The sequence below is a fragment of the Podarcis melisellensis genome (assembly GCF_964234715.1).
Source record: "Podarcis melisellensis genome assembly, chromosome: 8".
NCBI classification, from domain to species: Eukaryota; Metazoa; Chordata; class Lepidosauria; order Squamata; family Lacertidae; genus Podarcis; species Podarcis melisellensis.
The window spans coordinates 90,592,338-90,729,371 of NC_138540.1; the positions used below are offsets into that span (position 1 = coordinate 90,592,338).

Here is a 137,034-nt window from a genome sequence, read left to right on the forward strand (position 1 = left end):
CTATGGCAAGTTCTTAAAGAAATGGGAGTGCCAGATCACCTCATCTGTCTCCTGAGAAATCTCTATGTGGGACAAGAAGCTACAGTTAGAACTGGATATGGAACAACTTATTGGTTCAAAATTGGGAAAGGAGTACGACAAGGCTGTATGTTGTCTCCCTGCTTATTTAACTTATATGCAGAATTCATCATGCGAAAGGCTGGGCTGGATGAATCCCTAGCCGGAATTAAGATTGCCGGAAGAAATATCAACAACCTCAGATATGCAGATGACACAACCTTGATGGCAGAAAGTGAGGAGGAATTAAAGAACCTTTTAATGAGGGTGAAAGAGGAGAGCGCAAAATATAGTCTGAAGCTCAACATCAAAAAAACGAAGATCATGGCCACTGGTCCCATCACCTCCTGGCAAATAGAAGGGGAAGAAATGGAGGCAGTGAGAGATTTTACTTTCTTGGGCTCAATGATCACTGCAGATGGTGACAGCAGCCACGAAATTAAAAGACGCCTGCTTCTTGGGAGAAGGGCAATGACAGGCCTAGACAGCATCTTGAGAAGTAGAGACATCACCTTGCCAACAAAGGTTCGTATAGTTAAAGCTATGGTTTTCCCAGTAGTGATGTATGGAAGTGAGAGCTGGACCATAAAGAAGGCTGATCGCCGAAGAATTGATGCTTTTGAATTATGGTGCTGGAGGAGACTCTTGAGAGTCCCATGGACTGCAAGAAGATCAAACCTCTCCATACTGAAGGAAATCAACCCTGAGTGCTCACTGGAAGGACAGATTGTGAAGCTGAGGCTCCAGTACTTTGGCCACCTCATGAGAAGAGAAGACTCCCTGGAGAAGACCCTGATGTTGGGAAAGATGGAGGGCACAAGGAGAAGGGGGCGACAGAGGACGAGATGGTTGGATAGTGTTTTCGAGGCTACCAGCATGAGTTTGACCAAACTGCGGGAGGCAGTAGAGGACAGAGGTGCCTGGCGTTCTCTGGTCCATGGGGTCACGAAGAGTCGGACACGACTAAACGACTAAACAACAACAACAAAATTACTTCCCTGGATCTGGAGACTAGACCTCTGTTGATGCAGCCTAGAATAGCGTTTGCTTTTTTCTGCTGCTACATCACACCGTGGACTCATGTGAAGCTTGTGGTCCACCAAGACCCCAGATCCTTTCCACATGTCCTGCTAGTGAGCCAGGTGTCCCCCACCCTATATTGGTGCTTCAGGTGCCAAACTGTCATGGGCCGGCCCTGCCTTTGGGGGTCCAGGAAAAGGAGCCGTCCCACCTGCAGAATCCCAGGCCCTGGAAAGAGCCTGAGGCTGAGTGGGAGGGGCGCTGGCTCCCTTAACTGGCCCTCCCCGTCTGAATCTGGCCCCTGAGACTTGTAACCAAGAAGGGTAGGGCTTTGGGTGGCTGCTGGCCAGAGGGGCCCGCTCGCCTCCATGGTCCGGTTGCCCTTGTGCTGGGAAACCACAGGCAACTGTTGGGCCCTGATCCAGCATGCTCTCCTTGCTCTCTTATAGGCACCTCTGAGCATGTGCAGACTCCGGCCCAGCAGCAGCAGCAGCGCCTTCCGCTCATTGGCGCGCGCTGGGCTCGGCTGCCCCCGTGGCTGTTGCTGAGCCCCGTGATGTATTTCCCAGGCTCCGGCGGCGGCGGCGCGCTGGCGCTCGTGCTCCGGCCCCGGCCCTCCTCCTCCTCCCCCCGGCGCCTGGCTGGGCTGCCCGGGCCCCAGTGCCCCAGTGCCCCAGACGTGCCCCCGCCAGCCTCCTGGGCACTGGGCTGGGCGCGAGGGCGCCGCCGCCGCCGCCGCCTCCTCCTCCGCCGCGGATGCTGTGATGCTCTGCTGCCTCCGCCAGCCGCGGATGCTGTTTCCATGGCAGTTGCTTTTCCTGCTGGGATGGCGGGCGCTGATTGGCTGCGCCGGCCCGAGTGCAGGAGATGGTTGGAAGGGACGGACCCAAACGCGGCGGCATCGGCTGTTGTTGCGACGGGGCCGAGGCGAGAGGGCGGAGGAGGAGGGAGGGGAAAACGCCTCCCCTCGCTCTCGTGCGATGTGTTTTCCTGGCGCTTTTATTTATTTATTTATGGGGGGGGCGCGAAACTTAACTTTTGAGTCCTGCCAGCTGCCATCCCTCCATCTGGGCGGGGAGGAGAGGTGAAGCCGGCCGGGGGGGGCGGGGAGGGCAGGGAGGAGGGGGAATCCCCAGGATGAGGTCAGGGGATTTCCCTCCAGCCCCTCGCGGGGATCCTAATCTCCCAGGGCCGGCCTTGCACCAGCAACCGGGGAGCCGAGGCAGCCGCCCTCGGGGGAGCGAAAGAGGCTCCGGGGCCCACGGCCAGCACTGCCAAGTAGCGCCCCCCGAAAAGCAACCGACGCCTTTGGGGCAGGCGAAGGGGCGGCCCTCGGGCACTCCTGGGCCCACTGGGGAAGAATGGCAGAGCTGGAGGGTTGGGAGGGAGCCCGGCGGTCATCTAGTCGAACCCACTGCAATGCGGGAATCTCAGTTCCGGAATCCCTGGCCGATGGTTGAAGGACCTCCCGGGGAAAGGATCTTGCCGCCAGAAAGTTCTCTCCTCCTTCCCCAAAGCCTCGCCAGACAGGCCGAATCCAGCCCGCCGCCCCTGCCTGGACGTGGGGCCTGTGGCTCAGCGCCTGACGTGACCTTAGAGGGCAGCTTGGAGGTCACCTCGCCCAACCCTGGCGGCGCAGCCCGGGATTAGGAGGCAGCTCAGGCGCGCAGCTGCGTCCGCACGTGGCCCACGCAGCGCTCCGGGCCCTGAACATCTGGGCATCGGCTGCGCCACCAGCCTGCTCCCCCCCCCAAAGCTGCCCCCCGCGGGCTGAGCTGGGGTGCTGCCTTGGCGCATCGCTGTCAACCTTCCCCTTTTTTGCGGGAAATTCCCTTATTCCAGCGCCCTTTCCCCGGATTGTTAGATATCCCGTAGACTGTCCCCGGGACAGGGGAGGCTGCGGATCCCTTCTTTTCAAATCTGAAGGTTGACAGCTATTCCTTGGCGCCCATGGATCATAGGCTCATAGAAGCCGGAAGGGACCCCCAGAGTCATCTAGTCCAGCCCCCCTGCGCCATGCTCCCCTCGGCCGAGCGCTAGCCTGGCTGCTTCGCCCCACCGCTTGTGAAATGGGGTGACGGGGGGGCTACACCGTCGGGGCCTGTTGGGGGGACAGAGGGGGAGAAGGAGCTCCCCACGCAGCAGCCCCACGCAGGGCAACGGAGGCCGGCCGGGGCGCAGCAGGTGTGCCCGGGGAACCCCACCCATCGGGGGCGCGCAAGCCAGGCCGGCCTCCCCAGGCTGCTTCCCGTGCCCGCGCCTGCCCGTTCGCCCGCCTGCCCGGCCGGGCCGTGTTGCCGTGGCTCCGCGCGGCGCGCGTGGCGCTCTTCCTTTGGAAACAGGCGCCTACTCGGCGCTGAGTGGCTGCGCGCCGCCGCCGCCGCCAGCCAATGGGAAGGCAGGGGGGGCGGGGGTGTCCAGGCAGCCGAGCGGAACCGGCGGGGGGTTAGACACGCTCCGCTGCCCCTGCTGCAAAACAAACCCGCGCGGGGGGGGGGCTCCTTCCTCGCGAGTAGACGGGGAGCCCTGTGCTTTGCGCGGGTTCCGGGAGCATTTGGGGTGGGCACGTGGGGGCGTCCCGACCCTCCCCGGGTGAGGAACCCGAGAGCCGGGCAAGGACCTCGCCAGCCTTGCTTGGGGGGCACGAGGGACCCCCCCCCGCGCGCAGGGGAGCCCAAAGGCAGCTGGGCAGGACACCTGGGGCTGGAGAGCTGGAAGGGTCGCCAGGGTCACCCAGCCCAGCCCCCTGCAATGCGCGGGACTGCGAAAGGGTCCCAGGGTGCAGGCTGTGGCGCAAAGGGGCGCGCCCGCCTCTGGCCTGGCTGCCCCTCTTGCGCCCCTTATCTCGAGGGAGAACTGAGGCAGGGAGACGGGGCCCCGCTGGGAAGAGCCAGGGAGTCGGGCCCGGGGAGGAAAGCCCTCTGCCAGGCCTGCCCCGCCGGAGGAGCCAGGGCAGAGGCGGGCTGGTCCTCGGACGCCCCCGCGGGCCGCCTGGGCCTCATCCAGGCTCAAGGAGGAGCAGGGCGGCCCACTTCGCAGGGGGCTGTTGCCTGGCGGGAGGCCGAGAGGGAGGGAAGCAAAAGGCGGGAAGCGCGTTGCTAAGCAAAGAACTCCCCGTCGATGTTCCGGGGCCGAGAAACACGCCCCGCCCGCCCCTCGCCCTCCCGCGGGCGCCCGGGACGCCTCTGGAGGTCCAAAATCCCAGGAGGTCCTTATTTCAGAAGAAGGAGAACCGCGGGCTTGACTCGCTCGGAGCAGGGAAGCGGGATGCGCAGCCCTGCCCTGCTCTTGCGAGGCCCCCCTGCGTGGCTCTGGATCAGGCCAGTGGCCCACCCCGTCCAGCCCCTTCTGCTCGCAGTGGCCCAATGCCCCTCCCTGCCTCGGGAGCGAGATAGACAGTCTCTGGGCCTGGAGGTTCCACCAGAGCGAAGGGAACTTTGCAGAGGAGGCGACCAGCCGCGTGGGCCATGGGGGGGGGGGGAGGAGGAGAACAAAGGGGTGGCGCGGGGCGGGATCCTGGCAGCAGGTGGGTTCCTCCCCTCCCCGCCATCGCGCGCGGGCCTCTGCAACAGGAGCGTCCTGCGCCGCGCGCGGGGCCAGCCGTGCGCTCTTGGCGCTGGCGCGTCCGCCCCGTCGAAGGAGCGCTGCCTGCTGCCCCCCCCCCGCGCCTCCCTCCTGCCGCCCCCAGGGGTGACATCATCGCGAGGCGGGCATCTGCTGAGTGGCTGTCACTGGGCAAATTCGCCCTGCGCCGCAGCCGCCACAGCGAAGCGTTACTCATGCCCGGCCGAGCGCATGTGCCAGCCCAGCGCCCCCCCCCGCTCTCGGCGAAGGAGGAATAAACAGCCAGTGATGTCAGCGCGGGAGGGAGAAGGGGGGGCAATAGAGACAGCGGCGAAGGCGCTCCGACGGCCCGACGCCTCGCGCTGCCATTGGCCGCGGCCCGCCTGCTCGTCCCGGCGACGGGGCGCTCGTTGGCTCCGCGGCGCTTCGCCTCAGCCAGCCACGCGGCGGGATCCCTCCACCGGAGGGCACGGGGGGGGGCAGGGGAGGAGCAGCAGCAGGGAAGCGGGAGGGGGCGGCGCCACTCCAGCCCCCCCCTTGCCCATCCATGCCCACGCTGCCCACCCGCGGAGATCCAGCTCACCCAAGCTACTAAGCACGGAGGGGGGAGTGTGTGGCACTCTTCGCATGCTCAAAGGCATGTTCCTCCTCATGTAAACAGGTGTCTCCGGGCGAGGTCCTCTTCTTAGTGGCGGCAGTGACCTTCCCAGGTGAAGGGGAAGCAGCTTCACGGCTGGTCCTGAATTCTAGGGTGATGAGGGAAAAGGATCCCTTTATTCCCATGGACTGTCTCAAAGCCATTCATCGTTTTGGGAACTTCCATTGTGCCCATTTGGTCATCTGATTCCATCTGAAAGACCCCCAACACGACCTGTCCTTCCTTAGCACATAATAATAATAATAATAATAATCATCATCATCATCATCATCATCATAATACTGTAATAATAATGATGATGTTACTCTTGTCAGACTGTTCTGCCATGGGACCTCCATTCAGGCCCCTATTTCACAGTGAGTCAGAATCACAGTGAGGACCTGTGTGTGACACATGTGTTCCACCAACATCTCCATACATGACACTCTGCTCCAATGCGCAAGCAGACACACACGCACACAGCTTTGTACACCAAGGCCAGGCACCTCTGCCAATGTGTGCATAGGCAGGCCATGGATGACACTCCCCGCCATAGGCCAGGCCAAAAGATTCAGCTAGAAAAAGCCTCCCCTCCTCCCTCCCGCTCAGCTGTGGGGATGACCCCCTGACCCAGAGCCCAGCACGGGGCCCTCTGATGGGGAAGAGGCCCACAGCACAGCTCCACAAAGGGTCAGCTGCTGGAAATCCCCCGGCCAGCCTCCTTCAACAAAGGCTGCCTGGCTTGGCTGGCCAAGGAGGCCTCCTCTCCTCCTACCCCCCGCCCCACCCCCTTCCAAGCCTTGGGAGTTTGCCTTCCCCTTTCCCAAGAGTCGCAGGCCTTGTCCTGGATTGCTCACCATGGAAGAGGAGCCCTGACAGTGATGGCCCCCGACCTGTGGCTTTAAAAGAGGATTAAATAAATTCATGGAGGAGAGCACTTGAGAGGCAACTCCCAACAGAATATTAAAAATAGAATCAAACATTAGAAACTTCCCTAAACAGGGCTGCCTTCAGATGTCTCCTAAAAGTCAGATATTTGTTTATTTCCTTGACATCTGATGGGAAGGCGTTCCACAGGGTGGGCACCACCACCAAGAAGGCCCTCTGCTCTTCTTCCACAGTCAGAGACAGCTGTGCTTCTGAATCCACGGGAGGGGAGAGGGCTCTAGTGCTCGGATCCTGACTGCAGGTTTCCCTTGGGGATATTCACTGGGGGAGCAGGAGGCTGGACTATATGGGCCAGTGGCAATCGCTTCCAAGACCCTGCATGGGTTTCCCAAAAACAAGTCACACCAGACAAATGAATCTCATTTCATTTTTGGATAGAGTTACAAGCTTGGTGGATCAGGGGAATGCTGTGGACATACATAGTGTATCTTGATTTCAGGAGGGCTTTTGACGAAGCTCCCCAAGAGCCTATGATTCTATGACTCAGTCGGGGAGCTGGTGAGATGTGGTCCGGGCCAGGGAACAGTTCAGTGGATTTGTAACTGGCTGACTGACCAAACCCCAAGGGGAAAGAGCTCTTGGGCTTGGATCCTGCCTGTGGGCTTCCCTTTGACAGGATGCTGGACCAGATGGGCCACAGGCCTGATCCAGCAGGGCTTTTGCTTATGCTCTGGTGCCTGGTGGAGGAGGTGACCCTGAGCAAGGCTGAAGTCTTGGGAGAAGCCTCCAGCCTCTTTTGGACAAGGTTGCCCTAGCTTCAATCAGCACCTGGGTCCAGACCTTCTGATGTGACCTGGAGCCCCTTCCCCCCCCCAGTTGCTTTGCCAGCTGTGCCCTTTCCTGGGGAGCTTGGCCTCTGTCGGACTCTCAGTGCCTGAAGTCCCTGGCAGGTTAGAGTACTGCAAGGCACTGGTGCAGCCAGGAATGATTCTGGGGGGGGGGGGGCGGGTGCTCTGATCTGGCTGGGGTAGCTGCTTGCCAGGGTGCCAGGAGAGAGGTGCCCCCCCTCATTTTTGACCCTGGAACTTCCTGGTTGCACAAGATATGGAGGCCTGTTTTCAGTTGGGGCCCCGGAAGCGGAGGAAAGCTCTTTTCTCTCCGCGCGCAAAACACTTAAGCATGGCAGTGTTCCGCGTCCTTTTCTGGCTGGAGCCACTCCGCATGGCGCTAGTCCGCGGGGAGGCGGGTTCCGCCTGTTTGTTTACTCCGAGGGAGGCGGGGCGGACGTTTGCCCGCCAAGCCGGACCGGGCCGGCCTCAGTTGCCCGCGCGGGGAATGGGTCGAGCGGGGAGCGCGACGGAGGGGGCGCCTGCTGCGCGCGGGTCCCGCCGCCCGGCCGCGCCCCTCGGGGGATCCCCGGCTCCCGCACAAGCCCGAACTTGCCTCCGGGAGGCGGCGAGGGGGCGGGGCCTGTGACGTCAGGGCGGGGGCGGGGCCCGGCTCCGGGGCTGCGCTGCCGCTGCCCGCTCGCCTGGCAGAGAGACTCTGGCCGCCGCCGCCGCCGCTCCAGCTCGCCGGGGTCGCTCTCCTGCCTCGCCCGCCGCCGCCACCGCCGCCGCCGACGGAGCCCCTGCGCTGCCCAGAGACCCCCGCCCCGCCCCCGGAGGGTTCATGCAGCTGCAGTAAGTGGGGCGGGCGGATGCCCGGGGAGGGACCGTCCCGTCGGGGGAGGCGGGAGGGCGCACGTGGCTGCAGGGGGCGGCAGCCCGGATCGGGGCGGGGCGGGAGGAAGGGAGACGGACCCCCCCCCCGCGAAGCTGGCACGGCGCGGTTTGTTTACAAACACGAGCCCGGCGCGCGGGGGCTGCTCCGCCCGCCGCTTCGCCCCTGCCGACCGCCCCGTCTCCGCTCGCCCCGCAGACCCCGCCGAGCGCCATGGCCAGACCACTGCAGGACGGGAGCCGCGCCGAGCCGACAGCAGCTGTGTCCGGGAGCCCAGCCTGCCCTGTGGGGGGGGCGCTGGCCCTGCCGCCCCCCCTCTGCCGCGCGCCCCTCGCCTCGCCCCCCCGGCTGAACGGCCTCTGCCGCTGCGGGATCGGACACGAGACCTTGCGGATGCGCTCCGGGGCCACGCGAGGTGAGTGCCTGGGGAGGGGGCTCGAGGGGGCGGGGCGCCTGTTGCGGGGCGAGGGGAGGGCGGCGGGACCCACAAAGCGCCTCTGAGCATGGGCAGAGCTCCTCCCCCAACCTCGGGGTCCCAGCCAGGGCGGTGGTTGTTCCGCAGGAGCTGTCCCGCAAGGAAAGGGCTGGCGCGCCCCCGGGCGCGGGGCAAGAGGGGCGCGGCTCAGCCCCTCGGTCTCCCAGCCGCAGGTGCCCGCGGAAGAGGGGCGGACCCTCCGCTCCTCTCCCCACCTGAGCAGTCCTGGAGGTCGGGCACAGCCCAGCCCCTTTCTGCGCCCCCGCCCGTCAAGGACAGACCTTTGTTTTTCCGCGACTGGCGCTCCTCCTTTCGGAGCGCTGCGTCTACTTGCGGGCAACACGCGGCGGCTACGAGCACGTGGGAAGGGGCTCAGGCGAGGCACCCAGATCGGGAGCCAGCCTGTTCTCTGATGGGCTCCTTTTATTGCTCCCCCACCAAGACCAGACCACTTTCCGCACCCCTAGATCCCCGGGAATCGTGCGCGCAGGTGGCAGGCATTGGGCGGGGGTCTCGCGGGTACCCCGCTTGCCCCTGTCTGCTTTGGTCCCGCCCCACTCGGCCGCACTGCACCTAGGGGGTGCCCCCCAAGCGCCCTGCCCTCCTTGAGCCTGGCGTGGAAACGCTGACTCATCAAAAAATTGCGTGTCTTGGGGGGGGGGGTAGACTATGGCAGGGGCCGCCCCCAGCTAAGCGCTGCGAGGAGGAGCATCCCTGGCGGAGAGCAGCGAGTGGCAGCCCCCTTGCAACCATCGCCCCCCCCCCAGTCTCCCGGGGTGGGGGTCTGCAGGGCCAGAGGCAGCTTGGGGCGCGCTCCCCGCGGCGCGCTCGCCCCAGCCAGCCAGCCAGCCAGCCAGCCGGGGGGCCCGTGTCCTGGAATGATCCCTTTTCCCTCCGCAGTTGCCAAGGAGACAGGAAACGGCCCCCTCCCGCCCCTCCTCGGCTTGCTGCTGCCCTCCCCGCCTCGCCGCCCTCATCGCCGCTGCCTTCCTCCCGCAGGCGACGCGCCCGCCGCCGCCCCCCGCCCGGAGGAGCCCCCCGTCCAGCTCAGGACCCCCGCGCCCGGCCTGGAGAGAGCCATCGGGGCGCGCCTGCGAGTCCTGGGAGACCAGTTCCAGCGCGAGTACGCGCACAGGGTAAGTCGGTGCCAGGGGAGGGGACGGGGGGGGGGGCGTGTGCCCGGGATGGGATGCCGGTGGCCCCACCGCCCAGCCCCGTCCTCCGCCGCTTCTTTGCCCAGGGAGCTGGGCAGGCGCCTCCGCCGCCGCTGACTCATCTCCTATAAATAGCGCGGCATGGCAGGCAGGCGGGCGGGCGGGCACGGGAGCCTGGGCAGGGCAGTGCCCGTCCCTCCGCCTCCGCGCCCCGCTCACCTGCGCCCTCTCCTCCTCTCCCCGCAGGAGCAGCGCCGGCCGCAGGGCGCCCTCTGGGGCCGCGTCTCCCACTTCGTCTTCCAGCTGCTGGGCATCTTGTACAACCTGCCGGCGGAGGGCCTGGCCGGCCTGCGCCCCAACTAGCCGCCTCCGCCGCCTCCTCGTGGTCCTCCTGCTGGCCAGGGGGGAACCCAGCCGGGACTGGAGCCGCCCCCCCGCGCCGTCGCGGGCCGTGAGCGAGGGGGGGGGGCGCAGGGCTGCTTCCTTCTTCTGCCCCCAGCCCAGCAGTGCCTTAAGGAGAGCTGCTCAGCTGGGACGCCAAGCAAGTTAGCACTATGTCAATACTGTTCAATGGAGCCTGTACATGGGGGGGAGGGGGGGAGACAATTGCACAGGGTCCGGTTTCCTTCTGGGGGGCGGGCCAAGCTGTAAATAGGGGGCGTGGCCATCTTGTACATAGGGGGGGGGGGCTGTACAGGGAAGCTGCTGTGTGTATATACATCCTGTGGACAATCTACAACTTGTACAGGAGAACTTGGTGCTGCCTGTAGATACTTGAGGGGGGGAGGGGGGGTCCAGGATCTGTACTTTGGGGGGGAGGCAGAATTTTGTATGTTTCCTTTTCAATAAAAACTGGACTAAGAAGTTGTATTGTCAAGGCCTACATGTGATTTTTGCTTGTGAACAGAGGACAGAGAAAGTGGCTTTGCCCCCCAAGGTCAGGCCTGGCAGCAGCCACTCTCCAGCCGGTGGGGGGGGAGGCCTTCTCGGTGGAGCTGGGGGGCTCTGAGCCACACCTTGGTACGTACAACTGGAGAGGGGAAGGCCCCCACTGGAGCAGGCCGTGTGGGATATTGGTCAGTGGGGCTGACTGAGCTGTTGCGATCCTGAGGGCTGCCCCACGGAGCTCAGGGCCCAGAGGGAGATCAGCCCAGGTCTTTTGAAGCCCCAGCCCCCCTCCCTCCGGCAAGTGCCAAGGTGACCTTTCTCCCCAGGAGGAATGCAGAGCTGACCCCAACGGCAGCCCCGCCCTGCCTTGGCCAGCCTCACCTTGGCTTCCTCAAACAGCAGGGCGGGCATTCGGCTGACCCTCTGGCTGCTTGACCACAAAGCAGCCCCACCCTCCCATGATGCTGGGCCAGGAACAGAGGCCTGTGCCGGGAGTCCCTGGGCAGGACCCCCCCCATGCCCGGCTCTGCCAAGCCACAGAAGAGCACCTGGCCAGGTTAGCGGGGGGGGGGGACCACCTTCAGCCCCAACTGCTGCTGGGCACAGGCCATTGCCTGGCCCCCAAACTGCCTCCCGTGCCCAGACAGGCAAGAATAGTCTAGGGCCCCCTGGGGGAAAAGAGGAACAGAGGGGGTCCCCCAATCCCCTCCGTTTAAGGACAAATAGGCTCCAGTCAAACGCGCTGCAGGAGAGAAATGGTACTAAAAAAAGTTTATTGAGTAACACACACACAGACACCCCTCCGTAGCAATGCAGGAAGGGGGGCATCAGCAACAGCCCCCCCTTCCCAAGGCCAGAGGTGTCACAGAGGGAAGTGCCCCATGGGGCTGTGGGCAGCTGGTCCAGGACTACCAAGGGCTCAGGCGTTCCACCATCCCGTTGCCCCTCATGCCGTCAAAGAAGAAGAAGTTGTTGAGGGGAGCATCCCGCTGAGAGAGGGCCTGGAGAAGAGGGGGGGGGGGAGGCAGCGTGAGCAAAGAGGCAGAGCTGGGTGGGAAAAGAGGGGGCCCGGAAGACCCATGCTGCCAGGGCCAAGGGGGCAGCCAGGATCCTCCCCACTCCTCTCCAGGAATGTTCAGAGTTGTGGGGCAGGGGGAAGAGACACCAGATATGGCCTGCAGCTGTGCTGCTTGTGGGTGGGGCCGCAAGCAAGAGCCGCTCCCCCCGCCCCGTGGGGAATCCAGGGCCACAGGCCTCACCTTGACCACCTCCTGGCCCAGCACTCCTCCGACCACAGCGCAGACGGGAGCCACTTCGGAGCAGCAGGAGCTGAGAGAGAAAAAGGGGGTGTCGGAGGGGGGCCTCTTTGCGGAGCCCCCACAGAAGCAACATGCCAAGGGGAGCGTTTTTGGCAGAGGGCAGCCACAGCTCAGTGTAGTCGGGGCAACCCAATCCCAGCCTGGTGTTGTCCGTGGGCATTCCACACAGTCCTGAGGGGGCTGGGCAGGCTGCCCCCCTCCCATGCTCCAGACAGCCTTGCTAAACATAGTCCCCAGCCGCCCCCCCCCCACATTCTTCCTCTCCCAACATTCTCCGTAACCCCTGGTGGGTCGCAGGCAGAGACATGCCAATGGGGTGGGGGGCTCAGAAGCCTCGCCTGAGGGGCACAAGAGGGCCTTCCGCTGCCCCCTCCCTCCAGGAGGAAAGCAGCCGCCGCCCTCCCCAAGGTCACAGAGCTGCCCCCTCCATTCCCACAAGCAGCAGTGCAGCACTGCGGCACCCGGGATTGCCCAGCGACTGAGGCCCTTTCAGGATTAACGGCCTGAACTCGCCCAAGAGAAGGCACGGCAGCCGCTCCCTCAGCCACGTGGAGCGGAATGGCCAGCGCTCAGAGGAGCCCGGCAGCTGCTCTGGCCCTGCAGACCCACGTGAGCCTTCAGAGGGTCCGGTCAGCCCTCCCAGAGAAGGGGGAGACCAGTGTGGTCCGGCCAGGGTTGAGCCACCGCCCTTCCCAAAACGCTGGAGGTGGGGCAGTGCAGCCCGGGCATTCAAGGTTCCGTGACTCGGATGTGCCATGGGGGACAAGGCAGCAGCAAAGCCTAGCAGTGGGGGTCCGTCCTCAGGGGTCGTGGCCCCCGGGCAGCCCCTCCTCCGTGGAGCAGGCTCAAGGGGCCGCCACCCACCTGGCAAAGTCATCTGGGAGCAGGTCAGCCGCGACCCCGAGAGAGGCTAGCACATCAGCGCGCATCTGGAGGAGCACCTCGGCGTCCTCTGAGCAGCTCTGGAGGGAAGGGTCCCGGCCCTTGAGGGTCCGGAATCTCAGGAGCACTGCAAGAGGCGGCGGCAGAAACAGCATCACAACCTGTCGCAGCGGGCAGCGCTTCCCAAAGACCCCCAACCCAGACCCCACACCGTGTCTGCTGTGGGGGGCAGGTTCACATCCAAACGACCAAACTCTCCCTTGGCTTGGCTGGGCAATGAGACCCAGGGGCAGCCACCTCCAGCTCCCTCCACCCTGAGGGGTACGTGGGGGGCAAAGAACATGCAGACGGTCCCGTTTGCGCCAAGTGCCCAGCCTAATTGCTCCCGAAGGCCAAGGCAGCTCCTCCCAGGGCCAGCAGGCAGCCTCTTCCTCCCCCTGTGCACCCCCGGAAGGAAAGGCCTTTGCACAGACCGCCTCCAGAGGCTGCGCATGGGTTCAGCCAAGGCAAAGCAAGAGCGATCTGCTTAGCGCTCGGTTGCGCGTGGGCCAGAGCCCACAGCTAAGCAGGTCCGCTTCTCCCACCCGATGATGGGGAGGGACAGCAATCCTGTTCCGTTCCTTTAGGGATCTCTCTGGTGCACGGGATCTTGGCAGGATTACTTTCCCTCCCTATCAGCTGATGTGAGTGTGTGTTGGGGGAGGGAAGCGTTCCTGCTGCAATGCTGCTGGCCTTTAGGCCTCCCTCAGGGCTGCTCTCTCCTCCTTCCAAAGAAGGGGAAGCTGTTTCCAAAGGCTCTTTGCAAAGTCACAGCCCCACCCACCTGCCAAGTTTGGCTGGCGGCTGCACCAAGGTCAGACCTGGCCTCAGGCAAAGCCCCACCCAACAGCAAACACAGCCTACTTGGCCCGCCCAATTCCTTTCTTGCCCTGCTGGAAGAGAAGTGAGATCACCCAGCCAAGCCAGAGCCACAGGGTCAAGGGGCAGCTGATGTCGCAGAAGACTGAATCGGGATTAAATCCGACCATCACAGATTGGAGAGCTGGGCCCAAAGTAGCAGAAGGAATCTCAATAAGGACAAATGTCAGATTTCCGCACTTAGGCAGGAAGAACCAGATGTGCCAATATAGGATGAGGGACATGTGGCTCACTAGCAGGACATGCGGAAAGGACCCCAGGGTCTTGGTGGACCACAAGCTGAACATGAGTCCACAGTGTGAGGCAGTAGCAAAAAAGCCCAAATGCTAGAAGTCCAATGTCCAGATCCAGGGAAGTAATAGTTCCACTCTATTCTGCCTTGATCAGACCACACCTGGAATACTGTGTCCAGTTCTGGGCACCACAGTTTAAGGATATTGACAAGCTGGAACATGTGCAGAGGAGGGCGACCAGGATGATCAAGGGTCAGGAAACCAAGCCTGATGAGGAACGGTTGAGGGTGTTGGGGATGTTTAGCCTGGTAGAGACTGCGATGGAGATATGAGAGCCATCTTCAAGTATCTCGAGGGCTGTCCCATGGAAAAGGGAGGAAGCTTGTTTTCTGCTGCTGCTCTGGAAGGTAGGACCTGAACCGATGGAGTCAAATGGCAAGAAAGGACATTCCAACTGAACATCAGGAACAACTCTCTGACGGTAAGAGCTGTTTGTCAGTGGAATGAACTTCCTTGGGAGGTTGTGGACTCTCCTTCCCTGCAGATTTTAAAGCAGAGTTTGGATGACCACCTGCCATGCGTGCTCGAGATGAGATTACTTCATTGCAGGGGGTTGGACTAGATGACCCTTGAGGTCCCCTGCCAGCTGTAAAATCCTACAATTCTGTGATAGCAAAGCCTCCCTGGCACCCCAGCAACAGGGTGGCAGGAAGAGGGGACTGGCTAACCCCACTGCTGTTATCCTAAGTTCTCACACCCCTCAATTACTATATATATATACACAGACAAGAAGCTGGCATCAACACCAACTGGCCCTCCAAGGAAATGGCCCACCTCCTGGTGCCCCCTCCCTCATGCTCTGAGCCCAGGTGGCCCTTGCCAGCCCAATGAAACTGGCACCAACAGCCCACGTAGTTCCCTGTCCAAAGATGCCATTGCTGCCCCCTCCTCCCAGACCCCTCTCAAACACCAATTAATTCAGAATGCCTCCACTTTGTGTAGCTAAACCCCAAGATGCAAGAATCTCACTGCACTGATGCCAAGCATTAGTAGAATAGCAGCAGCAGGAATGGCAGAACAGGAGAGTTGAAAGGGACCCCAAGGGTCATCTAGTCCAACCCCCTGCCATGCAGGAATCCAAGCTGATAGGAGGGAAGGGAAGGCACTGTGTTTGAGGAGAAGTCGGGGGAAATCTCCCCTGAGGAGGTTCTTGACAACCCCTCCCTCCCGCTGCCCTGGGACTGTCTCAGCACTCTCCCCTTTGCGAAGGCCCAACAGGGGCTGCCTGCGCACACCAGGCCCACACAAAGGCCTTGAAGCTCCCCCCATTGGGGATGGGGAGGGGGAAACCATGAGGGCAAAGGAGAAAAATGAGCTTCAGAAGCAACACGGACTGGAGCGAGACCAAGACACAAAGCAGCTCTTTGATTTGTGCAATCCATAGATGCTGCCCCAAGAACTAGGCCTCTTACCCAGAGCAAGGCTGATCAATAAGGACACACATGAAGCCCCACTGGCGGGAAAGAGGGCTCCCACTTCCTCCTGCCTTGGACGGTGGCAAGGGGCAGAGCGGCTGCTGCTTAGAGCCCGGCAGCCTTGCCCTGGCAGGGAACCAGGTGGACCAGCCCACGGCTACCGCCCCCCCGCAGGCCCCGCTGAAGAGAGCTGGGTCCTTGTGCCACCAAGCAGATTTGTCCCAGGGATGAATGCCGGGCCTGTTCCAGAGACAGCCCCCCAAGCCCCTCTGCCCCCCACCTCGGCTGCACACGGGTGGGACTCTCCTTGGGAGCGCAAGGGGCTCACGTGCCGGCAAGCGGGACACAGCTTCATTGTCTACTGGGGACCAGGAGTCATGTGGTCCTAAGAGCAGTCAGGTGACCAGCTGCAACACCAACTGCCCTCCTGCTCACACACTCCCCCCCCCCCCACATAAACGCTCCCGCTGGCCTCCAAAGGGAGCATCTCACCTTGAAGAAGGAAGTAATCAGGGGCCGTGCGCTTCAGGGCAGCCTTGGCCTTCTCGCCGCTCCAGTCGACGGTCAAGGCCTCTTTCAGGAGGCAGAAATTCACACACTGGGGGGAGAGGACAGAGAGCCCCACCAGGGTCATGTGTGCAGCTGCCTGGCTTAGCTTTCGGTGGCACAGCCACTGTTTTCAGCGTTAAGAGAGCAGGTGCTACCTTTCTGTTCTCCTTTTTCACAGTTGCTCCTTCTGAACGGCCCGGCTCCCCCACCCAGAGACCTCCACAGCAAAGGGTGGGAGGTTGAGGAATGGCATTTGGGCAGGAAAAGTGGTCTGGACCCCTTGCAACCCCAGGAAGGTCACTGCCATGGATGCTGAGTAGCAGCGGGAGGCACCGGCTGGGAAGAAGGCTCAGAGCCTGGGGGCGGGACAATGATGCCTGGTCAGAGAAGAAGAGGGGGCAGACGGGGAGGAGGAGGAGGAGGGTCGCAAGCTGAAGAGGCAACAGGGTTTGGTGAGCAGGGAGAGGCTGTGGCAGAGAGCAGACCAGGATCAGAGGCAGGAGACAAGAGAGGAGGCAGGTTGCTGGAGAAGCCAGGGGGTCTCTCCCTCCTGCTGTGACCAGCTCCCCTCCCCGCTGGTCTCATAGAAGCCAAAGAGGCATGAAGAAGGCAGAGCAAAGGCAGGCAAGAAGAAGGGACTCCCCTGTGGGAAGGCAGGGGTCTCCAATCCTTGAAATCGCCTCATTGGGGCAAGATCTACCAGGAGGCCTGGCCTCCTGAGCTGTTTTGTCTCTTTGAATCAAGAGAGAGAACTTCACTGGCACTGTGTGAGTTATCGATGGCTTGATCCTGACACCCCCCCCCCGGGGCAGGGGGTTGAGGAAAGATGGGGCCTGATCTGACAAGCAGCAAGGAGAGCCGCCTCCTGACACCACGCTGGGCCAACTCATGACTTACAAAGTGCGCCCTACCTATGCAGGAAGGGGCTGTGGGGCTGCTAGGATGCACACAGAAACCGCCAGGAGCAGCTGAGTTGCACAAAGCCGCCAGGGACGGGGAGCAGAGCTCTGCAAGAGAGCATCCCAGACTGATCTCTGGAGACCATGACCTGCGAAGTGGGTGCAAGAGGCAAGAAGCAGCTCTTGGAGCTCTGAGCCGTGCCTGACACTCTGGCCTCCATCCTCCAATACCTGCAGTGGTATAACCAGGTGAGAACCATTAGGAGGCTGCACATCTGGCAGCCCACACGGAGGCTTGGTTTGAGGAGAGGAGATGGCAGCTGCTTTGCCCTCTCCAGCCGGGGTTTGGCTTATCTATGCTATCAGAACCCAGGCTCAGGGCTTGGCTGTCCTTTACAAACCTGGGTCACAGCCCATGGGGAAAAGCAAAGCAGCTGTGATCTCTTGTGTTGGGAGCTTCACTAAGCCATGGTGCAGCTTAGACCAGTAGCTCAAACCTAGCAGCTTGCCATGCAAGCTCAGAACTGGCAGGTTTATGTACTTAAAAGACATAGAACTGGCCAGAAACCTGGTTTCTGCCTCTTCAGTTGTAGAAAGAAGCTCCAGAAATCCATGGGCGCGGACTGGAGATGGCTTAGATTATGAATGGCCCGGGCACTGACTGCGGTGTTTGCTAACAGACAACTATCAATGAACCACCAGTTCTTTATTTGTTACAATTAATAACCCATCCTTTCTCTTGAAGGACCCCAGACAACCACGTGCACCCACCATCACCATCACCACCACGACCCCACCCCTCTCACACAGCCCACCACTTCTGTGGGCCTCCCTGCCCCTCCCTAAGGAAGAATCCCAAAATGCTTCCAAGATATGAACCCTAGAAACCTAGCTATATAGGGCAGAGGCAAGTTGACTCAATGGGCCTTCTCTGCTCCAGTCAGAGTCTGCCCAGCCCAGCTGAAGCGCAGAGCTTCCTGCAAGGATCAGTCCTTACAATGCACTTAGGACCCAGAAGGGCCTTGCTTTTGTCCGTATAGTGAGCAACAGGACACAACATCCTTGCCTTTATCGTTTTGCACAGAGGCATTAAACTGAGGCAGAGGCCATGATCTGCCCAATGCCAGGGCTAGATGGGGTTTCCACATGAGGCTCATTCACTCCCCTGAACTATTCCTTCTCATCTCGGCATCTTTTAACTCAGGGATAGGACAGCTGTGACACCAAGACTCCGATGGTCGGGAACAAGGGGAATTCTAGTCCAATACCACCTGAAAGGCCACATGGTCCCCACCCGGCTCTTGTGGGAAGGGGAAGGCCGGGACGGTGAGCTTGTCTGGAGCCCAAGCAAAGAATGAGAAGCCCCTGACAGACTGAGAGGGCTGCCCTGGGGCAACAGCAGACCTGCCTGAGGGAGAGGGAAGAGGAGGAGAAAAGGCAGACTCAGCTCAGGGGAGTTTTGGGGATGAAGACCAGGAATGCAGCTATGTGGCCACTGCCTTATGTGGCGTGGGGGGGCGTGGGGGGGGGGAGGAAGCAAGGCACAGACCCGCTCCTGCCTCCGTTCCAAATGGCCAGAGAGCTCTCCCAGCACGCACCTTCTTCACCAGCGTGGTCTCTGTGAAGTCCAGCTTGGCTTTCTTTGCGTCCGGTCCATCCTCCACTCCCTGGCCGGCTTTGGCAACCTTCGTCTTCTCTCTGCAAGGCACAGAAGCAAATTAACACTGCGGCCCCCTCCCCTCCGGCCAGTGGAGGACCCCTGCTCCCCAGCGGCCTGAGTTTCAACTGGTTAAGAGTCGGCACAGAGCTAGAGAGGAACCTGGAGAGTGGCCACAGGATGGCTCTCGGGCTCCCTCCAGTGGCCAAACTCCAGAGAGGTTTCCCCAAGCAGCACCTGACAGGCCTACAGCCCCCCCCCCGGCATTTCCCAGCCCCATTCCCAGCTCCCAGGCAGACTCACTCCACAAATTCGTGCTCGCCCAGGTTGGCAAACATGTAGCCGTGGTAGCCAAAGACGTCTCCCGCAAAGAACTTGACACCGTTCTTGTGGCATATTTGGTCAATCTTCACCAGGACTTCCTGGGAGCAGCACGTCACGCAGACCTGGAAGGCGAAAGCCCCGGGGCCAGAGGTCAGCTGCCTGAGCATATTATTCGAATTGTTTATTCAACTTGTATGCTGCTCTTCGTTCAATGATCACAGGGCAGCTTACGACAGAAAAACACAAAATGCAGAACATAATATAAAAAACCCCAATAGCCGCTCTGTACAGACACAGTTTAAAAGGCCGCAGATTTCATCAGCCCAAGACCTGGGTGAAGAGGAAAAATTTCGCCTAGTGCCTAAAGGTGTATAATGGAGGTGCCAGGCAAACCTCCCTGGGGACAGCATTCCACAGGTGGGGAGCCACTGCAGAAAAGGCCTTGTTCTCATGTCGCCACCCCCCAGACCTCTCATCTAGCTCAGGCTGCCAAGTGGCCTATGGGACAGAGACTTTCTAGGAAGTCTAGGACAGAAAGGGCCTTCATTGTCATCTCCTCTCCCCTACATGCCGGCTGGCCTCTGCTTTAAGACCCCCTCTGACAGCACAAGAGAGGGCAATCTGGGAGCAGAGGCATTGTGAAAATGGTGGCCCAAAGTGTGCCATTGGCACCCCTCGCTGGCTTCTCCCGCCAGAACTCACCACGTCAAAGTGGGTGAAGAACTCCTCGGGCTTCTGTTCGACGTTCCCAGGGTCCGCTTTCACGTCCACCATGGGGTTGAGGTCCTGAGCCCGCTCCAGCGAGGCTTCTGCCCTGTTCTTGCCCAGGGACCCCCCAGGGATCAGAAACTGAGCTTGCGTATCTTCTGGTGACACCTGGGAGGGGAGAAGGAAGTAATCAGAGCTGGGCAAAATCCCAGGCCTCCTGGGAGAAACAGCAGCACCAGGACAAATGAACCTCACCTGAAGCCACACAGCAAAAGGTTTCGTTTATTTACTGCATCTACGTCCCACCTCTTCCTCCAAGGAGCTCAAAGTGGCGTACATGGTTCTTCCCCTCCTACAACAACCCTGTGAGGTAGGAACTTCTACCAGGGACTTCTAGCAATTTATCTCTGGAAAGCAGAACCACGGGAGGGAAGAAAGATCTCAGCATGGTTCATTTGCATGAAAATGCAAGCTAAAAAACCACAGGAGGGAAGAAGGGGAAGAAGACGAGAGGGTATTGCTGCCCTTTGCTATTATTGTATTCAGCAACTGGAGTTTTATGGTTTAAACTGCTCTGTGGTCTCTCAATGAAGGGTGGTCTATAAAGTTAATAAATAATAATAGTAGTAGTAACCACAGGGCCTCCTGTTCCAAGCTCATTTCATTCACTTCTTTAGGTTCAAGGATGCCTAAAAGGTTCCCGTCCCCATTTTATCCTAACAACAACAACAACACAGTAAAGTAGACAAAGCTAAAGCACAGCGACTGAGCCCAGGCGGCCCCGTGAGCTTTGTGGCTGAGTGAGGGTTTAAAAGTGGGGCTCCCTTGCTGCAGTCCTGGGTTCTGTCATTTATTTATCAAATTTGTCTATTGCACTCCTTCTGAACCAAAACAAGCTAACAACCCCCTCCCCCAACACATGTAAAAGGGTATCAGATGTTAATCAGCCCAAGGCCTGGTTGAAGGAAGTTTTCACCTGGCACCAAAAGGTGTATTATGAAGGTGCCAAGCGAGCCAGTCCATTACCGAGGGAAGACACCAGTCCAGCACTTCCACTGATGTAAAGAGAAGTAGAGCTACGAGTCATCAGCATATTGCTGACAATGCCAAACCTCTGGATCAGGCTTCCTCAACCTCGGCCCTCCAAATGTTTTGAGACTACAGTTCCCATCATCCCTGACCACTGGTCCTGCTAGCTAGGGATCATGAGAGTTGTAGGCCCAAAACACCTGGAAGGCCAAGGCTGAGGAAGCCTGCTCTGGATAATCCCACTCAGAGGTTTCATGTTAAACAGCACAGGGGATAAAATCAAACCCTGAGGAACCCCACATTGAAGGCTCCATCGGGCCAAAGAACACTCCCCCAGCAGCACCCTCTGGGAACAACCATCAAAGCAGGATTGGAACCACCGCAAATAGGGGCCAGCCACCCTGAACTTGGACAGCCATCCAGAAGGATTCTTTCTTCTTTGGTGATCCCTGGCAGCCGAGCAAGATTGTCTTCCACAAACACAACCTTAACAGTGAGTCCGTAAGTGACTGTGCAGCCAATTCTGGATCCACACGTCCTTCCACAGTGGGGACATGGGTTTCCAGGTGGGAGTTGCTCACGGTGTGGATTTGCCAAGCGTGGCTTCCTCTTCGCATGTTTCTCCCTTGCGTCCTGAGTTCGAGTGTCTTCAAAGCCCATGACACCTTTGGTCAAGGCTGTTCTCTAACTAGAGCACTCACAGGTCAGTGTTTCACAATTGTTTATACTACATTTTTTAAGATTTACCTTGAGAAAATCCTAAAACCTCTTTTGTTGACCACCAGCATTGTGCATTCGATTTTTAAGTCTGGAATAGAGTAGTTGCTTTGGAAGATGATAATCAGGCATCCGAACAACATGACCAGTCCAACGAAATTGATGTTGAAGAATCATTGCTTCAACACTGGTGATCTTTGCTTCTTCCAGTACACTGGCATTAGTTCGCCTGCCTTCCCAAGTGATATGTGTTAAAAATTTCTGAGACCCTGTTGATGGAATCTTTCAAGTAGTTGGAGATGGCATTTTCAAGTGGTCTGTGTTTCACAAGCATAGAGTAAGGTGACCACCTGGGGTGACCCTACTGGGAGTACGAGACTTCAGACGGCTTCACTCACAAGGATCACAGGAACATGCAAGGCCACTCACCATGACAAGGTAATGATCCAGTGAGAGGGTACAGAAGGATAGCATGGTTGATGGCACTGAAAGCCACTGTGACGTCAAGGAGAATTAACAAGGAGCCATTTCCCCCGTCTCTCTCCTGACAGAAGTCAGCATACAGGGCGACCAAAGCAGTTTCTGTGCTAAAAGCATGCCTGGCCTAAATCCGATCAAAGTGGATCTAGAAAATCAGTTTCCTCCAAGAGCACCTGGATCTGCTCCGTGACCACCTGCTTGAGAACCTTACCCAGGAAGGAAAAATGAGTCACTGGTCAGGAGTTACTACGGTATCCAAAAGAATTTCTGCCTCCAACTGTGCAGGCAGAGCGCACACATCTTGGCTAGCAGCCATCAACTGCCTTCTCCTCCATGAATACCTATTGCCTCTGTAGCAAAGAGCTCCTGGTAGGTACCTTTTACATCAAGAGCTTATGTAGCACAAAAGAGGAATGGGGGAGGGAGTTGAATTCAGTTCCGCCACATCCAGGTGGAGCCGAGACCCAGATAAAGCCCCGTCCAATCCAGCTGCACACTCTGGCAAAGGACGTGCCTGGTCTCCCAGCTGCTGCCACTCGATCTGCCCTTAGCGACTGATTTAAGAGCATGGGGGGGGGCACTCAGTTGAAGCCATGGCAAATGGAGAGCTGGCGCATTGTTCTCTGGCAGAGCTTCTCTCTCACAGTTCAATGCTGCGCAGGAAGTCAACAGGCTCAGTTTTTTGTGTGCAAACACAGAATGGGGGAACTTCCAGCTGCTGAGAACTCATGCAGCCATCAGAACCACAGGAGCGACTGAGGAGTTAGAACAGCTTGAGGACTGCTCAAGAAAGGGAAAAGCAGGCTCTCTCTTTGCTGTTTTCTCTCAAGGGGACTATATGTGCTGGCTATGTACTTTGGCTCTCCCCACCCTGATCCTCGCACACTTCCTTCTCTACAAATTCTTGCTCATCTTCTGGCTAAGAGGCCGGTTTGCATCCTCATTTCAGCGTGAAGGAGCTCCACCTTGTGGCCCAAAGTCGCAAGCGCTGCTGTGTAGTCGGAAAGTTAAGCCTGCTTTCCACACCCGAAACTTACACAGAGGCAGTGCTTCCCGCCCCCCAAAAAATGTTTAGGGGTACTCACATTTTGACTCAAGAAAATCACCATTTTATAGTTCAAATCACAAAAAATAAATATGGTGAATGGACAAAGGTACAAAATTCACAAAATGTTTAGGGGTATGCGTACTCCTGCGTATCCACAGAAAAAAAAACACTGCAAAGGGGTTGCATGCCAGGGGTTTGTGTGCAAAGGCAAAATCATTCAAAGTCCGGAAGACCCCCAGAAGGGCCCTGCCACAGGTCCATCCTTACCTTACTGGACTCTGGAAACTGTGGGAGGCTCCTGCGAGATGTCACAGAGCCCCCCCCCCCACATCTTGCAAAGGCACCTCAAGATATTGCAGCAGCCCCTCACAGCCTTCCAGAGGCGTCATGTGACCTTCCCAGAGCCCAACGAACCAGGCGGAGGCCTAAGAAACTCTTTGTGCAGCAGGAAAACCCAGCACAGAAAGAGCTCCTAAAACCCTCTGGCGTTACTTATGGGGCTCCGGGAAGGTTGAGAGAACTTGGTTGAGAGCCCCTTCTAACTGTGTCTCGCACCCACCCACCTTCACTCTCCCTTTCTTATTTGTTTCCCTGCCACCCACGCAAGGTGTAATCGCATAAGTAAATCACAAGTTAAATTGGGGGTCTACTGTACTTATCTAATCAAAATATCTCCCCCTCCAAATGCTATCTCGCTCATGCCTAATTTGTTGTTGCTGCTGATCTCTAAAGTCTTTGAACCTCCAGATTTTTTCAATACTTGATTTACACCTGATTACAAGCATCTCTCATCTGGGGAAAGTGTATTTCTAGACTGATTTGTGTTGTATTCTGTGTTAGTCGTCCTCAAGAGAAGACCCACTTAAAGTTCTCAAGCTACAGCCAATGATTTCAATGGCTCTACTCCAAGAAGGACTAACACCCTCAGTAGAACTAATGTCGGCTGCAGCCCTTCACTGGCAGAAAATACGCACAAGGAAAGGTTGTGGCTGGTGCCACCAGGAAGAGACTAGGCGGGAAATGCCACAGCAGAAACGCCACAGGAGCCCTGAAGGCTGAGAGCCAGGGTGGCAGAGTGGTTAGTGTCAGACTAGGACCTGGGAGAGCAGGGTTCAAACCCTCATCTGGTCATGAAGCTCGCTGGGTAACCTTGGGCCACTCACTCACTGTTATTCTAAAGCAGCAATGCTGCAGCAAGCAAAGGCTAAAGCAGCAAAGTCTGCTGCTTGTGGCTGGAAAGCCAAACAGGAAGTGTGTGACTGTTGCCATGGACACAAAGGGGCAGTCCATTCTGTACTGAGCACCGGATGTTAGCTCAGTGTGTGTCATATGACCTGTACAGGATGTACATGGGTGGAGTTTTGAGTTTCTCTCTGTTTGTTGAAGAGAGCAGACATCTTTTACTGTATGACTGCTAAAGACAGGAATAAAAGTATGTAGTTACATTTCTGTCTGTGTCTGATTCCCCTCCCTGGGGATATGAAGGGAGCAGGGAGGAGGAGAAGCAGTTGGTGTGTTTTTCTCACAGCCTGAGGAAAATCGCCGGAACGGACCTCGTGTGTTTTTCCTGCCGGGAGCCGCCGGAGGGAGGTCAAAGGAATTCAGCCGGTGCCTGGACAGATAGGCACATACCTCTGACCGAGCCTGAATTCTAACAGTGGTAGCAGCTGTCGGTTGCTGTTTCTTTGATCCATGGGAGTCTGCATCAAGGAGTAGCAATGCTACTGTATTCATCGCTCCATGGAAGCCTGAGGTGAGAGGCTAATTCCTCTGCAGCCAGAAGCTGTCCAGAAGAAGCTGAGAGCCAAGCTACGGAGCCCAGGAATGAGATTTTCGGGCTAAGAAGTGTGAATGCAGATTGAATCATTCTCTGCTTCGAGGGAGCAAGGTTTGGGAAAAACAGCTCCGAGAGAGAAGAGCTCTGCATTCCAGACATTCTTGTGGTTTTTCCTGTCCAAGGAAAAGAATGCAGTTGCTTAGCAACGAAGGCCAGTTTCAAGATAAGGGCTGGAAGTCAGGCTGTGCCTCAGAGAGGCAAAAACAGCCTATGTTTTGACTTAGGCCCAAACAAACTGTTGGAAAGGGACTTTCCAAAGCGGCCAGTGTTATAGCTGCCAGGTGCACGAAGTGTAAACAAGCCAGCTATTGGATTTTAGAGGCTTGTGTTTGAGAGTCAATGCAAGGACTCAAAATGGATGCTAAGAAGGGGGGAGGCCTGCCTTCTCCGCCCCTTTTGACCAGTGACAATTATGCATCTTGGTCTATCAAGATGAAGGCCTTGCTGCAGAATCAGAGACTGTTTGGGGTAATTGAGAACCCCATTCCAGCAGCACCAACGCGTGCTTGGGAGTCACAGGATGTGAAGGCCAGAACTGCTATAATTCTGTGTGTGTCAGACTCGCAGCTTATCCATATACAAGATTTACAGCACGCGAAAGATGTTTGGGACACGCTGAGAAGGACACATCAGAGAGATGCAGGTTCTTCAGCGTTGCTGTATTTTGAGAAGCTGACCAACCTGAGGCTTGCGCCTGATGGAGATGTTCAAGCGCACCTGACGGAAATGAAATTTCTGCGTCAACAGATGGTGGAACGTAATTTCCGTCTGCAGGAGGAAGTGTTTTGCTTCATGGTGATAAACAGTCTGAATCGGACTTACAAAACAGTTGCCAGTCAGCTGGGGTCTCTGCCAGCGAATGAATTGACTTCGGAGAGGGTCTTTGCCGTGGTTCTGAATGAACAGGACAGACTTGCCGCCCTGGAAGTGAAGGACAGGGGGAGACAAGAACGGAGTTCTGACACCCCCACTGCTGTTGCTACTGGAGAAAACGCTGTAGCTTTGAACGTTGTCCGATGCTACAATTGTGGACAAACTGGGCATCTTCAGCGGTACTGTAAGAAGCCACGTCAGCACAAAGGAGCCAAGGTGAGCTCCACAAAGTCTGAGGCGTCAGGCAAAAGTCATACCATCCCAAAGGCAAAGACTGCAAAAGCTTTGATGTCGCTAAAAGCCACACCAGAAGCGGGGAATTTCTTTGTCATCGATACGGGCGCCACAGTTCACATGACAGGACACAGAGGACTATTTTCTACGTTTAAGAAGCAAAGCTTCGCTGTGCAACAAGCCAACGGTCAAGAACTGGAAGCGACCGGGATTGGAACTGTGTATCTTAAAAGTCTGAACTTGACTATAAACAATGTTTATTTGGTTCCAGAGTTGAAGTTTAATCTGCTCAGCGTTTCGCAGATTGCCAAGAAGGGACTAAAACTGTCCTATGATGATGAACACTGCAAGATCTACAAAGATGGAGAGCTGTATCTTTCTGCCAAAGAGAAAGATGGACTGTATTTGTTGACTTTTGATCAAAGTGATTACATGGAATGTAATTCTTGTGATTCTAACGTGTTTTCTTTTGCAGGTTTGACCAAGGAGAACACCAAGAAGGTGACCTCGAGGGTCGACAGAGCATTTCAGCGGGTGTATGCTGATGTGATTGGTCCTTTAGCACCATCTAGAGGCAATGCAAAGTATTACCTAATATGTGTTGATTCTTTTACAGGTTTTGTCTGGCTTTATCTTTTGGAGAGACCGAAAGAAGCCTTAGAAAGGTTTAAAGAGTTTTGTGACAAGGTTAAAAATATGCATGATGCTAATATTGCTTGTCTTTGTACAGATGAGATGCCACTTTTTCTTTCACAGGATTTCCAGAGGTTCCTGAAGAAGAAAGGGATAAGACACAAAATTGCTAGTTCCAAAGAAGCTTGGAACAGATGTGTCTGTGTAAGGGTGAACAAAGGATTGCAAAAGGGAATGCATGCGCAATTGCTTAGTTCACATCTGCCACATGAGTACTGGGCTGAGTCGCTAATGTCATTCTGTTACACGTGGTTGAGAAAGTTTTCAAAAGAGTTGGGAAGTTCTCCTTTTGAGAAACTGTTCCACAGAAAACCTTCTGTTGCCCATTTCAAGGTTTTTGGGTCTCATGTGAGAACAGAAGCTCCAGGTGGAGTAAAGAATGCCAGAGGCATTTTTGTGGGTTATGAAAAGGGTCTCTACAGAGTAATTTTGTCTGAATCTGGAAAGGTGATTCTCACAAAATTTCTAGAGAGTGCTCCTGAACAGGAGAGAGTGATTGTTCACACATTTCCCACAGGTGATGATGATGATGATGATGATGATGTTGATTTTATTGAGTTCAGTAGTACTGATGATGACAGCGATAGCTCAGACAGCTCAGTTGTCACAGTCATTGAGAGGAAGTCTCACATAATGACTAGACCCTCAGAAGAGGAGGATGAACCACTGATTAAGCTTAGTACTGGTTCTCCAGAGAGTTCAGAGGCTGAACCAGAAAGCAAGGAAGAGCAGCACCTCTTACGTAGGTCTGAGAGAGCAACGAAGGGTGTACCACCAAAGAGGTATTCACAAGAGTTTGCTAACTTAGCTGTTGCTGTTGTAAACGACCAAGGTCAGATTGAAGCTGTGTCTGAGTCAGAGACAAAGGCACAACAGAGAGTTGTTAACCAAGGTAATGCAGAAGCACTCATTCCTTGGAAGTCACACAACCAGAGAGGTACATTGGTAAAACCAATGGCGGGTAGTTCCAAGGGTGGAACTGAAACAACAGGGGAATGTTATAAGTATAACAACTGTTTGTTTTCTTCTCTGGATGACGCTTTGCTCGCAGCACGCATTGATACTTTAGGGGGAGTATGTTATTCTAAAGCAGCAATGCTGCAGCAAGCAAAGGCTATAGCAGCCAGGTCTGCTGCTTGTGGCTGGAAAGCCAAACAGGAAGTGTGTGACTGTTGCCATGGACACAAAGGGGCAGTCCATTCTGTACTGAGCACCGGATGTTAGCTCAGTGTGTGTCATATGACCTGTACAGGATGTACATGGGTGGAGTTTTGAGTTTCTCTCTGTTTGTTGAAGAGAGCAGACATCTTTTACTGTATGACTGCTAAAGACAGGAATAAAAGTATGTAGTTACATTTCTGTCTGTGTCTGATTCCCCTCCCTGGGGATATGAAGGGAGCAGGGAGGAGGAGAAGCAGTTGGTGTGTTTTTCTCACAGCCTGAGGAAAATTGCCGGAACGGACCTCGTGTGTTTTTCCTGCCAGGAGTCACCGGAGGGAGGTCAAAGGAATTCAGCCGGTGCCTGGACAGATAGGCACATACCTCTGACCGAGCCTGAATTCTAACACTCACAAGGCCTAACCCACCTCACAGGCAGAGAAACCAGTAGGAAAACACTTCAATCTCCCAGCACATTCAATACAAGATCTCAAAGCAGCTGTCTTATTACAAAAGAATTTCAGAAACAGACTTGAAAGAGAAGTCGCTGAATTACAACTTATTACTAAACAGAAAGCTATGGAGAGACCTGGTCTTAATAGAGATATTGGATTCTTGTCTCATTTTTGGTCATCTGCATACTATCCCTTGCTTTTTCCTGTAGGACTAATTACAGTCATTAACAGGTTGACCATTCCCATTGAGTCAATCACCCATCTCCTACTACCCTCCAGAGAAAAACCCCACCCCACCCTCCCACTACAGTGGTACCTCCGGTTAAGTACTTAATTCGTTCCAGAGGTCCGTACTTAACCTGAAGCACCATTTTAGCTAATGGGGCCTCCCGCTGCTGCCGCACCACCACTGCACGATTTCTGTTCTCATCCTGAAGCAAAGTTCTTAACCTGAGGTACTATTTCTGGGTTAGCGGAGTCTGTAACCTGAAGTGTATGTAACCTGAAGAGTATGTAACCCGAGGTACCACTGTATAGATAAGGGTCTGGTGACTTCTCTTTCAGTGTAACTGAAGAAGTGTGCATGCACACGAAAGCTTATACCCAGAACAAACGTAGTTGGTCTCTAAGGTGCTACTAGACTAGGGGTAGGAGACTTAAGGCCCGGGGGCTGGATGCAGCCCAGTTGCCTTCTCAATCCAGCCCACAGACAGTCCTGGAATCAGCGTGTTTTTACATGAGTAGAATGTGTCCTTTTATATAAAATGCATCACTGGGTTATTTGTGGGGCCTGCCTGGTGTTTTTACATCAGTAGAACGTGTTCTTTAATGCACCTCTGGGTTATTTGTGGGGCATAGGAATTCGTTCTTTTTTTCCTTTTTCAAAATATAGTCCAGCTCCCACAGGGTCTGAGGGACGGTGACCTCAGGGGTCCCAAGCAAGGACATTCCTTTCCTGAGAAAGTCTCCGTCTCCTGGCTTGTGACATACAACCCTCTCCCCGCCACATATGTGCTCTCTGTGGGGCTTTCTTTGCGCTTGATCTGGAGGCCGCAGTTGGTGCAGAATGCTGCAGCATGACTGCAGACAAGAGTGAGGCCTTGAGGGGAAAAACACCCCAGCGCTCAGAGATCTGCACTGGCTGCCCATTTGCTACCAGACTGAGTTAAAGGTGTTACGACCAGTATATGAAGCCCTTAAGGACTTGGGCCCACTTATTTGTGAGATCACCTTGCCCCTGTGGGCACACTCAACTGCTTCGATTGAAAGAACTGGCACTCCTACTTGTTCTGCATTTGTAAGAACTCAGTCATTTAGTGAGGCGGCCCCTACACTTTGGAACTCCCTGCCTACTGACATCAAACCCTCACTGTATTCTTTTCAGCATCTGCCAAAAACATAATTGTTTAGACAAACCTACCCAGATCTTTGGAAAGTTGAAGTGAGTTTTAATTTGTTTCAATCTAGCGTTGTTTTAAACTTTTGTGTGTTTTAAATGATTGCTGTAATTTTTTGTAGGGTAAATTTTATCATCTTTTCTCTAAACCGCTTTCAGGCTCCCCCCCCCCCCCGTAATCAAGCAGTGTTTAAATTTCATGAAATAAATAATTTTATGGACACGCGCTTTTGAGTACAAAGGGGCAAGATCACGTATATCCTATTTCCCATTCCAGGGTCAGGGGACACACAGGGCGGCGACAGGAAGCCCAAGGGAGGAGGCCCCCCCCCAGGCCCCTTGGGCAAGACTCACCTGCTGATGGTCGAGCATCGTCAGGGCTTTGACTCCTGCCAGGATTAGGTTCTTGGCCACTTCTGCCCCCAAGCCTTTCATGCCCACCAGCAGCACCCGAGACGCCCGCAGGCTGCAGAATACAAGAGGAAGCCATCAGTGTCCCGATGCCCAGAGCAGGGCCTCCAGGAGGCAGAAAGGATGCAGTTCAGCCCCCCCCCCCCCAAGGCACACGATGCTGGTCAAAAGGAAGTGGCCCAGGATGGAGATGAGAGGGTTAATCCAAGGCCAGCAGACGGACGGGATCCTTTTGCCAAATGATCAAATTAACCTGACGGGTTTTGATCTTCAAAGCTCTGAAAAGAGCTATATTACCCCGGGGGTTCCAATGGCAAATTTTATCCCTGCTATTCCTTGTTTTTATTGCAGCTTTTCTCTCCTGTTCTAATCCAAAGAGGTTGCAACGAGAAAATGGCAGTACGTGTTGCTGAGGGTGATATTTATAATTAGAATCATAGAATGGAAGGGGTCCCTGGGGTCATCTAGTCCAACCCCCTGCAATGCAGGAATCTCAGCTGAAGAATCCCTGACAGATGGTCATTCAAATCTATGCCTAAAATCCTCCAAGTGGTCACCTTGCTTATTGGAATAAAGGGGGTTGCCCCTTACTCCCATCTCCTCCCCTCTTGAACTTTCCCAAATGCCAACCTCTAGAGATGATTATGCAGTGATTTATGATAGCCAGGGAGAATCCTGGTATCACACTCCCCCTTTGAAAAGAGGGAGATTAAATGGAATAAACCTCACTGGCAGTTGCTCTGAAGGAGCCACTCCTCACATGGAGACAAGTTGCTCTTTGCGGATGAGGAGCGTCTGGGTGAGAAGAACTGCCATCGGGCCCTTCAGGGTAGCTCTTAAGGCAGGGGCAGGCAAACTAAGGCCTGGGGGCCGGATCCAGCCCAATTGCCTTCTCAATCTGGCCCACGGACGGTCTGGGAATCAGAGTGTTTTTACATGAGTAGCATGTGTCCTTTTATTGAAAATGCACCTCTGGTTTATTTGTGGGGCATAGGAATTAGTTCATTCACACCCCATATAGTCTGGCCCCCACAAGGTCTGAGGGACAGTGGACCAGCCCCCTGCTGAAAAAGTTTGCTGGCCCCTGTCTTAAGGCATCAGCTCAGCAAAACCTCCCTTCTATTTTTGAGGCGGGAACTAATTACAACTGAGGCGACCGATCTGCCTCTTGCCCAGGACGCAAATTGGCTGCTGGCATAATAAGAGACATTAATTAACAGGCTGAAGAACAAAAGCAAAAAGCTTATCTTAATTATCAATCAACCCCATTGATTGTTGGTATTGCGCAGCGATTTTTGGCTAAGCGATTGCAAGAGATCAGAATGAAGAAGGTGCGCAGAATGAGGAAGGAAGAGAGATCAGAGAAATGCCAGGCTGAAGAATCCATAGGACCTGGGGGGAGGGGGGGCACCGATCGAGATGTGCCTGAAAATGAGAGTGGAATGGAAAAGAGGGAGATGGCAGAGGATGGAAGGGAGAGGCATGGAGGACTGGAACAGATCAAGGAGGAGAGAAATGGAACCGAGGACAGAAAAAAACAACCTTCTGAGATGGCCAAGAGAGAGCTGGGAGCGCAAAGATCTTGTGTGCAAGTGGAGGAAGACTCAGAGGGATAGGCCACCCAGACTCTGGAAAAAGAAGGGGGCATGGAAGGCGCTTCTTCCTAAATCAAGACAGAAACTCCTAGCCAACAGGAAAGGGGACCGGAAGATACGGAATTGGGTATGAACTAATGGACATACAATAAGTAAAGCGTTACGGATCATTATCCTAATAAGGGAACCTCTTGGAGATAAAACTATTATACATTCATACCTTGCGTTATGTCCTGCCGCAACCCGGAAGTACCGGAAAGGGTTACTTCCGGGTTTTGCCACTTGCGCCTGCGCAGGTGCTAAATCGCGCCGTGCGCTTGCGCAGACACAGTACTACGAGTTGCAGGCATTTCACGCTACGGACGGGCCTCTGGAACGGATCCCACCCGTAACACAAGGTGCCACTGTACTGGAGGAAGACCTTTCTGGATATCTAGGGATAATAACAATGGAAGGTGCTCTTTGGGCCTTTTTGCACGCAAAAGAAACTGAAGGAACGTGAGGCAACTGAAGACGGAGAAAATGTCATCTAACAGACGGAGGCCTGCAATGAATGGGTGGAATACTTTGAATAACCTGGCTATACCATATTATTCTGTATATAAGACTAGGTTCCCCCCCTAAAAATAATGTCAAAAATTGGGAAGGCATCCTAGACACGGATACATCTCCTCCCCCATTTTTTTAAATCAGAGTCCCCCAAAATAGGGGGCATCTTATACATGGGACGTCTTATAGACGGAAAAATACGGTCTATCGTGGGCAGATGGAGAATCTAAGGTCCCTGCTACTTCTTTCCTTTATCTCTCTTTTTGATTTTTTAAATGCCCCTTTGAATGCTATGTAGCTTTTGTCCTTTATGGGGGACTCATTTTATTTTTGCATTTGGTTTTTTTGTTGCCTTCTAGTTTGGGTTGACAGGAAGGGGATGCAGGAGACCAAGAGGCAGCCAAGGCTCCTGTCTTTGTCCCCCGCCCCTTTCTTTCCTTTTCTATTTTCTAAGTTTCATTTCTATTGTATTCTATGTTGAAAACTTTCCATAAAAAATTCAGATTAGAATCCCACCCCCGATGCGAAGGCAGGCGGACATTTGGAAGGGGCAGCTCTGAAGAGGGTGGAGAGAGGGAGCGTCTGAGGGGCAAGGGATGCACTTGTGGGGCAGAGCGAGGAAAGGGGGCAGGGCAGGGTGGATAAAAATCAAGGATTAAAAAAATTAAAAAAATCAGATTTAAAAAATTTAATTCAATTTTTTAAAATTTTAAATTGGATTTTTTAAAAAATAAAACTGGATTTTTAAAATAAAATGCTTCTGGAGGAAAAATATTTCTAAAGATAGTTTTCTATTTAGGTTACGTTATAGTCCAAAGGCTGTTCGTCAGGAAATAAGGATTGAAGTTTTTCATGTGTGCTAAAACTCAGTCTAAGAGTTATTTTGTTTTTTAAATCGTTTAACCACATTAGTTAACAAACATGGATACATATGTTATAATGTTGTTGTTTCAGTTAAATAGTTTACGTTGCTATTAAGGAAATGATTGTTTTTCTTTCCAATCAAGTACAGCAGAAAAGTTGTCCAAATATAAACAGTTAACTTATGACACCTCACCATAATTTCATAATTAACTGTCTACATATTTCTAATAGTATCACCAAATCAGGAATTGTTGATATAAATGTAAAAACTACTCTGAAAATTTATGATTCCAAAAAGGAAACCCTCCTCTGGTTGTAAATATTAAGGTGATACCAGCAAGAACGAGTCTTTCTGTAAAAAAAAAAAGAGATTTCAATCCAGTCTTACTGACTAGTGATTTAAATTGTGATTTAAATCCATTTGATTTAAGTCAAATGCCAGCCTGCATGAGGGGGCAGCTCTGAGGCCCCGCTGGGCCCCCAAGTCGGCGTCTGAGGGGCCAAGAGGAAGGAGGCAATGGCCAGGGCACCTTCTGAGGGAATTTCATATCAAAAAAACAGTATTTGTTGATAAAACTGTAAAAAACTACTCTGAAAATTTATGATTCCAAAAAGGAAATCTTCCTCTGGTTGTAAATATTAAGATGATACCAGCAAGAATGAATCTTTCTGTAAAAAAAAAGTGATTTAAATTGGGTCTTACTGACTAGTGATTTAAATCATGATTTAAATCGATTTGATTTAAATGAAATCCACCCTCCCTGGTTGAAAGCAACCAAGCACCCCTCACGGAAAATGTTGGAATGCAGCTGGGGGGCTGGAAAGGGGGGCTCAGCAGCCCCCTCATAAGAAGGGCCCCCCTGGAAGGAAGGGCCCCCAGGCCTCTCTGAGGGAGCGTCCGCCCGCCCAAAAGGCCTCCGCAGCTGCCCTGGCCATTCGGTGGAGCCTGAAGGGAGCCGGGCTTGAGTTAAATCATAATTTTTACAGAAAGACTCATTCTTGCTGGTATCATCTTAATATTTACAACCAGAGGAAGGTTTCCTTTTTGGAACCATAAATTTTCAGAGTAGTTTTTTACAGTTACATCAAAAATTCCTGATTTTTGATATGAAATTCCCTCAGAAGGTGCCCTGGCCATTGCCTCCTTCCTCTTGGCCCCTCAGACGCCGACTTGGGGGCCCAGCGGGGCCTCAGAGCTGCCCCCTCATGCAGGCTGGCATTTGATTTTAATAAAATTAATTTAAATCACAATTTAAATCACTAGTCAGTAAGACTTGATTGAAATCATTTTTATTTTTTTTTACAGAAAGACTCGTTCTTGCTGGTATCACCTTACTATTTACAACCAGAGGAAGGTTTCCTTTTTGGAACCATAAATTTTCAGAGTAGTTTTTACACTTATGTCAACAATTATTGATTTGTCGATACTATTAGAAATAGCTTGACAGATAATTATTAAATAATAGTAACGTTTCATAAGTTAACTGTTTATATTTGGACAACTTTTCTGCTGTACTTGATTGGAAAGAGAAAAACAATCATTTCCTTAATACAAATGTAAACCATTTATTTACCGTAACTAAAACAAGAACATTATAGCATATGTATCCGTGTTTGTCGACCGATATGGTTAAACAACTTTTTTTTTTAAAAAAAAAAAACACCTTAGGCTGAGTTTTAGCACACATGAAAAACTTAAATCCTTGTTTCCTGACAAATAGCCTTTGGATTATAATGTAACTTAAATAGAAAACTATCTTTAGAAAGGTTTTCCCTCCAAAAGCATTTCATTTTTTAAAATCCAATTTAAATTTTTAAAAAATCTGATTTTTTTAATTTTTATATATAAAAACCATTCATTTTTATCCCCCCTGGTTTCAATGCTAGCCGCTCGCCTGGGGCCCCTCACAGGCCCAACCAGCCCCCCCCCGGCGGCCATTTTCTGTGGCCCTCGCTGAGGAGGCAGAAGGCTGGGGCCCGGAAGCTTCCGTGGCCGTTGGGTAGGGGAGGAGAGGGACCCCCCAAAACCAGCCGGCTTCCGCCCCAGAAGGGGCAGAAGCCCAGGGGGGCAGCTGGTGTGGGAAGACCCCCCCATGGCCAGTCCAGCGCTCCTGGGGGGAGCCGGGAGGGCGGCCATGACCCCCTCACTCCCTCCCAGGAAAGGGGAGCTCCAAATGGGGGCCAAAAAAAGGGGGCCTGCCAAGCACCTGCCCCCCAACAGGCCGGCAGCGGCAGCAAGGGGGCTGGCGGGATCCGGGGGGCCCGGCAGCAAGGGCCCCGCCATCTTGAGGTGGGGCAGCACCCCAAAACCCCAGGAGGAGGCCTCCACTGGCTGGAGTGGCACGCTGGGAGCCCCCCAACAGGTAAGCCCCCCCCCAATCGGCTGGGACCTGAGGGTTCTTTGTGGGGTATTTACGCTCCCGTTTTTCATAGCATGCAGCCCCATGAGACGCCCCCTTGTCAGCGAGAGACAGGGCCTTCTCTGCGGTGGCCCCCATGCTGAGGAAGCCCCCGGAGGCTCAGGCAGGGGCCCCTCCCAGCCAGCAGAGGGCCTTGGCCTTGCCTGGCAGGACGCCCCTTCCAAAGAGGGCTGCCCCACTCTCTTTTAAGGGTGCAGGAGGGGCCCCAGGGTTGAATCCGGCCCCTCCAGCCCCACAGCGGCCAGCCAAATGCCCCCAAGCAGGAGCCCCCCCCCTGGCAAGTGCCGGAGGAAGACCACAGGCAGCCCTGGCCCTCACTCTCTGCCAGGGAGGCTGCCACTGAGCCTGGTGGCAGGGAGTTCCACAGTCCCTGTCTGCCTTAGATTTTGAATTGTTTTGAGACCGTGTTTTCGGAGGAGCCCCCGATGTAGCGCTTATGCAGCCGCTCTGAGCCCGGTTTTGGCTAGGGTATAAATAAAATTTATTATTATGATTTATTATTATGCATTGGGAATGGGAGGTGCTTTTGTTGTGCTTTTACCCCGTGTTTGGTGTGGTTCTCTTTTCTGCTGTGAACTGCCCTGGCTTCTGTGGAGGGAGGGCAGCATACGGATTCAATAAATAATAATACTAATAAATGGGCTGGCTGGAGAGCTGTTGCTGTTATTGATATTATGGGTGTATCTTTAGTTTGGGATCTTATGATTTACGTGGAAATTGTTTTCCATTTGGTTGTGTGTTTTCTGATGTGTTTTATTTCTTGTTTATGACTTCTGATATGTTTGTAATGATGTCAATCTTGTCATGTTGTAAGCCGCCTTGAGCATAGTTTCAACTATGGAAAGGCGGCATACAAACAAAATGATGGTGATGATGATGAAATGACAGGGCGCGTCTTTCCCTGACCCCTTTCGCATAAATCAGTGGCTTCCACCCGCTCTGCCCCGATGGCGCAGCTGCACTGGCTTCTCTGCCCTGAATCCTAGGGATGCGCCTGGAGCCTTGTTTGAAGCCGCCATTGGGGAGAAGGGAAAAATGCTCCCAAGGGGAGGGAGATTTCGCCATGGGACTGGGCAGGGCCGGATTGAGGTTTGATGTGGCCCTCAGCTCCTGAAGGCAATGGGGCCCTTGATATGTCCAGCTGTCCTTTGTCCACAACAAATGGTCACTGGTTTTTCTGTTGAATATATGCTAGATGGTCACTGATGGACCTCATGGGTATCTCAAGCCATTTGCACATCACAAAAGGTGTGTTTTATCAAAGTAATTCTTGAACAGAAATACAATTAAGAAGAAGTATATTAATGGTGAAATGCAATTAAGAAGTACATTAATGGTGAAATGCAATTAAGAAGAAGTATAGTAATAGTGAAATAATTATTACGCTCTAATTTAAAATGTTTGAGGGTCCATGACTTACATCGTAGGTGCCTAAACAACACAAAACACTGTTGCTGTATATCGGTTTTATTTTATGTTATGTTAATGCTGTATTGTGTTTTTCATGTTACAGATAGGTAGCCGTGTTGGTCTGCCATAGTCAAAACAAAAAAAACTCCTTCCAGTAGCACCTTAAAGACCAACTAAGTTAGTTCTTGGTATGAGCTTTCGTGTGCATGTGTATCTGAAGAAGTGTGTATCTGAAGAAGTGTGCATGCACACGAAAACTCATACCAAGAACTAACTTAGTTGGTTTTTAAGGTGCTACTGGAAGGAATTTATTTTGTTTTGTGTTTTTCATGTTCGGCTAGAGTGGCTGGGGAATAAATAATAAATTATTATCATCATCTTATATTTTGGAAATGTGCATCCAGTTTTTTCCCCTTTACTTTTTGGGGGCCCTAAGCTGGAGCTTGTTGGGCTGGGACGGGGCCTCCTCCGAGAGGGTCTGGTGCTCCCCGGGAGGAGGCCTCTCCCCGTTGGGGGCCCTGGGGGGCCGAAGGGCCCCCAGCACCCTCGGGGCTCCCGGGCAAAGCGGCGCAGGCAGGCAGGCAGGCGGGCGGCCTTACCGTTTCTGCGCCTCGAGGCCCCAGAGGCGGATCTGGCGGTCGTACTGGGCCGCCTCCTCCTCGCTGATGGCGGCGGCGGCGGCGCTGGCTGCGCGCGGAGCGGGGCCCCCTGCGCCCGGGGCGGCGGCGGCGGCGCTGGCTCGGCCGGCCTCGTCCTTCTCCTCCTTCTCCACCATGGCTGAGACTCGCCGCCGCCGCCGGCCCCGCCCTCGCCCCGCCCCGCGCCTTCCGGCCGCGCTCGGGCGTTTCCGCCAGTTGTCGGGCGATGCGTGGGGCGTGTCGGGCGGCGCCCGGCGGCGGCGGCTGCTGCGTGTGCGCGAGCGAGCGAGGGCGGCGCTGGGCGAGTGTCGGGCGGGCGAGGCGGCGCCGGCGCCATTTTGTGTGGTGCAGCCTCGGCAGCAGCTCGCCAGCCCGGCAGCAGCCCTCTCTCCGTGCGCCCGGCCGGCCGGCGCCCCGCCAGCCAAGCCCGCCTGCGGAGCGCGGCGCCTCAGGCCCGCCGAGTACAGTGACTGTGCCCCGTCCCGGTGCGCCGCCTCCCCCTCCTCCCGCTCCCCCGCTCCTCCTCGGCGGCCGCCCGGCTGGCTGGCTCCCTCGCCCGCTGGCGCCGCCCCGCCAGCCCGCCCGCCCGAGCCCCGGCCGCCCCCCATGGCCGTGGAGAGCCCCAGCGTGCCCCCGCCCAGCAGCCCGCACGCCAGGCCCCCTTCCCCCTCGCCGGCCGCCGCCGCCGCCTCCCTCCTCCACAGCCACCACCACGGCAGCAGCCTGGGCCTCGGCGGCGCCAGCGCCCGGCCGCTCCAACAACACCACCACGGGCCCGGCCCGGACGAAAGGTCCAGTACCCGCCTCTCTCTCTCTCTCTCTCTTTCTCTCTTCTAGGGGGGCGGGAGGGGCACGAGCGGGGGGAGGGGAGGGGGCAGCCAGGCGGGGGAGGGCAGCGCAGGTGGCCCCCCCCCCCACATCCCGGCATGGCGGGGAGGCCAGGAGGAAGAAGAGCAGGAGCAGCAGGCCCGGCCTTTGTGTGCGCCCCCTCCCGGGCCAAGCCGGGCATTTGGACGCCCCGCCACGAGGGACGGGGGGGGGGACAGTGTGACAGGCAGAGGGGGATCCTCCTCCATCCTTCCCTCCCTCCCTCCCGCACTCCCTCGAGGGCAGGTGGGCAGCGCAGGGTCGCCGTGGGTCTACCTTGGCGCGCGCGCACGTGTGTATGCTCGCACACGGGGCGCGTGCCTCCTCCCCCCCTCCCTCCATCTCTTCCTCCCTCCCTGTGGAGTTCTCTCTTTCATGTGATGCAGGGGTTGGGTTGGTAAGTAATCTCTTTTATTGAATAATTCAATTTGTACCTTGTTCCTTTCTTTCCCCGCCACAAACAAAAGGCCAGAAGTCAGTAAGCATTTCGTTTAAGGAAACGAGCAGAACGGTGTCCCTTTCTGTTGGGCTGGTTGGTGCCCCTTCCGTATGTGACCTTAACTTAGGAAAGTACTCACAAAAGCACACACCATCCTGGAAAGAAAAAGGAGATGTTTCGGATTACTGTATTTTTTTTAAAAAATAGCTCAAGCCCTGCTGTATGCTTTGCAGGGCGAGTGGCTGCCCCCTCGCCCACCTCCCCCCCCCAGCCAAGGGCTATGGAGCTCCAGCTGGGATGCCACCCAGGCACTGTGCCTGCAGACTCCCTCTTCATCCGGCTATCTGGAAAGTGGACACACACTGCACTTAGTGCATGTTTGCAAAGTTGTTTCCAAAAAGGATAAGCAGTTCCAAAGTGTAACAAATCACAGTGTCCCCAAAGTCATCAAACACTTCCACCCTCTCCCTCATTTGGTAAGCAATAACCATGTACAGTGTAAGCACCTTATTAGCAACCCTTTTCTTCCTGTTTCCATCGTCCTTTTGTTAACTACATGTTCTGTGCAAAGTTCATGTTTGTACCTCACACAAGACAAGTGAATCCAAATGACAGTAACTCTGTGTTGTGTACATTAGACTCCTTATCCCATAACCCAGCGCTTTCCAAATCCCGCCGCTCCTGTTCTTCGTGTAAAACAAGGCCATACACTTGGTCCCATAGCGAGTGCAGTGTTTTGTCCTGTTTATTCTGATGAAACGGGAAACGGTCTACGAGGACCACACACTCGCTTATGCAAAATAGCATTGGCTTGTGCTTTCCTGCACTACCAAAAAATACTTTTGTACGCATGTGCTAGAAAACATCTACAAAACAAGGAAGCTACTAAGTTGTCCACTAAAGAACAGTATGAAATTTCTGCTTGGGGTGACAATAATTATAATAGTAGCAATTTATTACTTGTACCCTGACCATCTGAGTTGCCCCAGACACTGGGCAGCAAATGATAGTTTAAAAGCAAATTTCATAGTGAAGTGTTAAGTTTAGAGATTTTTTAAAAAATCACCTTAGCATGCAATGCTAAGCTCCCTGATTCTGATTGGCGGGTAGGCTGGTAGATAGGCTGCCTCTTCCCCAACCTTCATTGGAGGAGAGGAGGTAGAAGATCTACCTGAAGGAGCGTCTCCATCTCCATCATCCAGCCCGGACATGGGTCCAGCTCCAAGTTCCCTTCAAGGTGTGAAGCTACAGTGAGCCAGGTAGAGGGTCTTGTTGGTAGTGGCGCCCTCCCTGTGGAATGCCCTCCCATCACGTCAAGCAGATAAACAATTATAGGACTTTCTGAAGGCAGCCCTGTTCAGGAAAGTTTTTAATGGTTCATCTTTTATTGTGTTTTTAATATTTTGTTGGGAGCTGCCCAGAGTGGCTGGGGCAACCCAATCAGATGGGCGGAATAATAGTAATAATAATAATAATTAATAGTAGTAGTTACTGCCAGCAAAGGCCTGAAAAGGAGGGCGTTTGGGGAAAGGGGTGTTGGCAGCTTTGGATGCAAAGCGCTGAGGACCCTGAACCATTAGGCCTCAACTACCTGTACCCGGCACTGCAAAATGGTCTCTCCCACCCCTTTCTGCCCTGACCACCTCAAGCAGGCAGGGCCTGGGATATGTCCCTAGACCCACCCCTCTCTGGTCGGATTCATCCGCTGCTAGTGCTGCAGTCACACACCCCTTTTCGTGCCCCGGCTCTTGCTGCGTGGTTTGACAGTATTCACTCAGCGACATTGGTGGCAGAGATACCACTGCTCTTGGTCTGGTTGAAATTTCCTAGTCAAACTAACAGGAGAAAAGGGTTCCTTTCTCCATCACTGGTCCAGCTCTGGTGGTCAAAATACGTTAGGTGGTTTATCCGCATGTTGGTAGCTCTGGCAGGGACCTTAAAGCACGAATTTGGACAGTAACTGTTACAAAAGCCCACCTTTCTGCCAATTAAAAGCTTGAGCCATTTTATTTCTACTTGTGACTGATCTAGCTTGTAAGCTCTGAGGTGGGCTGAACTTAGGCCTGCTGACCGTGTCCTGGGCAGCCTGAATCCACGTTCAGGGAGTTTGTGGTGGCTGAATGAGGCAGCCAAGGCTTGGCCTGATGTGTTACCAAGAGTTGTGCTACCAGGTCAACAGACCTGCTTCAACTTTGAACATAGATTATTATCTCCCTGCTGTGACTTTATATTCCTCAGTTCGTAAGAATTTATGTAGCACTTCTGAGTTATGTGCATTATTTCAGCACTGCCAACAATAAGCTATTGTTGAGGCAGGTCTGGCAGTGCTTTGTAAGATCTGCTAGATTTTTAAATTTTTCCTATTGACAAAATTAGGCTGGGAGTCGGAGGGAGAAAGACAGAATAAGGATGTGCACACTTGGAAAGTACGAAGTCCTGGGCGCTGATCCTCTTGCCATTTTGCTTGATGTTAAGTGGGAAGGGATTAAAATACAAACTCTGTATCAGCATTTTATGCTGGTTACAGTCAACACATTTTTAAGGGAAGTGTTCTTGTGCCGTTAGTAGTTGGATGGAAAGGGAGAACTTTTGCAGATAAGAGTTTCTTCTCCTGCCACTGAGGACACCTGCTGAATTTCTGCTTCTCTCCCATTGTTGGCAACGTAGGAGGCTGCCCCCTGTTGAAACTCATGGGCATTCTTGGGTGAATGACGTCAGCTTAGAATGCCGTGAGTCAACAGTGTGACCAGCAAGGAAGATGGGGGGGGGGAGGAAACGTGGCTAATTTCCATTACAGAGCTAGATTGCATAGTAACTTCTTTGTGAAATGACCTTTTAAATTAAATATTTGGCAGGTGCATATAGCGCTTCATGCAACCAAGAGTGACTCGCAGAGTAGTTAGTGGTGGTGGCTTTTTACTGTCTTCTGATTTTTTTTTTGCCCAGGGAACCTTGAAAGCAGTTTTGGTAGTAGGAGCAAAAGGTGGCCAATTCCTTCTGAAGAAGGTGTCCTACATTCTTCCATGGCGGCCTCTCTTGACGAAGGGATCTTTTAATAGCCAGCTCTGCGGGTTCCACTCTCCTCTGAGATATGCCCTTGCGCTTCGTTTGGCTCATCAGTCCATAGCACCTGGTTCTGCTGCAGGCTCTTGTTTTGAAAGGTGCAGAAATGATATTGGGCTGAAAGCCGTGCTTTTGGGCAGGTTGAGGTCATTGAAATAATTCCAAAATGTTTAAGTCTCATCTCTCCCCACCCCCTAGCTGGAGGGTGGGTTTTTCAGAGAGGTCCAAGTTTGCTGCCTGCCTGAATTAAAGACGTAGTTTGTCTTGATCTCCTTTGAAAATACAGTTATCTCTAGCTTTAAGGAACTGGCGTTAGGAAATCCTCCACAAGAGTTTCCGGTGTCTTCACCCTGCAGTGTATGCTGCTAAACCAGAAAAGGAACTCCCACTCCTGCAGGGTTGAGGTTAAGAGTCATGCCCTAGATTATGAGTGTGTACTTAGGGGTAGGTCCCACTCCTGCCAAATCCCATAGGGCCGACTCCCACCCCAAGGTGCGTGCGTTGTCGCACCGATGACAGGTCCCATTTCGTTTTGGGAGAACTAAGCTCCAAGTGTTTGCCTTATTCCAGATTTCTTAGTGTGCTCCTTCATAGCATTTTCCCGGCATTCCGAGTTCATACTTTGGGTGAAGAAAGGTCATTTTTTCAGTCCCCAACTGCATCTCCAAGCAGGGCTGGGAGCAGCCCCGGTCTGAAACCCCAGAGAGCTGTTGCTAGTCAGTGTGGGCAATACACAGAGAGAGAGAGAGAGACCACTGATTTCACTTGGTAGAAGGGAGATGCTCAGAAGATTCATTAAGGTTTTGTATAATAATGCCAGAGAACGGCGTTTTGCCTGCTGCAGAAAGTGCATTTATACTCTAGTGGGCAGGGACTTGCGTTCCACCTGCTGACTAGAGTTCCCCGTGGCTGGTTAGATTTCCTTAAAATGTCATTGGCCAAGAGTTTTTTGTTGTTGTGGAGTTCCTCACTCCAGGAAACATCCTGGCTATTCTGAATTCATAGTTCACAGCACCCCAGCTCCTCCCCAGTTTTGCTTTCACAGGAATCATTCACTGGGTAATTACAGTTTGGTGTTCTTTCCAACACCTTCTTCTGCTCCTGTGATATCTCAGGCCTTTGCTGTGGACCTGCAGCCGGCACAGATTTTAGTTGCAGCTAAGTTCTACTCAACAATAAATCCTTCCAAATTAATGAACCCAAGTTACACCCATTATCGTTATGGCTGATGTTGGGTCCAGCTGTGTTCCCTTGAAGTAGACTCATTAAAATTAAAAAACTTGTTAGTTTGCTGGTTTCAGTGGGCCTACTCTGAGCATGAGTAAAGTTGAGTACAACCCTGGGTTTCAGCAGTCTCCTAGGGAAGCAGCAGGGCTAAAAATTATCCAGGCACTTTTTGCGACAGGCACGGGTCCCACTGTGACCATGTGGAGATTTCTGGCTGCCAGGTGGGTGACTGACATCTCCATCTGGCTGGCCCCTCCACCTTTCTTAAGCAGGTCAGGAGCAGAGCTTATTTGCTGCGTTTATATCCCACCTCTTTCTCCAGAGAGGACATGGTGAAGTAGGTGGAGGCTGTGGCTGCCCATAGGTCACCCAGTGGGGATTTGAACCCTGATCTCCCAGGTCCTATACCACACTGGCTTCCTACAGTCCTCATGTTATGGGACAGCTATATAAATAAATATAGGGCAAGCAAAATGTCATTTAGAAAAGGATCTGAAATATTTTTCTTGAAGCTTGAATACGTATGTTTTTTCTGGATTGTTCTATTTGATTTTAATGTGTTGTAAACCGCTTTGCTATTTTTTCTTTAGGTTATAAAGTGGTATAGAAATGAAATGAAATAATAACAACAAACTCAATTGGAGGGGTGTGCCTAGACATACCATTGTGGCAACCATAACCTAGATTCAAGGTGCCATTGGCAATCGGCTCATATAGCTGAGTGTCTAACGCTGGTAAGCAGGTCAGGGGAACGATATCAACCCTATTTCATTTTAACATTGTATTTGTTCAATCCAAAGTTTAGAGACAAAGGTGGTTTTTCTGTGGCTTTCCCATTTCCCACCATCAGGGGGCAGCAGAGACACTGGCCTTGATTTTTGACCAGAAAAGGTCTTACTATATCTCTTAAGTTTCAGACCCAAAGTAAGAAGGCAGAAACCATTCTCATGTAGAGAACTAACATGTTTCAGTTGCAGTAATTAAATAAGAGCTTGATATTTCTGTAAACGGTCCAGTAAAGCAAAACCACATACCACTTGCTCTGAGGCCCTTCTGTCCTGCGGTGTTTCTGTTCCTTAATCAACTTAGAATATTCTCCTAAAATTACCTTTCTGCCTCATTGCCTTGACAGTGTGGCTTCTCTCTTTACGTCTGTGCGCTGGATCCCTGTCATGTTTCATTCAAGGTTACATGTCAGGCTTTCTTCACGCTCATCGCCTGCTTCCCTCCTTCGGCACCTGTTCCCACTCCCACTTTTCTGTTCTGTGCCAGGCATCTCCCTGTATATATGCCTGGAGGAGCCCCCCCTGCCCCCCGTGGGCCTGTTGAACCCAGCTCCTTCTCTTGGCCTCTGAGAGGTGACCTTTGTTGTGCTGATCTCGGCCATTACGCAGCCTTCTCCTGCCATGGCTTCTTTCCTCAGCCTGGTATTCTTCCTCTGTCTTTTCTCTGGCAGATGTGATCTTTTCAAGCACGGTGCCTTTTGTACTGTTGGCCCCAAACACCTGCAGAAGCATGAGCACCCTCCCCACATGGCCCTTCCAGGAGAAGCTTCTGTGCTGTTCTGTCCAGGCCTTGGAAGGGTCTGTTGTCCCTCCTGCAGCAGGCTCTGGTCACGTGATCTGTGAGGTCACACAGGGCGACTGTGATGTAATACTTTGCATGAAGCTCAGCATTCTGCTGCAGAGGTAGCAAAGGGACTGGCTCCCGAGGAAAGTCCCCAAGAGCTGTGGTGGGCCAGTCACAAGGCTAGCGTTTCCCCCAGTGTCAACTTGATTCTCTGAAAGCCCTATAGCCACATGGCAACCACGCTGCTTTGCCCTATAGCCACAGTGAACACGTATGGCAAGCTCTACTATGAAGTTGACAGAGCCCTGTAGCTTTTAGTATTAATTGCTTTACTCAGAGTTGCTGATTAATAGCTTTTCACACAGCACGAAGCCACCAAGTTTTAGATCATTTTGACTGCCAGAATAAGGCTACAATCCTAACCACACTTACTAGGGAGTAAGCCCCATTAAACACAGTAGGACTTACTTCTGGGTAAATATGCATGGGATTGCACATGTATCTTGCATGCTGAAGCCCTCAAGGCCTTTTCTATTACCAGACTAAGCATGGTCAAGGCAAAAGCTGTGTATTTATGCCCAGGTGGAAGAGGTTTAGGTGAAGGGATCAGTGCTGCCATTGGAAAGTGGATGGCAGAGATGAGGTCCAGCTGCCCTAGAAAGGCTGTGCCCCCCCCACAACTTTAGGCTGTCTAAACCCCCTCCCTCCCAAGCACTCATTTGGAGGGATGTGAGGTGTTGGATGCCGTTTTCCTTCTAAGTTATTTTGAGAGTTGGAACAGTCATAACTAGTAAATTGCAGTGCCAGATTTGGCTCTCTTTAGGTCTTGGAAGCCCCTATTGCACATGCTTCCAGTTGTGGAAGAGCTGCAAATAATTCTGAAGGTTGCTGCCAGCTTTAGACTGTTCCCTGCCTGAGATGCAAACGCTCAGCCTGGAGGTGGTGGCGCTGCCCTGGCTTTGCCCTGGCTGGCCACACACCACAGTCAGCACCGCACCACTGTGCCCTGCTTACAGAGAGGAGGGGGCACCTGAGTGAGGACAGCCGAGGGGCTGGGTTGTGTGCAGGGCCGTGTCAGCTGGCTGGCAGGCTCTGGGGAGAAAGTCAATAGTTTCTGTAGCAGCGGCAGCAGCCCGGCTTCCACCCTGTGTGCTGCAGAGGCAATTTGACTAGCAGCAGACTTTTAGTGTCAGGTGGAGGAAGAGAGGGCTTCACTGAGGTGAGGCATGAATATACCTGACGAGCAGGCAACCCTCATCCCCCTCTCTTCCCCCTCCGCCCCCTGAGATCAGGAGAACAATCCTGTTTGCTGTACTCAGGTAGCACCAGTAGCTCCCTGCAAGTAATGCTGGCTCACGCCAGAAAGGATGTGAGCTTGTCTCCCCCGGCAGCTCTTCCTTTCGTGAAACACATCGCTTCCTTGAGTACCTGCTGTTTCTTAATCCTGGAAGTCAGATAAACCACATCCTTTACCTATTGCCTTCAGTTTACAAGCACAGAACATGGACTAGCATAAGACAGGCAAACTGAGGGGGTTCTTTATTTGAAATACAAATGTAGTGAGTATTCTAGTTTTAAGTGCATGTGAAGTTTGTGAGTCCAACATTCCAGCAGAAAAGTGGGCATGGTTGCGATTTCCACATCTGACGGTCTACACTGATATGGGCTTCTTTTCTTAAATGAAGATTACGTCCATTAAAAATGCCATATGGGAAGCCGGCCCCATTGCCAGCTTTGTATCTTGGTCTATAATTTACTGTCTGTCCTTGGGTCTCGCTGTTGTGCTTGGCTCACGGATACTGACGGAAGCAGCTAAACCGTTTGTGGCCTGGAGAGTGCCAGCCTAGAAGTTTTGCTTTCGTAGTGACTGGCTGGCCTGGTGCCTGCAGGGCTTCTGCCATAGTGATGGGCTACTGGTGGTGGTGCTTGGAGTGGTGGTCTTCAGAGCACCCGCTGACCTTTCTCCACTGCTGGTGTCTCCACAAACCGCAGTAGGCAGCCAAGACAAAATAAAAGCCTGTGTGTCATTCCAAGTAGGAGACGAGCCCCTTTAAATGGCTGTTGAAAGGCCCAAGCAGATGTTCAGGAGATGTTGGTTTCGCTTTAGAAATAAGATTCCCACTCAGGAATTTGGTCGCATGTAAGGAAAGCTTACAAGCTGTTGTGGCAGATGGATGGTGAGCACGACGTATCAGCTGAATCCTCGGTTCTCGGCTCACACTGGGTCTCGCCGGCAGGCCGCCTTGGCTCAGCCCATTATCATCACCCTCCCAGCTGTATTATGGAGGTGATAAAAATGGCAAACCTTTTTTAGTAAACACTTAATTTATGAAATGAAAGCATGTCATGCATGAACTCTTTTGAGCAGTTTTGGGGACTTGCTTTAGAAATACGTGTGTTATTTATCCTTGCAGAAGAGTGCAGGGTTCCTCAGCAATTGGTTCTCTGGCTTTGGAATGGGGATGGAAGTTGTAATGACTTTTGTCTTTGGACGGGAAGAAGTGGCACTTCAGCTCTGGGCTTTCTCAGCTCTTCTTGCGTTGCCACTTTGCTGTATTCTTGAGCTGGGGAGGAGTAAATGGGTTACCTTGCAGTGGCAGTGTAAAAAGGCAACACTTCATTTTTGTGTAGATACCAAACAGTTGAAATAGCAATGTCTCTTGCTTTTATTTAACTCTGAGGTTTCCAGTCGCAAATGTGTTTGCGTAGTCAGATACATAGCCAGCCACTTGATGGTTGCTTTTGCTGGTGTGTGCAGGCATGTGTGTGTTTCTATCCTCTCCCGGAATAGAGTCTTAGGGCTGGAGCTGCATTCATTTTTGCACATACTCTGCAGAATAAGGACCTGTTCTGGGAGGAAGCAGGACTGGTTGGTTCTTTTCCAATGCACTGATCAGGCCTGTGACCTTTGACAGGCAAGCGACATGCTATTTAGCACAGTTTCCTGCTTTGAAACTCCCCTCTGTCACCTGCCTTGCTCCTTCCATCCAAATGATTCTGGTTGTGTGTCTTTACAGGGAGGATGGGGAGCTGGAAGAAGGGGAGCTGGAAGATGATGGGGGCGAGGAGCCGCATGATGCTTCAGAGTCCCGAGAGAAGAGTCGGAAGGACAAAAACGAGAAGCATCATAGTGACTCGGATGAAGAGAAGACTCACCGGAGGAAAAGGAAGCGTCGGAAAGAGCGCGAGAAAGAGAAGCGGAGGTCCAAAAAGAAAAGGAAATCCAAGCACAAGGTGGGTGAGGCCAGGCAAGCTTCAAGAATATCAGTTTCAGACCCCTCCTCAACCTTTCCTCTGATGTTTGCCCTGGTCTGGGGCCAGAGAGCTGGGGACGTGAAGGGGATGCCAAGCACAGACTGTCACCTGCATTTCTTAACAAGGATCTTGGTGGGCCCAGAGCCTGCTGTGCCAATGGCATGCTGGTCTTCAAAAGCGGGATGGGGCCACACAACTGCATGAATGAGATGAGAAGTGATGAACTAGAGTCAAAGGTGGCAGAAATGTTTGGAGGCTAGAAGAGATCACTCTTGATTAAAAGCAACTGCTTCTAAGCTGAACAGATGATACGAGGAACCAAAAACAGTTAGACTTGCATGTAGAAATACCAAAGTATCTGAAAAATCATGTAACTGAGAGTGCATGTGCTGGAAGCCCAATTTCAATTTGCATTTGATGCCTTTGGAAACTGCCTGCTTGCTCCAGGCAAGCAGTATCTTCCTTCCGTCTGTCTGTCTGTCTGTCTGTCTGTCTATTTTCAACTGCTACCCATTAGCCAGAGCTTTCAAATCTCTAAAAACCAAGGAGGGTCATTGGCCTATCAGGTTTATAGTCTACAAAGACACAACACAAAAGATAAAGGGGTTGGGAGGGAGGAGGAAACAAGCAATCTAATGGCCAGCTGGCATGGAAAAGTTAATGGAGAGGAGGCACAAAAGTTGCTTGTCTCTCTGTTGTGCCGCTGGGGTGTCCCTGCTGCCCTTGTCTTCTGTTGGCTGATGTAGTGACTGCTGCTTCATAAATAGTTGGAATTCCCACCTGTGTAGAGAAGTCTGTGCTGAAAACATTAAAGCTCCTTTTACGCAGTAGCCAGAGCTGGGTGAAAAAAAAGTACAATCGGGAGCAGCCGCTAACAGCCTTGCCCTCCTTTGCAGCGCCATGCCTCTTCAAGTGACGATTTCTCAGACTACAGTGAGGACTCAGACTTCAGCCCCGGCGAGAAGGGGCATCGGAAGTACAGGGAGTACAGCCCTCTCTACTCCTCCTCTGTAAGTGCATTTGGAAGTTCACCGGGAATCAGGCTGGGGTCTCAGTCCCACCCTGCGGTTAGGCAAAGGCTCCCACGCAACAGGGGCCAGCGGGATTTGTGACAGTGGAGGCCTCTGTGCCAGAGGGGAAAGCAGGCAGCTGGGTGTCTGCTCCCGGAAAGGGTGGTTTGGAGGAGAGCCTCCCCCAATGTGGTGCCCTCCGTACTTTTTGGACTACAGTTCAGCCTCAGCCAGCATGGCCAGTGATCAGGGATGGCCCTCTGGAGAGGCTGGTTTAGAAGATGCATAAGGAGCCCATTTGTACCTCAAGACCCTCTACACCTGAGGACCAGGTTATGAGAGAGACCGCCTTATTCCTGCGGCCTACGGGAGAGCTTCTCCTGCAAGTCCCCAGGATCTCAGCAGCCCTCCTCCACAGGAACTCAGGCCAGGGTTTTTGGTGTGGCTGCCCCTGCGGTGTGGAGCAGCATTTCTTTCAAGAGACAGGTGGCTTTCCCAGTTGACTCAGTGTGTTTTTGCCAGGAGTGCCTATGGCGCCCTCTTTCATTGTATGTCTCCTTGAGATGATGGGTGATGGTGATCAGCTTGTTATGCCTGGTAATAACTCTGTGTGCGTTCACTTCCAGTCTCATCAGCAGTATTCGTCATCTCACAGCGCCCCCAAAAAGGGATATTCCAAAATGGAAAGCAAGAACTACCCCATGTACGAGGAATATGAGAACGAGGGCTATTGTGACTATGAGGGAGAGGATGACGAGGACATGGGCAAAGAAGACTATGATGACTTCGCGAAGGAGCTGAACCAATACCGGAGGGCCAAGGAGGGGTCGCACAGGGGGAGAGGTACACACCTGCCTGTGCTTAGCCCTCATTCCAGATGCTGGGAAAGTGTTTACTCCCCAGTACAAAAGTGACGCCCATCGTGAAAGTTAGTCAGCGTTCAAAGGGATTAAACTTGCCTTTTTAAAAGGCGCTTCAGGCTCGGTGCAGATTTTTGTTCTGGGTTCAAACTCAGAAAACAGGGTTGCGTTCCTGCCTGCTTTTTGTCACCAGGGAGGAGTTGAACTGTCTCTGCCTGTTGGGCTCCCTTGAGGCCAGCTGCATGTTTTGAGTCAGATTGACTTTGGTACCGAAGGTGCGTTAGCTCCTTGGTTATGCAGCATCCTCCCCTGGGACTGAGGTCCCTTGCCACAACATGGCTGCTTTCCTTTCCTTTGAGATCTTAGTCATAGAAAGGCAAGACAACATATCCCCCCCCCCCACCCCTGGTGTCTTGTGTCCTCTGGTCCACAGAATCAGGGAGGCAGGGCTGTGCGCCATTGCATGGGGATTTTGCTGTTCCTGATAGACAGATGCAGAACGCTCTGCTGTTCCTGCTCACAGGGAGCCTTGGCAGGAAGCTGGAAGCAGCATCTCTTTATGCCCCAGAGTCTGATCCGTTTTTGTTTTGTTTGTCTTGTGTCCACAGGGGGTCGTGGCCGAGGCCGAGGCTACCGTGGTCGTGGAAGAGGCGGGATGCGTGGGCGAGGCATGGGCAGAGGCAACCGTGGCAGGGGAAGAGGAGAGCATCCGGAGGAGGAGGAGGAGGAAATGTATGAAGAGGAAATGGAGGTGAGCCGGCACCGTTGGCACTCGCAGCCAGCCCAGCTTCTGCATCTTGTGTGGCATCTAATCAAAACATACACAACTGTATACAACGGAAGTATAATACATACTGAATGTCCCAACGCAATTGGTATCATGACCCAAAATAATATCCACTTGAGGCCTATGTGTACAAGGGGCAGAGGACTTGAAAAAAACATATATGCAACCTTGCAAATTGCTTTTCAATATAACCGAGAGTTCAATAGTTTGACTATGTAGTGAATCTTCTAGATAAGATGAAGGACTCTGGCCGAGGAGATGCCTGGGCATTGCCTTCATTTCGCATGTCATCTTCTAGTCGGTTCAGACACATTGCTAAATAATACATGTCATGCTGTTATTACAATGTACATTGCGACTGTACATTGCATGGACATTATTTTGTCCAATTGCATAGTATCAATTCCATCGGGACATTCATTATACTTTCATTATATACACAGCTGTGTTTGTTTTGGTTAGATTCTATTTTCTGTATTCCTTCATTATTGGATACTCCTTGTGTGGCATTTCATGAGCTAAACCCCACTTTGCTGATTTCTTCTCTTTCTGAATGCCAGTACTGCGAAGGAGAAGAGCCTGCAGGGGGAGATGAGTATGACGACTATTCCAAAGAGCTGAACCAGTATCGCAGGAGCAAGGAAGGAAGGGGAAGAGGTAGGTAGGCCGGGGGTCTTGCGGTTGGTCAAGACTGCAGTTACCCCTCTGGCCGGCAGGCTGGAGCCCTCCCAGGCCTCTCTTTCCCTTTTGTTTGCGCTGGCACTGTGTGATCCAGTTGCCTGTGTGGACTTGAAGTGATGGTGTGTCATCTGTTGCCATTTAAGAAAATGTTGTTGCTTGCCTTGTTCCAGGCTTAGGTCGTGGCCGAGGCCGTGGCTCCCGAGGGCGAGGAGGCAAGGGGATGGGCCGAGGAAGAGGCCGGGGGAGAGGAGGCATGGGCAAAGGAGGGGGGATGAATGAAGAGGACGACTACTACGATGACGACATGGGGGTGAGCGACTTCCCCGACCCACGTTCCTTAAGCCTTCCCCTACAGTTTGTGTGCCTGGATCAGGCCCCTTCTGCTTCCATGGGGCCAAGGCCTGATTGGTCGAGATGCAGTTGCAATCAAAATTACTCAACCACCATTGCAAATCAGGTTTACAGTGGAACCTCGGTTTTCGAACATAATCCGTTCTGGAAGACAGTTTGACTTCTGAAACATTCGAAAACCAAGGATCAATGAGCGGTTGGCAGAATCCATTGAAAAAACAGAGAAATGCGCCTTGGAAGCCGTATGACTTCCAAGGCATGTTCCAAAACGGAAGCAATTACTTCCGGGTTTTCTGCATTCTGGTTCCAAATTGTTCAGCTTCCTAGATGTTCGAAAACCGAGGTTCCACTGTATTATCAAAATTTGCAGACTTTCAGCTGTTTGCAATGAGCAAATCAAACAAAAGCCATTGAAATAGCTCAGTGCAGCAGGTGCTCCAAAGTTCCCCAAATTCAGCTGAAATTGCAACTTATATTGGCTTCTCCAGGCTCACTATTATTCAGCCCCCTGTATAGAACCCCTCACAGCAACACAAATACAGCAAGTGTTGTCTCAAGTGCACCTGGTACAACTGATTAAGGGCTCCACTAGTTGCACTAGGTGTGCTTGAACACATGGAATACCTGAGCTGACTAGGGGGTTGCAGAGTGTCAAATTTGGCTGCATGGTAGGAATATGGCTAAGTTAGGAGAATGGTCCAAGAAGGTAAGAGAAGAGAACAACGCCCTTCACAAACAAGGAGCAGGATACAAAAAGATAGCAAAGGCACTGCATGATCCTAGAGAAACTGTGGGCAGCATAGTTTGCAAGTTCAGAGTTAAAGGAACAGTGGTTACACAACCTGGATGGGGCAGAAAAAGGAAGCTATTTGCAGCAGCAGCCAGACTTCTGAGAAGGCAGGCTGGGAAAAACCCAACAAAATTGTTGCAGCAAGACTGGGTGGCAGCAGGCAATATTTACAGATTGTTTTGTTCTAAAATTATGTAAGCTACTTTCGGAGGCTTTGCATGAATAACATTGGTAAATAAAGTGTCTTGTGATTGCCATAGGATGGAGGCGGAGGCGGGAATTATCGGCGGAACGACCACGATAAATCTCACCAGCAATCAGATAAGAAAGGAAAAGTCATCTGCAAATATTTTGTGGAGGGAAGATGCACCTGGGTAAGTGTTCAGGACCAGCTTTCATTCCTGGCTGCCTGATGATGTGGTGACCATGCACTAGGTCTGCAGGCATATGTGCCATCGGAGTCTGTTGCAGCAAAAACAGCAAGGCGTCTGTCTGGTGGCACCTTAAAGGCTCATGGACTTGTTATGGCATAAGCTCTCTTGTACTAGAGTCCACTTACATCAGAGGCGTGTACAGTACAGTGGTACCTTGGTTCTAAAACTTAATCCGTTCTGGAAGTCCGGTCAAAACCAAGGCATGCTTTCCCATAGAAAGTAATGCTAAATGGATTAATCTGTTCCAGACTTTTAAAAACAACCCCTAAAACAATGTAACATGAGTTTCACTATCTAACGAGACCATTGATTCATAAGATCAAAGTAATAAACAATGTACTGAACGGGGTTCTACACAGTCACAAAACAAAACAAAAAGAACCACAAAAACGCATTATAAATAGCAAAAACAGACAGACCTCAGTGTAGCACTCAAAACGGAAGTGTGGCACTCAAATCAGAAGCGTAACACTCAAAACAGAGCACGTTCAGCTTCCGAAAAAAGTTCGCAAACCAGAACACTTTCTTCCAGGTTTGCAGTGTTTGGGTTCCACTTCCCACTTCCACTTCCTACACTTCCAGTGTAGGAAGAGCCACTGCTTGGGAAGATAAGGGGGGACAAGCCCAGAGGGCTGGTGGCTCCGCTGTGCACCTTGCTTGTGGCCTGCATTGCAGTGCTGGAAGGAAGCTTGCCTGCTTTTGCATCTGCTGGAGAGCCGTCCCATTGCTTATAGGAGGCCAAGTCAGGAGTAGTGAGCAGTCAGCAGTTTCTGTGCCTCCGTAGGGGTCAGTGAGCAAGCTGGCTAGATGTTCTCTTGGCCCTCATGCCTTAGCTCCGTTCCCCTGTTGGTGGGGCCCATAACGGCCACATTTGGTGGTTCACCTGCCGGTGGTAGAATCGTGGAGACACAGAAGCTTCCATCTCATTTAGGGATCTCTGTCTCCAGCTCCTGTGGCCTCATTTTTGCTCTGATCCTGTCAGGAAAGGGGGACATGAGCATTTGACCAGAAGGAGCAGCAGATAATAATAATAATAACAACAACAACAACAACAACAATAATAATAATAATTTTATTTATACCCTGCCCTCCCCAGCCAAGACTGGGCTCAGGGTGGCTAACACCAGGTATAAAAAAATTGATTAAAATACAACTTAGAAACAAGATTAAAATACAACATTAAAATGCAGCCTCGTTTCAGTAGAAACTCAAATCAAAAACTTTTTGGGGATGGAAATGTCAAGTCTTCACCAAGGCCAACTATCCAGACTGGTCCTACATGGGCCAGAAAAAAGCCAGGGAAGTCTCCAAATAGGAGTTCCATCACAGAAGGAAAAAGGAACGGGGGGGGGGGAGGGGATCAACTCTGTCTTACAGGCCCTGCGGAAAGAAATCAGATCCTGCAGGTGAGGTGAAGTGCCTGCTGTGCTCCCCTTGGCCTTCGCCAGTGCTTCATTTGGGGCTCGTGGCTGATGGAGGGCCCTTTCTATGTAATGCATACTTGGCCTGTGTGGAGGACGCAGTGGCTACCTCTTGAAGGAGGGATAATTGTTTCACCACTATTCTGTTTTGTGTGTTTATTAATGTGCTGCCCTTCACAAGATCTCAGTGTGGCTCTGCATGTAGAAATGCAATAAAACAGCAGAAAAACAAGCAACCAGAGAGTTAAATTATCCGCCATTCCCCATCGCCAGAGTCAGACCTGGGTGTGGCCCCATTGCACGTGACTGAAGGTCTACAAGGCATATGGCTGGTTGCATAGGGAGGGCAGCAGTGGGCATCTGTTGCTCTCTAGAATTTGCTGGACTCTGGTTCCCATCAGCCCCGTCCAGCACAGCCGGTGGCCAGGGATGGTGGGAGTTTTAGCCCAACAGTACCTGGAGGGCCATGGGTCCCTGAACTCTGCTGTAGGGGAAGAGATCACCTTGGGCTCTCCATTGACTTGGAGCGTATTAGATTTCACCTCTTTTGCAGGCATAATGTTACACCGCTAGATGCCAGCTAAGTCCCGCTTCTGTCTTGCTGTACCACCAGCTCTGCCCATTTTGGCCTCCTGTGCCAGCAGTTTGCTGCTAATGTCACAACAGCACCTGCCCTTCCAGGGTCCGTCACAAAGACCTTGAGTGCTGAGCCTGTCCTTGTACGTTACTCCTGTTGCTGTTCTTTCCAAAGGAGAAGTTCTTCTTTTCCCCTCATTGTCTGATTGTGTGGCTCATCTCGCCTCTGGCGTTGATTGAGGTGGGGAGTGTTTCCAGGGATGAGCTGCTAAAGATCCTTTGTCCTCAGGTGCCACACTCTGCAAAAGTCAGCTCTTTACACCTTCTGCTTTTTCCTGGCAGGGCGAACACTGCAACTTCAGCCACGACATTGAGCTGCCAAAGAAGCGGGAACTGTGCAAGTTCTACATCACTGGCTACTGCGCCAGAGCTGAAAACTGTCCCTACATGCACGATATCCTTTCTGGTTGCTTCCAGGCCGGGGTTTCTTACATTTGCCTCTGAGTCCTGCATTTTTAGAGGGAAGCTAATATCAAAGGGTAGGTGGGGAGGCTTAATCTGACTCTCCATACTGTGGACAACGGCTAAGCTTCAATCAAAGTTTTTGAGCTGGGCCAGGGTTGCTCTAGGGAGATCAGCCCCACTTCCTGGGTGTGACAGCCCTGAGCCTGGCCTGGGGTGCGTTAGTTCTCCTGTGCCTTTGCCCTTGGCATGATTTACTTTCTTTAACGCCTCGCACGGGACTTCCCTTGCAAGCTGTTCCACACGACTGGGAACTGCATCAATGGAGACGACTGCATGTTCTCCCACGAACCTCTCACAGACGAGACGCGGGAGCTTCTGGATAAGGTGAGTGGGCTGGGGGGCCGCTGAGATTTGCTTCCGGTCATGGAAGCCCTTTGCCGAGGGCAGTGCCTTCTCCTTAGCAGTTGTGGGGGGCAGGGATGGTTCGGGAGCCACGCAGTCGGCGTGTGGGGATAACGGGAGACTCCTCCTGCCTTCCCACCCAAGGCGGCCCCTGCCTTCTTCGCCCACGGCCCTGTTCCGCTTGCCCCTTAGATGTTGGCGGACGATGCTGAGGCCGGAGCAGAAGACGAGAAGGAAGTGGAGGAGCTGAAGAAGCAAGGCATCAACCCCTTGCCCAAGCCGCCCCCCGGGGTAGGACTGCTGCCCACCCCCCCTCGGCCGCCGGGCCCGCCAGCTCCAACGTCGCCCAACGGCCGGCCCATGCCTGGGGGGCCACCTGCTCCGCCGCCCCCACCGCCTCCCCTCCCGCCCCCTGGGCCCCCGCAGATGCCGCCTCCGATGCACGAGCCCCTCTCGCCGCAGCAGCTGCAGCAGCAGCAGGACATGTACAAGAAGATCCCCTCCCTCTTTGAGATTGTGGTGAGGCCCACCGGCCAGCTGGCAGAGAAGCTGGGTGTGAGGTACGTGCCACCTTCCCTCCAGCGCGTACGGGGATCTGGTGAGGGGCAAGGAAGGGGGGTGCGCCAGGGGCCTCCCCCTCCCTCCTGGTGGCAGCCAGAGTGCTTCAGGTCCAGGCCTGGGGGTGGTGGGGGGCTGGCTCCTCTTTCCAGGCCACGCTCCTCCTCCTCCATGTCCTGCTGCCTGGCAGGGAGCCAGATGCGGCAGCTTTGGCTTGACCTGCCTCACCCCCTGCTGAAGTGAGCCGCCTCTGAAAAGGCTCCTCTTCCTCCTCGGCCATTTTGCTGACCCTCGCTGCGTTCTTTCCTCTAGGCACCCAGGCATGTCTCCGCCTATGTTCCCTGGGCACCCCGACATGCCCCCGGACATGCCCCCCGACATGCTTCCTGACATGTGCCCGGACATGTGTCCCGACATGCCCATGGGCCCCGGCATGAACCCTGGTCCTCCCATGGGCCCCGGGCCCCCCATGATGCCCTTTGGGCCCGAGGAGATGCCCCCTGGCCCACCAGCACCCGACTTCTATGACGGCTTCTACCCGCATCCAGAAGGCCTGAAGATGGACCCCAACCTGATGGGTGGCCCAGGTACTTGATCCTTCCTTTTAACTCATTTATATCCTGTCCTCCTTCCCTCCCTCCCTCTCTTCCAAAGGAGCCCAGTGGCAAAACAATACCATTGCAGGCATTTAAAAGAAAGCATGTGAAAATAAGTGTTTACTCATTTAAAAATAGCAGTTAAAAATAGGTGCATGTCAGCGGTGTGGCTAAAGAGAAGCTGTGGGCAGCAGGCCTATTATTATTATTATTATTATTAAAAAATACCCCACCTTTTCCCCTTATGGAACTCAAGGCAGCTTAGGTTTGAAAACGAGACCCGCTAGATCGGGTGGCGCTGTGGTCTAAACCACTCAACCTCTTCGAACCGCTTCCTGGTAGGAAGGTCAGCGGTTCGAATCTCTGCAACGGGGTGAGCTCCCCTTGCTCTGTCCCAGCTCCTGCCAACCTAGCAGTTCGAAAGCATGCCAGCGCAAGTAGATAAATAGGTACTGCTGCAGTGGGAAGGTAAACGGCGTTTCCGTGCGCTGCTCTGGCACTCATCACGGTCCTCCGTGTGTCAGTAGCGGCTTAGTCCTGCTGGCCACATGACCCAGAAAGCTGCCTGTGGACAAACGCCGGCTCCCTTGGCCTGGAAGCGAGATGAGTGCCGCACCCCATAGTCGCCTTGGACTGGACTTAACTGTCCGGGGGTCATTTACCTTTTTCCCCCTTACCCCACCTTTTCCCCTTATGGGACTCAAGGCAGCTTCCGTATGAAAACGAGACCCGTTGGACTACAACTCCCATCACCCCTGACCACTGGTCCTGCTGGCTAGGCATGATGGGAGTTGTAGTCAAACAACATCTGGGGACCCACAGGTTGAGAAACACTGCACTAGAGCATTGAGTCCAATGGGCCCTTTGGCCCCTGCAGCCTGGAGAGGCCCAGTGCCCCCAGGGCCACAGTTTGCTGGGAGGCGGCCGCTCCTGGAGGCTCCTCTGTCCCTAGCATGGCTGTGCTTGCTCTCCCCGCCCTTGTTTCTCACGGCCTCCCTGCCTGCGCTTTCCCTGACAGAGGGCTACGGGAACTACGATGAGATGGACGAGCTGCCCGGGGAAAACATCTTCCCCGACCCTTCCCTGGAGCCAGACCCCTTCTGCGACGGAGGGATGCCCAGACTGCAGAAGCCTCCCACCAACGTCCCCGACTTCCTGCCGTCCACGCAGCGGGCTCTGTACCTGCGCATCCAGCACAAGCAGCAGGAGGAGGAAGAGAGGGCTCGGCGGCACGCGGAAGGCTACAAGCCGGATCGGGAGCACGAGGAAGGCAAGTGGCTCCAGCAGCCCCCGACTCCAGGCTTGCTTGGAGTGGCAACTCCAGTTCTTGGAGGGGGACAAGCTGCTCTGGTCGTGCAGCCTGGCTGTCTTGGTGTCCTCCTAGATCAGAGGTTGGGAAGTGGACCCCCCCAGAACCCCCCCTCCATGGACCACTTTCACAGTTGGGCAAGGCTGCCTACCTGTCAGTCACCTCTTGTCATAGGACGTCAGGTGACTCAGCTTCAAACCTGCAGCTTGCAAAGGAAAAGCCAGGCACTCACCTAAGTCGTTGTCCGTCCGTCCGCCCCCGCCCCCCCCGCCTTCTGAGTCTTCCTTCTTTGCCAGTGGCAGAATTTGAGACTTTTTGAATTTGATGCTTTTTTCTGCAGGTTTATCTGCCCCGTCCCACCCTGTCACATGACCTCAGGTGATGAGCAGGGGGCCATGGGTGGGGCCAGAGGTTGCCCACCCCTCTCTTAGAGCCCCTCCTCCTGGGGTTCTTGAGCAGCAGCTGGTGAGAAGGAAGTGGCCTCTTCATTTAGGCTGAGGACACAACCATCTGCCATGCATGACGGAGTCTGGCATAGTCCAGAGCCCTAACTGACCTCTAAAGCTTGGGTGGTGCATGTCTCAGAGACAGACAGAGAGGCAGGCCTTTTGCTTGGGGTGGCAGTTTGCATTTAATGTTGCCTGAAGCGCTTCGGCCAGGCGAGGTTTGCGTTTTGCAGTTTCAAGCATCTTGTCAGTTGTCCCTGATTTGGGGGTTACTATGGCCAGGAGTGATACTCCAGCTTTGCCTCGTGACTCATTCTGTTGCCCCTTCTCTCTGCTCCCCACCCCCCAGGTGATACTGGCAATTGGTACTCCAGCGACGAGGACGATGGCAGCAGCAGCGTCAGCTCCATTCTGAAGACTCTGCGGCAGCAAAGTTCCAGCCGGCCCCATGAAGACCCTCCCAGTGGCGCTGGCCCCGCCTTGGGCAGGAGTGACCCTCGCCTCCAGAAAAGCCAGCCCCCGGGAAGCGGCCGGCCGGCCGACCCTCGCCTCCTGCGCGACCCCAGGCTTTCTCGAGGCGTGGAGCCTTCCGCTCCGCCCAGCGCGGGGGACGCAGGGCCCACAGATCCCAGGCTGGCGCGGCACATTCCCCCCTCTGCCCCTAAAGCAGACTCTCTGCATTCCAGCCCCTCCGTTGGGCAGAAGGGCGTTCCTGTTTCGGAAGAGGAGGAAGGGGAGAGGGCCCTGAGGGACAAGCCGGTCACGATTCCCCTGGATGCTCTGCCAAATCACACCCTGAGGGACCCTCGGGGTCAGCTGCAGCAGTTCAGCCACATCAAGAAAGACATTGTCCTGGTCATGCCCGGTTTTGCCCGCATGGTCCTGTGGAGCCCCGAGGACCTCATCCCACTGCCTGTCCCCAAGCAGGAGTTTGTTCCCGTCCCGGCGGCTCTGCAGGCTCTGCCTGGTCTTGATCCGCGCCTCAACCGGCCTCAGAACTCCACCGGCCTCTCTGACCCCAGGCAGCGGGCAGCAGCCCCAGCAGAAGCCTCGGCCGGCTCTGGCTCCAGCCTCCCGGACTTTGAGCTGCTCTCCAGGATATTGAAGACCGTCAACGCAGCAGGCAGCCCAACCCCGAGCGACAAGCCAAGCGACCCCCGGATGCGCAAAGCCCCTGCTGACCCCAGGCTGCAAAAGGCTTCTGAGCCAGCGCCCTCGGCGCCCTCAAAGCCAACGGAGGCCGCCAGCACGTCGGCAGCTGGCCCTGCTGCCTCCTCAGAGGCAACCCCCAGCATCGCTCCCTACGACCCCCGGCTGCTGACGGCGGGAGGGCTGAGCAGAGGCACCGGCCAGAGCAGCGTCCTGAGCGGGATCAGCCTCTATGACCCAAGGACTCCGGGCTCAGGCGGCAAGGCTGCGGAGCCAGCTGGGGAGGGCAGCCCGGCGGCCAAGGGCTCCGACGGCGGCAGCAGCAACAGCAAAGGCAGCGCCAGAGGGAAGGAGCCCTTGTTTGTTCGCCGGTCGGCCCTGGACCAGCTGGAAGCGGAGAAGCCCAGTGCAGAACCGTCGACCGACAGGTACAACAGCTACAACCGGCCACGGCCCAAGGCCGCTGCCGCCACCACCACGGCCACCACTGCCGCCGCCACCAGCACCATGCCTGCTGCCACGGAGACTGCGGCACAGCCCGGCATCCACAACCTTCCGGTGCCCCCCGTCTATGGCATGGTGAAGCAGGCGGCCAAGTCCGGGGCAGGCAGCCCCTTTGCTGGAAACAGCCCTGCGCAGGAGGGGGACCCGCAGGACGCCGGCTCCTTAAAGGATGTTTTTAAAGGCTTTGACCCCACAGCCTCCCCGTTCTGCCAGTAGTATTAAAGACTTGCCCCTGCAGCCTTGTGCCCGAGAGAAGCAGCAGTGTTCGAAACTTGTTCTCTTCTTTTCCTTTTATTCCATTAATCCGCCCCCCTCCACCCCAGCCATATAACTTGTATATACGTCCTTTGGGTTTTGCTCAGTGCTGTAGCGTGTGATATCCAAGCTGCATTGTAAAGAAGTAATCAGAGTGTCTTAAGTAGTACTAGCCAGTATTGTCTGATGCCCTGGGCCTTTGTCTGAGGCTCACCTGAAATCATTCATTGTCTTCAAATCTTCTCTGGAAACCTGGGCCAGCAATCCCTCCCGCCCTTAGCCTTCCTTTGCACAGTGGGCCACGTCCGAACCCCTCCTGCTCCTCCTCCTCCTCTTCAGGTGTTCCCTGCGGGGTGGAGGAGAGGCTGGGGAGAGAAAGGCGGTTCCTTCCTGGTGCGCGAAGGGATGGTGCTCTCAGCCATGCTGATCTGTAGAATATAAGTATCTTCATTTCTTAGCTGTAACAAAATAAGTGTATCATAGCCTTTTTTTAAGAAGAAGAAAAAAAATCTAGTGCGGTGAAAATTACCATGGAGAAATAACCATGTTGGATTATTTTTGTAATTGTGTTGGATTTTAAGTACTTGTTTGCCATTTCCTGGAGGTTGCTGGGTCCAGATCCAGCTGAACTAGAACACATCTGGGGTGTTGGGGCGGCCTCTCAAAAAAAGTGATGCTTTCTACCAAAACAGAATTTGTAGTATTGAAATTAAATTATTAATATCCCTTTGATTCACTTGTCTGTCTTCTGCACTTGTCTTAATAAGCAGGCACTGCCAGGGCTCCCAAACGGCCTGTAGATTATGCAGCTCCTACGAGAACAGGCAGTTTTGCAGGCGTCTTAGGGAGGTGGAAGGGGGCAACTCTAGAGCAGGCCAGGGCCCAGAGGCTCTGCTGGAGAGCAGGTTCACTTAAAATGAATAACTGGAGATTCCACGTGGCTTTAGAAGTGGAAGCGTTCCTGAAGGTGGACAGTCCTTTTGGAAGCATCAGAGGAGCAGGTGTCTGGCGTTGGTGCTTCAGAAGCAGCTGATGATGACCAGGAGCAAGAACCAGAGATTGCAACGTCTGTTCTTGAGAGCTCATCGCAGTCAACTTGCCCGCTGGCTGTTTTAAAGCCCAGCCAGAATCTCTTCGCAAAGGGAAGAGGAGTTTTGGGCCTGCACTTGCTTCGTAGCCCCCCTGCCCTGCATGGTACTGCTGCCTCTCCCCTGCCAGCGTCGTGAGGCTGGCATCTCATCGTCTTTGTGTTAAAGCACACAAAGCTGTTTGGCCTGATCCTGTAGAAATAAGCGCCTGCCACCTCTTGGCGGCCTCCTTCAGGTGGGGCTGCTGCTCTTCGTCGTCTTCCTTCTCACTTGTCCATCTGCACTTGAAGGCAGGAGAGAGAGACTGGATGCTGGCCTGGAAAAAGTATTTCTCAACAGCAAGGGTATTTCGCGGCTATTTGCAGTGTTCTGAAAAAAAAGCATGAGCTCTGTCAGCTCGGCAGAGATGAGGTGCTTGTGCCCTTTCTGCACAAGGAACCTACCCAGAAAACGAGGAGGAAGAGGCAGCCGAGGCTTCCCCTCTGCTTTGACTGAGTCCTAGCGACCCAGCGTGGTCAAAGGAAGCATCCTGCAACCATGCTCAGCACACAGCATCCCCAAAGATTTGGAACAGGTTGGTCTCCCCCCCCTGCCTGGAGGTCATAGTCTTGAGCGGTGAAGGCAGTAAACACCTTGAGCAGAGTGTGTCTTAGCTGAAACTGACTAGCTGTAAGAAGGTCTTCTCTCCCTACCGTGTAGTATATATGTATGAGAAGTGGTGGGGTGTCTTTCATTCGGAGAAAAAAGTATTTAGGGTTGGGAAAACAGCTTTAAGGCATTTGCATTGCTGGGAACGTTGTGGGTGGTGAACTTGGCAGTGTTTACTTTAAAAAGGGCCATCAGGACACCTTGAAAGGTTCCCCAGACCTGTGCCGCTGCAAGTCCTCCTGTTCCAGGCACATTCATTTAATGGAGATGTGGTTTGGCTCTTACCCAGGAGCATAAAAGCCACAGTGTATTGGAGGAACTGGTTTAAGAATAGGAGGGACGTGTTCCATCTCACTCCAAACTTAAACCAGTTTTCCTTGGTGAAAGCCGAGATGGTTAAGCCAATTGTCCGTTCTACAAACTTAGCAACCGTTTCACCGTTCTGACTCTATGCACAAGCATTGAGGTCTAGCTGCTGTAGGTCCTGTGGAAGGGACAGTGACAAAATTCTCAGCAGCCTCCCCAAACTATCATTTCCAGGGCTCCTTGGTGCAGCTATAGCTCTCAAACTGGTGTAAAGTTTTTGAGTGTAGCTTTAACCGGGGAGGTTCTTTGTGAAGTATTCTGTCTTGCGTGCTTATTTAGATAGAGATGCTCAGTGACATTTGTATAAAAAAACTGATCTTTTGTAAAAACTGTAAAATCACTTCAATAGACACAAATGGCAAAAAAATTAATCGATGAAATTGGTCATCTACCAGAGCTTTATAAACATGCTATAAAATGTAAATACTATTTGAAATGGGGTTTGTATATATTGTACCGGTATTTTTACAGTGAATCTTTGGTTGCATGGCTCTCTACTTTCTTTTGTATCACACATTTGTCTTCCAACAATGTCATCCAGACTCAAGTCTCCTATCATTGTACTGCTGACATTAAATGATGCAGTGATTTTAAAGGCTGCTGTTGTTTGGCTCTGGTGTGAAATCCCTTTGTAACAGAAATGACGCGCCCCCCCCCCCGAGCTGCAGTTTTTCAGCCAGGGGGTGCTTGGAAGAGACAGTATGCAGGGGAGGGGTCCCAGGATGGTGTGGTATAAGGTAACAGAGGAGGAGGAAGAGGATGGCATTTGCGAAAGGAAGGTGGCAAGGCTGTCTGGCAAGCTTGGCATCTGCCGTTCTTGGATTTCCCAAACTACTCCTGAATGACCAGCCGGCCGGTCCTCTGCTCTGAGATTACAGTGACAACCACTTTGTTTTGGGCTGAGGGGCTGCGCTGTGCAATGTCATTGCGCAGGGGGACTGCTACTGGAAGAAAGGAAGCGAATGGGACCTCTTCCAGCCAGACCAGGAGAGGCTGCAGAATGTGGAGCAGGAAGGAGGGCTTTTGTCTAGGCCAAAACTCTCCCCCCCCCCCGGGCAAACTTGGTTGCTGCTGTGGGGGCCAGGATAGAACCCCAGCAGCCTGCTGGGGAGAGCCCAGGAGGGTGGGTCTGCAGCCTCCGTCAAGGGCATAGCATCACAGACGTTGGCGTACCTTCGTCTGAGGATCAGAACAGCACCCGGCCTGCCTGGTCCAGGGTCCTTTGGGCACTGATGCTCCAGCCTCCTCCTTGGGCTTGCCATCTCCAGCAACTTGTATTCAGACGCATGCTGCCTTTGATACTGGCGGGAGTGCATAGACGCGATGACCAGAAGGAAGAAGTCATGGTTAGCCTTATTCTCTCTTAATTTGTCTAATCTTTTGAAGCATCCCTGCCGGAGGCACTCTGGACACCTTGCGGTCCCTGGGTTGCCAGGCTGGCTCCTCACAATGTCTCCCTGAGGGTAGGCTGGGCTGACACCAGCAGGTAGTGTAGGGGGCAGTCCTCAGGTGAGGGTGGGTGGGTGTGATCCTGCCCCTTTTGCTTGGATACGTGGCCTGGAAATGGCAGCTTCCCACACTTCCAGGCACCAGGAATGTCAAGCGTTGAAACTAACCCTCTGCTGCTGCTTAGGTCTGGAAAGAGCCGAGCTCAGAAAGGCAGAAGAACACGCCACTCATCTCCCATTGAAGACAGGAGGCTGAAGATCCCGGCCGTGTGGGCAATCTCGCCACCAGCTGCAGACCTCGGTCGCTGCCCTCTCCTCTGACGGTGGCAGCCCAGCCTGCTGCTCTGCTCTTCGTCCTCCTAGACGGGTAAGTGCTAGACTTTCCTCCTTGTTCCGTGCTGCCTGCGTGCTTGCGTTGGGGCAGCACAAAGCTTGAATACTCTGCAGCGCTGGGTTGATGGGGCTGCACCTGCAGAAATAGGGGCAACAGTCTGGCCTGCGAAGCCCCCAGCATCCTGGTCTCACAGGGGCCAACCAGATGCCTATGGGAACCTGCGAGCAGGATTCGAGCACCAGAGCTTGCTCTCTCCCTGGGCTTTCCAGGAATTGTGATTTGGGAGCGTTGCTGCTTCTGACCATGGAGGCAGAGCTTGGCCATCGCGGCTAGTGGCCTTCGGTAGCCCTCTCTGAATTCGTGCAATCCTCTTTTGAAACCAAGTTTGATGCCTATTGCAGGCAGTGACCGTTTTACACGCGCCCAATTGACATGGCCCCAAAACGGGGTGGGGCAGGCTTACGCACGCTCCTCCGATGCAGACGGGGACCAGGAATGCAACTCCCACAAAAACGGGGAGTTGCCTGGACCGCCTCCTGTGGGAGCCAAATTCCCCAGTTTATGCGCTGCCTGAATAAGTGCTTTTATCTCAGCTGAATCTTGCAACATTCAGCTTCATTGCTGCAGGGGAGGAGGAAGGGGGGTGCAGGGGAGGCTGGCCGCCCTGGGTGACCCAACTGAGAGGGGTGACAAAATGCCAGGCGGTACTCACCGTGGGGCCTGCAGTGCGCCCGAGACATGCGTCTCTCAAGGGAGAGATGTAGTGGCTTGGGTGCGTGCAGACTGTGTTGCCTCCCCCCCCCCAGCTGTAGGGCAGCTACATGGGAGGAGGCAGGCGTACTCCTTGGAGGCCCCACGGACCGCCCTGCCCTGGCTGTCCCTGCCCCTGGGTGCAGGGCACATGGCTTGCTCCACCACTGCATTGGTGTCCATGAGGAGCAGTGAGACGGACTCCCTCAGAAGGTGGTGGCCTCGCCTTCCGTGAAGCTTTATAAGCAGAGGTCAGGTGGCCTCTGCCAGGGATGCTTGAGCTGACGTTCCTGCATTTCAGGGGGTTGGACTGGATGACCCTTGGGGTCCCTTCCAAGTCTGCAGCTCTATGATTCTTCTGTGAGTTCTAGCCTTGTGAGAGAGGGAGAAAAGCTGTTCTTTATCCACTTTCTCCATTTTTTAAACTTCTGTCATGCTGCAGCCTCTTGGTTGCCTTTTCTCCTAGCTGGAAAGTCCCAAATGCTGCCCCCTTTAAAGGGGAGTCACTCTCTTCCCCTGGTCATTTTGGGCTGGGCATTTGAGTGCCTGTGCTTGCTCTCTCAGCGGGGACACAGTCCATTGACGGGCGACCTTGGGAGCCTTGTGTGTGTGCACTATAAATAGCTGTGAATCGGCTTATGGTGAAAATGGGTCAGGAACGTAGAGGCTTTATTGCCTGGGGCTGATTAGCGCAGGGCAAAGTGTTCTGGCTAATCTGTGTGCGCTGCCCTTCCTCGAAAGGGAGGGTGTGGCCTGGCTTTTGGCTGCAGGAGTCAGTGGGTGGAGCTGCCCGCCCAGACCACCCAAACCCAGACCCCTCTGCCCCACGCCAAGAGAGTGGTTAGCACTCTGGCTGCTGGCAAGCCTGTCTCACAGTTCAGGTTGCAGCCTGGTCCGCCCAGCTGCCTTTAAGACATTTCAAATCAAAGCATAGTTGCTACTGATTTCCAGTAGATTGATTGACTCTTAACATCATTTGCATCTGGCTTTTAAAAATGTTTTTCTTCTGGAGCAGCCAGCAAATCGTGGTTAACCGTGGTTAATCCATCACAGGTGAATGCCTGAATTTAATAAATGGTTTAAATAGTTGCCTTCTAAAGTCCCAAAGCAAAGGAAGGAGAGCCCTGGGCAAGACCAAGGGGGGCATGGAGGGAGTGGTGCCCCCCCATCTTTCACTGGTAGAGGCCAGCCTGGGAATGGCTTCAGGAGGAGGGGAGGGGCCCTCGCTGGCATGCGGAGTTGCTCTGATAGGACTCCCCGTTCTCCATGGAGGATGAGTGCCTGGGAGCAGCCTGCTCCTGCCTGGGGACAGGGGGTTGTCAGCACAAGACTGGCCTCTCTCTCCACCCCTAAGTCTGCTCCTGCCACAGGTGCACTTTCCACCTCCTGCTTCCTGGCCTTCTGTCCTTGGGTACTGGTCTCTCAGGCCCTCCTGCAGACGGGGGACCCAGCTGGCTGGCAGGCCCAGAGCCAGTATCTCCAGGCAGAAGGCATTTTGGTGGCCAGCCTGGGAGAAGCCCCTACCCAAGTCCTTGCAGAGCAGCAGCTCCCAGTTCAAGCGGGGAACACTACCGGGCTGTTTCTTTTCCTTGTGCCTGGCATGTAACAAAGTTGTTGTTGTTTAGTCGTTTAGTCATGTCCACCTCTTTGTGACCCCCTGGAATGGAGCACGCCAGGCACTCCTGTCTTCCACTGCCTCCCACAGTTTGGTCAAACTCATGCTGGTAGCTTCCAGAACACTGTCCCACCATCTCGTCCTCTGTCGTCCCCGTCTCCTTGTGCCCTCCATCTTTCCCAACATCAGGGTCTTCTCCAGGGAGTCTTCTCTTCTTGTGATGTGGCCAAAGTATTGGAGCCTCAGCTTCAGGATCTGTCCTTCCATTGAGCACTCAGGGCTGATTTCCTTCACAATGGATACGTTTGATCTTCTTGCAGTCCATGGGACTCTCAAGAGTCTCCTCCAGCACCAGAATTCAAAAGCATCCATTCTTCAGCGATCTGCCTTCTTTATGGTCCAGCTCTTGCTTCCATACATCACTACTGGGAAAACCATAGCTTTAACTATACGGACCTTTGTTGGCAAGATGATGTCTCTGCTTTTTAAGATGCTGCCCAGGTTTGTCATTGCTTTTGTACTTACAAAGTACAAGGGGACAAGTCTCTGCCCCAGGGAGCTTACAGTCAGACTTCCATGTTCTCCACATCATTCATCATTTCAGAACCTCTTTGCCTGCTTTTTTCTACCCACCCCCAACACTGATGCACTGGGCTGCATCAATAGGAGTATAGCATCTAGATCAAGGGAAGTAATAGTGCCACTGTATTCTGCTCTGGTCAGACCTCACCTGGAGTACTGTGTCCAGTTCTGGGCACCACAGTTCAAGAAGGACACTGACAAACTGTAACGTGTCCAGAGGAGGGCAACCAAAATGGTCAAAGGCCTGGAAACGATGCCTTATGAGGAACGGCTAAGGGAGATGGGCATGTTTAGCCCGGAGAAGAGGAGGTTAAGTGGTGATATGATAGCCATGTTCAAATATATAAAAGGATGTCACATGGAGGAGGGGGAAAGGTTGTTTTCTGCTGCTCCAGAGAAGCGGACACAGAGCAATGGATCCAAACTACAAGAAAGAAGATTCCACCTAAACATTAGGAAGAACTTCCTGACAGTAAGAGCTGTTTGACAGTGGGATTTGCTGCCAAGGAGTGTGGTGGAGTCTCCTTCTTTGGAGGTCTTTAAGCAGAGGCTTGACAACCATGTGTCAGGAGTGCTCTGATGGTGTTTCCTGCTTGGCAGGGGGTTGGACTCAATGGCCCTTGTGGTCTCTTCCAACTCTATGATTCTATGAAACCTTTCATCATAGTTGCTCCATCTCCCTTTTCTGAACCTTTTTGCAGCCCTGCAATGTCCCTTTTGAGGTGGGCGACCAGAGCTGTACATATTATTCCAAATGCAATCACACCCTGAATTTGCATAATGGCATTATGATGTTGGCAGGTGTGCTTTCAATTCCTTTCCTCAGATCCCTAGAATGAAGTGCTGCCTGCTGGGTCGACCCCCAGCCCTCCAGTCACTTCCTTGACTGGGCTTGGCCAACCACAGGCACCTTTCCCAAAAGTATTCTTTGGGCTAAAGTCTGATTGTTCTGCTTTTAAAAAAATAACCCCAAAGCATTTGGGAGATATGAGGCCCTCTTGGCTTTCCCTTGCAAGGTCCTTTTTACCAGTTTCTTCATCTTTGGGAACTTTCCTCAGATGGAACTCTGTCAGGCTATCTTGGCCATTTCCCACTTAGTATCCGTTGAATTGCGCAGCGCTGGGGACCGGCTGCTCCCAGCTGGCAGCTGCACAAGGCTTACGTTTCACAGGAGGTCCTGGGTGCAGCTTCAGATTAACCCGCGATCCTCTCCCATCAGTTGCTTCCGTGACCAACTGTTCTGGGCCACAGTCGTCCGAGGTGTCTAAAAACCCAACCTCTCTGTTGTGGCTGGAACACGGATGTGCCAGTCGCTCTCTAGGAGAGGGCGGTCAAAGTCATGTTCCACCTCAAGATCTTCATCACCCTGGGTGTTAGGCCTGGTTGGGAGGTGACCGTACATCCTGGTACTAAATGAATTTGGGGGCCTGACCTTGGGGCCTGACCACCTGAGATTTGACAGGGTCCTGCCTTGCGCTTCCTCTGGAGGGTTCTGCTGGTTCTCATCTCCTAATCCCACCATATCCATGCTCTGCTTTCAAGCCAGGCCCTCCAGCTCGCCCACCTTGGAGGCTCCTAGCAGAGAACCCCTCTGCAGAGTCAGTCCAAGAGCAGAAGGACAACGGCCAGCAGCCCACCCAGTCCAGCATCCTGCTCTCTCAGAAGCGCCAGTCAAAAATGTCCCTCTTTAACCAGGCCTTTGGGGGTTATTGGGTTGTTCCTGTTTTTATTTTGATTATGCATTTTGTGTTTTCACGTTGTGTTTTTCCTCCTGTGAAGGGCCCTGAGACCTGCAGGTACAGGGCAGTATACAAATGGAATAAGTCACAAGTAGTAGTAATAGCCAGGTGCCCCGAGGGGAATGCTAAGAAAGAGAGACCCCCCTCCCCTCCTGTGGCTTCGCTGCCTCTCACTGCGGAGGCAGAACAGAGCCATGGTGAGACGGCCTCCATCGCCCTCCGTCTTCAAGCCATCTAGGGCCTTGCTCTGCCTGAAGAAGGACTTTTCTGTCCTGAATCGTCCAAAATTCGGCTTCTGTTGGTGTTGGAAGAGCAGGGCCGGACTTAGGTTTGATGCGGCCCCCAGCTCCTGAAGGGAATGAGGCCCTTTCTATGTCCAGCTGTCCTTTGTCAGCAACAAATTGTTGCTGGTTTTTGTGTTGAATATATCCTAGATGGTCATTGATGGACCTCATAGGCATCTCAAGCCGTTTGCACATCACAAAATGTGTATTTTATCAAAGTAATTGTTCAACTGAAATACAATTAAGAAGAAGCATATTAATAGTGAAAAACAATTAAGAACAAGTATATTATTGAAATAGTTTATTGTCACTTGTACAACTTGTATATAGTGAGATTACACAAGCACCCCCCACTCCGCTTTCTTAGTCTTAATTCCCCTCGTTTACTGACGCACACCCACAAAACCCAAAAGTCAGTTGCCCTGTTGTTATCTTTTCATTTAACAGCCTAACAGCCCACGGATAGAAGCTGTTCTTTACCCTGTTGGTGCAACTAATCATGCTTCTCTATCTTCTGCCTGAGGGCAGGAGATCAAGAAAGTGCCGGCCAGGGTATGAATAATCATCCCTGAGAATTTCCCTCACTCTCCTGAGGCAACGTTCTTCCACTATTCCATCCAGCAGATTCATGGGACAGCCCATAATATCTTGTTATAAATATTAATTAATTAATATTAATAACATTCCCTACATCAAAGGAGCCTACACAACACAAAACACTGTTGCTGGATGTAGGTTTTATTTTATTTGTTACCTTATATTTTGGAAATGTACATCCAATGTTGTTTTTTCTTTAAAAAAATTTGGGGGGCCTCAGTAGAGAGTGGGGCCCTAATCTAGGTAAATGTAAAGGGACCCCTGACCATTAGGTCCAGCCGTGACCGACTCTGGGGTTGTGGCACTCATCTCACTTTCAGGCCAAGGGAGCCGGCGTACAGGTCATGTGTCCAGCATGACTAAGCCGCTTCTGGCGAACCAGAGCAGCGCACGGAAACGCCGTTTACCTTCCCGCCGGAGTGGTACCTATTTATCTACTTGCACTTCAACGTGCTTTCAAATTGCTAGGCTGGCAGGAGCAGGGACCGAGCAAGGGGAGCTCACCCCGTTGCGGGGATTCGAACCGCCGACCTTCTGATCAGCAAGTCCTAGGCTCTGTGGTTTAAACCACAGCACCACCTGTGTCCCTATAGCCTGTTTAGCTTATATGTAAACCCAGCACTGTAGGAGAGAGTGGGAATTTTTTTTCTCCCTCCACTTTCTCTAGGCCCTGCATAACCTTATATACTTTTCCTGCTCTCTCTCTCTCTCTCTCTCTCTCTCTCTCTCTCTCTCTCTGGCCTGTGCTTCTTCCGCTGTAGCCCTTTGGCCTCTTGGACCAGCTGCCACATCCTGTCCCTTCCTGCTTCTCCCCAGGGCCAGGGGGAGACCAGCTTGCTGCCATTGATTTGTGCAGCAAAGGGGCGATGTTTTCTTCTTCTCCCTCCATGTGGACAGAGCCTCTCTGCGCTGGCTGGGCTGGGCTGGGCGGAGCGCCTGTCTGCAGCCCCTGGGGAGGGGGGGGAACGAGGCGGCCTAAGCTGGGCTTTGGCTTTGCGTCAGAGGCCGGCTCAGACTCCTCCTCGGACTGGGGCTGGGTGTTCTCAAAGGCTCCCCCGGTGTAGCGCAGAGCAAGAAGGTGCTGGGCAGCTCCAGGCAAGTGCAACCCTCGGAGGATGGAGCTGGGAGGGTGGGGAGCCTGCCAAGAAGCAGGGCAGCAGGCGAGAGATGGGGGTGTGGGACTCAGCCCTGGGTGCAAGGAGGGAAAAGGGGTTGGCAGGCGGGCAGGAAGCAGGAGGGAGGGGGTCCCCTTCACAAGACCCTTGCAAGGAGGTTTAGCTAGCGGGGGGGGGGGGGCAGAAACAGCAACCACACCATCTCCTCTGGTCCTTGGACTCCTTGACTTCCTGCCCTCCGGATGTTGTTTGCCTCCCCCCCGCCCCCCCCCGCCCCTGTTGGCCCCATGCCAGCCGGGCGGCTGGGAGTTGTCATCCAAAACATCTGGGCGAAAGCAGAGCAGAGGTGGCGCATTTCCCAGCCCCCACAGACCCCTGCTGCTCTTCTCGGTTCACATGTGGAGATGCTCAGGGCTTGGACACTCGGTCGTCTCTCTCCCCATCTCTCTCTGGCTCCGCAGGTGAGCCTTGCATGGGGAAGGGGCTCGTTGGAAGGCGTTGCTGTCAGGTGGCCAACTTTGGGCAGGAGTTTGTGGTGAGGTCAGGCCTCCTTTGGCGAACGCACCCTTCCCCACACACGTATCCAGAGATGTGCAGGATGTTGGGGAAGGGGTCAAGCCTTGCCTGCCCCCTTGGGGAGGGGTGGTGCTTGGGAGGGGCAGAAACTCCAGAGGGCTTGTCCTCCTCCTCCTCTCCTTGTTTTGTGCCACTTGCCAGAGGAGCCAGGGCCTCATCCAGACTTGGGATTTGTCGGGGAGCGGCTATTCAGAGAGCAAGATCAGAAGAAGGGCAGAGGAAACTGATTTCCACGATAAGCCTGTTACATAAGGGAGCAAGTGCCGCTCTGGGGCTGGCCTGGGAGGCATCTCTGAGCGCTGCCCTTGAGCCCTGGCAAGGAGGCTGAGGGAGGGGCAGGTCGGCTGGCTGGCAGAGCCCTGAGACTTCCTCTCCTCCTCCTCCTCCTCCTCCTCCTCCTTGCCATTGGAGATTGGTGGGTTCCCGACTCCTGAGGAGGAGCGGCCCTTGGGTGCACTTCTTTTTTTATATATATATAAATATTTATTAAGGTTTTTAGAAAGAAAATACAATAATAATAAACATTATTGCTTTGTTTTAACAAAGTTTCATAATATTCTTGAGCTTCCTCATGTCTCCCGCTCCCATTTACATCTTTAATAAATTTTGTCAAGCAAATTATCATCTTATTTCCAAATCTATAACCACATGCTTAAATACAGTAAAATAATTCTCCTACTAATTGCTTCTCTTAATCTCTCTTCTCCTCAATTCTTAATCTATTTTAATGATGGCCAATTATTTATAACCAAGCATCCTTCTTAACATTCCACTAAGTCACAATATTTCTGCAGGTAGGTCTTGAATTTCTTCCAGTCTTCTTCGATCCTTTCTTCTCCCAGGTCTCGGATTCTGCCAGTCATCTCCGCCAGTTGCATATAGTCCATCAGTTGCATCTGCCATTCTTCCAGTGTGGGTAGATCTTGAGTTTTCCAGTTCTTAGCGAGTAGTATCCTTGCTGCTGTTGTTGCGTACATAAAAAATGTTCTATCTTTCTTTAACACCTTCTGGTCGACAATGCCCAAAAGAAAGGCCTCTGGTTTCTTGGTAAAGGTATACTTAAACACCTTTTTCAACTCATTATATATCATTTCCCAGAAGGCCTTCACTTTAGGGCAAGTCCACCAGAGGTGGAAGAATGTTCCTTCATTTTCTTTACATTTCCAACATTGGGTGCACTTCTGAGTTGCCAGGGTGCCCTTTGCAGAGCAGGAGACTGCTTGTTTCTGGGTGCTGCCATACCTGTACCTCCGGGGAATCTCTGAGGTCTGCCTGTCTTCTGGGGGAGCAGGGGGCTCTGTGGGGAGCCCCAGGGGAGCAGCCTTGGCACTGGGGTCGAGTGAGGAGAGATGCTTTTCCCCTGAGCCAGCTGGCAAAGAGGTTCCCTGTGCCCCAGTCACCTGGCGGCAGGTTATTCATGGCTGCTACTTTCCCTGCTTGTTGACCCCCTTGGACAGGCAGGACAGTTTTCCTGCTTGGCTGCTGCACTCTTGATCTCAGCTGCTGCTGCTGCGGCTGAAGTGCTTTGGGCCAAGTGGGTCCATAAATCATTCCAAACGCATCTGGGGTCAGCCGGGGTGTGTGTGTGACCCTGGCCCTGACCTTGGTCTGATGCACCATTCCTCGGGGGTCTCCCTCCAGCTCTTCCCTTGACCTCCTCCTTGGATAACCTCTCAGCCTCTCCGGGGGGTGAGGGAGAAAGAGGGGACGGACGTCCTTGTTTGCCTGCCTGCTCATTTGAGGCATTTGCACACAGCAGTTCATTAACATCCCCCCCTCCGTATTTTACGATTTCAATCCCAAACAGCAATAAGAATCCACAGCGGCTCCTTGCAAGGACAGCAGGCTGCTCACCCGGACCTTTGGGGGGGTCAGCGCTCCTTGCCCTCCCGGCCCTTTGAGGGTACGAGGCTGAGGCAAGCAGCTTTTGCTACCTGGCAGAGCAGCCCAGCGGCCGGAGGCGGCAGGACTCTCTGTCCCACTGGGGGAAGGAAGCCCTTCGCCTCCCTCCCTGCCAGCTCCAGGCCACACCGAAAGGCCAAGCTCACCCTCCTCTGCCCTGGGCTCCTGCTGGGGCCTCTTGGCCTGAGGAGCCCTCTGGGGACCTGAGTCTGGCTCCAGCCTCAGAGCAGGGCAGGTCATGACCCTTGGCTGGGCACCAGAGGTCGGGGGGGGGGCTGTGCTTTGGCTGGCTTTCTTCCTCAACTGACTGGCTGGGAGGGGAGCCTTAGAAACCAGCAGCCTCCACTCTCCCCATAGGCAAAGCTAAAGGACCCCTGATGGCTAAGTCTAGTCAAAGGCGACTTATGGGGTGCGGCACTCATCTCGCTTTCAGGCCGAGGTTGCCGGCGTTTGTCCACAGGCAGCTTTCTGGGTCATGTGGCCAGCAGGACTAAACCGCCACTGGCGCACGGAGGACTGTGATGAGTGCCAGAGTGCACGGAAATGCCATGTACCTTCCCACCACAGCGGTACCTATCTATTTATTTGCACTGGCATGCTTTCAAACTGCTAGGTTGGCAAGAGCTGGGACAGAGCTCACCCCATTGCGGGGATTGGAACCACCAACCTTCCGATCAGCAAGCCTAAGAGGCTGAGTGGTTTGGACCACAGCACCACCCACACCCCTACTCTCCCCATAGCAGGGCTCAGCCCCAGATTTGCTGGGAGAAGAGTCAGGCCTGTGCCTCCCCTGCCCAGCATCTTGCTTCCCACCCCCTCCTTGCCCAGCCTGGGCAGATCGATGTGGCTGCCTAGATTTTGCTGGCAGGGATGAGAGCAGGATGTGGAGCATGGACCCCTGGCCTGGGAATGTCCCCCAACCAGAAAGCCACAAGGAAGGGGATGGGTGTGCAGATTGGCACTGGCGAGAGATCCCTATGGCCTCTGCCAGGCTCACCTGTGCCTGTTTGCTCCTCCCACAGGGCTCAAAATGCCTCCCAGGGCAATGGGCAGCTGAGCAGAGGAGCTCCAGGCCCAAGAAAGGTGTCTGGCGCCACAGAGGAGGAGCCGCCGCCGTCTTCCGGTGGCCCTGGAAGGGGCACCTGCCAGTCCTGTGAGAAAAGGCCCCTCTCCCAGCCACGTCATCAGCTGGCCTTCCGAGGAGCCTCTTGGGAGAAGAGTGGAGGCCGAGAGCAGCAGCCTTTGACCTGAGGGCGCAGCCAGCCCAGCCGCTGAGGGTCACTCCCTGCGCCCTCCAGAGATGCCAGCCAAGACCCCCATCTACCTGAAGACCTCGACCCCCAAGCGGGGCCGGAAGCTGCGCCTCCGGGACGTGCTCTCCAGCGACATGATCAGCCCCCCACTGGGCGACTTCCGCCACAGCGCCCACATCGGCCTGGACGGGGAGGGCGACATGTTTGGGGAGCTCTCCTTCCTGCAGGGCAAGTACGACCTGCTGCCCCGCCTGGGCCGCTGTGGGGGCTCCCCGGGGGGCGGCTACCGCACCCTCCTGAAGAGCGCCGTCTCCCTGCCCGCCTTCAGCGGCGCCCAGGACCAGGCGCCCCCCAAGCCCCCCCGCCTCCACCTGGAGGAGATGCCCAGCGGCGGGGGGCAGGGGCGCTCCATGTCGGTGGGCTGTGCCAGCGCCGCCGAGGGCCTCTCCTTCGCCGTGGCTGGCCCTCACTACGAGCCGCTGGCCTCTTCCGTCTCCTTCTCTGCTCCCCCACCAGAAGGCGGCTGTTTTGTGGGGGACAGCGGGTACCGCACAGTGAGCAGCCAGGAGTGCCCCTGTGGGGGAGCAGCCCCCCTGCCTCGCTCGGAGTCCCTGCTGCGCCTGGACCTGGACCTGGGCCCCTCCATCTTGGATGACGTCCTGCGCATCATGGAGGAATACCAGCGGCCTGTGCCCAAAGACCTGTAGAGCATCCGCCTGCCCACGCGCCCCTCCCCAGCTCCACCGGTGTGGCTGCGGCCTTCCTGCTCAACGTCCCCAGAGGGGCTGGACCTGCGGGGTCCTGGGGTGACGAGGAGAGGCAGCCCCATTTGCCTGCTCAAGGGCCCAGGCAGGCAGCAAGGAGAGGCAGGGGCTTGCCCAGGAGCCGAATTGAGGGGGGTCTTTGCTGAAAGAGAGTGGGGGGCAGCCAGCTCCTGTTGCCTTCTGCAAAGCCAGAGGAGAAGCGGCTCCAACCACGCCAGGTCCCACCCAGGGGACGGCAAGGAGGCACCACCTTGCAGCTGCCCCTTCAGGCCAAGGTCACCTGGCCCAGCCACAGGACACGAAGGCAACAGGCTCCCCCACTCCAGCATCTGCTATGTGGAGATAGACTGCCTCTGAATATAGAGGTTCTGCATAGCTATCGTGACTTATGAGCCACTGGACAGACCTCCCCTGTCACCATGATTGTTTTATTTTGATGGCATCCTATATTGGAACCAGAGTGATGTTTTGGGACAGTGGATTCTGTGCATTAAATACTGTCCTCTTGCCTCAAAGGGAAAGTGCTCCAGCCCCTCGTCGCTTGGGTGGCCCCTTTCTCAGGTCTACAGACGTGCTCAAAGCATTCCAACGTAATAAGATTTGTTTCAGGGCATCATCATAGAATGGTAGAGTTGTAAGGGACCCCCAAGGGTCCTCTAGTCCAGCCCCTTGCAATGCAGGAATCTCAGCTCAGGCTTCCCTGACAGGTGGCCCTCCAGCCTCTGCTTCAAAACCTCTGAGGAAGGAGAGGCCACAACCCCACAAGGGAGACCGTTCCACTGTGGAACACCTCTTGCTGCCAGAAAGCTCTTCCCAGGGTTTGGTCAGAATCTCCTTCCTTGTAACCTGAAGCCTGGAGCTGGGGAAAACAAGCTTGCTCCCTCTTCCATGGGACAGGCCTCTACAGGTGAAACTCGAAAAATTAGAATATCGTGGGAAAGTTCCTTTATTTCCGTAATTCAACTTGAAAGGTGAAACTAATATATGAGATAGACTCATGCCATGCAAAGTGAGATATGTCGAGCCTTGATTTGTTATCATTGCGATGATCATGGCGTACAGCTGATGAAAACCCCAAATTAACAATCTCAGAAAATTAGAATATTCACGGAAATCAGCAAAACAAGGATTGCAAATTGAGCAAGATTGGACCTCTGAGAAGTAGAAACCTATCTCGCTTTGCATGGCATGAGTCGATCTCATATATTAGTTTCACCTTTTAAGTTGAATTACTGAAATAAATGAACTCTTCCACGATATTCTAATTTTTCGAGTTTCACTGTAGATATCTCCATCTCAGTCTCTTACCAGGCTAAACATACCCAACACCCTCAACCGCTCCTCATCAGGCTTGGTTTCCTGGCCCTTGACCATCTTGGTCACCCTCCTCTGCACGTGTTCCTCCTTTAATTGTGGCGCCCAGAACTGGACACAGTATTCCAGGTGTGGTCTGATCAAGGCAGAATAGAGTGGGACTATTACTTCCCATGATCTGGACACTGGACTTCCAGCATTTGGGCTTTTTTGCTGCTGCCTCACCCTGTGGACTCATGTTCAGCTTGTGGTCCACCAAGACCCTGGGATCCTTTCCACATGTCCTGCTAGTGAGCCAGGTGTCCCCCATCCTATATTGGTGCATCTGGTTCTTCCTGCCTAAGTGTTCCTGTCTAAGGTTCTTTACTTTTGTCCCTACTGGAAATCATTCTGTTAGCTTGCACCCAGTTCTCCAATCTGTTAAGGTCATTTTGAATTCTGATCCTGTCTTCCCCGGCATTAGCTACCCCCCCCCTCCCAGTTTGGTGTCTTCTGCAAATTTGATGAGCATCCCCTCAATTCCTTCATCCAAGTTATTTAGACAGACATTGAACAACAACGGGCCCAGGAAGAACTGGGTGGCCCCCCACTCACTTTGCCCCAGGATGGCGAGGAACCATATCATACTGGCAGTCTTATTTTTGTCCCTTCCCTAATGCTCCTTAATACGAAATTAGCCTTGTTCAAAGCTGCTGCACTCGGGGTTTATGCTTTTCCTGAGCTGTCCACTGTGACCCCAAGATCTCATACAGTGATGGTCTCCCAGGAACCTGTACAATGGGCTTATTTTGCCCCAGTGAGCATCACCTTGGCCCAGTCCCGGGTCACAGGGCAGCTCCCCGTCTGCTCTGCCAGACATCTGTGCAGCGCGGAGCGCCCCTCCCAGTCTGCTTTTATTCCAGTTGCAAATAGTTTGGAGTTACCTGCCACCTTCAGACCGATCATGAATAAAGGATCCCAGTACCAATTGGTGGGGAACCCCACTGGCTGCTTGCATTGCTTAAAAACGTTTTTCTTTTTAAATGCAAATTCCATCAGGTGTTTGGGCTGATAATTAAAGGGGTCTGTAGCAGGTGTGGAAGGGGAAATTAACCCTGGATCCGGAAATGGGATTTTCCTCAGGCCTGCGTGGAAAAGAGAAAGGGTTCGCTGCTTCCTCTTCTGTGCCTGGGCGATCCCATCTGTTACCCGACGGTCAGGAGGATGTGCTTTGCATTAGAAAAATTGAGGCGCCTGGCCTTAAGTGTCCCCAGCATCTAGTGACACTCTGCCTCAGAGCCGCCCTTCCGTTCCTTTGTGCAAACCTTCCCTGCACCCCGACACTTGCTTGATTTGGGGGTGGGGGGGGGCCTGACACAGTTGAAGGTGCTGAGAGTTTTTTCTTCCTGAGCCAGAATGGAAGAGGCCTATGCAGCACCTCCTGCAGCCACCAGGCGGCGGCATCTGCCCACTTATCCAGCGAGGAGGCAGCACATTAACCCTTTCTTCTGTGACAGCCAGAGTCAAGCAGGAGGGTTTGCTGAGCAATCAGCCGCCAGGTTGCAAATTCAGAAAGCGAGTCTGGGAAACCAAGTATGGAAGTGAGGGTGCAAGAGAGAGTGGTCCTGGACAAGTGATACCACTGACCATAGGAATAGAGGGGGAGGGACCCAGTAGCTAATTAAATGCCCGTTAAGGGAAACCCACAAGAAACTCCCCTCTAGTTTCCAGCATCTGGGATTCATTAATGCTTCCAGCTGTGTGGTGAGGAGCCATCCTTAAATTTGTCTCTTCCTGTTTCAAAGCCATCCAAGTCAGCGGCCATCATGGCCTCCAGCTGCTGCCTGTCAGCCCACACCCCCTTCTCCTAGGCTGGTGCTGGGGGTTAACCCTTTGCCTCCACCCACCCAGAGGTAGCATCCTGGCCTCCAGCTTGCCAGGGCTCTCTTGTGGGCTGCCCCTTCCTGTGGTTGCCCCCTTGGGGCTGGGGCCAGTTATGTGACACCCTCCCCACCCCAGGGTACTGGAAGAAGCACAGATCACCAATGTCGAAGCAATGATTCTTCAACATCGGCTTCGCTGGACTGGTCATGTGCTTCAGATGCCTGATGATTGTCTTCCAAAGCAATTACTTAAAAATGGAAAGCGTAATGCTGATGGTCAGCAAAAGAGGTTTAAAGACTGTCTCAAGGCAAATCTTTAAAAATGTAGTATTAACACCAACAATTGGGAAACACTGGCCTGTGAGCGCTCCAGTTGGAGAACAGCCTTGACCAAAGGTGTCCTGGGCTTTGAAGACACTCGAACTCAGGACACAAGGGAGAAACGTGCTAAGAGGAAGGCATGCCTGGCAAACCCTCAATAGGGTCAACTCCCACCTGGAAACCAATGTCCCCACGGTGGAAGGACGTGTGGATCCAGAACTGGCCTCCACAGTCGCTTAAGGACTCATTGTTAAAACTGTGTTTACGGAAGACAATCTTACTTGGCTAGGAGGGATCGCCAAAGAAGAATCTGCCGGAGGCAGTCCAGAGAGCCCCCCACCGCCATCCTTTGCCTCTTGCCAAATAAGGAGATCAGAGCCAGGCTCCCCAGGGAGACATCTCTGGGTGCAACCGGAGCCAAGGCTGGGTGGGGAGCCTGGTGCCTTTCTCCACCGAGGCAAAGAAGGGGCTCACCACCCGCAGCAGCAGAGGGTCAGGCTAGCCTGCACTCCCTGCACAAGGGGGGGGGCAGAAGAGGCTAAGTTGCCCACTGCCAGTCTCTCTTTCCCTGCCACCACCTCCAGGTGGCCAAGCATCCATTTTTCAGCACCCAGCCAAGGGCACAGAATCATAGGCTTCTTGTGGCTCTCGTTGGGCTCCCTGCAAATGGAGGAGTAGCGGCGGAAGCCTCATCGCTGGGGGGCCACCAGAGCTTTGCACAATTCAAAGTGTTGGTGCTGACCTTGAAAGCCCTAAATGGCCTCAAAGGCCCAGTAGACCTGAAGGAGCGTCTCCACCCTGGACACCAGGGTCCATCTTCCGAGGGCCTTCTGGCGGTTCCCTCCCTGCGAGAAGTGAGGCTGCAGGGAACCAGGCAGAGGGCCTTCTCGGTGGTGGCGCCCGCCCTGTGGAACGCCCTCCCGCCAGATGTCAAGGAAATAAGCAGCTATCTGACATTTAGAAGACATCTGAAGGCAGCCCTGTTTAGGGAAGCTAATATTTGAAGCTGCAATTCTTTAGCAACAGCCGCTCTACTTAGCTTCAAGAGAACTACTCTCTTGCTGGTCAATGTCTATATTCCCCCAGGCCAAAAAAACCCCGTTGTCAAGGCTACATGGGCTGAGCTAGAGGCGTTTTTAGAGCCTCTCGAATCTACCTACCCGTCTGCCCTGACTATTGTGTGTGGAGACTTCAACGCTCGTATAGGAACAGATGACAACAGTCTATACACTCATTTCAACCAATTTATGGACCCTGAAGAACAGACGGATATTGGTGCGACACGACTGTCCAAAGATAGTAGAAGTAATTTCCCAGGTCTCTGCTTAGTGCAGGCTGCCAGACGGAGGGAACTGCTGATATTAAACGGCAATATAGAGGGGGACCGCCCCGGGGAATATACCCATTTCTCCAAGGCTGGGGGAAGCGTTATAGATTATATCTTAATCTCAAGATTTGCTCACAGCTTTGTAAGGAAGTTCCAAGTGGGCCACAATACTCTGAGTGATCACCTACCTCTAATTTTAGAGCTTGCAGGTCGGCCTTTTGACTATTCTATTGCCGAGCCACAATATATACCTTCTGTAAATTTGGATATACCTGCCCCCAAAAGACTCAAATGGTCCCCAATACTGAATGAAAATCTAACCCTCCTTCTTCAGTCAGTGGAGTTAAAGCTTATTCGCTCTGCTATTGTATCAGGCAATTCAGTAGATGCGATTATGGAACGCTTTAAATTACTTTTGGAAAGATTGAAACCCCATTTAACAACAGTGATACATAGCTCCGCTACAAAGAGGGCAAAGGACGGAGCTAGCTGGTTTGACCTGGAGTGCAGGCAAACAAGGAGACAAACGAGAACAGCCTACCAGAGATACAGGAAATCAGGGACTGCCCTCCTACTTAATGCTTATATTTATCTGAGACGGTCTTACAAACAATTACTAAGGAGAAAGAAACTGGAAGCTGAAAGAGCCGCATGGCACAGTTTGGTTAAGGCATCGCACGAGAAAGATACTACTTGCTTTTGGCGAACCATATCTGGTCTACTGGACCAGGAGCGTACTAATTCCATCTGTACAGTGGAACCAATGGAGTGGTTGCGCCATTTTCAATCTTTGTTCTATGACCAGGAAGCCCAACATTACAAACTATGCATTCAATTGGAGGACCTACCTCATTGGCCACCAGTAACTGCAAAGGAAGTTGAGAATTTAATCGCACAATTAAAGAACAACAAGGCCCCAGGGAATGATTACATCCCTGCCGAACTTCTGAAGTCCAACATTGGCTGGTGGGCCCCCCTGCTGGCGTCTTTATTTTCTTGGATCGACTCAACGGGTTTACTCCCAGATGGTTGGACTGAGGCAATAATTATCCCAATCTATAAAAAAGGACCCATGACAGACCCGGCGAGTTATAGACCAATCAGCCTTCTGCCTATACCCAGCAAACTATATGCCAAACATCTTTATATCAAGCTAACTAGCTGGCTGGAAACTGAAGCTATTCTAGCGGAAGAGCAAGCGGGTTTCAGGCAAGGCAGATCCACCATAGACCATTGCTTCACCCTAGCCTATTTAATTGACAAATATGCCAAAAAATCCCGTGGGGTGTTATATGCAGCCTTTATCGATCTAAAGGCTGCTTTCGATTCAATTCCACGTGTAAGACTCTGGGATAAATTGAGCACATCAAGTATAGACAAAAGACTATTATTTCTGATCAGCTGTTTATATAAAGACACGGTGCTGCATGTAAGAACTTCGTTAAATGGCCATCTTATAGGACCAGTTCCTGTCAGTAAGGGGGTCAAGCAAGGTTGCATCCTGGCCCCAGTTCTATTCAACATCTACATCAATGATATGGTTAACTGTTTGTCATCTCCGGACTTCCACGCCCCCAAACTGGCTGACAAATCAATATCAGTGCTTTTGTATGCTGATGATGCGATACTCCTATCTCGAACAAGAATAGGCTTAAATAGGCTCATAGGTGAATTTTCAGCATACTGTAGGAGAGAGCAACTTGCAATAAACTATCAGAAAACCAAAATTATGGTTTTTGCAAGGAAACACAGACAGTACAGCTGGAGGATGGATAACCAGACAATTGAACAGGTTAAAGCCTTCAAATATCTGGGTATCGTTTTCCAGTCGACCGGGTCCTGGGATGTCCATCAAAAATGTGCCAAAGAAAAAGCAGCTCAAAGTATCAAGATGCTGTCCCGCTTCTTTTACACGAAGGGGGGCAGATACATCCCAGCAGCCCTTGAAGTTTTTCAAGCAAAACCTCTGGCGCAGTTACTGTACGGGGCACAAATCTGGACGGGGAACCACTGCTCCAGTCTTGAAACTGTGCAGTCTAAATTTCTAAGGCAGATATTCGGCGTCCCCTCCTGTGTTCCAAACGCAGCATTACGACTCGAGGCCTGCCTTCCATCTGTGGAAACTCGGACCTGGCAGAGAACATTCAACTATTGGCTTCGTCTTAATCTGAATCCACCTGGTCTACTGCCTCTAGTAATGCAAGACCCTCACAAAAGCAAGTGGTTCAAAACTGTGCATCAAAAACTCCTTACATGCGGTCTGCATTCACAGTCCCTACTATCAATGGGCCTCATTAAAGCAAAGAGTCTAATAGGCCAGCGCCTGAAAGACATTGAACGACAAAACAACCTGATTATCTTAAAGAAACTGTGCCCATGGTATACCTACTTTCCCCCTTCTCATTTTGACTCTCCAGCTTCATATTTGTTTAAACTAACCATCCCAAAATACAGACGTGCCTTTACATTGGCTAGATGGGATGTTCTTCCCTCTGCTGTACTCGAAGGTCGTTACCAAAAGACTCCATTTGAAAAACGACTTTGCCCATGTGGAGATGGTAACACGGAAACAGTGTCCCACGTCCTTCTATCTTGCCCCCTTTACAAAGACCTAAGGAATGAGATTATTACTCCACTCATTCTCTCCAACCCCGGCCGTTCACCAGACATTACACTGTATTTTCTATTATCTGATACGGATAGTCAGATAACAGAGAAGGTCGCGAGGTACATCGAGAGAGCTGCGAAATTGAGGGCCACCATCTGAGTGACAGACTTGTTCATCTGACGGACCTCCTTTTGCTTGTTCTTTTCTTCCTTTTATCCCTATTTTCACTTTTAACTCTTGTATAGCTGTGGCCTGTTGGCTTTGCTAATAAAGTTTTGATTTGATTTGATGAATTCTTGTATTTTAATATTTTGCTGGAAGCTGCCCAGAGTGATGGGAAACCCAGCCAGATGGGCGGGGTATAAATAATAAATTATTATTATTTATTAAAAGCCACCCCCCTGAAGGAGAGTCTACCACCTTGAAGGTGGGAGGCGAGTTTCTCTCCAGCTGCCTGCGATGCGGAAAGAGGCCTCTGGGTAGAGGCTGGCACAGGTTGGCACAGCAAACCACAGAGCGCCATTGAGGGAGAAGAAGACAATGGGCACGTGTGCTCTTTGGGGAGGGGGGCAGGCAGGAGGGAAGCGGCAAAGGCATGAATGCCCCACTGTATCTCCGCTGTGAGCGAGGACAGGGCCGAGCCAGGGAGGCCGCCGTGGGGTTTTCCGCCTCCTCCTGCTGAAGGGGGCCAAAGGGCCGCGTGAAGTCATTGTTTTTGGGAGGACAGCCTGAAAAGAGTTCATTTCCAGTCATTAAACCTGGTAGTTAAACGGTGTCTGCCGTGCCAGTTGGGTCCGTGGCTGCAAGCTAAGCAGACCATAAAAGGCCCTCCGCCCCCCAGGTCCCTGCTGCGCTGGGGGTTGCCAGAGGAACTGAGGAAAACAAGGCGCTGAGAGGAAATTGTGCAACTATGAAGGCGCATCAGAGAGTGCGGGGAAGCGAATGCCAATTGAGTGTCTAGATCAAGGGAAGTCCGTTCCCCTCTCTTCTGCCTTGGCCAGGCCACACCTGGAATACTGCGGCCGGTTCTGGGCAACACATTTTAATCTGGGTGATTAAAATAATCCAGGGTCTGGAAAGCAAGCCTTATGAGGAAGAGCTGAAGGGTTTGGGGGGGTGTAGCCTGGAGGAGACTTAAGAGGAGATAGGAGAGCTGTCTTCCGATATCTCAAGCGCTGCCACATTGAAGGAGGAACACGCCTGTTTCTCCCTGCTCTGGAGGGGGGGGGGGGACAGAACCGATGAATTTAAGTTACAAGGAAGGAGATTCTAAGAAGCAAGAACTTGATGACAGTAAGAGCTGCTTGACCCCCTCCAAAGGTTGTGGTCTCTCGGAGCTTGCGCTGGCCACCTGCCAGAAATGCCTGCCTTGAAATCAGGGTCCCTTCCAGCTCTGAGTCTATGGGGAAGACAACTGGGGCAGGAGAAGCCTGTTTTAAAGCAAAGAAACGAAGCCAGCTCTCTCTCTAGGAAAAGGGCAGCCTCCCCACCAAGGGAGGAGGGGGGACCTGCTCCCCCTCGCTGCCCCAACCCTGACAGAGCTGGAAATGCAGGAAGAGGCGGCCTGGGGAGGTCAGGAGAGGCCAGCGGAGAAGGCCTTGTTGTTCCCATCCAAAAGGGATGTGCTGCATGCAGCTGTTTATCCTGAGCTGTAAACAAGATCGGCAGCTGGGAGAGGCTGCGTCCCGGAGACGGCCACTGGGCCCACGCAAGGCTACTACCCCCCAGCCCCAAAGGCCGCTTGAGGCCAGGCTCACGGCCCCCAAAGGGGGAGGGCAGCAGGGGGTCACGGAGGCAGCAGCAGCAGGAGCCATCCTGGCAATCTTGAGCTGGAGACGAGCCCAAGAGTTTGCCCCTGGCAGAGAGTGGGGCATGGGCAGACGAGAAGCAGAGCTGGAGGCCGGAGCCCCAAAAGAGGCTTCTGGGCACGTGAGGGGGGGCCCAGCAGGATCCAAAGCAGCAATTCCCACATTGCAGGGGGCTGGACTAGATGGCCCTGGGGGGTCCCTTCCAACTGCATGTTTCCCTGATGGCTTTGGGGGGTCACAGGCTGCCTATCCCTGCAGCCGATGTCAGCAGCAGGTGTGCGACAGGTACCCCCTCCCCAGAAGAACCCCACCTCCGCAGCCGAGGCAGCAGCTGACCTGAGCCGTTTGAGACAGAGTGCTTTATTACAGGATACACGGAAAGCAGACAAGACTGTTCACTGTACAATGGGGAGGGGGTTCAGAGACGCTGCTGGGGGGCGCAGGGGTGCAGCATCTGGGGGGCTGGGGGACGTCCCTGCAGCCAGATGCAACTGGGGAGAGATGCGCCTCTTCCAGACACCATTGGGACCCTGGCTTGCTGCTGCCACTGGCAGCCTGACCTCTATATTGCCCCCCCCCCCGGCCTCCCCCAGGAGTCCACCCCTGAGGCTTTCGGCAAAGCCTTCCGCAAGACCAGGCGGCTCTCACACTCGCTCCTCCGGGCTCCCCGGGCCCTGATCCGCTCTCTCCTCCTGGCTGCCGCCGCCTCCGCTGTCGGGGCTGGTCCGGCGGAGGACGTGCTCTGTCCGGAGGCCCCTCAGCTTCCCCAGCAGCTCCTGGATGAAGTCCTGCGACAGGAAGGAAGGAAGGAAGGGGTGAGTCCCGCCTCTCTCCGGCCGGTGGGGAGAGAGGGTCAGAGGCCAGGCTGGGCCAACAGCTGGGTCAAAAGGGCCGGCAAGGGAGGGGGAAAGCATTCCCAAGGAGAGCCAGGCTGCCAGATCAGACCAGGGGCCCATCCGGTCCAGCATCGTCTTCTCAAAGGGACCAAATATCTGTCTACATAAACCACAGAGCCTAGGACTTGCCGATCAGCAGGTTGGCGGTTCGAATCCCCATGACGGGGTGAGCTCCCGTTGCTCTCTCCCTGCTCCTGCCAACCTAGCAGTTCGAAAGCACCTCAAAGTGCAAGTAGATAAATAGGTACCACTCTGGCAGGAAGGTAAATGGCGTTTCCATGCGCTGCTCTGATTCGCCAGAAGCGGCTTAGTCCTGCTGGCCACATGACCTGGAAGCTGTACTCCGGCTCCCTCAGCCAATAAAGCAAGATGAGTGCCGCAACCCCAGAGTCGGCCGCGACTGGACCTAATGGTCAGGGGTCCCTTTACCTTTAGGAGTCCAGGTAGACTGCCTGTGGAGCTGGGGGTTCCATAAGGACATCAGAAAAGCCTGGCTGCGGCCAACGCCTCCCCCCATCCAGCGTCCTCTTCTCACAGTGCCCCCCCCCGGAAGCTGCCCCCCAGCTCCCTGCCCTGAGAGCAGCCAGGCTGGCTAGCCCTGGGGGGAGGGGCTCCGTGCTTCTCAGCAGAAGGGATCCAGTGGGGGAGGCAGGGGGTGCTCTTAGGAGTGACCAGCTGGGATTGGAACGCCAGGAATCCCCGGGAGGATCCAGCAGCCATCCCAGCAGCCACCGGGAGGGAGGGAGGGAGGGAGGGAGGGAGGGAGGGGGGAGGCTGTGCTGTGTATCTGGGTGGGGAGGGCTTTGCGCCAGCGATGGGAGCTGCATCCCCTCCTCCTCCCCTCCTCCACAGACCACCACTCCTGCTGGGAGAGGCTTCATCCGGCAGGTGCTGGGGGGGGCAAGCGGCTAATTCCCCTCCCTCCCCTTGCAGGGTAAAAGCCAGAGGGGTCCCTGGGGGTCAAAGAGCAAAGGCACCCACCTCTGTGTCCTTGTGGCAAGACTCCAAGATGCTCTGCAAAGAGAGGAGAATGAGGAACGGCTGGGGGAGCCTGCCTTGCATCTCAGCCCCTTTCTCTGACCCTGGAATTTGGGGAGGGGGCAGGAGGAGAATCCCACTTCTCTTCGCTCCCGGTGCAGCTGCAAACCCCACCCCCCAAAAGCCTCCCGCCCACCCAGGCCCCCCGGCCCCTCGGCCTGCTGCAAACTCATCTCCCCTTGGATAAAGTTTGGGTGCCCTTCCGCTTTAAGCTCTTTTGGTTTCGATTTATTACTATTTGGATTTCTTTCCAGCTGGCGCGGCAACATGGCAGGCATGCTTATCGATTGCACCAATGGCCTTTACCCCGCGGATCCCTGGTTATTGCACCCGGGCCAGAGGCAGAACTCGCTTGCTCACAAATGGGCAGAGGCTGGAAATCTTATCATCAGGAGCGCTGGATCCTGCCCACCGGCCTTGGGAGAGGACCGTAAAGAAGCCACCTTATACAGAGTCAGACTATTGGTCAATCCAACTCAATACTGTCTACACTGGCTGGCAGCACCTCTGGCCCAGGCCCACCTGGAAATGCCAGGGATTGGACCCCCTCATCCAGAGGGGGTTTCCTGCACAAAGCTCCCTCCCTCCAAATTTGGGGCACAGGAACATGGAGTCCTGCCTCAACCTGGGTGAGAAGGCTGCTCCACCCAGCGCAGTCTCCACGCTCACTTGAGAAAGGCTCTGCAGGGTTTGGGACACAGGGCTGTTTCCCTGCCCTACCGGAAGATGCTGCCAGGCTAGGACTGCCCTGGCACTGAGGCAGAGCCCCCCCCCCTGACAGCAGCAGCCCCCTGCGCCAACCTGCAGCTTCTTGGCCCGCTCCTCGTCTGTGGCCATCTCCAGCAGATCGTCAATGTTCACCTCGTCCGGCATCTCTGCTTCCTGCAATGAAAGCCAGCGGATTCAGCTGGGTCTCTGCGGGACCAAGGAAGTGCCCTAAAGCTCAGGAAAGGGATCTTGTGCCCCTGCAAGGCCTCACCAGGGACCAGCCCCTTTACAGGACTCTGGAACAGGGGGGCCAGCCACCATTTGTGAAGATCACAAGCAGGCTCGCTAGGAGATCCCAAGAACAGAAAATGGGCCAAAGACCCATCTGGTCCAGCAGCCTGTTTTCACAGTGGCCAACCCGACGCCCTCATGGGAAACTCACAAGCTTCCCATGAGTGCAAGAGCAGCTCTCTCCCCTCCAGTGGTTTCTAGCAGCTGGGATTCAGAAGCATCACTGCCTCTGACCAGACAGGCAGAGCGCAGCTGCTGGCCAGAGAGCCCTCCCTGTATGCTCTGTATGCTCCATCCCAGAAGCAACAGCCTTCATCCTCCATCGCAGTTGACCCCTCTCCCCCTCCCAAATGCCCCCTTTGCCACCCTCCTTCCTGAGTCTACCCTGCAGGTTCGTGGAGGTAGAAACTGTCTCTCATGCCTTCTCACGCTGCCGTTTCTGCGGGGATCTACCCTCGGTATTCATCACTCCTGTTATAAAAAAATCTCCAAATGGGTCCGAACTTCAATGTCTAAAACTCCTGGTAGAGAACAAGGATCTGGAGATCACACTCAGGGTGGCCAAATTCTGTGCGACTGCCATAAAACTTAGGCAACAAGTGGTACTACCAAAGTGATTAAGGTTTTAAATGATAATTTTAGGTTATATTTTAGTGATATATATATATAACTGCCACTATATCTCAATTGTCTCTGTTGTACCCAATTGCAATTGTGTTTTATGATTTTCCTGATATTGTAAGTGACCCGGAACTGGTCTGTGACCGTAATAATAAAATTCATTCATTCACCACCCTTCCTGCAAAGACTTGGCTGGTGGCGCCACTCCCAAACTCCCTCCAGAAGGAGGGAGCTGCTGCCCCTCTGCCTTCCTCCAGCCCTGGGCTGCTAAGAGGGGCTTGCGGAGGGGGCTGGGGAAGGCAGAAGAGGCCAGGCCACGCTTGTGCCTTGGCACCCAGCGCACCCAAGGCCCTGTCGCCCACGGAGGAGTGGGTCAGCTTTTATTTGCTTTCATTATCTTTGTTTATGCTGGCTGAAAGGGTCAAAAGCCGCCTGGGGTGGCTTGCAAAGTGGAACCGTGCTATACACACACACACACACACACACACACACACCAAACATTCAAATATCCCTGAAAAATAAAAGGGCAAGATCAGTTAAAGGCAGAGGACTCCCTCCAGGCCTGTTCCAGACCTGTTTGTCAAGGCAGGAGCCTATTCCGTAAGGATCAGGCATCCTGTAGGGATCGGGCCCTGCCGGGAAAGGCCGCCTCCTTCCTCCTCTGCCGGCCAACCGGACAGACCTGCACTGCAGGGCCTCCTGATCGGAGGCTGAGCTGCTGACACGCCTGCAGACAGCCCTGGAAGCCCACCCAGCCCATCGGGGCCCCAAAGGGAGATCAGCAGCGCTTCCCACTGGGCTCAGCCAGGGCAGGCGGCAGAGAACCAGCTCTCCCCATCGCTTGCCCCAGTAGCTGCAGCCCCCCAGGGCGCCCTGACCTGAGCAAAGGGCTTCAGGGGGAGGCCTGCAGGCAAGGCGGGGGCAAACGCTGCTGTGTCCCCCCCCCCACTGCTGCTGTGTGGCTGCAGAATTCGTCGGCCAGCTGAGTCCTGCTCCTCTCGCTGCAGCTCCCCTGGGATGCGCCAAGCCAGCCGGGCTGGAAACTTTCCTTTCATGGCAGGGTTGCGGGCGCCTCTTTTATAGATGGGTCTGGCTCCTCTCCGCCCCCCCCCCGCCCCCCACCTCGCTCCCTCCCAGGCCTCAGGCTGCAGGAATGCATTCTCTTCCTCTTGAAAAGCCACTCTTTCGTGGGACCAGCTGAGGACCCCAAAGCAGCCCCTTTGTGTGGGGGACGGGACAGGAGGAGGAGATCCCCACTGACAAACCGCCCTGTGGGCTTGGGATGAAGGGCAGGATAATAATTCAATTAATAAAGGCAAAGTCAATAGCTCCAGGTCGCCTCCAAGAGCAGCACAGAAATGGTCTCAATTATTTTTGTTGCTCTTATTATTAATCACAGGGGCAGCATCCTTGGGTACTTCCAGAGGGGTCTGGGCAGGGACCCGAGTTCTGATTCTGCCTTTCATTTCTCTGGAATATTGGGAGGCAGAAGCCACACTGGCGGGGTGGGGGGCACCAAGAGCAGGCAGGGGGCCCCTCCAAGAGGAGCTGGACTGAGGTGGGGTGGCAGCAGGAGAGAGAGAAAGAGAGAGAGAGAGAGAGAGAGAGAGAGAGAGAGAGAGAGAGAGAGAGAGAGAGAGAGAGAGAGGATGGGCAAGCAAGACCAGCCCCATGGCGGGTGGACAGGGGCCTGTGCATGTGGGGGGTGCAATGTGGGATCCACAGGAGAAGAAAGGCCTGGATGAAAGAAGGGCCACCAAGGAAGGAAGGATCCAGACTCTCCAGCCAAATCACAGCAGAAAAGGATTCCCATTAGGAGACGGTGCAGAGAGAGACAGTGTCGCATAGTGGTTGGAGTCGGACCTGGGAGACCAGGGGTCAAAGCCCCACTCAGCCATTAAGTTCACTGGGTGACCTTGGGGGACAAATCACGGCATCTCTCAGCCTAGCCTGCCTCACAGGCTTGTTGCAGGGATATACCCTATGCCTTTTTAAAATGTTTTTCTGTTGGGGGGAATTGGGTTGTTGTTTTTATTTTTATTATGTATTTTGTGGTTTTATATCTTGATTTTATTTTGTGAACCTCCCTGAGACCCCTGGGTATAGGTGGTATAATAATAATAATAATAATAATAATAATAATAATAATAATAATAATTGGGGAGGAGAACCACGCGCCCCACTTTGAGCTCCTTGGAGAAAAAGTTGGGAAATAAATGCAAGGAATAAATAAACAGCGCAGGCCAGCTTTCTTTGCCAGAATCAGGCCGGCTGCCCCATCTTGCTGGGACAGGGCAGGGCTCTCTGGTTCCCCCAGTCCTGCCTGGGGCCTTGGCGGTTCCTGCCCCTGAGCTGAGACCCTCTCCCCCCATTCACATCCTGGCACCATATGTCTTGGGCAGTGCCTTAATCCTGCCCGAGGGCAAGTAATCAAGAAAGATCAAGAAAGGGATTTGGCGAGATTAATGGGGATTCTGCCCATCGGAAAGCCACACAGAAATATTGGGGTGGCAGGAAAAGAAAATGGAAGGGGGTAGAGGGCGGAGAAAAGGCTGCAGCCCCCCAGGGGGGCCAGGAGGGAGAAGGGGCTGCAGCCGACCTGTTCCAGCTTCAGGGATGCCACACAGCCGGGCGATGGCATCTGGGGCAAGAGAGGAGCAGGCCTGGCTGGATCACAGATCCCTGGCACAGGAAGAGAAAGGATCACAGATCTGTAGTGTGAAAAGGGACCCCATCTGCTCCAACCCTGGCAATGCAGGAATCTTTTGCCCAAAGGGGGGCTCAGACCCACGAGCCTCACGCTCTGCCAAGGGAGCTGCTGCCCCAGCAATGACCAGGAAAGTGGGGGCAGCTGGGTCAGGGCGAGCAGCTCCATCCTGAGGCTTCCTGGAAACCGCGACTTCCTTCCCGGTGACCTACAAAGAGCCCACGCAGTGGCTGGGAGTTCCGCAGGCTAAATGAGCCCTCCTTCTTCCGTGAGAGGATTCTGCTGCCACTCTCGTGTTGCCCAAGGTTCCCTCTCGGCAGCTTCTGAGCTGGGAGCGTCTCTTTGGCCCGACCCTAAAGGCTTCTTCCGCGCGTGAGCCTCCTTTGGAAGCAGCGGGTTGGGCTCGATGACCCCTGGAGTTCCCTTCCAGCGCTACGCTCCTCGGATGCTAAGCCCACACGCCGCCTCATGCCGGGCCCTCGCTCCCCAGGGAGGACGGCAGAAGACCCCCGCCTCCAGCCCCTCACCAGATGGCAGGCAGCCCGGATCCTGCCCCTCCTTCCCCCTCTGTCGAGGCAGCGCCTGCAAGCCGCGCCGGAGGAACCCGCGGAGTCTCCCCGAGAGGCTTCCGACGGGGCGGGCGGGCGGGCGTCCCCCCGGCTCGCCTCCCCCGACCCGCTCACCTGTCCGCGGTAGAGCTCCTCCAGGCGCCCGTCGATCCACTTCTCGGTGTCGAGGCGCCGCTGCAGCTCCCGCCGGTCGTACTTGACGGTGACCCTCGCCTGGCGCCGCTGGATGCCCGGGCTGGGCGTCCTCTCGGCCGCGCGGCCGCCCCCCGGAGACAGCCCGGCCGGGCGCGCCGGCGAAGCCCGTCCCAGGCGCCGCCCCACCCGGTTCGCAGCCATCGCTCGCGCCGCCGCCGCCGCTGCCCGACGGGGCGCCCGCCGCCCCACGGCGCCTTATAGCGGGCGAGGGGCGGGCGGGGCGGGAAGGGCGGCCTGGCGCCCCGCCCCACGGCGGGCCCGGACGGGGCGGGCGGACCCCCAGCGCCACCTCCCGGCCGGCCCCGTCCAGGCCAGGCTGGGGAGACCCGAAGGCTCAGCGTCCCGTCGCGCGGGGAAGTGAGAGGCTGCCCTCTTGGCAGGTAGGCTGCCCTGGACATGGAGGCTCCATGCACCCCCCCCAAAAAATATATGCCTTTCTTCCGTGCCTTTGTCTTTTAAGGCTGCCCATCATCTCATGGCGAGGGATTCCTCAACAGGGAAGGGGCATAAAAGACTTTTTGGCCCCCTTATTCTTTGGGTCCTTCTGAACTGGGAGCCGAGAGTTTGGGGTGATGGTACCCAGCCCTTGGGAAGGGGTGGGGGGAGAAGGCGGGGCTGGAGTAGAGGGCAAAGGATGATTTGGGGGTGGGGGAGTGGGAAGGCGGTGGGACCACTCTAGGGGATGTGAGGGGGGTCTTGAGCGGGGGGGGGTCTCCGTGCTTTGCCCATCCCCACAATTGCTCACAGCAGCTGAGTTCTGCCCTGTGGGAAGCGAAAGAGCGGGGGGGAGCAGCCCGGGAGGTGGGGGCCTCCTCCGGGAGAGGCGTGGGTCTCCCCGACCCACTTCTGAACCAGACAGCTGGGCAGGAAGGAAGGAGGGAAGGGAGGGAGACGCGGAGCTCCTCTGCCTGTTCTCGTCCTTCTTGCCAACGTGACGCCCACGGGCTGCAGATGGGGCTCCTCAGCCGGGGAAGGGAGAGCTGTTGCAAAATTTCGGGGTGCACAAGTAGCAAACACACAGCCCACAGAAAACCAACCCTTCACCCTTCGGATTTTAGGAAATATTCCCTAAGAAAACCACACTTTTAGCACACAGAACAATCCCAAACAAGCCATCTTGGCTCTCTTTGTGTCCCCAAATATTTCCTTAGAGCCCATTTAGGAGAAGGAAATAAAACTCGCATCCTAAACCTCGGCTGCCTTGTGGGATTTCCAGAAGAAGAAAAAGCTAAGGAATAAAAGCTGCATATTTCTGGAGTGGGGTCCCTGAGACGCTTGGATGGCACCTTGCACTAAGACTACTGGGACTAATCTTATTATTATTTATAATAATTTTTAATGAATTTTCAATTTTACATTTCCAAATAAACATTTCACAAACTCTGAAATATCCAGCGACCTCCCTTCTTCTCTTTCCATGGTTCATTTTGCATATCATACATCCCTGCATATTTTACTATAACTATTCAAATCATTTCTCCACTTTCACTTCCATCAGAAATTATTTACTCTGTTGATGCTGCCAGCGCTTTGAGCTGCATAAGTATTTTCCATATAGTCAATAAACGTTTTCCAATCTTCTTTAAACCTATGTTCTTCTTGCTCTCTTATCCTATATGTTAAATCTGCAAGTTGTGCATATTCTGACATTTTAAGGTCAGTGGTTCGATTCCCCGCAACAGGGTGAGCTCCCGTTGCTCGGTCCCTGCTCCTGCCAACCTAGCAGTTCGAAAGCACATCAAAGTGCAAGTAGATAAATAGGTACCGCTCTGGCGGGAAGGGAAACGGCGTTTCCGTGCGCTGCTCTGCTTCGCCAGAAGCGGCTTAGTCATGCTGGCCACATGACCCGGAAGCTGGACGCTGGCTTCCTCGGCAAATAAAGCGAGATGAGTGCTGCAACCCTAGAGTCATCCACGACTGGACACAGGGGTCCCTTTATCTTTAACTTGTGCTAGCATTTTCCTTTACTTTGCAGAGTTTCATATTCCCCTTTTAAACACGCAGTGGACAATCGGTTGCAGGCTTGTGTGAGCCTCTCACTATTAGGTTCCTGGTAAGTTCCCTTATATCCCTCTTAAATGAATAAACACACCACAATCTTGTGTAAAGTATATAAAAGAAGTTTACTCACATCAGTTCACCATGGGATCCCTGAAGGCAGACTTGGTTACAAAGGATATACATGTGGATCTGTCCCATATGGGGATAATCCCAGTGTACTTTGTTGGCTGGAAGCATCTCTAGCTAAAAAGCTGCTCCAAGACGGAGGAAGTCAAGGGGGGGGGCTGCATGCCTTGTCCTTTTGTTACCTGGACAGGTAAGGTCAAGCCCACCTCTGGTCACATGCAAAGGACGTATGTCCCAGCCAGGAGGAAACAGGAAGTTTTCCACTGGCTGGACCAAACATTCCCCCGCATGTCCACTCTAGGAAAACAAGGAATGTTGTACTTGACTGCTTGTACATTGTCTGTCCATATTAACTCTCTGAATTGTGATTGCTTCAATGGGAGACAGCCATTAAGGTGTTTTTCTTTCCAGCAGATTTTTATATTTCTCCTAAGAAATATATATTTATATTTTCTTACTAAGAATGTGGTTCATAAAACTCTTGCAGATTTTAGCCTTCCCATACCAGACATGCATGCCAGCCGAATTTTTAATCTTGACCCTCTAAATCTAAGATGTCTGCATTATCCAATACACTCCATTCTTTTAACTAACACAGGCAAGCTGCCTCAAAATACATTTGCAAATCTGGCAGAGCAAAGCCTCCTCTTTCATTTGTATCTATCATACTTTTATGTTTAATTCTTGGCTTTTCCCCGTCAGATAATTTTGAGATATCTTTTTTCCATTCTTTGAAGCAGCTTAAATTATTCACAATTGGGATTGATTGGAATAAAAACAGCATCCAAGGCAATAAATTCATTTTAATAGCTGAAATTCTACCTAACACGGGAGAGTTTCATTCTTCCCCATATATCCAACTCTTTCTTAATTTCTTTCCACAATTTAATATAATTATTTTCAAACAGGATGAGATTTCTTTCTGTCAATCAAATTCCCAAATACCTAACTTTTTTGCCTATTTTTAGACCAAACATCCTTTCTTTAAAAAAATTCAACTTCTCATCCATGTTTTGAAACAACATTTTGGTTTTATCTGAATTTACTTTAAAACCTGCCACTTCTCCTTGTGATAATGATACTGTATATCGTTTGTAAGTTTCCAAGAAGCTCTGTAAGAAGGTTTGGTAGAAATATTGTTTAAATAACATGGTAAGATAAGATATACATAGTGCAATATAAATGAAGAAATGTGAAGATATGTAATAACTACGGAAAATTATCAGACATGTTGATGGAAGTCTAAAAGAAAAAAGACGTGTGATGAATTCCTAATGTTTAATTGTGTTATTAATTTGTTTTTATTGGAAAATTAATAAAAATTATATACAACCCCCCCAAAAAAACCTGCCAGTTCTCCAAACCTTTTAATTTCTTCTAATGCTTTGGGAGCACTCTCCAAAGGTTGTTCTAGTGTCAGCACCACATCATCAGCAAATGTTCTTAATTTATAAACTCCACGTCCCACCTCAAGACCTTTAATTTTCCTATTTCTCCTTATATTTCTAATGTCATAATAAACAACAGTGGATACAGGGGACAGCCTTGTCGCGTTCCTTTTTCTATTTGGCATTTGTCTGAAAAAATATTATTTATTAATATATTTGCAGATTGATCTGCATAGATTGCTTTAATTCCTACTAGGAAAGAATTACCTATTTCCATTTTCTCTAAAATCTTGTTCATAAATGACCACGAAATATTGTCAAAAGCTTTCTCCGCATCTAAAATGATCAATGCAGCCTATTTTTCATTTCTTACTTCCAAATACTCTATTAAATTGATTACATTTCTTGTATTGTCTTTCATTCTGCTAATTTTATTATTGGCACCCAGCCTGATTGGGTTGTACTCCGTGGGCCTCCTTCTGGCAAGTCCTGCAGCCCAGACGATGCCCAGGGTCCTGCTCTGCTGTCCTTTGGGCCACGTCCCTGAGGCTGGTGGACCGGAGCTCGAACTCTGTACAAGGCAGCTTCCTCCTTTCCACAGGGAGGGGTCACCACTTACCAGTTCCAAAAGGGGAGCTCCTCTCCTTGGACGTCCAGCCCTGGGAATCAGTACAACAGGAAGAAACTACGAAGGGGCTTTTGGCATCTCCCTGACATTGTGGCGTAATTCTGGCATAATTCCTCTGAACCACAGACCAAAATCTTTAGGCCCAGCCAACTCCCTCCCTCCCTCCCTCCCTCCCTCTCTCTCCCCCCCCCCCCCCGGTCCTTCTTATCCTATTGGGGGCGGGGGAGGCCCCTCTAAGCTGAATTTCCCCCTTTCTTCTGTTCAATTGTTCCTTTCATTTGCAAAAGCACTTTGTCCAAAGTGCTTTCCATAGAAGCAAAACACCATCAGAGAAAGGGAGGAGAGGGAGGTGACCAAGAAGAGGAGGACACCAGGATTTCCCCCTGCCCCAAAACAGGACCTTCTAGCGCCAACGGGCCCCAGGATGCTGACCCCTTGCTGACCCCTTGCACTAGATACGGTTATTAAGATTTCATGGAGACCTCTTTGCTGTTTGAAGCCACCCGGGAAAGATCTGTATCCCAAAAAGTGCTAGATTTACGTATAAGCTAAACAAGCTACGGTGGTCCCTCTGGTTACAAACTTAATTCATTCTGGAGGTCTGTTCTTAAGCTAAAACAGTTCTTATCCTGAGGCATGCTTTCGCTAATGAGATCTCCGACTCGCGGTTTCCATTCGCATCCTGGGGCAAAGTTCGCAACCAGAAGCAGCTACTTCCGGGTTAGCGGAGCTCGTAACCTGAAGCGTTCATAACCAGAAGTGTTTGTAACCAGAGGTACCACTGTATAGCTTAGGGCCCCACTCTCTTGGGGGGCCCCAAAAAAATTAAAGGAAAAAACACCTGGATGTACATTTCTGAAATATAAGGTAAAAAACAAATAAAATAAAACCTACAGCCAGCAAAAGTGTTTTGTGCTGTGTAGGCTCCTATTTATTATGTGCAAATAGCTTAGGGCCATCAATGACCATCTAGCATATATTCAACACCAAAAACAGTGACAATTTGTTGTTGGCAAAGGACAGCTGGACATAGAAAGGACCCCATTGCCTTCAGGAGCTGAGGGCCTCATAAAATCTAAATCTGGCCCTGTTCCCGAAATGTGAAATGTAAATAATCGAAACATCTAAGCCAGGTGCCCTCATGGGAAGTCTGGAAGCAAGACTTTCCCATTACAGCCAGTCAGTCCCCCGTCCCCCCCCCCCCCCGTGGATCATGGCAGCTGGCCTTCAGAAGAACTGCTGCCTCCAAGGACCCTGGAGCCAGAGGCAAGCCATCTTGGCTAGCAGTCATTGGTAGCCTTCTCTTCCTCCCTGAATTTGTCCCACCCCACCCCAGTGGGCTGCCGTCCCTGCATCCTGTGGCAGTGAGTTCTGCAGTTGAATTCCTTTTCCTCAGCCCTGTTGGCATCCAGCTCCAACGTCCGACCCCACTGCCTCCTGTGGGTTTGAGAGAGGGACAGCAATGGTCCTCTCCACTTCCTCCACGCCGCGTGGCAGCATTGTATGCTTGTGAAACACGGACCACTTCTCAACGCCATCTCCAACTCCTCGAAATATTTCATCAATGGTTTCTCTGAAAAATTTACACATCACTTGGGAAGACAGGTGAACTAATGCCAGTGTACTGGAAGAAGCAAAGATCACTAGTGTCAAAGCAATAATTCTTCAACATCAGCTTCATTGGACTGGTTATGCTGTGCTGATTCCTGATTATTGTCTTCCAAAGCAACTACTCTATTCTTAACTTAAAAATGGAAAGCGTAATGCTGGTGGACAACAAAAGAGGTTTTAAGATTTTCTCAAGGCAAATCTTTAAAAATGTAGTATAAAAACCAACAATTGGGAAACACTGGCCTGCGAGTGCTCTAGTTGGAGAACAGCCTTGACCAAAGGTGTCCTGGGTTTTGAAGACACTCGAACTCAGGACACAAGGGAGAAGTGTGCTAAGAGGAAGGCATGCCTGGCAAATCCACACCGTGTTCAACTCCTTCCCGGAAACCAATATCCCCACTGTGGAAGGACATGTGGATCCAGAATTGGCCTCCACGTCACTTACGGACTCACTGTTAAAACCGTGTTTATGGAAGACAATCTTATTCGGCCAAAGAAGGAGAAGAAAAATCAGACTCACCATAGCCAGACGGGAGACCCATCTCCAAAGTGGAATATGACCCAGGCTGATAAAATAAACGGACAACCAGCATATAAATGAGGGCTGCCATATTTCCGGAATTTCCCGGGCAGTGGCTCCACGGAGACGCCATAGTCCAGTGGCGTCCAAACTTTTCCCAAAGAGGGCCAGATTGGATGAAGTGAAGGGCCGGGAGGGCTGACCAAAGGGCCAAGCCAAGTTCTTGACCTTTTTGTAGGATTGAAGTTGTTGAGGATTTTACCCCAGGAAATAAACTGCCACAGGGGCCGAATGAAACCGACCGGCGGGCCGGATTAGGCCCCGGAAAGGAACTTTGGACTGCCTGCCAGAGTCTCCTGCGAACTGACTCTTATCCGCTGCCCCCCCCCCCCGCGCTCCCTTGCCGTTGTCTCCCCTCCGCCCCGCGGGAGCGCGCCGCCCCCCCGCCGGATCCCGGAGTGCTGCTTGGGGGGGGGCGCCTTCTTCCGGCGGGGACCCGAGGGCGCCGGACACGGGCCGGCAGCATCAGCCGGAGGGGCGCGGCCCCGGCCAGGTGCAGGTGCGCGGAGGGGCGTGGCCGGCTCCCTCCCCTTGTGACGTCGGGGGCGGCGATTGGCGGCGCTGGCGCGGGGGCGGGGCTCACCTGCGGGCTCCGGGGGCGGCGGGCGCGACGTGCGCAGTTGGGGCTTCGCAGGCGGCCAGGATGGGGCGCAGCGCGGGGCTGATCCTGATGGCCGCGATGGTGCTGGGCGCCGCCGCCGAGGCGCTGCCAGGTGAGGGGGGGAGGGAGGGAGGGAATCACAGGAAGAAAGACGGGGTCTTTCTATCTTCCTTTCTCTCTCTCTCTCTCTCTTTCTTTCTTTCTTTCTTTCTCTCTCCCTCCCTCCCTCCTGCTTTGTACTTTTTTTGGGGGGGGCGCAGTCAACTGCCGGGCCGCGGAAGGGGGCGGGGCTTCTCTTTAGCCCCTCCCCGAGGGACAATGGCTGCCCGATCCCTTGTCTTTTGGGGGGTGGGGGGGGGCTCCCATCCCTGGCCGGCCCCCCCGCCCTGGTCCTCCATGGGGCCCGCGCGGGGCCTGGGAGGGGGTGGCCCCATTGGGGTGGGGGGAGGGAGGGGAAAGGCGGGGCGCGGCTTCCCGGCGGCGCAGGTGGGCAGCTCCCCCCCCCGGAGGAGGAGGAGGAGGAGGAGGAAGTGCTCTCTCTGCCAAGCCCCCCCCCCGCGTGTGCCCCTTGTTCCTGGTTCAGTCCCTCTGCGCCAGGTGCCAATTCTGCGCGCGCGCGAGAGAGAGACCCCACTGGGCAGGGGCCGGCCCCATAGAGGGGCTGCCTGGCTGGGGGGGGGTCTGTGCCAGGGGACTGAGCTGCTGCCCAGATCGTGCCTGCTCTTAAGGTCGAGGAAGTTGTCTGTTTACAATCATCATCATCATAATCATAATTTATTATCTGTACACCTGGCTGGGTTTGCCCCTCGTGGAGGGAGGAGCTGGGTCCCGAGTGCGGGAGCAAAAGCCGGATTGGCAGAGGCAGTGATGGCCCAGTGGGCCCTGGCACTCTTGCGCCAGTTGGGGCATTACCCGGGACGAGACTCCGGGCTGCCGGCTTTTATTTCCGGAAAGCCCTTTCCTGCCCGCCAGCCCAGGATGGGGTTTTGAGGCTGCGCTCCCTGGACCCGAGGAGGAGGCAAGATCGCGGAGCTGGAGAGTGCAGGGGCCTCCAGAGGTCATCCAGTCCAACCCCTTTGCTGTCTGAGCGAGGAGAGAGCGCACCGGGGAGCACGGAAGCCTCCCTTCCCTGCTTTGTGGGCCAAAGAAAAGAGCCTTTCTGGGTCAGGCTCCCAGGCTGAGCGGGTGCAAAGGGAACCTGATCTGCCTGGGCTCCGCAGGGCTGGGCAGCCAGTCTCAAACTGGTTCAGCCTGTTTGTGGTGAGGTCACCGAGCTGCTCTCCCTGAATCACCAGGCGGGGGGGGGGCCCTGTCTGGCTCTGGGGGGGGGGAGGCCTCATCGCTCTCTGCCCCATGGAGGCCAGACCTCCTGGTGGGGAGGGGGCACCCTTCCTTTTTATTATGATTACATTGATTAAGTTTGCATTTTATTACATTTAAACAAATCCTTATTGTGCTCATTACATATTTGCTCAATCGAGCTTTGACTCCCCCCCCCCCATATGGTTGCCATAATTCATTAGCATTTATACATTTTCCCATTTACATTTCATTTAACGTAATTTTTTATTTATTTTAAAATAAATATTAAAAGGTCCAAATCCTTAACATTGCAAGTTTTTCTTACAACAAACCTGCAAGTGGGGTATTGGTTATTCCCTCCATGTCCCGCTCACCTTCCTTAAACCTGCAAAAGAGCAGAACAGGACTACCCCCTTCTCTTAATTTTAAAAAAATTTCATTTTTTTGTAAAAAAAAAAAAAATTACAAAAACAAATCCACAATAATAAAAGGAAAAACTTTTACCATATCCATATATGAGATTCTCTGAATCTCGTGACTTACCCCCTGCATCTCATTACATTATCCACATTTTAAATTTTTCTAAATTGTCCATATTTTTTGTTTCTTCACAATTTTTTTTTTACTGTCCAGCTAGCTGTTTTATTTGATTATTGATTACTTAGGAGACAATGGTCTCCTAAGTAAACTATAATTCCCCCCCCCCTTTTTTTTAAGTCCTTACCTTCCTGATTCCTGAGTCTCCCAGTCAGTTTTGCCATTTCAGCATAGTTTGGTTTTTTAAAAATCAAATTCTTTCAACATAGAACAGCCTCACACTGGACGGATAAATGCTAGAATATCCCAACCTGACCCAGAAGGTGATTCTAAGGCAATACATGTGAAGTAACAACCGAACGACGCAAATTCTTCTCCCCAAACTACTGTTTGTATAGAAGGCGATAAACAATTTTAAGTCAGCCGAAAAGGTTTTCTGCTGTGAAGGGTGTCCTCTGATTTTCATTCCTTGGCCTTGCCACTTGCATCGTGAAGCAGTGAGATTCGGTCACAGAAGAGTCTTTGTGCTTCAGGCCTGGGGCCAATTGCATTTTATGATCTGATTTTTCCACAAGTGCTTTTTTATGGCCAGGCTTTGTTGGACAAATTTGTCAGAGAACTTGAGCGGTTCTTGTTTTCATCCGTGAGCCGCCTGGAGTTCCTGTCGGGGGAAATGGCGGAGGACAAATAAATATGTCAATAATAATCCTAAGAGACGCCCCCTAAATTCTCCCAGCATCTCCTAAGAAGAAGACTTATTAAAGTTTTAAGCTGTTAAATTAATATTGTCTCCTTGGACATCGAGAGACATTTTGCCCAGTAATTGCTTTTATTTAGATTCTTTCTCTCCCACATCCCCTTCCTTTATGACAAACACGTCCAGCTCCCAAGAGACTGCGATCTACTCCCAGTATTAAAAAAAATGGCAGTGCTCTACCCATTGTCCTTGCCAAGAGCTGTTGAGCTTTTGATGGGGGGGGGGGAATGCAAAAAATTGGTCACAACAGTACGCCCCCCCCAATTCTGCGATGGGGGTGGGGGGTGGGGACATTCTTTCCAAAAAAAATTTCAAAAATTTTCAATGCGAAATTACAACAAAAATTACAAACATTGAATCCGAAATAAAACAGTACAAACAAGAAAGAAAAAAACAGAACACAAAAGAAAAAAAAAGAACAAAAACAACAATCTAGGAATAAAACCATATCATCCTTCTAATCTAGTCACTACATGCATATATGGTGGGGACATTCATTGTCCACTTGATTTAATCCCAAGATCAGTCAGGATCTACCTGTGGACAATGGAGAAGGGAGAATTCTCCCAGATGTGGCCTCTGTGCAAAAGGACCCCCCCCCCCGCTGACTGCTTTGCGTGGAGGAGGAATTGACTCCCCTTGTCCCCCCCCCCCCGGGCAGACTGGGGTCCCACCGTAGTCGAGGGCGGCTCTCCTGCAGCAGGAGGGCGGCTATGCCTCTGCCCATGTGAAGAGTTCTGCCAGTGGTTGGGAAAGTGCTCTTGAGGTTGCTGCTGCTGCTGCTGCTGCTTTGCCACAAAGGGAGGAGGAGGAGGAGAGTTTTGCCTGGAGCGTCACCCTGGGGGCCGGGCTAAGGGAAGGCAGCCTGCGTATGCTCAGAGGCACACTTTCCCTCTCCTTGTGCCGCAGCATCCCCAGCAAAGCCTTGAACTCCGGCTCGCCCTCCTTTTGTTATTGAGCTTTTATCTTTTAAAAGCTAGGAATGTTATAAAAACAAACAGACTGTGAGCCTGAGAAGAGATGAACTCCAAAGGGCCGCCCAGGTCCATATTTAGATCTGCATTTAACTCCTAGGTTAGGGAGCAAGCAGAAAACTCCAGTAGCATAAACAGGAAGCGGATACTCTGGGTAGCCGTGCAAACTTGGCTTATCTGTGGGAGAAGCAAATGGGAATCGTCCGCCCCAAAAGGGAGTTGAATCCTGTTTAAAAACAGCAGCTTTCCTGTGGAGGCCGTGACTTTGGTTCATGGAGGGCTCCAGAAATGGGTGCCAGTTGGCCGATTGTGTTGGCGGTTGGGTGTCAGTTGGAGATTGGCAGCTGGAGCAGTCAGGGAAAGAGGGAGAGAGCAACATCTATCTATCTATCTATCTATCTATCTATCTATCTATCTATCTATCATCTATCCATCCAGTGCCGGATTTACATATAAGCTAAACAAGCTCTAGTTTAGGGCCCCACTGGGTTGGGGGCCAGAAAAATTTAAAGGGAAAAAAACCTGGATGTACATTTCCAAAATATAGGATAAAAAAAAAATTAAACCTACATACAGCAGCAGTTGTTTGTGTTGTGTGGGCTCCTATTTGTTATGTGCAAATGGCTTTGGATACCTCTTAGGTCTATCAGTGACCCTATAGCATATATCCAACACCAAAAAACAGTGACCATTTGCTATTCACCAAGGACAGCTGGACATAGAAAGGGCCCCATTACCTTCAGGAGCTGAGGGCCTCATGAAACATCAATCTGGCCCTGGGTTCGAGTGCTGGACCAGGACCTGGGAGACCAGGATTGGAATTCCCGCTTCAGCTGGGAAGCTCACTGGTTTTAGCTTTCCCCCCCCCCCCAAAATAGGGAAGGGCCTGAAAGTTTCGGGAGCGGCTGCTATCATATTCCTTGTAGCGACTCACTGGTTAAATCTGGCTATATCTATCTATCTATCTATCTATCTATCTATCTGGATTAGCAAAAAGCCTTTTATTCATTAAGTAGATCCCATCAGGAAAAGAACAGAGTCTTGTGTCAGCTTTGAGACCGATGGATTTATCATGCTGTGACCCCCCCCTTGGGGCGCCAGGTCCCACACTCATTTTCCCTTTGCCCCTCTAGGTGGGGCAGGGAGCCCCCCCCCTGAAACCCAGAGAGGCCCTGCTGTCGGTCAGTGCAGGGAGCAAGGCGCACCAATGGCCTGACTCTGCGGGAGGCAGCTTTTGCTGTGGGTGGGGGTCCCCCTTCCCCACGAAAGAGACCCAGGAAAAGCGGCTTCTCTCGCACGGCTGCGCCACCAGCTGTGCCATTATCCTGCAGCTCCCACTTTGTGACGTTACCGTCCGGGGGGGGGCAGGGAGAGCGTTTTCGGCCTGTGGGGGCAAACACCACAAATTCTCTGGTGGCCCTTTGGGTGCCAGAGGCGGAGCGGAGTTAGTTGAAACCCCCGACCGCCTGGGAATGTCGGACTCTGGCGTCTCGCTCAGTGCGATGGGGACATCCTCTCCCCTGCTCAGGAGCAGCTGCCAGCAGAGTCTGCACCTCTGGGCCTGGAGCTGCCATCTTCGCTAGCGGAGAGGGTGCAGCTGCTTTGGAGCGCCCCCTGCCTGTGGGGTGCGCATCCTGCCTCCTCTCCCCGGTGCCTCATTTTGCTGCCGCGGGGTTGGAGTCGAGCCAACTTCCTGGGCTGGAGAAGGAGGAAGTTTTGTCTCCTTCAGTTTGGTTGCTTCAAGGGCAAGTTGGCCAAAGCTGGTTGCAGGCAACTTGCAGCAAAGAACACAAAAATTAAAAATTGCGCCAACAAACAAGACACTTCAGTGAATCGCTACGAGAAATACGATAGCAGCCACTCCCGAAACTTTCAGGCCCTTGCCCATTTTGGGGTGGAAATAAAGCTGAACCCAGTGAGCTTCCTGGCTGAAGCGGGGATTCGAATCCTGCTCTCCCCGGTCCTGCTCCAGAACCCTCAGCCTCCCCCCTCCCCTCCTTGCCCCTGCCCCTCTGGATGTGTCCCCTCCTTGTCGCACTAGCCACTGAGCCTGCTGGCCCCTCTGCTTCCTTCCAGACGACTGCTACCTGCCCAAGGTGGTGGGGCGCTGCCGGGCTGCCTTCCCCCGCTGGTGGTTCAACGCCTCCAGCCAGGCCTGCCAGGAGTTCATCTACGGCGGCTGCCGGGGAAACGCCAACAATTTTGTCTCGGCCGACAAGTGTCGCCAGATCTGCGCTGCAGGTGAGTGGGGGGTGGAGGTGTTCTGGCACAGTGAATCGTCTGACTTTACAGAATTGCATTAAATTTTTAAATTAAGTTTTACATGGCATTTAAATTCAAACACACCAGTCATCTCCTCTTTAGGATTCTCCGAATCCCTTGACTTCCCTGCACCCTTCCATGGTTACCATTATCAACCCAATTTTCCATCTGCTTCTCTTATTTGCTCAAGGAATATTATCCAACACACATTAAAAACAGGGCTGCCTTCAGGTGTCTTCTCAAAGTCAGATAGTTGCTTATTTCCTTGACATCTGATGGAAGGGTGCCACCACCAAGAAGGCCCTCTGCCTGGTTTCCTGCAACCTCACTTCTCGCAGGGAGGGAACCGCCAGAAGGCCCTCGGAGCTGGATCTCAGTGTCTGGGGTGGAGACGCTCCTTCATCCTCTCCTGCTTTTCACACCTTGGGAGGAGAGCAGACGCGACGTCTCCCTCTTGCCAACCCCAGGAGCTGGAAAGATGACCTTCCCCTTTGCTGAAGAGCTGCTGTGTCCTGGCAGTCCCCCTCCCCTGGGCTCAGGGACCACCTTGGGGGGGTCTTGGCTGTGGCCGCCTGACACTCTCTCTCTTGGCTTTCAGATGGTGGCCGGGGGGGCACAGAGGGAGAAGTAGCGGCACCCACCAGCAAGGGTAAGGAGATGGGTGAGAAGCTCTCGGGGGGGGGGGGCTGGGAGGGAGCTCTGTGCCCGGCCCCTCCTTGCACAGGGAGACTCGTGGCACCCTACCCTCCAAGAATGCGTGGCCTTCCTCGCAGGGGCGTCTAGGAGTTTTCCAAAGGGTCCAGTGTGGGCTCCGAACTCTGGAGGAAGGGAAAGGAGATTGTTAGCCACTTTGAGACTCCTTAAGGGGAGGGATGTGAGTGGCGCTGTGGGTTAAACCACAGAGCCTAGGACTTGCCGATCAGGTTGGCGGTTCTAATCCCCTTGATGGGGTGAGCTCCCGCTGCTCAGTCCCTGCTCCTGCCAATCTAGCAGTTCGAAAGCACGTCAAAGTGCAAGTAGATAAATAGGTACCGCTCCGGCGGGAAGGTAAACGGTGTTTCCGTGCGCTGCTCTGGTTTGCCAGAAGCGGCTTAGTCATGCTGTCCACATGACCCGGAAGCTGTACGCCGGCTCCCTCGGCCAATAAAGCGAGATGAGTGCTACAATCCTAGAGTCGTCTGTGACTGGACCTAATGGTGTCAGGGGTCCCTTTACCTTTACCTAAGGGGAGTGAAAGGTGGGATACGAAGTCCAAATTCTTCTTCTTCTGGAATGACTTGCTCTGCCTTCCCTCCCTGACAGCTGCGTCCGGATCCGGCCACCGCCGTCTGCCAGGGGATGACCGAAAGGGCTTCCAAGGTAACTGGGGTGGGGCAGGGGTGGCAGCTGAAGGGGCAGAGGTGGCTCCAGCTCCCCCCCAGTTCTGGCCTCTCTCCAAGGGCACCTCTGAGTCTCATTTTCCTCTCCCCCCCCCCCAGAGTTTTGCGCTGCCCCCCCAGAGGTTGGGCGCTGCCGCGGAGCCTTCCCTCGTTGGCACTTTGACCTGGAGACCCGTACCTGCAAGATGTTCATTTTTGGCGGCTGCGGGGGCAACAAGAACAACTATGACTACGAGGAGCACTGTCTGCAGTGCGCCAGAGACGGGGGTAAGAAGGGGCAGGCTGGGTGCCCAGGCCAGACCCCCCGCAAGGGCTCACATCCTTGCCCAGGGTGGAAGGGCAGATTCCCCCCTCCCCAAAATCCAAGGAGATTTGGAAAAGTTCCAGAGCCTCCTCACTCCCTTCTTTTTAAAACTTTTATTGATTTGTCAGCCAAGGGGAAAAGGGCAAACTTAACAAAATGAGAGAAAAGGGAACCGAAAATTTAAACCACGGAAGCATCACGTCATGGAGGGACAAAAGGGCGCAGATCCAGCACTGCTCCAGAGTATGTTCCCTTAGCAAAGAGTAAAGATTTATAGAAATAAAGACCTTCTCCGCCTGGGAGTCTCATCCTAAAGGAGATTAGAGGTTCTGCATCGTCTCAGGTGAGCCAGGTGTTTGTCCTGGTGGCTCTGAGTGCGCCTCCATGTTTGTCGAAGGCGTATCTTGTCATGCCTTGTCACAGAGCAAGAAAACCGGTCATTCAGGCTCTGCCCTCTCGATCCTATTCGTTCCAGGAGGGCCTTTTGCCAAAGCCTTGAATGTCGGCCGGCCGGTTTAGTAAGACTCAAGGTTTCCTGGATTTGGCAATGCGGCCCCAGCTGCTGCTTCGAGGTTTTAGAAGTCAGCTCCCTCCTTCCTTCGCTTCTCCCCTCCAGAGACCTGCCAGGAAGGCCCCGATCCTGTCCTCACCAGGCCTCCGTTTGGGCTGGGCTCCGAGGACTCACAACTCCCTGTGGCTTCTCCTGCTGGAGCATGAACTGATGGGTGGATTGATTGAATTCATATACCGCTCTGTACCCGGAGGGCTCAGGGCAGTTCACGGAAAAGATCACAATAAATATAAGAACAATAGCCCAACAACACCCCCCCAAAAAGAGCCACATTTTAAAAGGGTATGGGATGTCGATCAGGTCAACCAAAGGACTGGTTAAAAAGGAACGTTTTCACTAGGCGCCTAAAGGTGTATAATGAAGGCGCCAGGCGAACGTCCCCAGGGAGAGCATTCCACAGATGGGGAGCCACTGCAGAGAAGGCCCCGTTCTTGTGTTGCCACCCTCTGCACCTCTAGAGGAGGGGGCATACGAAGAAGGGCCTCGGAATATGATCTCAGGGTCCGGGTAGGTTCATATGGAAAGAGGTGGTCCTGGAGGTATTGCGGTCCTGAGCCATTTAAGGCTTTAGAGGTCCAAACCAGCACATTTGGCCCTTGGCTCCCCAGGACAGGGAGGCAGTGGGTGCTGCCCAGCCCCTTCTCACCCGCTGCCCTTTGTCTCTGTGGGGCTCTGGGCACAAGGGCACTGCTCTGCCCCACAGCCAGAGGAAGGGATGCTTCTGAATGCCAGTCTCTGGCAACCCCAGGAGGGGAGAGTGTTGCTCTGGTGCCCGGATCCTGCTTTGGGGTTCCCTGTTGGAGCACCCAGTGTTTCCCCCTTGGGCCTGATCCAGCCGCGGGGCTCCCCTTGCATTCTGACACGTCTCCCCACTTTTCAGAGTTAACGGAAGAGCCGTTGGAACCCAAGCAGCACAGCCACCTCTTCCCGGACCCCATGATCCACTCCACCAGAGGTAGGTGCCTGGAGGGGGGAGTTTTGGGGGGCAGGGGGGGTCGCAGCACCAGGCCTCTGACTCTCCTGGAAGAGGCCAGGGGCTGCAGTGCTTGTCATTTAAACTCTACTCAAGATTGCTCCAGAGCAGAACTTTGACATATAGTTGGCCTTGGTGAAGATTTGACATTTCCATCCCCAAAAAAGTTTTTGATTTGAGTTTCTACTGAAATGAGGCCGCATTTTAATGTTGTATTTTAATCTTGTTTTTAAGTTGTATTTTAATTGATTGTTTTTATACCTGGTGTTAGCCGCCCTGAGCCCAGTCTTGGCTGGGGGGGGGGGGCATAAATACTACTACTAATAATGATAATAATTATATAGTTAGCAGAGTAGAAACTTAAACACGTTGCAGGATTCCCCAAAAATAGGCTAGAGGCAATTATATTTCATCCAGCAGAGCTTTACTGCTACTGAAGGCAAAGGAGCGTAATGGTCACAAATCCAGTACATTCAGGGTTGGCCCTGTCCATCAGAAATCCACTTGCAGCAGACTTAACTTAAACTTTCCATGACTTAGAATAAGACTTAACCTTAGCACTATGCACACTATGTACAGAACACCAGAAGGAAGAGAGATAAAAGGAGAAAGTGAAACCCCGGCTCCTTCTGGCCTAACCATTATAGTTTGCATGACCTTGACTGAAAGACATAACAGGACCAGTTTTAAACCAGCTGTCTTCCTTTTCTGAAGGAATAACCCAAACACCAGGAGCTTTCTGCTTGCTTCTTTCAAAGAGAGAAGCTTCCCGAACCCTCTTGAATTCTTGAGAATAGGAAAGACCTCGACACATCAGATCAATACTTTCTGCACTAAGAAATGCAAAGGGGCAGTGTTTGGGGGAGCCTCTGAAATCCAGAGGAGATTTGCCAGGGGGGCTGGTGAAGCCTTTCCCCTCAGGGGTCTGTCGCTTGGGTGCATCTGCTCCTAGTTCCCCCCCCCCCAGCTGGCAGGTTTCCTGGCTCCGCCTCCAGCCTCTCCCTGGAGCTTCCCATTTGGGGAACTGGCCTTAAGAGTGGCGCAGGCAGAAGGGCGTCCCCAAAGGCAGAAATCGCCATGGAAGAGGCAACATCTCTTGGTTTCTCCTCCTGGGGGCCAAGAAGACACGGCTGCAACCAGTCATAGATGTGTTCTCTGATCTCTTCACATTCCTTGAGCTTTAATTTCCCTTCTGTTTCTGATAACAGATCTCTCTATGTAGGCCATTTTCCTTCCCTATTTATTTGTTTTATTGAGGTTTCTTCTATTGGAGACAACAGCCATGGGGCTTTTTGTTCTAATTAATCTTTATGTCCCCCCCACGCTTTGAAGAGTGATATCCTGATAATATGGTTATGAAATCCTTTGTGTATTTTCCCTTTGTTATACCACCAATAAGCATGTCCTTCCAGATCTAACAGATCTGCATTTTCTAACTTAATCCAATCTCGGATTCAGGTAAGGCAGGCAGCTTCATAATACCTTTCCCTGACCCTTTAACCCTTTCCCCTCCGCAGCGGTGGTGCTGGCAGTGCTTCTGGCCCTGATGGCGGCTGCCCTGCTGGGCTCCATGGTGCTCTTCCTGGTCAAGATCTGCCGGAAGAGCCCGCAGCTGAGCCTGGGGCCGGTCTGGAGCACCCTGGACGACAAGGAGTACCTGATGAGCAACGCCTACACCCTCTGAGCCCCAGGGGCAGGCGGGCTCCCTCTGGCCGGCTGGGGCTCCAGCTGCATGTAAATAATGGAGGCGAGGGGCTCTCCCCCCGCCCTACCCGCCCCCTCTCTGGGGCCAGCTTTGTAGAACACGCTTGGATCATAAATCTCTCCCAGGGAGGGGGATTCTTTCTCATGACGCTGGTTGTCTCTCCAAGTTTGCTTGCCCCTTCTCTTCTAAGCACAGCCGCCGGGATCAGGAACACGGTCGGGGGGGCTATATCTGGGGCCCCACCTCCCCGAAAAGGTTACTTGGAGCATGGGGGAGGCCTGCGCCCCAAACGTGGAAGGGAAGGGCGCCTGGGCAAATGCAAGAGCCAAGATACACAGCCTGCCCCTCCCCCCCCATTTATCACAGCCGCCCTCCTCAATGCCAGTGCAAGTTGGGGGGGCACCTCCCCAGCCTTGGGGTCTGCTGCCGTTCCCAGATTCCCGTGGGTCTGGTCTGTGGGAGATGCTCAACGCAGGTGGTGAAGCCCAGTTGTTACAGCAGGTGGTGTGTTTTTTTGGGGGGGGGGCACAATGCTGGAGTCCCTGACTCCGTGAAGCTGTGACTCCTCACTGCAGGGTAGAGATGTGAAGGTAGAGAGGGAGAAATTGGCCAGGCGGGGGCCCTCTTTTCCCCACCCCCAGTGGTATGAAATTTTGCTTTGTAGGCCAGGGAGCGAAGCGTCTCCCACTGACTGTTCATTCTCCTGCCCCAGTCTTCACAGTGCTGCTCCTGGGGGGGGGGGCAGGTCAAAGTCTCTGTGGGGTCAGGAATGCCCTCCCTCTGCCTGGGTGAGGTCTTTGCTGCAGGGAGCGGCCTGTGTTTTTGTGGACTTTGCCGTCTGTTTTATGGCCTCTTGCTGCGAGGGGGTGGGAAGGGGCAGCGGCTGCTGTTTCTGCTTCCAGGGAGACTCCAGCCATTTCTCATGCCCCAGACAGACCCCCCTGGGTGTCCCTGAGCCCCACAAGCCAGGTCTGGCCACAGGTGCTCTGCTTGCCCCGGGAGGGGGCTGGCCCTGGCCCTGCTCTCCCCAGAAAGACACTCCCCAGGCAGGCAGGATAACGCCCCCTTCAAGGCCTGCTTTGCTTTGGCCCCTTCCGCTCCTCCCTGAGCTGCTCCTGCCTTCTTCAAGGTTTCTGCTTTCTTTGTGTGTCCAACTCTGCTGGCTACTCCCTTTTGTTTTGGATCAATTGAAGTGAGTTCTAGTTTCACGTTTGCCAGAGAGGCCTTTCCTCTCTGCCTGCTCTCTGCCTGCTGCTGCAGCCGCCTTCCCTTCCTTCCACCTGCAGTTTCCCCATCCCTCCCTCCTTCCTGGCCTTCACAGGTGTGCTTTCCAGGTGTCCCTGCCAGAGTCATTGCAGCAGGAGGAGCTTCAGGAGGAAAAAAAATGGGAGGCAGGTTTTCAGTTTGGTCCAAGTCCTCCTCCTGTGTGGCCTTGAGATCACCTTCTGGGACTGGCTGCCCTGAACATGTCTGCATCTTCCTGATCTTTGGGGGACCATCAGGCTCCAGCTGCAGGGCTGGCCGGCGGGAGGAACAGGCAGGCGTCTTACCGGAGAGTCGTGACACCTGCCTGGGTCCTCCCTGGGAGCTGAGGCTGCTGGACCTCCTCCTCTGGAGAAAACAAGGAACTGACTCCCGCTTATTCCCCCCCCCTTGATGGGCAACCAGGGCGTCTCCCTCTGAGCAAAATCCGACTTGTGTGTAGCATTCAGTGGGTTTTTATACTTTTTTAAAAAATTGAAACTTGATTGCGTCAAATCTTTTGGAATTGTTCTTTTAATTGCCTTTTTAAATCTGGAAGGTCTTTGAATAAAACAGATCAAACTCTTGCGGTGGTTGCAGTTGTCTTGTGCTGGACAGCCGGGGGGGGGGAGAGGTGTGTGTGCAGCTTTCGGGGGGACCCCTGGCTCTTGAGACGGAGGGGAAGGCAGAGAGGCAGCAACCCCTGCGCCCCACCTGGGGGAAAGCCTAAAAGCCTCCTCTCTCTCCACCCCCCCCCCAAGGACAAAGCCATTGGGGGCAGCTGCCTGGGTACCATTCTTGCTCCAGGCCTGTTCTGTGTGTTCTCCTGGGGTGACTCCTGTCGTGGAGAGGGGAGTCTAGCCCAGTAGACCAGAAGGAGCGTCTCCACCCCCATCGTTCAGCCCAGACACGGAGGTTCAGGTCTGAGGGCCTTCTGGCGGTTTCCTCCCTGCGAGAAGAGAGGTTACAGGGAACCAGACAGAGAAGAAGAGTTTGGATTTGATATCCCGCCTTTCACTCCCCTTCAGGAGTCTCAAAGTGGCTCACATTCTCCTTTCCCTTCCCCCCCCCCCCACAACAAACACTCTGTGAGGTGAGTGGGGCTGAGAGACTTCAAAGAAGTGGGACTGGCCCAAGGTCACCCAGCAGCTGCATGTGGAGGAGCGGAGACGCGAACCCGGTTCCCCAGATTACGAGTCCACCACTCTTAACCACTACATCACACTGGCTCTCCAGTGTGGGCCTTCTCAGTAGTGGCACCCGCCCTGTGGAACACCCTCCCACCAGATGTCAAGGAAATAGACAACTATCTGACTTTTAGAAGACATCTGAAGGCAGCCCTCTTTAGGAAAGTTTTTAATGTTTTATGCATTTATCGTGTTTTTAATATTCTATTCAGAGCCGCCCAGAGTGGCTGGGGAAACCCAGTCAGATGGGTGGGGTATAATAATAATAATAATTATTATTATTATTGCCAGGACAAGCCTCTCTGGCCTCTGTCACATTACTCTGCCCAAAGGAGGGACTTGTGAGAACTCTAGCCTTCCCCAGCCCCACACCCACCAAAAGCCCCACATTCAGGGAAGGCCCCAATTCTGCCACATCCAAATCCAAGCTTTACACTGAATCTTGTGCAAGGGAACATTTCCTGCTTGGAACAGAAAAGGCCTGGCAGGCCCAGCCGCCTCCTGGCAGGTGCCCAGACCCACAGCTTGGGGGCGGTGGCTGTGTGTGTGTTGTGTTTAGCAAGCAGAGGGATCAACTATCTCCTCTCTCTCTCAGAAAACACCCCCAACAAGCAACGCAGAGGGGAGAACAAAGAGGGTCCCCCGCATGCTACCCTCCTGTGTCATGAATTAACCCCCTCCTGCCTAAGGCTGGACCAAGCAGGAAGCAGCTGCTCTGCAAGTCAACCAGCTGGCCTGTTGCACCACTGGGGGGGGTGTCAGCCCTTAAAGATACAGGCACCCCAACCCCCCAATTAGCAGAGCAGGTGTAGCATGCAGGGCTGTAGCTGCCCCACTGCACGGAGCAAGACCGGTTTCTGCTGCCCAGAGGGCAGGACCCTAAGCAAAGGATTCACCTCACAAGGAAAGATGCTGCCTCAAAACAGGAGGAAGAACTTTCTGATGGTAAGAGCTGCTGGACAGGGCAGTGGGCTCTTTTCGTGGAGGGTTTTTAAACAGGTTGGACGGCCCTCTGCCAGGGGTTCTTAGTTCCTGGGACTAGATGACCCTGGGGGTCTCTTCCAGCTCTACAGTGCTGTCAGAGCATCCTATTGTTATAGGAATTCTAAGATCTCATATATAAAATAATTGTACAAGGCAAACCACGTGTCTGAAATAGTACAGGAGAGCAACCCTGAAGCCATTTTGACTCCCAAATGGACCTCAAATGTCTCTGCAAGGAGGGGGGAAATGGGAATATTTGCCCTCCCTTCCCCACAGGTGGGTGGGGTTTGTGGCACTGAGCAAGGCTCACCTGGGCGGGTGCCACCCACCTGCTTGCGCTGGCCTTTGACCCGCCCTCGGCCAGGGAGGACAATGGACGGCCGGCCAGGGGTGGGCCTAAGGCCAAAAGAAAAGAGGATGTCTCAAGTCTCTGCTGTTCTTCCTTCCAGGATCAAATCTGTGGCCAATTTGAACCCATACTCTGCTCTCTTGTCTCATCACCTGGGACAAAGGGGAAGGCACCACAGACAGGGTTTAGCGCATGTGCCTGCAAAGCCTCCCCGTTGTCTCTTTGCTCACAAATCCTGTCTTAAGGGTTATCTGAAGAAGTGTGCATGCACACGAAAGCTCATACCAAGAACTAACTTAGTTGGTCTTTAAGGTGCTACTGGAAGGAAATTTTTTTGTTTTGACTATGGCAGACCAACACAGCTACCTATCTGTAACTGTTAAGGGCCTATCAGTGTGTGAATAGGGTGAGCCTGTGATCTGGATTCAGGAACTTTACCATCAGAAAAGAATGGCCAGGCTGCCCAGGTAAAAGCAGTCAGTGACCATTATCAGGTAGCCTGGCAGACAGGTTTTCTGCTGTAGACGGTCTCCTACTGTGATGTATGTATGATGTTTTTTTTGGGGGGGGCGGTCTTGAGCTACAGGGGAGGCAATTTTCAAATGTCTATATAAGGGCTTGCACTCCAATGTTCTGAGTTCTCTCCTCCCTGCCTGGGCTGAGAGGGGAACCCTGTTGCAAGAGATCAATAAAGATCAGGCTTACGAGCTGCTTTGCTTCCAAATATTCTCTGCTTGGCCTCTGTTATTTTCTCCTACCAATGGGGAACCCACTTAAGGACTCTATACGGGCTCTTGGGTCCCCCACAAGGGGAAAAGGAGCAGTTTTGTCTTCTAACACTCTCTAAGCTCAGGACCTCTGGCCAGGCGGACAGGGGGAGTGCGCGCCCTATGCCCCCCAAGCTCCGGCCTCCGGAGACCCCCCTCCCCGTCCCTTGGCCGCTTCTGTGCTTCTGCGCCCGGAGGAGCCCCTGGCGCCCCCCGACGGGGCGGACGCAGCTCCGCCCGCCCCGGATGACGCTCCGGGGCGGCTCCCTCCCGAGCCTGCGCGCCGGATCCCTCCTCTCCGGGCGGCGCCTCGCCTCGCCTCTCCGCGGAAGCGCGCACCGGAGCAAGGGCGCACCTGGCGCGATGGACTTCGACCTGGCGGCAGGTGAGTCGGGGCGCGCCTGGCCAGACGGCGGGGGTCTCTCCCTTTTTTGTCGGGGGGCGGGGTGTCCCCAAGGCCCGGACGCCTGGGTCCCCTCCAGGTGAGGCCCCGTGTCACCCTTTCCCTCTCTCATCCGCCCGCAGCGCTGGGGCCCGATCCCCCGAAGCCCGACCCCGTGGCGGAGATGAAGCCGGGCCCGCGCAGCGGCGACGCGCCTGCCCAGCCGTCGGGGGCGCCTCCTGCGGCCGAGGGCGCAGCAAAGAGCCTCGCGGTGAGTTGGGGGTCCCTCCTCTCCCCTTCCCCGCTTCCAGGGGCCGCGGTCTCGCTGGAGCAACTGGCGGAGACCCCCCCCCTTCTCACTCCCGCTTCCCCCTTGCAGGAAGGCGGGCCCCGATCCGCATCCGACTCCAGCAGCAGCTCCTCCTCCAGCGACAGCGACCAGGAGCACAAGGCAAGAGGCGGGGGCGGGAGGTGGGTAGAGGGACCCCCCCCCCGTCCAGGAGAAAGAGGCCTGACCCCCTCCCCCTACTCTCGCAGACCTTGGTCGCCTTTGCCCCCCCCCCACCTTCCCGGGAGGGGCACGTCCATGGAAGCCTAGAAGTGCAGCTGGAGACCAGACTGGGAGAGGGGCTCCAGCCCTGGGTCTCCCACCATGGCCTACCTGGCTGGCCCTCTAAGGAGGGGGGCGGGATGGACTAGGTGGCCACGGGCCTCTTCCTGACCTCCAACCCAGCTTAAGAAGTGCCTCTTTGCCCAGGTTTTGAGAGTTTGTGAGGGTCATGCTTCTTGCCAGTTCTGTGTGCCATTGGGCGTGGAGATGCTTGGTTGCAAGTCATTCTGTCTTAGGCGACAAGCAATAGCTCCCTCCATGTCCCGTCTGTGGGCAACACTTGGCTCCACCCCCCACGCTGGGGGCTTTGACCCCTTCCCCAGGCTCATGTGGGGCAAAAGATTCCTGCCGCCAGGGTCCCGTCCAACTCAACCATTCTAGGGCTCCACTCTCTGGGAAATGTAAAAACCTCCTGCATGATGCCCACTGGCCTTTGACAGTCAGTGGTGACCGAGTCTCCTTGAAAGCAGTCTCCACAGGCTCTCTTCTCTTCCGTGTCCCCCTCCCCATTTCCCGGCCAGCCCTATCCATTCCCCCCCCCCACTGCACAGGGCCTAGGAGGGGACAGAGCCTCCCTCAACATACCCACCCCTGGACTGAGGGCTGGATCCTGGTTGAAAGGCAAACTTCCCTTGCCTGCTGCAGCTGGTGGGAAATGTAAGCTCTTCTGCCCCCCTCCCAGGGACCTGGCACCGGCCGCCAGAAGAAGCCCAAGAAAGAAAAGAAGCCCCATAAGGAGAAGAAGAAGAAGAAGAAGAAGAAAAGCCACTGAGCCTGCACACCCCCCCGCGGGGCCCCTCGCTGCAGACCTGCCCAAGCCCCAGCAGAGCAATCATGGAGCAGCTCCCTCCTTGGGCTAAAGAACTAAAGGACTAAGGAAAGGGGCTGCTTTCAGACTGTCAAGCATGTTGTGCTCCCTGGCGATGGTTCAGCAGGGGAAGGGCTTTGCATTTTGAAGGTTGGCGCATCAGGGGCCTGGCATTGTATGCGGACGGGCTTTGCTTTCTTCTGCCGGCAGCAAGAGCACACCAATTGGGATGGCTTTCAAAGACTGGACCAATTCACAGAGGAGGAGAGGGCCATCAAGGGCTCCTGGCCACAGAGGCAGTCAATGCTTCTGAATGGCAGGTGCTGGAAACCGCAGGAAGGGAGAAGGCTCTTGTGCTTGGATGCTGCTTGCTGGCTTCTCAAAAGAGGCACCTGAGAACAGGATTCTGGCAGGCTCTGCTTATGTTCTCATGAAGGGTTTTTTCCTGCTTTTTGCACTATTGGGACAAATAAAGGGAGCTGCCTTTTCTGTTACACTGGAATGTCTATGAAAGAAAATGGAAGGTGAACCTTCAGCGGAGCAAAGAATTAAATCCTTTTGGTGGGAAGGAGCTGTGAGGGTGTGTTAGTTGGCAGACCTGGAACGCATCCATCTGGGCCAAAGGAGAGGCGTGAGACTCTGGAGGGGGTGGCTGAGCTGGAGGGGGCCACAGGGGGGCAAAGGAGGATGTTGCTCTGAGCAGATTCAGCCTCGCCTTCTCTCCATGCCAGAGAGGAACCACAATTCAGCCCCAGGCCCCACTGGTGGACCAGGGAGTGTGGCAGGGGGTGAGGAGTTAGTTACAGAGGGTGGGAAGGACTGCCGTTCTTCTGCGAGGGCCAAGCCCTAGTGCTGCGCCCCCCCATGCCCTTCAACCCCTCCTCCCCGCTTTGCACCCAGTAAGCAGTGGCACGGTGTTGCAGGCTGAGCGAGCGACATAAGCTGCATGCTCTGCTGAGAGGAACCAGCCTGCAAGAGCCTTCTTGCTCCAGAAAAAAGCCCCCCTCCCTCCCCCCCACCCCCCACAGCAGAGAGCGACCCCCAGTGCAGGTTTCATTCTTTATTGGCCTGGTGTTGTGTGTGCAGCACCAAAGGCTGTGAAGTTGAACAGAAGCAAGCAGCTTGTGGGCTGGGGGGGGGGGCAGGCGGATGTCGGGCGGCTGCTCCATGAACCCCCCCCCCCGGCAGCCTCCCCCTGCCCTCCGTAGTAATACTGAGTCGCTCGCAAGCAGCAAAACCTGGCGCACGGGTGGAGAACGCCATGCGCTCTCCAGTGGTGTGCAGTGATCACAAGGGCTCTGGCATGCAAAGGGGGGGTGGGAAAAGGATGCTGCCCCCCAGGCAGAGGGAGCTCAATGGAAGCCTGCCTAGGACCCCTGCTGGAGCCCCCCCCCCCAATCTCCAAACAGGCTTCTGCTGCCCACCCACCCCTGACAACATCCACACTCCCCGAGGTCACTGAAGCTAGAGCCACAGTGGTCTGTGTCCAGCCTGCCACACAGACCCCCCACCAGGAGTGAGGACCCCCGTCCTGCCCCCTTGGCAGACCCGTCCGTCAGTAGATGAGGTGAAAGGTGAGCCAGTACATGATGAGCGGCTGCAGGCCGGCCACAGCCATGGTCAGGTACATGCGCAGCTGGTTCTTGGCTCCCCGCACCAGCACCCCCTCGGCCGCTGCCTCCGACAGGATCTTCAGGCGCAGGGTCCTGATCTGGAAAAGCCGTAGGAAAAGGCAAATCGGGGCGGAGCGCAGGGAGGGTCACGGAGGCCCTGCCTGCCTGGTTCTTGCAACGGGTGCAGTTTTATTTAAAGGCCATCTGTATACTGCTTTTTCACCTCGGAGGCGTTTGCAGTAATAAAGCCATGCAATAAAACCCACCAAAAAAGTTACAAACTGACAGCAATTGGTTATTCTAGAAGGAAGTATTCTTAGTTGCTGGCATACGACTGGCGGAACAGAAAAGGTTTCAGCGGGTGTTTAAAAGCTGGCACAGAAGGTGCCTCTTGAATCTCCAGTGGCAGAGTGTTCCACAGGACTAGGCGCTAAAGGCCCAGTTCCTTGTTATCAAGTGAGGATCTCCAACTTGGGGAATGGCCAACGACACTCCTGCAGGTGATCTCAGTGACTGAGCTGGGACCAAAGGCTTCAGGGCTCTGCTCACAATGTGTGGCAGAACCAGCCTCCCTGCCCTAAACCCATTAGCCAAGCTGGTAAAGGGCTGCTTTTACTGGAGGCCAACGCAGAGCCCAAGACGAGGCCTGCTCCTGCTGTGCAAAATGCTCAACAAGCGCAGAAGAATTTGGGAAATGACCCCCCAGCACACACTTCCCGGAAGTTCTTACCATGAAGACAAAGATTGTGACACAGCACCAGCTCAGCAGCAGGTAATACCCCGTCTTCCCAAAGAGCAGTCCAGCCAGGAGGCCAACGATCATCCTGTCACAGGAGGGGAGAAACGTCAGGCCCAGAGCCCGGCTCTTCCCCAGCCCATAATAATAATAATTAATAATAATACCCCACCCATCTGGCCGGGCCTCCCCAGCCACTCTGGGCGGCTTCCAACAGGATATTAAAAACAATAAACCATCACCCATTAAGAGGGGCTCAGTCCCGCCCCCCCCCCCCGGCTGGAGCAGGCTGCCCTTGCCTCCTGGTTACTCACCCAACGTACTTGTACCCTGAGAAGGCCACCAGGTCAATGGTGGAGAGGTCCGTGTTGACGGTGACCAGGTAGAGGCTGAGGAGAATGGCCAGCACCTCGACTATGAGCCAGGCCAGGGCTGAGCTCGCCTGCAAGCCCAGCAGGTCGGGGGAGAATCTGCAAGGGGGGGTGAGGGAGTGTTGAGGGGGGAGGGCTCCCTGGCCACCCAAACTGCCCAGGCCTCCAGGGCCACAGGAGGGCGCTCACAACCCCACACCCTCTCACGCCTCTTCCAACTAAATTTTAGGAAAATGTTCTTGACAGTAAGAGCCTGTCCACGGTGGAACGGACTCCCTCAGAAGGCGGAAGGCTCTCTTTCCTTTAAGGTTTTTAAGCAGAGGTCGGGTGGCCACCTGTCAGGGACTCTGAGATTCCTGCACTGCAGAAGGTTGGACTAGATAGAGGACTATTCTAAGGGAGCAGTTAGGAGACCCCTTATCCCCTCCCAGAGCTACGGGGTCCCCAGAGTTCCTAAAAACTCTCAGCATCCTTCACAAGCTACACATCCTGGGATGTTTTGCAGGATGCCATGCCTGTTTGGGCTGAACCGGCAAGGAAACGAGGATGGGGTCCAGGTCTTCCTGGAAAGCTCAGCAGCGTTTGGGGGAGCTGCCTTGCCCCACCTTCCCTAGGAAAGCCAGCAGAAAGGTGATCCCTAAAACCTCTCACCTGTTCTGGGTCCCCAGCGCCAGCCCTGCCACCAGGACGTAGGTGATGAACGCCATGACTGCGGAGGGAAAGGGCTCCTTAGCCACGGGAGAGACCGGCGCTCAGCCCTGTCACCATTTCCCTACCCGGGGCATCTCCCCCCCCCAGCCACCTCAGGGCTGGAGCCACCCCAGGGACCCCCAGAGACCTGCCGTACCTGGAATGTAGAGGTCAGGAGCGTTGACGTCAAAGCGGGGGGCCACGGGGGTGTCCTGCTGGTACTGCACCTGCCAGTCCTGCCAAAGACAGCCAAGAACCCCCACAGGCTACCAACGGGCTCCCTGCCCCCAAGGGACCATGGTGGGCAAAGGGGAAGGCGCCCTGGCCTGAGCCTCAAAGCCATAGCAGGGGGCAGCTTGGAGCAGGGCGATGCCCCGCAGTTCCCCCCCCATCCCGCCTTAGCCGGGGCCCTTTGCGGCTCACCTGGTGCAGGAAGGGGAAGAGGAGCAGCCCCAGCTTCCTGCCCACATAGACGGTGTCCACAGCAAAGTAGTACTTCAGCTTGGTCACGGGGACAAAGCGGTCGATCTGGGAGGGCAGGAGAAGCGGCAGAAGCAGAGCGTGAGCAGAGAGGAAAGAGGAGCTGCTGAAGGAGCGTCTCCACCTCCATCGTTCTGCCTGGACACTGAGGTCCAGCGCCAAGGGCCTTCTGGCGGTTCCCTCACTGCAAGAAGCCAAGCTACAGGGAACCAGGCAGAGGGCCTTCTCGGTGGTGGCACCCGCCCTCCCACCAGATGTCAAAGAGAAAAACAACTACCAAACTTCTAGAAGACATGTGAAGGCAGCCCTGTTTAGGGAAGCTTTTAATGTTTAATAGGTTATTGTATTTTACTGTTTTGTTGGAAGCCGCCCAGAGTGGCTGGGGAAACCCAGCCAGATGGGCGGGGTGTAAATAAATAAATTATTATTATTACTTCAAGTATCTCAATGGGATTTCCTTTGTTGTGTATCACCGCCTCTCTCTGCCCAGCCTACCTCGCAGGGTTGTGGGGAGGATTTAAGCAACGAGGCCGGGAGAACCACAGCTGCCACCCTGCGCCCCACGGAGTAAATAACATGCAGTCGATAATATGGATGTGCTGAGTTGGGATTCCTGGCTGGCAGGGGGCTGGACTAGATGGCCCCCAGGGGTCCCTTCCAACTGTATGATTCTTGGGTTTTAAGAAAAGGGGCCAAGCTTGTTTCCTGCCACTGAAGAGGGGGAGGACCTATACTGGTTATGGTCTGGGGTTATTAACGGGAGTAGGGCCGGATTGAGGTTTGATGCGGCCCTCAGCTCCTGAAGGTAATGTGGTCCTTGATACGTCCAGCTGTCCTTTGTCCACAACAAATTGTCGTTGTTTTTTGTCTAGAATATATGCTAGATGGTCATTGATGGACCTTATAGGTATCTCAAGCCATTTGCACATCACAAACAGGAGCCCACACAACACTGTTACTGCAGTGTGTAGGTTTTATCTTATTTGTTTTTTTGTCTTATATTTTGGAAATGTAGGGTTTTTTCCTTTAAATTTTTTGGGGGCCCTCTTGGGGCCCTAAGCTTTAGCTTGTTTAGCTTATACTGTACACAAATCCGGCTTGTATGTAAGTCCTCTGTTCCGGGAGGGTTTTTGGGAGAGCTGGCGGGGCTGGACTAGAGGACCCCTGGGGGTCCCTTCCACTGCATGCTTCTGGGGTTCCAGGCCAAGGGGCCCGGCTCGTTTCCTGCCCCTGGGCTTACTGGCGGGAGGGTGTGAGGGCGGCCCCCCGGGCTCCCCCTCCCCGGAGCCGCACTCACGTTCCTGCCCACGATCTCCCTGCCCTGGCTGGCCAGGCTGCTCCCGTAGGCGGCGGCGAAGCTGGAGACGGGCTGGGCCAGGAGGGCGCCGGCGCTGGTGTCCTCGAAGAGCCGCGGGGGCTCCGTCCCGAGGGCCGGGCTGGAGGCCGAGAGGCCGGGCGGGGCGGCGGGCGGGCGGCGCTTGGTGGCTGCGGGGGAGAGAGAGGGGGGAGAGGGGCGTCAGGGGGGGGGCCCACCTGGCGGGGCTGTTGTGTCGCCCCCTCCCTCTCCCACGTGACACCCACGCAGGCGGCCGGGCGGGGCTCCTCCCGGCGCGGCGCCGGCGCGCTCCATGGCGGCGAAGGAAGGAAGAGAAGGCGGGCCGCGCGGCGCAGGCGCACTCCGGGGCCGCCCCGCGGCCAATCAGCTCGCGCCGCCGCCGCCGCCGCCGCCGGCAACAGCCAATCGTGGGACGCGCCGCAGAGCGCGCGGCCGGCGCCGTGACGCGACGGCCGACGCGCCTCTCCGTCGGGACGGCGAGAGGGAGGGAGGGAGGGAGGAGAGCGCGCCGTTGCCAAGGGGACGAGAGGAAGAGCCAGGGGCTCACGTGACCGGGGGAGGAAGCCGTTTCCGTGAGGGGGAAGCGCATGCGCCGGGGGAAGAGGGCTAGCAATCCCAGACGCCTTTGCGTCTTCCGTCCCAGAAGCCTTTGCAGCAGCGTTGGAGTCCTGAGGGGAGTTGGAGGGATGGGAGGCTCTGCGCGGGCCCAGGACCCTCGAGGGCGGGAAGGGCCCGGCTGGAGCCCGGCAGCAGCGGGAGAGGGAAGGCCCCGAGCCCGGGGCTCCAGGCCAGGAGCGCCACAGCATCCCCGGCCCACCTCAGCCGAGGGGGAGCTCCAGGCGGCTGAAGCGCTTCAAGGGCCGGGTCAGGCCGAAGAGCGTGGTGTTTAGGGGGGAAATCCCGGGGGGGGGGGGGAGAACCTACCCAAGAGCCCAGCTGGTCGGGGTGCGAGACCCCCGAGGGTCCATGAGGTCAGTAAAAGGAGGAAGTTCCAGCCAAGCATTTTGGAGCAAAAGAGCGGCCAGTAGACCATGATCTTTATTGCTGCGCAACAGATTCCCACACGGAGCAAGAACCCCGAGCAGGGGGTGACCTCCTCTTTTCAACCTTCCCTCTTTCCCCCAGAATACACTTCGAGGGGCATCACTGATACATCATCACTACATCACTAGCATGTCACAAATGGGGAGGGGTACACAAGGGTTAGGGATGCAGGTGGCGCTGTGGGTTAAACTACAGAGCCTCTTGGGCTTGCTGATCAGAAGGCTGGCAGTTCGAATCCCCGCAACTGGGTGAGCTCCCGTTGCTCGGTCCCTGCTCCTGCCAACCCAGCAGTTCAAAAGAACGTCAAAGTGCAAGTAGATAAATAGGTACCACTCTGGCGGGAAGGTGCGCTACTCTGGTTCGCCAGAAGCGGCTTAGTCCTGCTGGCCACATGACCCAGAAGCTGTATGCCGGCTCCCTCGGCCAGTAAAGTGAAATGAGCGCCGCACATAGGCACCGACTCCATGGGGCCTGAGGGGGCCCAAGCCCCCTCAAAAATTCGTTTGGGGGGGCTCTGCCCCCCCCACTAATTTAAGAAAATTATTAGTTATATTATGCTTTGTAAAATCACAAAATTATGTTGGTATTTTTTATTTTCCTTGTTTGGCGATAGTTACCTTTTAAAATACATTCAGTAATGAGTTAAAACAAAGCCACTCCGATCTAGAGAGGGGGTGGGGTTGCGGGCTCTCGACCCATCAACAATCTCGCGGGGCTGGCGTCAGCCCCGCGAGAAGCGGGGATTCCCCCTAGCTCTTTAATATTCACCGCCCACGGTGGCAGCCAATCGGCTGTCGCAAAGGGCGGGCCCTCACAGGTTCACTTAAGGTCGGGGCAGCCCGGGGCTCGCCCCTTTCGTTCCCCCAGCAGCAGCGGTTTGGAGGTCTTGGGCCCCCCTAATATTTTTTATAAGTCGGTATGGGCCCCCGCCCCCCCCAATATTTTTTATAAGTCGGCGCCCCTGGCGCCGCAACCCCAGAGTTGTCCGCAACTGGACCTAACAGTCAGGGGTCCTTTACCTTTTTACAGAAGGGTTACACAAGTTAAATATGAGGTCCCTTTCTCAGACACCTGGTTAGTGGGGTAGAAGTGGAAGGATCATTAGGCGCAAGTGATCATGCTCTTCTGAAGCGGAAAGGAGCAGCCAAGCATACTAGGACTCAATTTCTTGACTTTAAGAAAGCCAACTTCATAAAACTTACGGAAGTGCTGGGTGAGATCCCATGGACAGTAATACTAAAAGGAAAGGGAGTTCATGATGGCTGGGAGTTTGTTAAGAGGGAGATAGTAAAAGCACAACTTCAGGCAATACCAATGAGACGGAAACATGGAAGGTTCCTAAAGAAGCCAGGGTGGCTATCTAAAGAACTTTTAACTGAGTTAAGATTAAAAAAGGATGTGTACAAAAAATGGAAAAGGGGGGAAACCACCAAAGAGGAATTCAAACAAATAGCCAGCACGTGTAGACACAAAGTCAGAAAAGCTAAAGCACAGAATGAACTCAGGCTTGCTAGAGAGGTTAAAAGCAACAAAAAAGGCTTTTATGGGTATGTTCGTAGCAAAAGGAAGAACAAAGAAACCGTGGGGTCACTCAGAGAAGAAGATGGTGAAATGCAAACAGGGGACACAGAAAGGGCTGAACTCCTCAATGCCTTCTTTGCCTCAGTCTTCTCCGATAAAGAAAACAATGCCCGACCTGAAGAATTTGGAGCAAATGATTCAGCAGAGGAAACACAGCCCAGAATAACTAAGGAGATAGTACAAGAATACTTGGCTAGTTTAGATGTATTCAAGTCTCCAGGGCCAGATGATCTGCATCCAAGAGTATTAAAAGAACTGGCAGATGTGATCTCAGAACCACTGGCAGTCATCTTTGAGAATTCCTGGAGAACAGGCGAAGTCCCGGCAGACTGGAGGAGGGCAAATGTTGTCCCTATTTTCAAAAAGGGGAAAAGAGAGGACCCAAATAATTACCGCCCAGTCAGTCTGACATCAATACCAGGGAAGATTCTGGAGCAGATCATTAAGCAAACAGTCTGTGAGCACCTAGAAAGGAATGCTGTGATCACCAATAGTCAGCCTGGATTTCTGAAAAATAAGTCATGTCAGACTAACCTGATCTCGTTTTTTGACAGAATTACAAGCCTGGTAGATGAAGGGAACGCAGTGGATGTAGCCTACCTTGATTTCAGCAAGGCATTTGACAAGGTGCCCCATGATATTCTTGTAAAGAAAGCCAATGCAATTCTGGGCTGCATCAATAGGAGTATAGCATCTAGATCAAGGGAAGTAATAGTGCCACTGTATTCTGCTCTGGTCAGACCTCACCTGGAGTACTGTGTCCAGTTCTGGGCACCACAGTTCAAGAAGGACACTGACAAACTGGAACGTGTCCAGAGGAGGGCAACCAAAATGGTCAAAGGCCTGGAAACGATGCCTTATGAGGAACGGCTGAGGGAGCTGGGCATGTTTAGCCTGGAGAAGAGGAGGTTAAGGGGTGATATGATAGCCATGTTCAAATATATCAAAGGATGTCACATAGAGGAGGGAGGAAGGTTTTTTTCTGCTGCTCCAGAGAAGCGGACACGGAGCAATGGATCCAAACTACAAGAAAGAAGATTCCACCTCAACATTAGGAAGAACTTCCTGACAGTAAGAGCTGTTTGACAGTGGAATTTGCTGCCAAGGAGTGTGGTGGAGTCTCCTTCTTTGGAGGTCTTTAAGCAGAGGCTTGACAACCATATGTCAGGAGTGCTCTGATGGTGTTTCCTGCTTGGCAGGGGGTTGGACTCGATGGCCCTTGTGGTCTCTCCCAACTCTTTGATTCTATGATTCTACCTTTCCCAACACCTCTTAAGTCCCCATCACAGAAGGAACAATGAAACTCATAACATCTCCTTGCCCTCAGGACTTGTCTGGCGATGGGGTTTCAGAACACCTGACTTGCTCAGCTGCCTCTGCGGATGTCTAGTATTGCCCCCTTGGTCACTCCCTGGATGGGGTGCCCTGTATGTGCTCTCACACTTGGGGAATTATGGTGGGATGCCCTGTTCCTGCTGCCCACGTGACTTCTTGGTTCATGGAGGGAGGTGGAGCCCAAATTCAACTTTCAGGGTTCAAATGGTATTGGAATGGAGGAAATTGGCAAAGGGGTTGATTTTATATGATTTACTGTATGTGAAAGCTAGGTATCTTCCCTGAGCTGTCAAGTCAAAAGGATACATTCAGGCATAATATTTGTAGCATTGTAACAACTTTAAAAATGTGCCCCCCTCCCATGTCATTTCCGTAACAATGGGAATCCACAGGCACAGAAGTGTCCCCTGGCTGGCTGAAGAGGCTGCTGCATGCAGCAGTGGGCGTCGTGCTGGGCGAGGTGTGCCTTTCAGAGGAAGTCTTTGACACAGGCGAGACGCGCCTGTTCCAGAAGAGGCCTGACCAGACCTACATTGCCAGAGCATAGGAAGCAGCCCCTGGATTCAGAACAGCGAAGGATCGGGTGACTGCAGCTCTGTGGCAAGGTGGCCGGGCACTTGATTACGCTGGGCAAGAAGTGGTATGAGAGAGCTGAAAACAATGCCAATATATTTCACATCTGGCAAACCAATAACCCCTTTGGTTTCAGATAGTACGTGGGTAAAGGTAAAGGTACCCCTGACCGTTAGGTCCTGTCGCGGACAACTCTAGGGTTGTGGCGCTGGTCTCGCTTTACTGGCTGAGGGAGCCGGCGTTTGTCCGCAGACAGCTTCCGGGTCATGTGGCCAGCATGACTAAGCTGCTTCTGGTGGGTAAAGGTAAAGGGACCCCTGACCATTAGGTCTAGTCGTGACCAGCTGTGGGGTTGCGGCGCTCCTCTTGCTTTATTGGCCAAGGGAGCCGGCATACACCTTCCGGGTCATGTGGCCAGCATGACTAAGCCACTTCTGGCGAACCAGAGCAGCGCAGGGAAACGCCATTTACCTTTAGCTACTTGCACTTCACGTACTTTTGAACTGCTAGGTGGGCAGGAGCAGGGAACGAGCAATGGGAGCTCACCCCGTCGCGGGGATTCGAACCACCGATCTGATTGGCAAGTCCTAGGCTCTGGTTTAACCCACAGCGCCACCTGCGTCAGGTAGAGGAGTCTAAAAAGCCCAGGACACCAATTTCATGGCCCTCTAATAGTGGCTATGGTGGCTAAGTTACCAAAAGTAATGCATTTAGTGTCAACTCTGGAAGCGTGTACTCAATTCTGATCCAACTAGGCCTCCTGGTGTATATTGTGCTCTAGGAAGACAACAAGCTTCCCATTCTCTGCAGAAAGGAGGCTCTGGCTGGGGCCAGTTCGAAGGGGACTTGTTTGCAGGCAAAGCCACTTGTCAATTACTGCATTAATTTTTGAGATTTCAAGACCCTCACGCAGAGGCATGAGATGCCCCTGTGTCCCTGTGGCCTCAAGGCCTCCTCTATGCATTCCCACCTCAATCCATCCTTACATGGTCCTTCGCAAGATCAGACAGGAAAAGACAAGAGGTGGTTCTGCTGCCTTCTTTTTGGCCCTGCTGACTGTGGATGTCAGAGCTTCAGGCCCTCTCAGTAGCTCCTCCCTTCTGGCTGACCACCGGGAAAAGGTTCAGAGGAAAGGTTTACTTTAGAGGCAGCATCAGCATTCCAGGGCTTTAGCTACAGGGTGCGCCTAGCAGCTACCTAGGATGCCATTGCTCTAGCTGCAAACAGCATGGAGTCCAGGGAGGCATCTGCCATAAAAGCTCGAGCTTTAAGGAGTTTGGTCAGAATCTGGTGCTGTCGAGCTGGATCTTGGGGAGGAGATTGCAATAAATCCTCAAGCTCGAGGATGCTACGCAGGCAGCTCTCGCAGAGAGGGCCATTGCATCATGGGTCTTACATAAGGCAAATTCGATTCTCCTATCAGTAGGGTCCAGAAGTTGAGCATTTCCTTCCTTGGGGACCAGATGTCACAATGACAGATTTAAAGCTGCTCTGTCTATAGTAGGAGTCTTAATATATGCCATGATTCAGGATCCAAGTCATATAATTTGTCAGCTAAGGCAGGTGTTTTTTTAGAGTGCATAGGCACATCAAGCTCAGATTTAACTACTGCCACTGAGGGAACCAACATGAAGTTGGCTGGGGTACGGCTTTTAGTTAACAAATACAGATCCTTGGATAAGAACTTGCACATCATTGTTCTAGGTTCTTCTCCCTCCCTGCGTGGGGTGAGCAGGGGACCCTGTTGCAACAGTTTAATAAAGATCAAGCTTACTAGCTGCTTTGCTTCTCAGTATTCTCTGGTTGGCCGCTGTTATTTTCTCCTACTGATAGGAAACCCGATAAAGGATTCTATGGATGCCCCATAAGGGAAAAGGAACAGTTTTTTCTTATAGCAGTTAATTTATGTAAAGTTTCTTTTTGAGGTTGCCCCTCCAGCAGACATCATACACACACACCCTGACTACCAAACTCAACACAATCACTCCTGCAAATGTCCCCATAAAACACTTCATCACACAATTTTTTCCTATCTCTATTCAAAGGGCCTCTGCTGCACATTAACAAAGGCAACAATTCACTGATAAATGTATCTATGTACTGGCTCAATGGGAAAACTTTAGAAAGTCATATAAAATCGCTCCAGTATCGTATTTGCACTGTTCCAACTTTGTTCTGTTCAGGAAAGGAATGGCTCCCAAGGGGGGAGCCTGGGATGTGGGCAGCCATAATCCCCCAAGCCTGAGACCAGGAACTCAGCAGCCTCCTTGCCTGGGTGATAACCGCTGGCATCCTGGCCCCTGAGTACCAGACAGGTAGCCATTCCAGAAACAATAATAAACCCAACCTAAGCTTATTAGGATCTTGGTCAAGACAAAGGGGTATGATTAACTTGACCAGGAGAACAGGAACATGTACATACCTTTTCTTTTACTTAATGGGTATGAGGTGGAGGTCAAGGGAGGGATGGGGGAAAACCTGATACTCAGGTTTCTGCCAGGAGACCCCTCCCAGATTATGACATGGCTGTGATGTATATATGATGTCCGTATGATGCTTCACTAAGGGTGTTATGGGTAAAAGGGGAAACTTAAGGGAGCCATCCTTTCTTTGGGGCTTCTTTCTGCTTCTTCCATGCGGTAGTTGGAAGTTCTGTTGCAACAGTTCCTTGAATAAAGACCAGGCCTACAGGCTGCTCCTTTGCTCCAATATTCTTGGCTGATATCTTCGTTTGGCAAATCCAAGTGAGCCAGGAATTTTCCTTTAACAATGCCAGTGGCCATGGTATCCTTCTGGAGCGGCTGTCTGAGTTAGGGGTGGCTGGCACTGCTTTGTGGTGGCCCCAGTCCCACTTGGATGGGCGTTTCCAAGGAAGATGTTTCAGTCCTGTGGAGCAACCCCCAATCAGGGTTTGATTTTATCCCCTGTCTACACAAACTCGCTGTGTGGGGTCATCCGGAGTTTGCTGTCAGCAATATTCTGACAACACACAACTCTCTTCCTCCCTTACGCCTGCAGGTGAGGCCGGGGAAATGCTGGACCAGTGTCTTGCCTCAGTAACGGACTGGATGAGAGACAACAAACTGAAACTCAGTCCAGATAAGATGGAGGCAGTTGGTTATACGTAGGACTGCATCTGAAAGTGGTTCAGAAACTTCAGCTGGTGCAGAATTTGGTGGCCAGATGGTTGGAAGATATTTCACCATTCATGGCCCAACTTCACTGGCTGCCAATTAGTCTCCAGGCCCAATTCAAAGGGCTGTTTTGGGCCTAGAAACCTTAAGTGGCTCACGGCTTCAAGGGCTGCCTCTCCCCATATGAATTGGCCCAGATCCTCCAATTATCATCTGTGCCTCCTCCACCAGAGGGTGGCAACACAAGAATGGGCCTTTTCTGCAGTGACTCCCCTTTTATAGGATGCTCTCCCCAGGAAGGTTCAACTGGCACCTTCAGGCAGAGGGCCTTCTTGGTGGTGGCGCCCACCCTGTGGAACCTCCTCCCATCAGATGTCAAGGAAATAAACAACTATCTGACTTTTAGAAGACACCTGAAGGCAGCCCTGTTTAGGGAAGTTTTTAATGTTCGATCTTTTATTGCTATTGTTGTTGTTAATAATTGTCAGAGCCACCCGGGGTCCCAGCTCACAAGAGACCCAAGTCCAATCCGGCTTATATACAAAAGCTTTTATTGAAGAACATTCTTGGCTTTACATCCGAGCTCCGTGGCTCTACGTCTGTTACGCTTAGACCGCCGAAGTCCACTCTGAATCAGTACCGCCCCTACACCAGTTTAAGAGGCTTGTGCTGGACCACCTCTTCCTCTCCTTCCTTTTCCGCAGGGTCTTTCTGCCCCCCTGGGTTCCCTCCCGCCGGGACTCCCCAGAGGCTGAATCCTCTGATGCCTGTTCCCCCCTCCTTCGCGCTTTGGGACCAGGCTCCTCCCCAGGGCTTCCCTCACTTCCGTGCGCCTCCACATTTGAACTTGGCGCGCGTACGTTGCTTCTGACCTTCCTCTCGACCGCTACACTGCTCCCGGTACTACTCTCCGCCCCTTCCGGCAGGACGTCTTGCCCCGATCTCCTTCCCCTCTCTGCTTCCTGTTCTGCTCCCTCTGACACACTGGTAACTCCACCCCCTTCACTCCGTTCCGGCGGAGAAGCCGGCCCCGATCTCCAACTCCCACTGGGGGTTCTCCCTTCGCTCCCCTGCTCCTGACTGCTTCCCCCTTTGGCTCCCCTTGGCCTGACCAGGGGGGCTCCCTTTTGGGAATCCTCCGATTCACTGGACAGACTCATAGACGACCTTTGGTCATTGTCATCCTCTTCCTCGTCGCTCTGGGATTCTTCCCCCTCGCTCTCTGTCTCCTCCCTCATCTGCGCTTCTCTCCCTGAACCGCTGACATCCATCCCCCCCTCGAAGCCCCCCTCCCGCCCGTCGGGTGCAGGTTGTGGGAGCTGCGGCTCTTCGGAGGTAGATTCAGGATACAGGTCGTCTGCTTCAATGTCCTCTGCTGGCAGCTCGGTGTATGTGTGTTTTCGAACTCGGGTTCTTCACCCAAAGCGTTCTCAGTCTCCTCTTCCATCGCTACTTCGTCTGGTGCTGCCTGCCAAGGCCCCATCATCCACCTCTTACGCCAGTCCTCCTCTGGTTGCTCCTCCCACCAATCCGAGGGTAGTGTGTCCACCCCCGAACACGATCCTCTGGGCGGGCTCGATTCTGCCGTTCCTTCCTCGGTGGAAGAAAAGCCCCGGAAAGTGCTATCTGAAAATGTGGGCATAAAGAGCCAGTCATCAAAGTACTCGGCTGGCATGGGTCTATGTGGGAAAAGTGCATGGAACTCATCTTTCAAAAGGGGTTCGTCTAAAGCGTAGCCCGGCACCCAACTATTGGCACTGGCTGGGGTACCCTCTCTGGCGAGAAAGTATTCAACTCCCTCTGCCCCCCATCTCGAGTCCAGGATCTCTGTGACCTCGTTGAGTGGTTCGGCCCTAGGTGACCCCCCCCCTTGGGTGACTCTCTGCGTGGGTCTGGTACTGTTTCCGACTCCTGAAACCTGTGCGGGGCTTTGTAGGGAGTGAGCACCGATCTATGAAAAACTGGGTGCACTCTGGAGCCTTCGGGGAGGGCCAGTCGAAAAGCTACAGGGTTGATTCTAGCCTCAATCTGGTACGGCCCTAGCTGCCTGTGTCCTAGCTTCTTCTTAGCCAAAGACTTGGCTGGCATCGCTTGGGCCGCTAACCATACCCAGTCTCCCACCTGGATGTCCTCTCCCTCCCTCCTGTGTTTGTCCGCCTGCACCTTATATGTTTGTTTGGCTAGCTCCAAATGTCTCCGCAGCTCCTCGTGCACCTCTTGCAGTTCTGCTGCGAACTGGTCAGCCTCTTGCGGCATCCCCTCTCCCGTTGCTACGAGCCCCGGGAAAGTCCTGGGGTGACGGCCATTGTTCGCGAAGAACGGCGTCACCCCCGTCGACGCGTGCTTCGTGTTGTTGTAGGCAAACTCAGCCATCGGCAGGTAGTCCACCCAAGCTGCGGGTCGCTGATTGGCGTAACATCTCAGGTACTGCTGCATGATCGCGTTGACCCTCTCTGCTTGGCCGTTGGTCTGTGGATGTCTCGCCGACGCTAGGTTGATCTTGATGTGCAGGATACCTAGAAGCTTCTGCCAAAAATTGGAAACAAATTGGCGCCCCCTGTCGGACAGGATGGATTGCGGCAGCCCATGCATTCTGAACACGTGGTCGACGAAGAGCTTGGCGGTCTGTTCCGCCGTCGCCACCTTGGCGCAAGGAATGAAGTGCGCCATCTTGGTGAACAGGTCCACAACCACCAGTACCGCCGTCTTGCCCCTGGAGCTGGGCAGATCAGTAACAAAGTCCAGTGCTACCCTCTCCCACGGTTGCTGCGGCGTCTCCAGCGGTTCCAGCAACCCCGCTGGCTTCTGGTGTACTGGCTTGGACCTCTGACAGGTGTCACACCTGGCGATGTAATCCGCTACCTCTCCCCGCATCTGGGGCCACCAAAAGTCCCTGGCCACTAGTTCCATTGTCTTCTCCTTGCCGAAGTGGCCCGCACTGGGGGCGTCGTGCAACTGCTGCAGAACCCTTGCGCGGAGCTCGTCGCTTGGTACGTAGAGGGCACCTTTGCGAGTCAACAGCCCGTCTCGTAACTGGAACTCATCGTCTCTCTGTGAACCCCTGCGCAGCTCCTCCATCTTGGATTGTGCAAACTGATCCACTTGCAACGCGCGTCGCACCGCGTCCAGGTCGACTGCGATGGCAGCGCACGCCCACGCCTGCGGTGCGAAAATGTGCTTGGCTGCTATTGGTGCCGCTTCCTCGAGATATTGCGGTTTCCTGGAGAGCGCATCGGCTATAACGTTGGAATCCCCCGGGATGTATTCTATTCTGAAGTCGAAATCCGCGAAGAATTCCGCCCAACGCATGTGTCTTTGGCTCTGGAGCTTCGCTGTTCGCCAATACTCTAAGTTCTTGTGATCCGTGCGGACTTGCACCGTGTGCTTGGCTCCTATGAGGAAGTGTCGCCACGCTTTGAAAGCTGCGTGGATGGCCAACAGCTCCCTGTCCCATATGGTGTAGTTTTGCTCCGCCTTGCTGAGCTTCCGGGAGTAAAAGGCACCAGGTCTCCAATTCCCTTGCGAATCTTCTTGCAGGAGGACGGCTCCAACCGCTCTGTCTGATGCGTCGGTTTCTACTCGCATGGGCCTGCCGGGATTCACGTGCAGCAGCTGCTCCTCGGAGGCGAAGAGGCTTTTAAGCTTCCGAAAAGAGCGCTCTGCCTGTTCCGTCCAAGCGAACTTCTTCTTCTTGGAACTGAGAGTGTCCGTGATTGCTGCCGTCTCCTTTGCAAAACCTCTGATGAATTTGCGGTAGAAATTGGCGAACCCGATGAATCTCTGGACTTCCTTCCGATTGCGTGGGCTCTTCCAGTCCAACACCAGCCCCTCGTCGGACAGCTTGTAGCCGAGGAAATCCACCTCCGTTACATCAAACTGGCATTTCTCCAACTTGGCGTAGAGCCTGTGTTCCCGTAGCCTCTGCAGGACCTCCTTTACGTCCCTTTCATGGGCTTCCTGCGATTCTGAGAAGATCAGGATGTCATCGAGGAAACACACACACTTCTTGTAGAGGAGCCTCGCCAGCACGTGATGCATAAAGGCCTGGAAGACGTGAGATCCATTTTGGAGACCAAACGGCATAACTCGGTATTCATACGTGCCCAGAGGCGTGAACATGGCCGTCTTCCACTCATCGCCCTCCCGGATACGGATGAGGTTGTACGCTCCACGCAGATCCAACTTGGTGAAGATCTTCCCCTTCCGCACGGTCGCTAGGAGGTCGTCAATCTTGGGCATGGGAAAGACCTTGGGCTTGGTCATAGAGTTTATGGCCCGGTAGTCCACAATGAGTCTTTTTTGGGGCGTGTCCTTCTTCTTCACAAAGAAAACAGGACTGCCCCCCACTGCTTTAGATTCCCGGATGAATCCACGCTTCAAATTATGCTCTATGAACTCTCTGAGCTCTTGCATCTCGTCCTCAGACATGGAATACAGCTTTGCAGTCGGCAGCTGCGCCCCCGGCACCAGGTCGATCGCACAGTCGTAAGGCCTGTGGGGCGGCAACTTGTCCGCTTCCTTCTCGCAGAAAACCTCCAAGAATCCTTCGTACTTGCGAGGCACTGCCTGCACCATGCCAAGTTGCAGCTGCTGCTCAGCCCCCTCCTCCTGGCTGGACTGGATGCAATGTTGAGCACAATACGATGAGCAGAAGGTGATCTGCCGTTGGTACCACGCTACAGCAGGACTGTGCCTCTCCAGCCAACTCATGCCTAATACTATAGGCGTGTCTGACAGGTGGGTGACATTGAAGCTAATGACTTCTCGATGATTTCCAATCCGCATCACCATGGGAGGCGTCTGTTGCACAACTTGCCCTCCTAGCAATTTCCTGCCATCCACCGTAACTACGTTCAGAGGCGTTGTCGCGGGCAGAAGCGCTATGCGATGCTGCTTGACAAATTGCATCCCCACAAAATCCGCGTTGCTCCCAGAATCGATCGTGATGGGAACTTCCAGGGTGGTTCCATTCGGCAACTGAAGTGTTGCAGTGAGCTGCACTGCTGGCTTGGGTGGTAAAGGGTCTGTGCGTTGCAAAAGCGCTGGGGACTGCTCTACAGATTCGCCTGGCTGAGCCCCAGCAGTTCTGCTTCCAGCCAGGCACTGTCGTTTCCCTGAGGTTGCTCTTCTTGCATCACTTCTGCTGCCACTGTTGCTAAAGCTGCAGTATGTTTCTGGAGCCTCTGGGGGCACTCTTTCGCCATATGCTGTGCACTGTCACAGATGTAACACTTCCTGGTCCCTCTAGGAGGCTTCGCTTTTACTGCACCGGAAACAGGGGCTCTGGCTGGTGTTTGAGCCCTAGCACCACCAATTTCCATCGGCTCTTCTCCCTGCCTCAGGAAAGGCGAGGGATGTGCCTGGCCGAAGTCCCTGGGGATAAAAGGGGGGGGGTCCTTGCTGGTGCACGCGCCTGGCGTCCTTCCTCATCGTGCCAAGGGCGTCCCTCGTGTCTTACTCCTATCACAAGAGCCCTCTGCACCACGTCTTCTAGGGTCTGAGGTCTGTCTCCCCTGGCAAGTTCATCTTTTATGGGGCCGCTGAGACCTTCCCAGAACAAATCTCTCACTGGTTTGCAGTCCTTTTCCCAGCCTAACACAGTCAATAATGCGAAGAATCTGGAATGATACTGACGTACCGTGGCTTTGCCTTGCCGCAGTCCATGCATCTCCCTGCGCGCAATATCAAGATCCACAGTTGACTGGAAACAAGCATCCATCGCTTTAATAAATTCATCAGAATCGCGGCGGGCAGGGCCATCTTCGCGCCACAAATTGCGCAACCACGCTCTAGCTTCCCCATGCAAATGTGACACAATAAACCCCATCTTCTCTTCTTCATCTTTAAAGTCATTGCGAAGCAAATGCAGTGCATACAAGACGTCTGCTCTGAAACTAGGGTAGTGCTTCAGGTTCCCATCGAAGTGGGTGACTAGACTGCCCCCCCGCCTTCCAAGTCCAATTCCCTCCGATCTGGACCCTGGGAACCCTTCCCTGCTTGCACGCTCCCACCTTGTTTGCAGGTCCTGGCAGCGCTTCTCCATTTCGTCATTCTTCTTTTGAGATGCAATGACTGCAGTGGTGAGTTCAGTAACTTGGTTCCGCAGTGTTGTCAGCTGTTCCTCCGCACTCATGGCTGCTACCGTTGGTGAGCTTTGCAAAAAAAAAATTTGCGTTCTTTGAGAGGGGACTTACTGTCAGAGCCACCCGGGGTCCCAGCTCACAAGAGACCCAAGTCCAATCCGGCTTATATACAAAAGCTTTTATTGAAGAACATTCTTGGCTTTACATCCGAGCTCCGTGGCTCTACATCTGTTACGCTTAGACCGCCGAAGTCCCCTCTGAATCAGTACCGCCCCTACACCAGTTTAAGAGGCTTGTGCTGGACCACCTCTTCCTCTCCTTCCTTTTCCGCAGGGTCTTTCTGCCCCCCTGGGTTCCCTCCCGCCGGGACTCCCCAGAGGCTGAATCCTCTGACGCCTGTTCCCCCCTCCTTCGCGCTTTGGGACCAGGCTCCTCCCCAGGGCTTCCCTCACTTCCGCGCGCCTCCACATTTGAACTTGGCGCGCGTACGTTGCTTCTGACCTTCCTCTCGACCGCTACACTGCTCCCGGTACTACTCTCCGCCCCTTCCGGCAGGACGTCTTGCCCCGATCTCCTTCCCCTCTCTGCTTCCTGTTCTGCTCCCTCTGACACACTGGTAACTCCACCCCCTTCACTCCGTTCCGGCGGAGAAGCCGGCCCCGATCTCCAACTCCCACTGGGGGTTCTCCCTTCGCTCCCCTGCTCCTGACTGCTTCCCCCTTTGGCTCCCCTTGGCCTGACCAGGGGGGCTCCCTTTTGGGAATCCTCCGATTCACTGGACAGACTCATGGACGACCTTTGGTCATTGTCATCCTCTTCCTCGTCGCTCTGGGATTCTTCCCCCTCGCTCTCTGTCTCCTCCCTCATCTGCGCTTCTCTCCCTGAACCCCTGACAATAATAATAATAATAATAATAATAATAATAATAATAATAGACACCTTTAGGAGCCAGGTGAAAATGTTCTTCTTTAACAGGCCTTTGTCTGATTTACATCTTACACCCCTTTTAAATGTGTTTGGGGGAGGTGGGGGTTATATGTGTGTGTTCTTGTTTATATTATGTATTTTGTTATGTATTTATGTTTTTATCTTGCATTTTTATGGACCTGCCCCAAGATCTGCAGATGAAGTTTGGTATACAAATGAAATGTATGTATGTATGTTTATAAGCAAACTGCTGATACGGAAGGGGGGGGCATGTCTTCTTCACCTTCTTCTTCGCTACAATATATCAATTTATTTCCAATTGTCAATGTCAAAAGGGACTAAAATCTATAAAATTCATTGGAAATCAACGTGCCAGTTTGCTCTGATCAGCCTTTCCTCCAGGCAATGTCAGGTGCCAGACTATGCATATTTGAGACCATTGTTTTCTCATCCCCAGGAAGTGTTTATCTGTGCATATCTCCAGCTCTGCATATTCCCCCCTCCCTCCTCCTTATGTTAATCCGGTGTAGCTCTGCATATTCCCCCCTCCCTCCTCCTTATGTTAATCCGGTGTAGCTCTGCATATTCCCCCCTCCCTCCTCCATATGTTAATCTGTGTAACCCAACCTCCCTTTAATATATTCATGATGTAATCTGTGTAACCAAACCTCTCTTTAATGTATTCATGACGTGTTTTGCACTGTATTCTGGGACATGGAGGGAGTTTCAAAAACTCATGTCACCCCTTTCTCACTGTTCAATCTCGCCTTGAACCTGTTGCGCAATAAACTTGGATCTTCTGCAGTTTGCTCCTGTCTCCGGCTGAGCTCATTTTCCTCCGCAGGGACCCACGGACTTAGTCCGATGAGCTGGGTGGCAGAGCAGCCTCGCACCCAGATTTTTGCCGTAACAGTTGGCGCCCAACGTGGGGCATGCGGTTCTCCCGCGTTGCTGACCGGGGGCCCCGAAATCTTCAGCCGGCACCAGGCCATTTTGCCTGGGAAGATCCTTTGGACCCCCGGCCATCTTCCGGGCGGTAATCGAAAGCCCCAGGAGTTCAGCCGGGGAGCAAAGAGGGATCCAGCCGGCTTACTCATCAATCCCGGGATCATCATGGAAAACACGTGAGTATAAGAAAAAGGAAAAAACCCAGTGCACTGGTGGGAAAGGGGTGGAAATCTCCTGGCAACTGAATTCTCTGCCCTCCTCTCTATCGCTCCTTCTCGCCTGTCTCTTGGTCCAATTGGTGAGAGAGACCGTGGACTGCTGCTCGACCCAAAAGGGGGGTTCTGAGCTCTATCTCTTTCTCCTCTCAAACCTCTCCAGCCAGCCGCACCAATTGGGAGTCCGAAGGTAAGACGGAGAGACCCGACTTGAAAAACAGCCGACTCTCCGCAATGGACGTCCCAGTTGAAAGCAAGGGGTTGGAGTTCTTCTTCCGAACTTCCCGAGCGTCCTTTCTAGGGGGCAGGAAGGGGTCTGGCTTTCTATCCAATCCCAGCCGCACTGGTCGGTGCCACGTAACACGTGTATCATGCGTGAGCCCGCTTCCAAAAGCAAGGGGGATTTTCGGTTCGAAACTCTATC

At 53.7% G+C, this 137,034-nt stretch overlaps 8 protein-coding genes across 11 annotated transcripts; 5 read left to right on the forward strand and 3 right to left on the reverse strand.

Annotated features, from left to right (window-relative positions):
• Positions 1–7,720: 7,720 nt before the first annotated feature.
• On the forward strand, positions 7,721–10,095 carry LOC309375718 (uncharacterized protein). The gene is made up of 4 exons (XM_081921620.1): positions 7,721–7,848; positions 8,087–8,303; positions 9,264–9,499; positions 9,764–10,095. The coding sequence occupies exons 2-4, from the start codon at positions 8,102–8,104 to the stop codon at positions 9,878–9,880; spliced, it is 555 nt and encodes a 184-aa protein (XP_081777746.1). The 5' UTR covers positions 7,721–7,848; positions 8,087–8,101; the 3' UTR covers positions 9,881–10,095.
• A 1,066-nt stretch (positions 10,096–11,161) lies between these two features.
• On the reverse strand, positions 11,162–43,973 carry SAE1 (SUMO1 activating enzyme subunit 1). 4 transcript variants are annotated; one of them, XM_081922233.1, is made up of 10 exons: positions 43,881–43,973; positions 38,478–38,637; positions 29,644–29,755; positions 19,364–19,537; positions 18,641–18,783; positions 18,279–18,378; positions 15,725–15,830; positions 12,589–12,733; positions 11,665–11,734; positions 11,162–11,406 (listed from the first exon to the last, which is right to left on the reverse strand). In XM_081922233.1, the coding sequence occupies exons 3-10, from the start codon at positions 29,722–29,724 to the stop codon at positions 11,314–11,316; spliced, it is 912 nt and encodes a 303-aa protein (XP_081778359.1). In that variant the 5' UTR covers positions 29,725–29,755; positions 38,478–38,637; positions 43,881–43,973; the 3' UTR covers positions 11,162–11,313. The 4 variants fall into 4 exon arrangements, with proteins under 4 accessions (XP_081778359.1, XP_081778357.1, XP_081778358.1 ...); XM_081922231.1 differs by lacking the exons at positions 38,478–38,637; positions 43,881–43,973 and adding exons at positions 37,138–37,205; positions 37,260–37,328; XM_081922232.1 differs by lacking the exons at positions 38,478–38,637; positions 43,881–43,973 and adding an exon at positions 35,099–35,169.
• On the forward strand, positions 37,768–62,887 carry ZC3H4 (zinc finger CCCH-type containing 4). The gene is made up of 14 exons (XM_081922499.1): positions 37,768–37,967; positions 47,359–47,575; positions 48,493–48,606; positions 49,233–49,449; positions 50,075–50,217; positions 50,814–50,910; positions 51,105–51,244; positions 52,336–52,449; positions 54,849–54,960; positions 55,246–55,355; positions 55,566–55,933; positions 56,244–56,518; positions 57,546–57,797; positions 58,632–62,887. Exons 1-14 carry the CDS (start codon positions 37,783–37,785, stop codon positions 60,149–60,151), a joined length of 3,864 nt encoding a protein of 1,287 aa, XP_081778625.1. The 5' UTR covers positions 37,768–37,782; the 3' UTR covers positions 60,152–62,887.
• Positions 62,888–63,646: 759 nt separating this feature from the next.
• LOC309376161 (cdc42 effector protein 2-like) lies at positions 63,647–75,407 on the forward strand. Its single transcript, XM_081922390.1, has 2 exons — positions 63,647–64,107; positions 74,257–75,407. Exon 2 carries the CDS (start codon positions 74,535–74,537, stop codon positions 75,192–75,194), a length of 660 nt encoding a protein of 219 aa, XP_081778516.1. The 5' UTR covers positions 63,647–64,107; positions 74,257–74,534; the 3' UTR covers positions 75,195–75,407.
• Positions 75,408–84,835: 9,428 nt separating this feature from the next.
• Positions 84,836–91,672, reverse strand: PPP1R14A (protein phosphatase 1 regulatory inhibitor subunit 14A). Its single transcript, XM_081922691.1, has 4 exons — positions 91,436–91,672; positions 87,227–87,307; positions 86,369–86,401; positions 84,836–85,279 (listed from the first exon to the last, which is right to left on the reverse strand). The coding sequence occupies exons 1-4, from the start codon at positions 91,655–91,657 to the stop codon at positions 85,136–85,138; spliced, it is 480 nt and encodes a 159-aa protein (XP_081778817.1). The 5' UTR covers positions 91,658–91,672; the 3' UTR covers positions 84,836–85,135.
• A 6,769-nt stretch (positions 91,673–98,441) lies between these two features.
• SPINT2 (serine peptidase inhibitor, Kunitz type 2) lies at positions 98,442–111,044 on the forward strand. Its single transcript, XM_081920117.1, has 7 exons — positions 98,442–98,563; positions 104,098–104,262; positions 104,882–104,932; positions 105,586–105,642; positions 105,762–105,929; positions 107,418–107,492; positions 109,028–111,044. Exons 1-7 carry the CDS (start codon positions 98,494–98,496, stop codon positions 109,192–109,194), a joined length of 753 nt encoding a protein of 250 aa, XP_081776243.1. The 5' UTR covers positions 98,442–98,493; the 3' UTR covers positions 109,195–111,044.
• A 2,658-nt stretch (positions 111,045–113,702) lies between these two features.
• Positions 113,703–116,038, forward strand: LOC309376190 (uncharacterized protein). Its single transcript, XM_081922445.1, has 4 exons — positions 113,703–114,129; positions 114,270–114,397; positions 114,506–114,577; positions 115,419–116,038. The coding sequence occupies exons 1-4, from the start codon at positions 113,868–113,870 to the stop codon at positions 115,506–115,508; spliced, it is 552 nt and encodes a 183-aa protein (XP_081778571.1). The 5' UTR covers positions 113,703–113,867; the 3' UTR covers positions 115,509–116,038.
• Positions 116,039–116,591: 553 nt separating this feature from the next.
• YIF1B (Yip1 interacting factor homolog B, membrane trafficking protein) lies at positions 116,592–121,064 on the reverse strand (the record flags this gene model as incomplete). The annotated part of the gene is made up of 8 exons (XM_081922324.1): positions 116,592–117,255; positions 117,888–117,981; positions 118,208–118,363; positions 118,916–118,973; positions 119,112–119,190; positions 119,378–119,482; positions 120,732–120,919; positions 121,016–121,064. The coding sequence occupies 8 exons, from the start codon at positions 121,062–121,064 to the stop codon at positions 117,100–117,102; spliced, it is 885 nt and encodes a 294-aa protein (XP_081778450.1). The 3' UTR covers positions 116,592–117,099.
• Between the last annotated feature and the right edge of the window lie 15,970 nt (positions 121,065–137,034).

Excerpts from the sequence above, each read along its gene's own strand:
- LOC309375718 (XM_081921620.1), top strand. The coding sequence starts at position 8,102 with ATGGCCAGACCACTGCAGGACGGGAGCCGCGCCGAGCCGACAGCAGCT. Across the intron at positions 8,304-9,263 it reads GCGCTCCGGGGCCACGCGAG|TTGCCAAGGAGACAGGAAAC; the intron begins GTGAGTGCCTGG and ends TTCCCTCCGCAG. Across the intron at positions 9,500-9,763 it reads AGCGCGAGTACGCGCACAGG|GAGCAGCGCCGGCCGCAGGG; the intron begins GTAAGTCGGTGC and ends CTCTCCCCGCAG.
- SAE1 (XM_081922230.1), bottom strand. The coding sequence starts at position 34,992 with ATGGCGGGGCCCTTGCTGCCGGGCCCCCCGGATCCCGCCAGCCCCCTT. Across the intron at positions 18,379-18,640 it reads GGCGAGCACGAATTTGTGGA|AGAGAAGACGAAGGTTGCCA; the intron begins GTGAGTCTGCCT and ends TGTGCCTTGCAG. Across the intron at positions 15,831-18,278 it reads AGACCACGCTGGTGAAGAAG|TGTGTGAATTTCTGCCTCCT; the intron begins GTGCGTGCTGGG and ends CTCTCCCCCCAG.
- ZC3H4 (XM_081922499.1), top strand. The coding sequence starts at position 37,783 with ATGGCCGTGGAGAGCCCCAGCGTGCCCCCGCCCAGCAGCCCGCACGCC. Across the intron at positions 55,356-55,565 it reads CGCGGGAGCTTCTGGATAAG|ATGTTGGCGGACGATGCTGA; the intron begins GTGAGTGGGCTG and ends CTTGCCCCTTAG. Across the intron at positions 55,934-56,243 it reads GCAGAGAAGCTGGGTGTGAG|GCACCCAGGCATGTCTCCGC; the intron begins GTACGTGCCACC and ends TCTTTCCTCTAG.
- LOC309376161 (XM_081922390.1), top strand. The coding sequence starts at position 74,535 with ATGCCAGCCAAGACCCCCATCTACCTGAAGACCTCGACCCCCAAGCGG.
- PPP1R14A (XM_081922691.1), bottom strand. The coding sequence starts at position 91,657 with ATGGCTGCGAACCGGGTGGGGCGGCGCCTGGGACGGGCTTCGCCGGCG. Across the intron at positions 86,402-87,226 it reads AGCGGGCCAAGAAGCTGCAG|AGCATCTTGGAGTCTTGCCA; the intron begins GTTGGCGCAGGG and ends CTCTCTTTGCAG. Across the intron at positions 85,280-86,368 it reads CTTGCCACAAGGACACAGAG|GACTTCATCCAGGAGCTGCT; the intron begins GTGGGTGCCTTT and ends TTCCTGTCGCAG.
- SPINT2 (XM_081920117.1), top strand. The coding sequence starts at position 98,494 with ATGGGGCGCAGCGCGGGGCTGATCCTGATGGCCGCGATGGTGCTGGGC. Across the intron at positions 104,263-104,881 it reads TCGCCAGATCTGCGCTGCAG|ATGGTGGCCGGGGGGGCACA; the intron begins GTGAGTGGGGGG and ends CTTGGCTTTCAG. Across the intron at positions 105,643-105,761 it reads TGACCGAAAGGGCTTCCAAG|AGTTTTGCGCTGCCCCCCCA; the intron begins GTAACTGGGGTG and ends CCCCCCCCCCAG.
- LOC309376190 (XM_081922445.1), top strand. The coding sequence starts at position 113,868 with ATGCCCCCCAAGCTCCGGCCTCCGGAGACCCCCCTCCCCGTCCCTTGG. Across the intron at positions 114,130-114,269 it reads GGACTTCGACCTGGCGGCAG|CGCTGGGGCCCGATCCCCCG; the intron begins GTGAGTCGGGGC and ends ATCCGCCCGCAG. Across the intron at positions 114,398-114,505 it reads GCGCAGCAAAGAGCCTCGCG|GAAGGCGGGCCCCGATCCGC; the intron begins GTGAGTTGGGGG and ends TCCCCCTTGCAG.